This window comes from Homalodisca vitripennis, unplaced genomic scaffold (genome assembly GCF_021130785.1).
Source record: "Homalodisca vitripennis isolate AUS2020 unplaced genomic scaffold, UT_GWSS_2.1 ScUCBcl_908;HRSCAF=3851, whole genome shotgun sequence".
Classification (NCBI taxonomy): Eukaryota; Metazoa; Arthropoda; class Insecta; order Hemiptera; family Cicadellidae; genus Homalodisca; species Homalodisca vitripennis.
Genome location: NW_025777025.1, coordinates 1 through 107920, shown reverse-complemented (window position 1 = coordinate 107920; position 107920 = coordinate 1). Strand labels below are relative to the sequence as shown.

Genomic DNA, 107920 nt, shown 5'->3' with positions numbered 1-107920 from the left:
TTGGGAAATCATCGCGATTAAAAGAGTGCAGATCAAGAGAACACATGTTCGACTTGCCACAGGAAACACCATTCGCTTCTGCACTTTTAATAACAGGCGCCGATAGGCCTAGCTCTTTTCCGCCAACTGCGCCTCTACCCCCCCCCCCCGCATAGCTGTCAACACAACACTGACTTGTGCCGCTGCGCTCCACCTCTCTCACTGAAACAAGGCACCGTGCTGCTCTGTACAGCACTGGTCAAACTCAAGGACCCACAATGGCCAGTCATATATTTTCCGCGCCTTATTGGATTTCTGGCAGTATGTCCGACTTTGTTTCTGAGCGTGCTGCTCAGCTGTTAGGCCTCACGTCGCCAGCCTTCTAACCTCACTGTCATTGGGTTAGCCCAAAGAACATGTACTAACACCAGAGTGGTCACACTAGATCTCAATTCTTGAAACATTATCTGGGACACTTTAATTGCCCAATAAACCATTCCTTCCATGTACTGGCAAAAAATCTCTCTCGAACTTCCGCGAGTAGAACTTACCCGGAAGTACTCATGCGAACAAAATTCTTTTGTTCTCGCGGACCCGACCTTTTGGGGCAAGCCTGGTCACCAATATCGATGTCCTCATCGGCAACTCTCTTCTCTCCCTCCAACTGCTTACCAATGAGCGAGACACTCTCTCGGGGGCGAATATGCCTTCTGCTCTTGGCACTAATTTTTGGGATATGTGATTGTTTGGAAGTGCGCCGGTGTCTCTCTTCCGCGCAAAGAACCTCTAATCTCGGCCATCTTCTCTCCTCTCGGACCACAAGGATACTGTGACCTCCACTCCTCCCTTCAACGTATTTTGGGACACAGGAAGAAACTTTCCCGATCTGTAGTAAAAAATCGGAAGTATAGAAATCGCGTTTATGTTGATAAACTGTTTGAAGACATTTTCGCATACACACGTGACTTGGAAAGGTCGCTATTTGTAGTCAAGCTTCCCTTTGTGTTGAACAACCTCGCCCACACTAAATTTTGGGAAACGTCAAGGTCAACCGCCGCTCATCGCCTGGAGTCTAATGGAGAGGCGGATCCACGGCCAGAAATAAACTCCCCTCACTCCCCTGAAGGCGCTCTATATCGAGTTCATGACCGAGTACGAGGCGCTCGGACACATGTAAATGTCTTCCCCATCTGATTTTATCTTGGCTCCGCATTATTTTCTCCCCAACATCATGGTGGTAGTGAAAGAGTATAGTAGCACTACCCAAAGGCTTCGTGTTGTTTTTGACCGCCAGTGCCAAGACCCGCGGCTCAGGCCTCATCCCTCAACGAACGTATTGTTCTCACCGGTTCCAAAGGTTTACAAAAATAAATAATTTGTGATATCCTTCTCCACTTCCCGGCTGAAAAATTTTGTTTTTTCGTGCGACATCCGGCAGATTGTACCGCCAAATTAAGATTCATTCCAGACGACCAAAGGTTTCAGCTCATCCTTTGGCGTGAAAACCCCTCCCTTTCCACCGCTCTCTACTTACCAGCATGACCACGGAGTGACGTATGGTATTGAAACTGTTCACCCTACCTCGCCATAAAAACTCTCCGACAATTGACACAAGATTAAGGTTCCAATTTCCCTCAGGCAGCTCCAACATTTCTGAAACACCATATGCTATGTGGACGATTTGATTAGCCGGAGGCGTCCACTGAAGACCGAAGCTCTCCAACTTCAACATCTGCTAGTATCGAGCTTCTCGCTTAGGCGGCTTTGATACTGAGGAAATGGGTGTTTCTAATTGCCCAAAATTACTTCAAACCATTGCCTGCTCTCTCATCAAGAAGTCCCCCTTGTGTTTCTTCACAACCTTTCGTCGGACCCTCTGTTCTCCATCTTATGGTTATCCATTGGTCACCTGTGACAGACTGTTTTAATATATACCTCAACTTCACATGTGATTGCCCGGCAAAGCGGAAGAGCGCCCCAGAATACTTCAAAAGGACAGGACCCTTTAAGATATCAGGGGGTGTGGCGCTGATTGGAAACAGCGGAACGACTGATTTGGGACCACGCTCCCTCTCTCTCTTATACCTAAATGCGTTGGGGGCTAGATTATGCTTATCTATATTAAATTAAATATTGAACTAGTCTTTGTTTGCTGATTTATTAAGATATCTTAGATAAATTTGGGTGCTAATTGGGTGTATTTAAACACTTCTTAATCCAAAGTGGAACATTTTAGGTGCTTTACCAGTTAGGTTATTCCCAGTTTGTGTAGAGAAAAAAATCCACCCAGTATGAGTAGTTACAGAACAATTATCTGGAAACATTCCTCCCTAAAATTGTTTAAAAAATCCACCTAAAATTCTTTGAAGTTTGTTTTATAATGTTATCTTAAAAGGTAAGAGATGCGTTAATAGTGTAAGGTATATGATTTTAAACTTGTAATTATTCGTTGTGCTCAAAGAATTTTAAAAGCAAATGTATATCTTTTTAACAGAGTCGAGTCGAGTGTTTTACAACTTTAATAATCATGACTTGATGACTGCAAGCCTTAGCTGAACCACTCCCCAATATAGTTTGGCATCACACTTAGAAAAAAAATTAACATAATTTATGCAACAAAACACACATTGCAGGCTAGGTATATTTTACACCTACAGTAGGGGATCACCAGAAAAGTGCTGTTTGAGGGTGTGGGAGCCTATTTGGCGGGCCGTGACCTTGGAGCAGCCAATGAGAATTGAGCGACGTTGCCAAACTTGATCCCTGTTTATACACCGCTCCGTAGCGGGCAGCAGTTGTCTGGCAACGTCGCGCGGGGCCTGTCCATTCCATTGGTCACGCAAACCCGGCATTCTTTACGTAGGCCCCTACTGTAGTTGTGTTTTTATTTATCTAGAGCATGGACAAGCCTTTTTTCCCAACGGTGGATTTGCATACATTACGTTTGTTGCTCAAAAATCATCGATTTCTTCAGAAAGTACCATTAATCTTAAAATCAGTCCCTGGAAACCCAAACATAAGTAATAATAACACATGCCACTGATTGGGGTGATCAACAAAGATAATACTATCCACATGCACTGGGGGATGCTAACCATGAAAAAACACACATCTTTTACTTCTAACGGTTTGTCACCTTGACTTGCTATCAAAATATCCTTTTGCCCATTACAGGTTGTAAAAATTAACCTCCACTTTAAACATGAATACACTTAGAACAATAAACAAATATTTCCCCAACTTATGTTCTCTAATTAAATACAATACTATGCCAGATTATAAAAGTTCATGCTAACTTTACACAGAATAACATTTTATTTTATTCCTGACTTATGGAGTCCATTTTGTAACTTCATCTACTAGTAAAACCCTAACCTAATCATTATGTTGATCTTATCAGTAGTCTTTCTTGATAAATAAAAATAATCATCAGTGAGACTTTTCTACATTTAGCTTAATCTAACACACTTTATTAAGTTCACACAATTCGGTTGAAAAGTTAAAAAAACCCCTGATAACATTGCTACAGGCTTTTTTTACAAAATCGTTAAAAATATATGTTTTACATTGTTCGTAATTTTTTTTTTTCAAAAACACACCACAGTAGATGTGAAAGATTTCCTCAAAAATTGAAGTCAGTATCTATTATATATAAAAGATGAAACTGTTCGTGGGTAACAGCATCAACTCACAAACGGCTGGACGGATTCGCCTATTTTTTTTTTTAATTTGTTCGTCTCTTGATCTGTAGAAGGTTATAGGATACATTTTTTATCCTCCTTTCCCGATTCAGGATTCCGCCCCCACTGGTTACAGAAATATCCCGTAAGAAATGCATTGCAGCAAAACATATGTTATTATGTGAAAGAGTGTCTTTTCTCAAAATTTTTAATCAGCTGTTCTTTGTAAACATATATAATGCGACAAAAAAATATTGTTGTTATTTTTTGAACAGTAACTAAGTAAACATTAATATATTTTTGGACGTTTCTATGTAAACAAACATTTTTGACATTTACAACGTGTCCACACAAATGTCAAAATTTTTGATAAACGTGATTTGATATCTTTTTTTACAATTTCCAAGAACAGTGTTATTTTTCCATCAGTTAAAAGGTTTAAAAAATAGGCAAGTATTTTTGTTTTCTCATGTAAATATTCTTTGAAGAATGTTTTTCTCAACATTTTTTTTTACAGAATTCCTTTGAGCAGTTTTTTGACGAATTTTTATATGGGAAAATAACATAATGCCGCCAAGAAATAAAAAGTCGTGCTTTAAGCCGTCACAAAATTGAATTTATATTACATTATAATTGCTTTTACTAAGTAAATATAAGTGACTTTGGTTCTAAGATTGCGTGCAAAGCCGCGGGTAACAGCTAGTTTATTATATAATAATAATATGACGAATGACAAGAAGTTGGAAGAACTAGAACAGAAAGTCTCAATAATCCATATAAAGGACAAAATGACATTTATTTGATATTGTGACTGGCTGTATGTCTATATATTTGCGATGTCTGTACTGACAGTATGGGGGAGGGGAACAAAGACTGACAGTATGGGGGGGGCGGGGAACAAAGAACTAACTGTGTAGGGTACACAAATGTGTTGGTGTTCGAATGTGTGATTAGAGTATATGCCAAGTAGATGTATGGATGTGAAAATTGTGATCTCTAAATGTCAAAGTATAACAACCAGAAATGTGTTCTACACTATTTAAATTATATAGCTCTAAGAAGTATTTGCTTGATTTATAGTTCACTTCCTTCAGACTTTATTTTTACAAGTTTTAATTAATAACTGTAGTGTTAGCAAACAATGACTGCGGCTGAGGTCTGAAGTCAGGTAGTTTTTACACCAACACAGACAGAGAACACTAACACAAAGGTAAGGTGGTTAGGACAACCCGCATTTCCACCTTATTTTGATACCAAGTGGAAACTTTCCCTTTCTACTCAATTCTTTGTTTTTTGTAAATTTTTAATTTGATCTTTATGTGATTAGTATGTATGTATATATAAACACACTATCCAAAAGTTTATGGCACAATTTTTTCTTTCTGGACTGCAAAAAATTAACAACTATTATAGAAAATTGCCCATAATGTCTTACTTTCCTCTCCCGATACCCAAAATGTTGTATGGCTATAAGCGCCGTATATTAATATTTTGCAAAACCTCCAAATTTGAAAAACAAACTTGTTCCAAATCTAAACTATCTAAAGCACAACATATAATTATCTAAAGTACAACCCGTTACTAATGGATGTGAACCATGCAACTAAACCACGTTGCGGTTTCTTGCAAAATTATGAAAAAAACTAGGGAATTAAAAAGTAGCATGACTTATTTAACATTATCCCAACATTGACAAAGTAAGCTGTGACTCTAAGAATTGAATCTATCAAATTAATTGTAAAATTTTAGTAACAAACCGTAACATTGGGCACACATCTAACCACTTTAAGTCAAAATAAACAGGGACAGATATTGGATATTTTTCATAAAACATTAAGGAGAAGCCATTGGCCAAAACATACTGATGAGCAAAAAAAAGACCAAAATTGTGTTGTTGTGTTGATTCTTAAAAGGGATTAAATAAAGTCTTGCCTTATCCTGAAGAAAATGTAAATATATTAAAATTATAATTAAAAATCTTGAACAAGCCTCTCAGTTTAATTCTAAAAAAATCCTCTAAATAACCCAATTGGTTTATCCTTAAAATAAAAGTGACTTTTCCCAATTTCCTTCTATGCCTTTAATAATGTAACAGCTGTGGCCTTTTGAATGTTTTAGTTGCGTACTTACATTTCGTGGTTATTTTCTTATCTGTTGTGTTTATTGTATATTTTTATATTCTTATTTTGCTCCCTAAAGATGTGGGTATAGAATCCAATTAAATATAGAAGCTTTTTATTTTTTGTTTTTTTTTTTTATTTCAATAACTGAAATGCTATATATAATATATATATATATATATATATATATATATATATACATATATATTTATATATATACATATATATATATATACATATATATATATATAAAGATTGTAAAACATCATATGCTTGTGTATCGATTGTACTCGTGAGTGTAAGAAGTGCGTGCGTACGAGACACAACTGTCTGTTAGAGAATATTGTATTATTTAATTATAATTTTATATGTTTGTTAAATTAGCATAATTTCAATTCCATAAGACAGGTTGTTGGCTCATACAGAGATTATATTTTTATATATTTTTAACAGCAATCTTTCAGGATTTTAAACTTTCTATATTCTTGTTGAGTTGCTAACTTTTAGTAATAAAAATATAAACTTTTTGTATCAAATCTTTATACACAACTATTGGTCTTGATGTGAGAAATAAAAAACAATTCGCCCATAAAAAATTACATATCTTCAAAGGTTAAAAGTCGTTTAAAAAGTTATTTATGTTTCACAAAATAAACCATAAAAAGACAAACGAGTTTTTAATGAATGGTCTCGAAAAACTAAAATAAATCTAACTTGCTAGATGAACAATAATCTCTCTTACGGTTTATCATAGTAAATATTAAAACCATTAAAGAATAAATATTCCATTCTTGGACTTTCTAACCATTTTCCTCCTTAAGAACCATGCAGGTCTACAATGTTCAATAATAAATCACACAAGTAACAAAATCTTTCATATATGTATGTATCAATTTAGTTTTTTAGTATTCTTTGTAACAATATGGTGTATCTCATTTAAAGCCTAATATTAAAAAAAATTAAATGGCCACCATTTTTTCTAAGAACTTATATAGGTTTTTCTCAAAATCACTAAAACTTTAAAAAAGCATAAATATATCAGAACTATTGTCTTATTTTGTAGATGAATTTATCTTCTACAATAAAAAAAACTTATATAATGGTCTGTTGCCTTGAAAAAAATAAAATTTTCTTATTTCTCAAAGAAGCATTTACTGGAATTTCTTCAGTGATAAAATTTTGATTTGGATTGGAAACATTCCCTTTGCTCATTAGGCAGTAATTCAAAATTTAAAAAAGAGCACAAGGTACAAATAGCCTGTCTCACAATACAAGTTTCACAAAAATTGAATTAAAAATTTTTTTTAATAATAAAATTAAAATAAACTATTGGCTTCAACCTCGTTTTTTTTAGCTAAATTGTATACTACATTCCCAATATATAAATCTTGTAATTGTTAATTCAAATTACACAAATTATTGTTGTATTTAACTTATTTCTTAATATTAAATAACAGTGTCTAAATTTATGAACTTTGTGTCCAATAAAGGTATTTTAAAAAATATTTAAAATGCAGCTTTTTTAGTCTTTGTGTATTGATTACTGTGGTATTTTAGATTTATATAACAAGTACATGCAAGTAATTAGTATTAGTACAATAAATAGAAAAATAACTGAAGTAATGACGAGATAGTGAAGTGCCAAACACTTGTTTGAAGTGAAGAGGAAGAGACAACATTGTAATTTGGCTTAATTTATCAGTTACTACAAACACAGTTTCGAAAACAAGTTTACAATTTGCATCTGGCCGTTACCATTGATGTAAATTTCAATAAATCCTCCTTTCACACAAAAACATACAAAACGCACGTAACCGGTGGACTTCTTAATTGTGTATTGCCAATTAGTAATTAACCGTCATTTAGCAGATGAATGGAAAGTGTTGATAACAAGACGGATTAAAAGCAATCAACCGAGCGAGACAGAGAGCAGCTGTTGTTGAATCACATGAAGATCACACGTGACCAAGCAGTTGTCAATGTGACTGATTAAGGAATGTCTCTGAGCGTTTCTTTCAATCAACTGGGCACTGGACATTTGCCATGTTACATCTTTAACACAACAACGTTTATACATTTAATTACTTTTTTTTTATTAGGTTGTTGTTTTAAGAATTACAACTAGGGAGGTAATAAGGGAAGATAGTAAAGAAGGGGATATGCCAGAGCGCAACAACCCCAACAGGTATTAATTAAAAATATTGTCTTTTTTATTGTTTTTTTTGGGGAAATGGTAAAAAAAAACACAAGCTTCAAATCTTAAACTCTCGAAACAACTACAGTTAAAACATCAAGAGCTCTTTCAAGTTACCCAGCATCCACCGGACAGAGTCACGATAAGCGGACCCGGTTATTACCTCTCTCGCTTATTACAATCATCAATACTTTATATATTGAATGACAGAAACTATCAATCGATATCAATGTATCTATAAAACTAAATTAAAGTCACATGTTTCAAAGTAATAGAAATAGTTTAAATACTTACGTTATGTCAAAATACTAAAGGGAAAAACCATAACCGTTAATAAAACTATAAAATTAAGACAGCTGAACAGGAAAAATAAAGAAAATATAACAACAAAACAAAAATCTAGAAAAAACGAGAAAGGCGCAGTAAATCAGATCTAAGCGTTTATTTTGTTTAGTTTTCTAAAGTTAACTATCTTATTTTATTTTAAAAAAAGGTAACTTATAGATAACAATTGTGTTTAGAATATAAAAGAATAGAATAGAAAAATGTGTATGCAGTTGGTATAGATTGTTTAATTTATTGTTCAGATTAATTACTATTGGTTGAATTGTATCGATGTGTTGTGTAATAATTAAATATTGTTTTGATAATTTAGATATAAAAAAACTGTGTCCGCTTATCGTACTCTACAACCATCCACCCAGTGGTAGACTAGATGAAGAGAGCGGAAAGGTGAAATGGAGCTGAACTGAATCAACCCTTACTTTCACAACACAAGAAGAATTTCGAAAAACAAGATTTGATTTTCCAAGATACTTGTATAATGAGGACACTTTCGTGCCTAAGAAAACACTCTGATGAAATCTACAGTACAAAAACATACGGATTATCCTGATTATTATTGCAGATTGGGTAAAAACTTCACGAAAGTTAAGTTCCACTTGGCTGAAAATTGAAAGTTTCTCCAAATTTCTTGCTGATAATTATTTGATACTGAATCACCACACTATACTGCCTAACATAAAACAATGTCCGAATCTGTCGGTGTAATGAAGATAGTGACGTATTTGTTGACATAAGGGAAATAATCTTCCACTGAAGGTTAAGCATGCCACTGCTGAAGACCTTGTTTTAGATTTAAACCAAGATCTTATTAGACTTCAATGACCATTTTACAAAGAAGTTTATAAAGTAACCCTAATACAAAATAATATACTATTTTTTTTCACAAAGCCAAAATACAAGTGTAATGATATAACTGATTAATAAATAACAAAGTTATGACATTTTTAATCACTACACGCAAGTTGCTAAATATGATGCGTTACTTTCGGATAATACTGCCATAGGGCACTTTTGACTAGGCATAAAAATAATGCCTGATATTGAAAGGGTGTGCTATGTTGAGCTCAGTTACCCCGCATTCTGCTACAGCATATGGTACACTTAGAACTATTAATACATAGTAGGCCTAAGTCCTTAATAGTCCTAGAATGTTTCGTCTCATAAAAATGTTGATTTCTGAATAATGCATTCATCTGTTTAGCTAGTTAATTTTAGAGAAAAATTGTACTTTTTAGAATTATAAAGACTCAAAAATAGAATCAAAATATATATATTTTTTCCCACAAAATTAAATGCCTTGTACATTGTTTTTTGCGAATAAACATGTTCTGGAGTGATTGAAGAGCCTCTGTGAACATATTTTCATTTGTCAAAAATATTTAAAGTGGCAAACCGGATAATGTTCGGCGAGTATTAGAAAATCATTGTTGCATGAACCACCAGTGGGGGCACGACGCACATTTATAATAGACATTATGACCCATCCAGTGGGTCACATAGTCGTGAACATGTCATACGTGTGATTTAAATCAAAAAATTTCTCTATCCACCCTGCACTGCTTGCTCAGTAACTAAACTAAAATTATATAATGGGGTTGCGTAAAAATTGAAAAACCCTTTTACCTGTCTGTTTATTTTTAACTTGGTATACCTAAATACTACATAAAAACTATTAAAAAATATAATTATTATGTTTTAAATCTGGCAGCTTTTTTGCCAAACCTAAACTTATCTTGTGAAACAAAAACCATGTGTTTATTAGTGTTTACATGGTGTTTTTAGTTTGGATTAAGTTCATATTTCTTTTTGCTTTTATTACAAGTATCATAAATTGACGGTTTTAGTAGACAATATACTTGTGACTTTTACTATTAATAATTGAGAAACATTTTGTTGTTACTATAAGGAAACATTTATCCTGATCCTACACAAAGAAGAGTTGTCATTATTTTACAAGAATCTTCAATTTAAAGTTACACAGTATCAAAGATATGACAAGATTATTAAAGGGGACCATTTTTTTTAGTACTCAATTATAACGTATAGTAAATAAGTGAAGAAAAATTTAAACACCAGACCTGTAAAGAATGAGATATAATTATCAATTTAATAATTATCTTCTAATTACGGATGATCTAAATAATTATTTATAAAACACTATGGACAATCAAGCACACTACTGGTACCAAAGGTCAACAAGATTCATAACCTAACCCATATTACGTGAAACTAACCACTAGATATGCGTAATGGTCATCGATTCATTAATTCAACCTTTTACAGATTAATTTTGTGTGCTAACAATTAGTATTATCTTGCTATGATGTGGCAACTATAAGTAGTAAAGAAAGAAACAGTACACCCTAAACAAAGAGTTGAACTATTGACATCTTTAATAAAATTTTAATGGCGTAAAAACAAAAACTTAATTCCATTCTCAATACATGTGTGAAATTAAAAACATTACAATGTATAGAATAGGAATAGCTGAGCCAGTTGTAGGCTACAAAACTGCTCCGTTTTACGGGTGTTAAGAAGTATTACTATGTATCCTGTAATCTTCAAAGGTGCATGCAACATGTAACATTGTTTAAACTTTCTCTAATTGTTTTAAAATTAGATAAAAACTGTTTAATAGCTCCATTTGCTTTACCCAAAAAAATAATAAATCAAAACATCTCCAACATCTTTAATAACTTAAAAATAGCTCACATTGATGGACAAATATCCCGAAGTTTGGGTCAAACTTTATATTAAGATTGTAACAAAACTTAAAAAAAATGTACAGTATCGTACTTGTATACTTTAGTATCAAGACATGGACAACATTATTAATAGTGTATATTCATTTTTAGGATTCAATGTGTTTGTATAGTAAATAAGTACTTGAAAAATGTACAGTATATAAACATTTATTATATATAACCTGTACATATTATAACATATTATGTGTTTAACTATTAAAACATGAAAATTACAATGTAAAAATTAAAGAATTTAGTATTAGTATAGGCATAGTGTAGTTAAATATTATTTACAAATATATTTCAAACAAGTTTCATTTATTGCCAATATTATACTTAAAAACAAATAGTGTGACAAAGAAAAACTAAATCTATTTGTAATGCCATACATATACATTGTTTAAACGTTCTAACTGTGAAAAATGGTTATGCAACATATTATTATTGCCTTAAATTGTTTAGCTTTTGTTAGTGCAAAAACAATATGGAAAACCAATTTATATATGAAAATCAAATACATTTTATTTATATAAAAATAATTCGGATATAATGAACTTAAACTTCATCTGCAATCGTTCTATTTTCTTGATTACGAGGACAAAGTTTACAACTTGGTCCTTCAATATTAAACAATGTAATATAGTAGAGCAACAATTTTTAATTAAAATTATCATTATTACTTTTTACTTTTTGGTTTGATGTTATCATTTTGTAGAAAATTGGCTATACCCTGTAGTCAAACTATAGAAATAAACTGAAATGCTAGCCGCTATTGTGGTAAGAATTTTGCTAAATTTAGCCATTATTTGTAATCCAGCCAGAAAAATTTTTAATCTACGATGTAAACACTATTTAATACAAATAGCTAACTTTCCTCTTAATTCTACTCAGTTTATCTTTAACCCATGTTGTGACTTGGTTTTTGTTTGATTACATGGACTAATTGCATTAAAAACAGAAAGTTTTTTTTTTAATGGTTTGAATTCCCTGATGAATTCCAAAGGCCATCTATTTCAGTTTCTTAATCAATAAAGGTTATTTTGTTAGCTTTAAAAAATTCTAAAAAAATTTACCTTTCTACGGATTGTTAATGTCATTCTACATAATTACAGTTATCTTTATTATATAGTTTACAAAATAAAGTAAAGATTAAAACTCCCAAGACTGTGAAGGCCTACAAAGCGGATAATTCTTACTTAAATATATTTTTATTTACATATACACAATTATAATAAAAAAATGTATTTGAAAAGTAATTAGGCCTTTTTTGTTTATAAAATAGGCCTAGACAATTTTCTTTTTAATTTTTTTGTTGCTCGAAAGTTCTCACTGGTGGTACCCTATATAGAATAATATAATAGAATATTAATATTCATTCAGCTTAGTTAATACTCTTCCATATGTTCCTATCTCATGAGTACAGAATTAAACAAGGTTGCAGTTTGACTGAAAAAATCATAACTATTACCGAGATTGTGAAATGATTATAGAGTTTTTCAAGAATAGCATTCTCATGGTCATGTTTGTTGTGATGGTAGACTCCGATACTAATAATGGATCTGCACACCTCAACACTGAAGCAGCCATTCTTGTCATTGTTTAACTCAAGCTATCTTGCTATTTAACCGCTGGTATTCGCTACACTATACCACTGGCAACAACGGTCTCCTACCACTCACTTGATTCACTTCACTGAATAGTGTTCATAAAATAACCACAAACAATTCATTGAACCTAACTTGTGTGTGGGACACCTTAGGCGCTGCTTCCGTATCCTGTATTACCTAGCTAATTTCTAACCTACGCCTTAATACTCATATGCTAAAGAATAACCAACCTACATCTACTTTTTTATATTTCAGAATTTGTATGGCAAAAGTTTTACAAATATACAGGCAGAGACTACAATCAATTAAAACATGCTATTTGAATTAAATCAGGTCTGATCAACCAACAAACATCTACAAGGATCACAACCTATTCCTCAGCCACCAGTGAACTACCAACTGTATCGTCTATAATCTGTAGTGTAGGATCTAGGATCCAATGACATGACACCAGGTTTCTACCCACTACACGACTTCCTTCAAACCAGCATATCTGGACTAAAAAAACTAAAAAAGAATTGTACTGATTTTGCTTTTGCTCAAACAAATATTTGATATTATATGACTCATACTATCTATACTATTATATAAATAATAAAAAGACGTTTGTGCTACTCAATCATGTAAAAACCACCATAAAGGTTCGTACTTAAAACTTTTCATGGACATTCTTAGGAGCCCTAGTTGATTTCTATTTCGAAAATTCCTCTAGGCTACACCCCACTAGTCTTAAAAACTCTCTTAACACTCCATTATCCATTATATTGATGGACTTGGCTCAATCACTTTAATAGTAAAATGTGTTTTTAAATCAACTGTCAAAGTCAAGAATAATAAATATAATAATTCTATACACATTGAAATATGTTAATCCTTCATCTGTTAAAAACCAGTTACACTTTACAAATGTTATGTTATGTACAGAATTGTTTTCTTTGTGGGTTTGTTTATTAGGGATTTTAATAAACTGTGGTTAAAACACCATCATTTATTATGCCGTGTGTTAACTGAAAAGCTAAGGACTTCGTCTTCAGTCTCCCTTTTAGGCAAGATTTCTCTACATTGGCCTAAAGTAGTTCAATTGTTACTGAATTTTTGGAGTTATTTGATAAAATATCAAGAAATATTGCAGAGGAATTCAAGAAATCTCATGTCCCTGTTTTTCAAAATGAAATTGCGTGCAAAAACCGCAGGTATCTGGTAGTATTTGATAAATCTACTTTATGTGATTTCATTTCAACGCGTGGTTTTTAAATTAAGGCAACTGTGCAGTTCATGCTTTCCTTACATAATTTAGGCTTATATGGATCTTGCATGCTTTTCATGTTTATTTAATGTTGCATTACTGAACTTGTTAATGTCATTTTTCTAAATAATTTTATCCTGCTTACTTCAACGTTATGAATGTAAAATTCTATAAAAATGATACTTGGTGTAAATAAAACAAAACCTGGGTGGCGAGCAGTAACCTATTTACTGCAACCCAATGTAAACAGTAGGCTGACTGATTAAAACTTCTACACCTTTGTTACTCATAGAATCACTGTTGGTAATAAAACAATTTTATCATTGTTAAAAATTCCTGGAAGGTAGGCTAAATAGAGTTGTTAGCTAAGTTATGATCATTTGTTATCTCTATGCGATAAAAAACAAAATTTAAGATACCAGTATGTCAACTTCATGAGGAAAATCCACAACAAAGTAAAGAAGTTGACAGCAGTGTAAAACTTACTTAGGCTACTTCTTACTATAATGAAGGAGGATAAAAAATAACATGTCTGACAGCTTAACAAAAATAACGCGTTTCATCTTGTGGCCATTATTCAAATATTAAACAAATAGTTTTACTCTAAATTAATTTTTAAAACAATATTGTTATTTAATATACTGGCAATATTTAATTGTAAATAACTAAATTAGGATGTCTTTATATTCAATAGTTTAGGTATTTCCAATAAGTAAGTTGGTTTGCTGATTCTACCGCCACAGTGGCCGTTTATTATACTGCAGCCCTTGTTTTTAATAACTGTGGCAAGTATTAACAATAAATTATAGCCTAGCCTATTACTTGTATGTATTTAATTTTCATTGCAACTGAATAATGTATTATTGTAATCTTGCTTATAAAATGTTCACAGAAATTCCACTTCCAGGTTTCTGTATTTTAAAAATAGATTAGAGTGAAATAAAAATAAAAAACTGTTTATTTTTATACATATATAAATTTGGACCGTGCACATCTAGTCTGTTCTTATGCATTATCCATTACCCACAATAATTTGCAACTTGTAAGTTGGGAGAATCAAATTGCTGTTTAATTTTGTATTAGGCTACTATTACTTTAACATAACTAATTTTGTTACTAAATAACTTACAAATGGTACAAAGGTTCCCTTCAATTTAATAATGCAGTGTTCTTCTTTTTAACTATCAATAGGTTAAAGACATAAGTAAACAAACTTTCTTACCGGTTCTAGGAGACTTTCCCATGAAGGCAGTCTTGAGTCTGTTTTGGGATTTTAAATGTTTTAACAGCATTGTGGAGGGCTAAAGTTCACTATAACTGAATTAAAGTTCAACTTAAAACTACAATCACTATCCAAACCTGTCAACACATCTATATCAATCACAGAACACTGTTCCTACTCTACTCGACAACAGGCTACGGCCATTACCCTCTCCCTCTTTGCTAACTTTTCTATCCTCCCTCCTACCAACTTTTTCAATCAGCTGTGTGCGCAGTTTAGGTCTTGTTTTGACAATAACAGAATCTGATTGGTTAACACAGTTTGGACGTAAACACTTTTAGTTTAAATTTTGAAGCAAAGATGGCGGTGAAGAGAGAGCTTTTTTTCTCGTCATATGATGTCCAGTTGACACTTATAACTTTTGTAAGCCAGTAAGTTAGTTACTGTATTATATTAACGCATCTGGTTTTATATGTAATTAAATTACTGTTAATATTGAAAAATTATATCAAATATGTTAATTTTTTCCAATGAAACATGTTAAAGCCAATAATAATCTTTTACTGTTAGAGAGTTAAGTATGACATATCCACGATCTGAAGAGTACTTCAGATAATCGTATAAACTTGTATGATACAATATTGACAACTTTTGAATTTTAAAATGCTCTTTTTATGACAAAAAGGTACTCTAGTATTATCCGGAGGCCACAATTTTTGGCAAGGGACCTAACTGTGGACCTTGAAAAACTACATTATTAGAAAGAACAGATTTTAGTTGACATATTGTGAAAATTACATGTAATTATGACGATCAGTTCCTGTTTTCTACCTCCTGAAAGAAAGCGATGTCGGCAAGGAGACAAATCTGCCTGTCTACCATTTGTTATTAGGCTATAAGTAGGTAAATAGATACGTACATGTTATAAATATAAAAAGTGAAAATTAACATTTACGAGTGCTTAAGTGATCTGAGCTTGAATGCGGTTACCGAAGCCCGTACTGATGATCAGGGACATTTCCGATCGGTACTTTCCAGACCGTCCTCAGATCGTCCAACTTTTCTGCCACCCGAACTTCTGGCGAAAAAAGATAAACTCCTTGAGACAGTGCTTCAATTCAAGCTTAGATTACGTGAGCACTTGTAAAGGTTATCTTTAACTTTGGTACTACTATTAACATATTAATGGCAACCTAATTAAAATTTACCTGAAAAATTAAAAACTCTGACACGTCATAGTTTTAAAGATAGCACTTAAGGAAATGCTATTGAGTAAACCACTGTATAATATTACAGATTTCTATGGTGAAATAGCTGCACTATTTCCTTAAGTCTACATTTTAAGTTTCAAATTGACGATTGTCATGCATTTTGTAAAATGTCAACGACAAATAAAGATTTCTGATTTCTAATGTAAATCTACTTATATTACATAATAACAAGTAGTACATAGGAACAGAGTGGCCTCCTTCTCGCCGACATCGCTTTTTTGGGAGGTATTTTCACAGAAAGTCAAATAAAGCTTGTTATTTCTAATAACGTAGGTTTTTAAAGTGTTCAGTAAGAAAAACTCTTCAAAAATAATGGCCTCCTAATGATACAAAAGTACCCAACAAATTTATGAACGACTGAAGGTATGTTTATTTTTCTGTTTTTTTATAGTAGAGTCAACAACCATTACGTATGCATTTTCATTAGGGCTTGCTAACTCAAAAAATAATGCATCGGCGCTGGCGGAATGTGGTGTATGATATGAGTAGCTGCCAGGCGAGACCACAATATTTACGGTGGTCCATTCTGTAACGAGCGGTGCCTTCAATGTGTGACAAGTCTGGTATCTCTGCCCCACAGAGTACCTATTCTCTGATTGTGTTTGCTTTTCCTCCCAGCGCCGAAACCTGTTAACATCTGTGACTCGAATAGCGTTACCTAGAAACCGGAGTTGGCAAGTAATCAATTTGGCACGATTTCAGCTTTCCCCTATTCGTTCAATTTCAAAGCGCCCACCAAGTAGCAGATGCATTCTATAATGTACAACATACTATTATTGGATATAACGTCAACTCTATGCCTAAGTAAAGCAACAATCTATGGCAAAGTATTGGCATCATGCAGCACACGATGTTTCACCTGAGTAAGTTTATGTTGCCAACAAGCCACACCTGAAACTTCACTTAAGGTTCCCCAACCAAATATTGCATTTTTTTAAATTTTAATCATCATTAATTTATTATTTTTGTAAATCATTAATCTCTGACATTAATAACGAAGGTCAATTTGATTTTACATTTCTTGCTCATTCTGAATTCTAAGTGACATACCATATTAATTAGTGATTACATTTTTCAGTACTATATTGTTAGGTTAATTCCCTAACCCTACCACAAATGTATACGTTGTTTTTAGAGATATTTTTCAGATACTAGGAAGGATATTTCTAAAGAAAGGACTATTGTATCGTATACTCTTGTAGTTCAAACAAGCACTGCAAGTACACGTCACCTCCTGGTATCCCTTGTTAACCCATTGCGGATCGTATTGTTTTGGCGCGCGGGCACGAATTAATTTACAGTCAGCGGCCACACAAACAGCAATGGTGCGCCAGATCGTATCGCTCGCTATTGTATACTAGAAAAAACTCAGCTGTGAAGGTATTTCGTTCAGATGGAACATGGGCCTGCTGGGGTATCCGTGGTGTAGGAACGCAACACGCGAGCAAGGTTCCGGGGGTGGAAGGGATGATGTCTGAATCATAGTCTAAATAAAGCGGTTCGGGCGAAGCGATTACAACATCCGAACCATTGTCTAGACTAAAACCGCCAACATGTACGTCTGCGTCGTTTAGTTCTGTCACTAACCTCAAAGTATTATAATAACAACTGAGGAAGACACCCAATCACAAGCGCTAAAAAGCAGAGAGTAAACTCATATGAATGATTTTTCAACTTCGACATACAACTGCGATCTGTTAGGATATTTATAAAACTTTTGAAAAACTCTAAACGTAGACCGTTTGTTAAACACTCTTGGTTGACAAGTGAAGATGATTGCCCGATCTATCAGACATTACTGGAACTATTTGGGGGGAAACTGAAAAGCAGACCGCTTTTCTACCTGAGCTCGTCATCGTGCCGCTGCGTGACGAGCCCATCAGTGATCCGCAATGGGTTAACAAGAATACGCTATTATCACTTATGTGGTTAACCTATGATGCACTTGACCGCGTGTCTTTCTTTAAAATGATAAGACTATTACTGAATGGTTAACCACAAAAAAAAAAAAATAAAAAACAGCTGCAGTACTTACATTTTTGGAAGGATACGATAGAATTGAAAAGTCATTGATCGTATCGTAACCAGCGACAAGACTTGCGTAAAAACACGTCAACTGTAAAACAAAGCGGCAGTAGATGGAATGGGAACACACTCGCCCAAGAAACAAGGAAGTGTTTGCAAAAGCTGTGTAACACTATACAAAACAAGCGTTGGGGAAAACTCAGCAAAAAGATCTCTTGGATGAAATTTAACACTCACACTGAACTGCATGCCCATGTAAACCTGTGGTTTGAACTCGCAGGTGGCATATTTCTACAGAGAGGGTATTAAAATGCTTAAACTGTTAAGATAAATGTCTTAGTTTTAAATGACAATTAGTAGAACAATAGCCATTTATTCAACAATAGGGTTTACATTCAAAATGTAAATAATACAAATTATTAATTTTTACATAATAAAACTAAATAAACCCACACAAAAAATTATTAAAAAGGTTCATGTATCAGAAAAAACACAACCGATTATTATTTTGTAATCATTTAATGTAAACTGCAATCACAACAATAAAGTTTTATAACAATTATTAATTCAAGGAAGACACACGCATAGTACCAAATATCAAAAGGTTTGAAAAATACTAGAAAAATATAAAATTTTAACGGTATTATAATTCTAGAACTAGCAATAAAATGACTAGTAAATTAAATTTCTTATTCTATTCACAAACAATTATTGCTAGTACGGACACTGGAATCATGGTCATATACTATTTAAAAAGTACTTAATTAAACTCAATCCAATATTACAGAAGTGCTTAAACTTTCCTAAAATACTCAACACATATTAAGAAAATTGGAATGTTTGACACTTTTTGTGATGTGTTGCCACATTGTGTAGAGCTGTTCTGAATTAATAAATAGTTTAAATAAATTCCAATGCAATTTATACATAAATATTCAAAGATTGAAGGACATGTTACAGTTTGTCTTAAAATTCATACAAAACATTTTCCCTATGTGTTTTTTTTATGTGTTATATATTTAGAAGGGATAACTCAGTTAACATTACTCATTTATGGACTAAGAATTATAAAAATTAATATAAATATTACAAAGTACAACGGTCATTAATAAATAATGTTATTATTCATGCAACTAGTAAACTCGCCTACTAAATAGTTTCATTTGTTTTAATGTCTCTAACTTAAAAAAATAATAGGAAAGTATAATTGTAAACAGAGCTATTGTCTTTGCTTCTGTATGGAGAGAATGTATATGTATGTATTATCATAATCAAATACTCCAACCAAATTTAAAACCTGCTGTAAATATTTTATGCATGTATAAGTAAACTAAAAAGTAGAAGTATAACTGTTTATTAAAAAGCATTATATAAGAAAATACAAAAATATAGTGTAAAATTCACCAAATCCTAATTCATGAATGTGTATGTATGAAATGTTTCGTTCAAGTAAATATAATAAAATTGTTTAAAAAATATTTAATAATAATTTGTGTTCAACTTAAAAACAACTCTGTTAAAAAATAAAATAAAAATGAGATCAAAAGCGCTAAACTATAAAAATCATTTGAAGCGTAGTACCAAAAAGTTACATTGAGTATACATATTCTAATTCATAGTATCTAGATCCATGTTGTTTAATTTCATTACGAGCAATTAAGGATTTAAAGTGATACATTATTGCATTATTTAAATAATAAAAAAATTAAAATGTAGTCTTATTATTAACAATATAATCTTACAAGTAAAGGCATGGTTTTTATTTCATCCTCAAAATTCTATGATTCTATGATTTTACTGCTTTAGAACAAATATTTTGTAATCTGTATCATTACATTTAATGCATTGATTACCACACATTGATAAGTAAATAAACCAAATAACAGACGAAATGAGACAGTATTTTGTGATGAGAAATCTGAGTGTAAAATTCTTGATGAAAGAGGATGGGAAGACAAAGTATGATGAAGACCTATATACAAAGTAAATGCAACCAACTGCTGGAAACAATGATGGCGGTGATAATGATTTTATGTTTTCAAATTTTTGTTTTATTATATAACTGTTTAGAAGTACCGTATAAAATGAAAAATAACAGACGAATTAAACAATTGAACTAAGTGGTACCAATTTGTACTAATAATTCTTTTTGTACTCAAGAAGTTCTAAACTAACTACAGATGTGTAAAGTGCAAAATTTACTACTGTTAAAAACATTATTGGTATTTGTTTTTGCAATTAAAAAACCCTGCTTTGGAAGTTTCACTTTATCAAACTACATACATACCATCAAAATAACTATTTCCCAAATTTAATATAAACAAGAATTATTCTAAAGTAATAAAGGTACCCTAGTAAATGCCAAGATTTTCTTAATGGAATTCTTATTTTAAAAAGCTCTTGTAACTCTTAAATAAAATGCTACATAGAAAACCTTTTGTGTATACCATAGGCCATAGAGAAATGTAATAATAGCCTGACAACTATATTGAAAAGAGAAACAATATCACAGCAACTGATTACTATCTTGTATACCTCACAAATGCAATGATTCACTGTTTTGTATTATTTAGAGTATTTTTAATATATGTTCATTGCTATTTTGGGTTCATGTATAAGCGATGTTTGTTGTCATTTTATGAAAAATAAACTTTAAGCTTTTTCAGTTGTATAACTAATGTAGTTTATTTCTAGACATGGCAAAAGCTGTTTCTAGTCCACATCCGATGTAGAGGAAAGTTTTCACCATTTTTACAACAGAGAATACGGCTAAACCCCAAAAACATAATTATAAAATAAAGTAGAGGAAAGCTCCGTTCAGTTCTAGACATTGCCGTTTAAATCTCAAAATCAATACTTTATCAGCTTACAGAATTTTGTAGGGTCTCAAAATGTTTACAGTGAGTTGGTTACTTATTTCAAATGGACTGAATCCTTTACGAGTAATGGAATATCAACCTATTTTGGCTGCTTTACATAATTACGTACTTACAAACATACAATTTCTCCCAAAAATCAACCTGACCTGACAATGAAAGAGAGTATTACGGTAGGTCACTAATTAACGCCACCATCAACTGAGCCAGGGCATGATGTAGTTGTCGATGACCGAGAGGTTGCGGTGCCAGTTGCTGTGGGTGACTCCTGCCACCGAGTATAATGTCAGTTTCCCCTCATCGTCCAGGGTCCTCAGGCCGAACAGGTCCTGCTTGTAGATGTCCCGGTCCCTCATGTCCTCCACAGTATCTGTGTCATTGTCAGCGTAGAAGCCGAACTGACTGAAGAACACAAGAAATAATATTAAATTAAATCTTTACCGAGCAGGGATCACTTCTGGCTGGTTTATACCTTCCAGATGAACCTACCACTGGGCACAGCAAAGACCGATGTGTCACTTAAATCTGGGCAACCTTATGGATGTCCAGGAGTGGCACATCACTAACCGCAAATGTCGAGATTCTGGGGTGCAAGGGTGGTTGATAGGTCTAGTCTACTGCGGGAGATGACTGTTGGAGTTTGGTGGGGTGTTTTTCCCTATCTATCAGAGGTTCTTGCTAGCCTCAACAAAGGTGTGCCACCCCCTGCCTGCTTTGACTGGAGAGGCTGGTTCAGAACTGGCCTCCCCTTCTTCTGGGGAGACTTGATTTTGAGATTATTGTTAGTGCCCTAATTCTTCCTCATGTATCTCGATAGGAGGGGACCCTACACCCTAACCTTACCCATCCTGAATATCCTATCACTCCGAAAGCAGCACTAAGGTTCTTATAGGACTAAGTACAGTTAATAAGCTTCTTGTCCTTAGAGAACAAAAAAAAATTCAATCTTTAACCCTTTAAGCGTCATGAAAAATTAGACCTGATTCTTTGATAAAGTTACAATTTTTTTAAATTTCCAATGTGTAAAGTTAAATTTATTTTCGTTTCTGTATGTCAAAATAGAGTTATTTAACGGTAAATAAAATTTGTTTAGCCCTTTTTGGATTTCCTAGGCTAATTTTTAACTTTTGAGAATATCGTAGAATAGCAGTGTAGTTGTCACTAATATTTTTATCATTTATTCAGTAAGTATGGGAATGAAACACAGTTTTATAGATAAACATATACTATATTACAAACCAATAAAATTATAAAAATACAAAAGTAGACAAAGAGTGTTTATTCCGCGCGGCTCCCGCAAACCACTGTTATCGCGTGGACTTTGAACCTTCTTATCGTTCGGCAACCTGTAGGACAGCCTTGCAGGGCTTGAATTATGTTTCTTGCTTTCTGATAACATCTTATGACCGTAGTAAAATATTAAAAAATTTGGGGTTGACCAAGTAATTGCTTAGAATTACCAAATCTTCAAATTCCGAATCGTCTGGATTTGCCATTCACACGAATAATGGTAAAAAAACACTAAATAAATACTGGAAACTGCTGTATATAATATGAATAATTTACTTTAAAAAGTATAGGACACAACAGAAAATTAGCGATAACCGAAATACATACGCGTGTACCGGACGCTTCTCACTAACTAACTGGCTAGATGCCTTGACGGGAGCTCCCGTCAATGACTTTGTGAAAGGCGCGGGGCCACACCCGCTAGACAGTGTTTGGCCAATTAGAAGCAACTGCCACTCCCATTGTAACAGAATTCAAGGCAGGGCAACCCGTCTGTATGTCACATGACTACTAGAACCATCTAGCAGCAAAATATTCAACTAACATAGCAGTAAGAAAATAAAGAATGCAAAAACATGGATCCACGGCAATAACATTTTGAGCTTGTAGTGGCCCTCCGCGGATCCGCGTCAATAACGCTGGAAAGATTAATATGGAACATGATTTGAGGATCTTTATCAAATATCCGAACCGTATATGAAACATATTCATTTCCTTCTGTATAACAACATAATAAATTCATCCTTATTTTGAATTAATTTTGTTGGTTTCCAGTAAGTACCTGTCTACACATATTAAGTTAGCTCCAGTTCACCTTCCTCTTGGTGTAGCACCTGAAACAATGTGCTGTCACAGACTTGACCCACCATGGCTACGTTATGTGTAGAAAACTCGCGTTGCTCTACCGTGCTTAGAGATCGTGTCTAAAACATCGTGGTGGACTCAATCGTGGACCTGATTAGATGATGAGAATACCTATCACTACAGTATATTTTGTAGTCTGTGATGTCCAAACAATGTAATGGGTTCGTATTGACTTTTTTTGACGTTGATTTTGTTTGGATCTCTTCAGACGAACATGACCAGATTCCAGGATTCAAGTCTGTGACAGTTTCAGATGCTACACTTAGAGGAAGGTGAACTGGAGCTAAACTCAACATTCACAGTTATTCCACCGGTCTGTTTTTGCCTGTTTCAGTGACATAGTCATGGAGCAAAAAACTATTATGAAGGGATAGTAGGGTTTCATACATTTGCCATCGTTATATTTACAAAAAGTATAAACACTAAGCTTCTGGAATTGAAATTAATCTCTTCTGCAGATGTAAACAACCCTGTTAGAATAGTCAAGAATGATTCCATTGTAAGCAAGTTCTAAAATTTATTTTAGGAATATCTAGAACCTCATTCAGCTTTTTTTGAGTTCTCTAAAGTCAATTTAAATCAAATCTATATTGAAATAAACACGTGTTTTTAGTGACCGAACACAGAGAATCTGGATATTGGAAGGTCACCTTTTATTTTCTGAGAACATTAAGGGATGCTGTTGGCACAAAGAAACTCAGTCCTGAACCGTAATTCCATATCATTTGAAATGACGTAACATTTGCTATGACGTGATGAGGTACCTATTTTAAATTACAATGTAACGTAAATTGTTTTGTGTGAATGAATTGAATTGATCTGAACTGAGGAATTTCGATAGTTGCATTGAAAAAAAGTACTGTACCCATAGAAAACTGTGTTTGCTACTATCAGTACCTGGACTGCCACGGTGCGATCACGCCATCGTCCGGTCCCCCGATCAAGACCATCCGTCTCAGCTTGGTGATGCCTCGCTTGTAGTCCTCATCCCTGTAGCCCTCAACCTCGTTGTTGATGTACGGCAGAAACTGGCTGTACTTGTAGTACAGTTCCTGGTGGAACGGGTCGTTCCAATAGTTCCCCACTGATATAAACTGTCCCATGTGCGAATAGAACAGCTCATACGCCTCCCTCAGTGCCTGGTTAGGGTAGAAGATGTGGAGGAATTTCGCTGTAATTGAGCGTTTTCAAATGAACAATGGTTTCTTTTATTTCAAAATATTAATTGTATTAGTTATTACTTTATAAATGCAAGGGTCACTTTGACAGTTTTGAGATACAGTACTGGCAGTCAGTGTATACTACGATAATCTTATCTGATTGTCTTACCTGACAGCAATTTGACTTATCAGTATACTTGTGTCCTCTGCTGAGAAAGATCAATTTCGTGAAGTCATGGAGTTATCAAGAGTGCATTTACGGGCTATGATTTTTAACGTCCCAAAATTGCTTCACATTCTAAAACAATATCCTGTGTAACTGCTCTCAGGTACTCAAACTTTCGAACGTGATGTGATTCGCTTCAAAACAATGAACATTCGGGAAACACAACATTCTGCCTGACTAATCTAGCTTGACTTTTTAAAAGTCAGGAAAATTGTTTCTTGATGGGTACCTCACAAATTGACAGAGATGAGCGAAAGCTAAGCGTGTGATAACCAGTCAGCAAACTCTTCAACTGCTTAATAATGGTGGTTATGGGATGATTTCCAAAATTAACAATGGTGATGAGACGAACATACATTTTTATGACGTTCCAGCTCGAGGAGAGAGTCGTGAATGGGTGTTTAAAGAAGAGCCATCCACCACTATAATGAAGAAAGTAATTTTTTTTTTTTTTTTTTTTTTTTGGACTATATGGGACTGGTGAAGGCTATTAAGTTGGAGTAACAAAGGACTGCTACAGCAAGTAGATAAATTGAAAAATGTTTGCAAGAAGTTCTTCAACCACTTCTACATTAAGGGTTAAATTTTACCACAATTCCACATCTCATAATGTTGCAAAAACTTAGTTTTTAGCCAAAAATGGCATTGAAACGATGGAGCAACCTCCTTATTCACCTGATCTTCACCCAGCAGGGATCACTTCTGGCTGGTTTATACCTACCAGTTGAACCCACCACTGGGCACAGCAAAAACCGATGTGCCACTTCAATCTGGGCAACCTTATGGATGTCCAGGAGCGGCACATCACTAACCGCAAATGTTGAGATTCTGGGATTCATGGGCAATTCGATAGGTCTAGCCTACTGTGGAGGATGGCTGTTGGAGTTGGTGGGGTTTGTTCCCTTACCTCAGAGGCTCTTGTTAACCTCAACAAGGGTGTGCCACCCCCTGCCTACTTTGACTGGAGAGGCTGGTTCACAGCTGGCCTCCCTTCTTCCGGGATGACTTTGAGATGTAGTGCCCTAATTCTTCCTCATGGATCTCGATAGGAGGCGGCCCCTACTCCCTAACCTTACCCATCCTGAATATCCTATCACTCCGGAAGCAGCGCAAAGGTCCTTACAGGACTAAGTGCAATTTATAAGCTTCTTGTCCTAAGAGAACAACGAACACCTGATCTTGTGACTTCTAGTTATTCTTCAAACTGAAGAAACATTAGCACAGTCGTCGCTTTTCTTTGGTACCAAAATGTATTGTGAATCATAAATATTTTGACTCCATTCCAAAAACTGAGGGATTGGGTGCTTTCAACAAGTGGAAAATCTGACAACAAAACTGCATTGGTGCTGGAGTGAATTACTTTCAACACACCTAATGTTTGATTAGTCTAGCGCCAAAACAATCTCAAAACTTTCAGAGTGACTTTCATATATCTCATTTGTAATCATTTATGTCAAGATACAGTTTCAGCAGGATAGTAAGAAAATAAATGTTGGGATTTTTCCCTCTTAACCATGGAATAGGTACAGCCACCATAACATTGTAATATTGGGCACTACCAGTCATGTTACTTTCGAAGAAAAATAGGCCTATAGTTTGTAAATTAAGTTTTAGGTTTAACTAATTTAAAAGTATTTCTATTTTCAAAATTGAAATAAAATATGTCTCAAATATCAACAGAATATAAACACATTTTGATACTTTGAGGTTTTCAACAAATACACGAGTGTTTTGATAGGATTATAGGAATTGATAAGATACACCACGTCAGCTACAGTGGCACTGAAACTCGGATAAAAAAAACAACTTTAAATTATATTTGCTACGGTATGTGCTGTACATAGAGAAACATCAATTTATTTCCTTATTTGGCCGAGAGATTTGACAATTTCCAGCCACGCAAAAAGGTTTTATAACTATGCAATACTGAGGACTACGCGTAGAGGTCTGGCGAGGTGAATGAGTGGGGACATTAAGAGTGGCCCAGAGAGCTGAGGGAAAGAACATGGTCATAAATCTTGAACCTGACATAGAGAAACCTTTAACCACTCATATTGGCTCAGCAAGCTGAAAGGGCAACATACATATGTTTGAATACAAGTGCAATGCGTTAAGCTTACACTACTACATGTGTCAGTACTTTTTTCCATTTAGAAATTCATTTTACACTGTATGCATACTCATCTTCCAATAGTATATTTGAGAACACTCACTTCCATACTCTCCAGCCTGGGGCGAACTCAGGGAGATGAAAGTTTTGTACATTGTGATACGGGAACTTCTCCAGTATCCCCCGAGCTATCAGTCCTCCTTGGGAGTAACCTAAGGCACAAATAAACATGGTAGTCAGCAGGGAGACTTTGGTTCAAATAAAAACACAACTTCTGTTTTGTCACAAAACAATATGGACAAGCAATCAAGTTACATCACAGGTGATCAACTTATTTCAAAATATAAAATTTGAGATGCAAAATTAAACAAAACTTTTTAGGACCGACTCTTAAAATAGGAATATTAACGAAATAGGAATATCAATGTGATGAAAATACTTACACAATAGGAATATTAACACTATGTGTGATAAGAATATTAATGTTAAAGGAATATTAATTTGAAAAGAATATTAACGTGATAGAAATATTAATGTGATGGGAATATTATTGTGATAGAAATATTAACAGGATAGGAATATTTACATAATGGGAATAATAACACTATAGGAATATTATCAAAATAGAAATATTAATGGAATAGGAATATTGACATGATGGGAATATTAACATAGCGGGAATATTAATATAATGGGAATATTAACATGATCGAAATATTAATCTGATGGGAATATTATCACAATATAAATATTAATTGGCTAGGAATATTAATGTGATGGGAATATACACATGATGGGATTATTAACATAATGGGAATATTAACGTGATAGAAATATTAATGCGATGGAATATTATCACGATATAAATATTAATGGTATAAGAATGTTAAAAACACAAGGCAAAAGAATAATTGTTGTTGATAAATTGTAAATAAGATGCAGAAGTAGACATTATTGGAATGAGATTTACATTTAAATGGAGTTGTAACTAGTACAACATACATTTTGATTATTAGCAATTCATTAATATTGTTTTGAGTTGCTTAGATTGATTTTATATAGAAAGTAAAAAATAATGAAGAACTTACCAGATTAAAATTACTTACCAATAAGATGAATTCCATCAGGATTTATAGCACAAATCTGCATAATTTCATCGCCTATATATTTAACCTGCCGCCATAGAGGTTCCAAGCTGTACAGTCCACCATACTGGTTTGTTATATACACTTCTGTTCCTGGATGTATCTAAAAAAGAGGGCAGAAGTTTAACATTGTTATCACCTACTATGGTTTAATAAACAAATAAGAGTCGGACTAAAACTGTTATAATGACCACAATTGTATTAGCTAACTCAATGCCCCTATTCAGAGATAATGGGAAGTTCTTGGACTACACAGGTCTCAACAGCTCTATATTCTCAATCTAGAAATTGGACTTATACTGTGTGAAACCATGTTGACTATCAACATTTTGGCTAAACAGGACTGTTGATTCTATACCTAACTCAGTATAAGCTAGAACTGCAACAACGGAAAAATGGACTGACAGTTTTGCACAGTTAGCAGGTAAAATATGATCATATTTCAAAATAAAAAAATTATTTCTTTAAAACCGATATACAGTACAGCATATAATAATGTTATTTCTCTACATATAAAACTACAAAAAGGTTTAGAATACTCATTAGGATTTTTGCAAGCCAGGCTGATTCACTTCTAGCTTGTTAATGCCTACCAGTAGTATCTAAACTGCTTAAACTTACAGCAAAAACTTATGTGTAACTTAACACCCGATGAATGTCCAGAAGCAGCATATCGCAAACCACAAATTTTGAGATATTTGGATAAAAATGGCAATTTTCAACTACCACAGACATAATCAGAAAGATCTAATGTGTTAAGATAATATCTCAAAGGTTTTAAGTTTAATAGGTTACATATTAATTTTAAATATCAATTCTTGCTGCTCCTGAACTGATTGGGAGAAAAAAATCTATGACATTTAAGATTTTACAAGCCATTTGGCTTCATTTATGAGGGTTGTCCAGAGAGCAAGCACGCTTAGAGCCGCTTGAGATAAAAAGATTTCAATGCTCAGTATGCATTAAGCTGTGGTAGATGACGGTCTGTTTATCTCATACCTTTCTCATTGTGACTAGTTAAGATATGCACTGCAATTGAAAATGCCACAACTTCTGATGTGCATTCAGTACAGTAATTAGTTTTTATTGGCAAAAAACTAAAAACCAATTGAAAGCCACTCACGATCACTGAATTTTCAGAATACTTCCTCCAAAATTCCTGAAGTTTAGTTAGTAAAATTGTTCAGAAGAAGCTTGGCTTCCACAAATTTTGTGCCAGGTGGGTTCCAAAAATCTTTGCAAAGGTTCGCTGCATTGCTGAATTTCCTTGAAAACTTCAATAAACGTACTATTGAAAATCTTGACCGAATCATTGACTGTTGATGAAACATGGATTAAGCATGTTACTTATGAGACAAAAAAGCAGTCTATTGAAGGGGGACACACACACTCTCCTAAAAGGCAAGAAAATGTCTCTAAACTCTGTCAGCCAGAAATATCATGGCAACTATATTGTGGAAAATAAGGGTGTGATTCTGGTAAATTTTCTAAAGTTTCTTCAAGACAATGCATCTCCACACACAGTCAATCGTTCGTGACTAGTCTTGGATGATAGATGTTCAAGCATCCTTCATACAGCCCAGATCTAGTGCCAAGTGACTACCATCTCTTTTCAACAATGAAGAACTAGCTCGCAATGCAGGGTAAAAAATTAATGCCCAGTAGATATTCCCCATATCTAGATATATAGATGTAAAGGAAAATTATGGATATTCACTACATATGAATAAAACCAGACTTTTAATATTGTAATTAATACCAAATTGGATATTGTTATTTGCCAACATGCCATACATGTGAACCAAAGTGCTTCAAATAGATGAAATAATTCAACTGACAACTATATATGTAACGGCTGCATCATAATAAGCAGCCACCACAGCAATTGAATCAACTAATTAAATACCGATTATAAATATATAAGCTATTGAATACAAAAACATTCTAATCACGGTACAGTTATTGTCAAACTTTTGTAATGTATCAAATAACAATATTATGTTTTAAAATTAATAAACCAAACAAAGTAAAATCATTTGAGTAATGGCCATGCAAGTAAAATGACGATAACCATGCATTATTTGTATCTTAATCTGTCATTTATCTTCAAAATAGTAAAAGTAAGTCAGTTATACCACTCTGTATATTATATTTGATAAATACACATTTAGATAGTTTTTGGGTGGAGTACAATAAGTGGACCCGGTTTTTTTATATTGAAATTATCAAACGATATTTAAAAATTTTACCAATCATAATTAATTTGGACAATAACTAAATCATCTCACCAACTGTACACACATTTAGATATTCCAAACATAATTTGCTCTATAAGAAACTTTATTTAAGTAAAAAAGGATAGTTAACTTAATAAAACAATATTAAATAACACTAAAACATTAGACGCTGTTTTGTTTGATTTTCAAGATGGTTCTGATGTTACGTTTTCTTCATTATTTAAATTTAATTTTTTATACTACCTGCCTTAGAGGACAACTCCTTAGTCAAGAACGTCCTTGTAAACAATCCGGAGGGCAGAAGACCACCAGGAAGGCCCAAGTTGAGATGGCGAGACCAGATCAGAAGAGACGTAAGAAAACTGGGAAGAAGGGAAGAAGAGGCAATGGATAGAGAGAGCTGGAGGCAGTGTGTTGGCGAGGCAAAGTACCACCTTGGGTACCAGGAGCCACGGCAGTAAGTAAGTAAGTAAGTATACTACCTGCCTTAACTTCATCGTTTGATTAATGGCTATGGCTCCTTCATTATTTATGGCATATAATTGTTTAAACTATTTCTATTACTTTGAAACATATGACTTTAATTTAGTATTTTAGATAGATTGATATCGATTGATTGTTCTATTATTCAATATATAACGTATCAATGATTGTAATAAGCTATATAAAACCCGGGTCGACTGCTTATCGTACTCTGTCCTAGTTTTTAATTAATCATTATTTTTTAGGAGTAGGGTACGATAAGCGGACCCGGTTTTTTATATCGAAGAATGTAATCATCGATACCTAATATTTGCATCTCAAATCCTAGACTATCAATCGATATAAAAGTATCTATAGTCCTCAATAACAATCATATGTTTTAAATTAAAATATGGATTTAATATTTACAGTGATGAAACAAATTATAATAAGCAAAATTAGGAAAACTGAAGACGACCATATTTGCTCCTCTCACAGTTACAGTTGTTTCTTTCCCACAAATTTCACATAATAGATTTTTCAGTACGAGTCCAACATGTTGAAGCCACGTAAAACATGTCTTATCTTTCAAAGCAATGTCGTGTAGTTTTCTAAAATTGACTGCCATTTTTAATAATCAAATGTTACTTAAATGTAAAATTGAAATATTACCTTATGTGTATTATTTGAAAGTGTTTACAGCTGTTGATATAAATTATTTAAGTTATTTGTTCAAAATAATTAATCAGTATCGATTGATTATACCAGTGGTTATGATTAAGTAATATCGTTTGCCAATTTCGATATAAAAACCGGGTCCGCTTATCGTACCTTACCCTTTTTTTAGTTATAAAACATGCTCAACTACAATATGACAATTTTAAATACCTATTTATAACATAGTTTGTTTACCGTTTTGATTTATTTATTAGATCATCAGAAATATCATGAATTATCATAGTGGCCACTTATATTCTAGCTAATGTTAGTTATAACTAGACACCCAGGTTATTTACTACCTATTTAATACACAAACTAAACTTACTTCTCTTATCCGATCTGCTAAATCTGTTATAGTTGTATAGTTTGTTAAAATACCATGCACTAACACAACAGGTTTGTAATGTTTTTGCTTAAGTGAATAAATTACACAATTAGAAAAAATCAACCCAAATAACAATAATGCTAATAAACTAAAATATGGAGCATTTTTTAAATGAAAACTTATTTTTCCTGGAGTATTTGTTGCACTAAAACCCATCTTTCCTCTTGCAATAGCACTTTCTACAAAACTTCACATAAGAGCAGCATGATTACTAGAATGCTACACGTACCAACTGGCTTAACAACTACTTTGGTCTATTCTTTATTAAATTAAGCCTACTTAGTACAAGATGACAATGACATTACACGGTAAACAAAAACATAACCTAACAACGTTTCCAAAACATTGGATGGGCATTTTGTATAAAATGTAAGTATATTAACTGTATTGACACATTTACTTTAATTACTGGTATGAAAATCACAACAGTATCTTAATATTAAGAACATTTACATAAGGTTTGCTTATTTAAAAGCCTTAAACATAAAACTCATATTTAAAAAAATGAATTTAGACTCAGCTGTTTGGGACATTCTGATCTTTTTGACCAATTCTAATATTGACCACCGTGAAGTTAGCGTCACTTTATCGTCCGTCTGTATTCCGTGCAACAATTTTGCAGTCAACAATCTGAAGGCGCTAACAAACATTCAAAATCTGAAATAATAGTATAAAACTAATTATTAAAAAACGATCTTTCACAAAATCTACACAGTTAATCGTATTTATTACTTACCACAAAGAATTCCCGTTAATATACTTTAATTATACTTTAATATACCAACGTCAAAAAGGTGGTGTCGGCCGTCAGAGGTCCTATCGTCTAAATTAAATGCACGGTTAGACGGGCGTTCTCGTATAAAAGTCACTCCTGAGACTTAACCAAACAAGTGCCCGCAATGAAACTTTGTACACAGATGCTCTATAAGCTGAACTTTAATATACCAACGTCAAATAGGTGGTGTCGGCCGTCAGAGGTCCTATCGTCAAAATTAAATGCACGGTTAGACGGGCGTTCTCGTATAAAAAGTCACTCCTGAGACTTAACCAAACAAGTGCCCGCAATGAAACTTTGTACACAGATGCTCTGTAAGCTGAACACACCAACGTCAAAAAGGTGGTGTCGGCCGTCAGAGGTCCTAACGTCTAAATTAAATGCACCGTTAGACGGGGCGTTCTCGTATAAAAGTCGCTCCTGAGACTAAACCAAACAAGTGCCCGCAATGAAACTTTGTACACAGATGCTCTGTAAGCTGAACTTTAATATACCAACGTCAAATAGGTGGTGTCGGCCGTCAGAGGTCCTATCGTCAAAATTAAATGCACGGTTAGACGGGCGTTCTCGTATAAAAGTCACTCCTGAGACTTAACCAAACAAGTGCCCGCAATGAAACTTTGTACACAGATGCTCTGTAAGCTGAACTTTAATATACCAACGTCAAAAAGGTGGTGTCGGCCGTCAGAGGTCCTAACGTCTAAATTAAATGCACCGTTAGACGGGGCGTTCTCGTATAAAAGTCGCTCCTGAGACTAAACCAAACAAGTGCCCGCAATGAAACTTTGTACACAGATGCTCTGTAAGCTGAACTTTAATATACCAACGTCAAATAGGTGGTGTCGGCCGTCAGAGGTCCTATCGTCAAAATTAAATGCACGGTTAGACGGGCGTTCTCGTATAAAAGTCACTCCTGAGACTTAACCAAACAAGTGCCCGCAATGAAACTTTGTACACAGATGCTCTGTAAGCTGAACTTTAATATACCAACGTCAAAAAGGTGGTGTCGGCCGTCAGAGGTCCTATCGTCGAAATTAAATGCACCGTTAGACGGGGCGTTCTCGTATAAAAGTCGCTCCTGAGACTAAACCAAACAAGTGCCCGCAATGAAACTTTGTACACAGATGCTCTGTAAGCTGAACGTTAATATACCAACGTCAAATAGGTGGTGTCGGCCGTCAGAGGTCCTATCGTCAAAATTAAATGCACGGTTAGACGGGCGTTCTCGTATAAAAGTCACTCCTGAGACTAAACCAAACAAGTGCCCGCAATGAAACTTTGTACACAGATGCTCTATAAGCTGAACTTTAATATACCAACGTCAAATAGGTGGTGTCGGCCGTCAGAGGTCCTATCGTCAAAATTAAATGCACGGTTTTTAGACGGGCGTTCTCGTATAAAAGTCACTCCTGAGACTTAACCAAACAAGTGCCCGCAATGAAACTTTGTACACAGATGCTCTGTAAGCTGAACTTTAATATACCAACGTCAAAAAGGTGGTGTCGGCCGTCAGAGGTCCTAACGTCTAAATTAAATGCACCGTTAGACGGGGCGTTCTCGTATAAAAGTCGCTCCTGAGACTAAACCAAACAAGTGCCCGCAATGAAACTTTGTACACAGATGCTCTGTAAGCTGAACTTTAATATACCAACGTCAAATAGGTGGTGTCGGCCGTCAGAGGTCCTATCGTCAAAATTAAATGCACGGTTAGACGGGCGTTCTCGTATAAAAGTCACTCCTGAGACTTAACCAAACAAGTGCCCGCAATGAAACTTTGTACACAGATGCTCTGTAAGCTGAACTTTAATATACCAACGTCAAAAAGGTGGTGTCGGCCGTCAGAGGTCCTATCGTCGAAATTAAATGCACCGTTAGACGGGGCGTTCTCGTATAAAAGTCGCTCCTGAGACTAAACCAAACAAGTGCCCGCAATGAAACTTTGTACACAGATGCTCTGTAAGCTGAACTTTAATATACCAACGTCAAAAAGGTGGTGTCGGCCGTCAGAGGTCCTATCGTCAAAATTAAATGCACGGGTAGACGGGCGTTCTCGTATAAAAGTCACTCCTGAGACTAAACCAAACAAGTGCCCGCAATGAAACTTTGTACACAGATGCTCTATAAGCTGAACTTTAATATACCAACGTCAAATAGGTGGTGTCGGCCGTCAGAGGTCCTATCGTCAAAATTAAATGCACGGTTAGACGGGCGTTCTCGTATAAAAGTCACTCCTGAGACTTAACCAAACAAGTGCCCGCAATGAAACTTTGTACACAGATGCTCTGTAAGCTGAACTTTAATATACCAACGTCAAAAAGGTGGTGTCGGCCGTCAGAGGTCCTAACGTCTAAATTAAATGCACCGTTAGACGGGGCGTTCTCGTATAAAAGTCGCTCCTGAGACTAAACCAAACAAGTGCCCGCAATGAAACTTTGTACACAGATGCTCTGTAAGCTGAACGTTAATATACCAACGTCAAATAGGTGGTGTCGGCCGTCAGAGGTCCTATCGTCAAAATTAAATGCACGGTTAGACGGGCGTTCTCGTATAAAAGTCACTCCTGAGACTTAACCAAACAAGTGCCCGCAATGAAACTTTGTACACAGATGCTCTGTAAGCTGAACTTTAATATACCAACGTCAAAAAGGTGGTGTCGGCCGTCAGAGGTCCTATCGTCGAAATTAAATGCACCGTTAGACGGGGCGTTCTCGTATAAAAGTCGCTCCTGAGACTAAACCAAACAAGTGCCCGCAATGAAACTTTGTACACAGATGCTCTGTAAGCTGAACTTTAATATACCAACGTCAAAAAGGTGGTGTCGGCCGTCAGAGGTCCTATCGTCGAAATTAAATGCACCGTTAGACGGGGCGTTCTCGTATAAAAGTCGCTCCTGAGACTAAACCAAACAAGTGCCCGCAATGAAACTTTGTACACAGATGCTCTGTAAGCTGAACTTTAATATACCAACGTCAAATAGGTGGTGTCGGCCGTCAGAGGTCCTATCGTCAAAATTAAATGCACGGTTAGACGGGCGTTCTCGTATAAAAGTCACTCCTGAGACTTAACCAAACAAGTGCCCGCAATGAAACTTTGTACACAGATGCTCTGTAAGCTGAACTTTAATATACCAACGTCAAAAAGGTGGTGTCGGCCGTCAGAGGTCCTATCGTCGAAATTAAATGCACCGTTAGACGGGGCGTTCTCGTATAAAAGTCGCTCCTGAGACTAAACCAAACAAGTGCCCGCAATGAAACTTTGTACACAGATGCTCTATAAGCTGAACTTTAATATACCAACGTCAAATAGGTGGTGTCGGCCGTCAGAGGTCCTATCGTCAAAATTAAATGCACGGTTAGACGGGCGTTCTCGTATAAAAGTCACTCCTGAGACTAAACCAAACAAGTGCCCGCAATGAAACTTTGTACACAGATGCTCTGTAAGCTGAACTTTAATATACCAACGTCAAAAAGGTGGTGTCGGCCGTCAGAGGTCCTAACGTCTAAATTAAATGCACCGTTAGACGGGGCGTTCTCGTATAAAAGTCGCTCCTGAGACTAAACCAAACAAGTGCCCGCAATGAAACTTTGTACACAGATGCTCTGTAAGCTGAACTTTAATATACCAACGTCAAATAGGTGGTGTCGGCCGTCAGAGGTCCTATCGTCAAAATTAAATGCACGGTTAGACGGGCGTTCTCGTATAAAAGTCGCTCCTGAGACTAAACCAAACAAGTGCCCGCAATGAAACTTTGTACACAGATGCTCTGTAAGCTGAACTTTAATATACCAACGAAATTGAAGTTGTTTGTGTAAGAAGTACAGTAAGTACAGTAAGAACGTACGCGTGTTACGTTTTGTATACAGAAACAGATTTGTAGTTTTCCATTCGATTTTTAAGGAGATTCTAAATATACATTCTTATGCCAATAACGTGTATTTTGATATTTCCGCACTAAAATATTAAGTTCAACGATACAGTATGTTATCAAACGTATCTGACGCATATTATAATATAAAGCCAATATTGAGGTCATACTTTGTATTTTAAGCAGCAAACAATTTCCGAGGTTTGTGCGTTAAAAACCACATGTTTTAGGTTTGCAATTTATGACTTATTAAACATAGTCAATATGAAATGAATGCTTCAATGGTATTACTATTTCTATGAGTTGATGTAATGGTACCGCCATTTAATTATATTATCAATTCTAAAAATATAGAACTTCTAGAAGGATTTTTTCTCTTAAGTCAATGCATCATTATCATGTTATTCATTCTATTTGTCTATTTTGAAAATTATAATGGTCATTTGTTAGTATTAAATTGATGTTTACCTCTGTTTAATGCATACGAGCTTTAATATTAAAAACTTATAATACGTTTTCTTTCTCCAATAAGCGAGTCCCTGGCGTCATATATGGTATATTGTTACGTAGAATGTTTGGCGTGATTAGCCTACTATTCCATGTAATCGATTTGTTAATTTCATGTATAACTTGTACAAAGATGTTTGTTAGCATTGCATGATTTTTACAGTTCAAATTAATCAACGTTCAAATAATGGAATGGAACAAATATTTTAACTACAACAGAATTAACAGTGAGGTAGTCTCAGGTAAAGGCTCGGGTGAGGTGGTTCCTTCCTCGAAATGGTGTCATTACCAGACAATAGGTTTATGGCAACCGGTCTCGAGTTTGCGTGTCCCTTCTGAATGTGTCTAAGGAAATTACGTGTAAGGGTTATAAAACTATTCTCAGAAATTCCGTGAGGGGTATTGGGTAAAGAGATAAGTCTACACAATAGCTTTTCTTCCATATTATAACATCTGCTCATACCTACCAGGTGTCAGCAATAACATAAATTTCTCAAGCCTCAACCACATCTGACTCTGAAAAATTAGAAAAAAATCAGGGAAACCCTAATGTCCTAAATTACACGACATTTAAATACAATACAACCATGCGATATAATAACTCTAAATAAGATTCACATACCCTGAATAAATTCAGTGATTACAAAAAACAATAGTTCAAAACTTTACAATAGTAAAATAATTGGTGACACATTTAAAAATAAATTGTTGCAGATAAAAACAGAAGTAAACAGAATAAAAATAATAAATGAAATATAAAATAAATTGTTTTTTGAAATATATGTGAGGTTAGAAAAAATATATTGTTAATTAGCCTACAAATTTTACTTATTATTTTCATGGATATAAAAGGACAACGTCATTTAAAAAAGTGCGCAAAAGAGAAGCAGTAATATTTATGTTATAACTTCTAAAATACTTCCGCATGCTAGAATTTCAAGCTATCACTTTTTATAATGCTTTTAATTTTTCATGTTTTAAAAATAATGAAACTTTGGAGTACCAAATTCCATACGACGTTTGAACATTTTGCAGTATATATACTAATCTAGTTTATATAACCTTGATACTTGAAAATCTAATACTTTTATACGAGAACATCTGTCTAACGGTGCATTTAATTTAGACGATAGACCTCTGACGGCCGACACCACCTATTTGACGTTGGTATATTAAAGTTCAGCTTACAGAGCATCTGTGTACAAAGTTTCATTGCGGGCACTTGTTTGGTTAAGTCTCAGGAGTGACTTTTATACGAGAACGCCCGTCTAACCGTGCATTTAATTTTGACGATAGGACCTCTGACGGCCGACACCACCTATTTGACGTTGGTACATTAAAGTTCAGCTTACAGAGCATCTGTGTACAAAGTTTCATTGCGGGCACTTGTTTGGTTTAGTCTCAGGAGCGACTTTTATACGAGAACGCCCCGTCTAACGGTGCATTTAATTTTGACGATAGGACCTCTGACGGCCGACACCACCTTTTTGACGTTGGTATATTAAAGTTCAGCTTACAGAGCATCTGTGTACAAAGTTTCATTGCGGGCACTTGTTTGGTTAAGTCTCAGGAGTGACTTTTATACGAGAACGCCCGTCTAACCGACAAGATTGGCAGACCTGACCTCGGCGCAGCGTCTCGCCAACGTTAACTAGTTGTAAGTTTTATTTCTTTTTCCGCTTTATTTATAATTTGGCAATAAAGTTTTAGTTTTAGTTACAAATGCTAAATTACTATTTCTTTTTTCCAGTTTATTATTTTTCACAAAGCATAGATAGTACATAAATATTTATATATCTTTATTTTTTAATTTTAAATGCCTTAAATTCAGGTTCTTTAATTGTAAATATAAATTTTTCACTAATAATGCTTGCGCTACAATTTAAATCTAAAGTTTCTAATTTTATCTTACTTTAAACAAATTCCACACTCAAGTATTTTATTCAAGCTACAGTATAGTAATACACCTATTTTGTCAATTCATAACACTTTATAATATAAATGTATATTATTTATGTTTATTTACTTAAATATGCAGTTTTATATTGCAATTACCAATTTAGCAATGATTTAATTTATTTTGTTGTAAGCTCAAATATATATTTTTAGTTTCATATAAAACACAGCATAGTGTTGTATAACAATTATTATTATTATTACTTTTTTTAGCAAATAATTTTACATTTCATGTTTCTTTTGAAAACAAGTGTTTCCATAATTTCTTTTTACTACATACAGTATTGTAAAAAGTTCCATATACAATAAATATATCAATCAGTAGTTTTAGGTGCACATGTACGTATGTGTGTTTATGTATATGTGTATTTATGTATATGTGAGTAGGTATGTGTATATTCTTCTTCAAATATTTTACAGTTCTGATTATTATTATTTAGTTTTTTTTTTTAGTATAAGTAGAAATAAATTTTTATGTTTACATATTGCATATTTGTTTCAAAATTTAATATGTTATTCAAGTAAGTATCTTGCCGATACCTTGTCAGTGTCATGATTAGCCGTAAGTTTAAGTGTGCATCTTGTGTAAATTTACAATGTTTTACGGATGTATGTGAGAATGTATGTTGTATGCTAGGGTTACCCACAATTTCGTGTCTGTCGGTGTCGCCTGCCGCTCGCTGCCCGCGCTGTCGGGCTGGGGTCCCCGGCTGATGGTCCCGCCCCGGGCGATAGCGCTCTCCCTCTCTCACAAATTATCTGCCGAACACTTTCTCCCTACGATAATTTTCTAAAGGCAGCTCACGTTAATGCTCAATCGCTTTTTTGTCATATTGACGAATTCAGAACTATATTTCGCTCTTCACAGTTAGATTTAATTCTAGTTTCTGAGACTTGGCTCAAACCTTCTTTGAGTGACAGGGCTGTTGAGTTGACGGGATACTCCTTGTTCAGGAATGACCGTCTACATAAGGGTGGCGGAGGTGTCGCCGTTTATGTCAAGTCTCACCTTCCTGCTTCTATCCTTCTATCATCCGACACATCCAGAGCTGGACGCCCAGAATATATGTTTCTAGATGTCAGTGTTAACAGATCACACATCTTAGTTGCCGTCTGTTACAGAGCTCCTAACCTTGGCTATCTTGCTGAATTCGAACATGAACTTCTTAACCTCTTGGCTTGCTGCAGTCATGTTATTGTGATGGGAGACTTTAACACTGATTTACTTGGACCAGTTACCTACGATCAAACCTTTCTATCAGACATGTTTTTTTCTTGTAACATGACTATACTACCACTTCATGCCACTCACCATACTGCCGCTGCCGACACCTGGCTGGACATAATTGCTGTCGATGACCCGACCCTCATTGCGCACCATGGACAACTGCCTGCCCCTGGACTTTCAAAACATGATTTGATATTTTGCATCTACAAACTTCTTCTCCCCAAACCTAATCCAAAGTTTATTAAATACAGAAACTACAAAAACATTGATCTTGACCTTCTGATTTTCGATACCTCCAATATTTCTTGGCATGAAATACTATTTTCTGATGACGTGAATGATATGATTTTTCAATTTAATTCCCTAATTCTTCAATTGTTTGATAAACATGCTCCAATAGTCTTCAAACGTGTAACAAAAAAGCCTGCTCCCTGGATTACTGACTTTATTCGCCATCTTCAAAGACAGAGAGACTCCGCTTTCCGCAAGGCTAAGCGAACTAAGAATCAGCACGATTGGAGCTTATATAAAAGACTGAGAAATCAGACACAGCAGCAAATTAGAAATTCTAAAATTAGATTTTACTACAATTCCCTTTCTCAGAAACAATCAACTAAAACCCTGTGGACGAAACTGAAAGAGCTGGGAGTGGGCAAACCTGATGGTGACCAACAAACCCATTTAAATCCAAATATAATCAATAACTTTTTTGCTAACGTCCCCATTGATCTGTCCCGTGCTCGTGATTATGTCATAGAGCTAGAGGCTTCTCCGCTTGACAGACCTGTTCATCAGTTTTCTTTCACTCCGGTGACTGAGGCTGAGGTGTTCAGGGCGGTCATGAGGACGTCTAGCAATGCAGTCGGGGCCGACAACATTCCAATCAAGTTCATTAAGAGCACTCTGCCAGTCACCCTCCCAGTTATTACTGCAATATTTAATAAGTCTTTAATGTCCTCAACTTTTCCAGATATATGGAAGCGTGCTCAAATCCGTCCCTTAAATAAGTGTTCTTCCCCTAAAGCTCCATCTGATTTAAGACCTATTAGTATACTGCCGGCACTATCCAAGTGTTTAGAAAGAATAGTCCACCAACAATTCTCCCGTTTTATTGACAGTGGAAATATTTTGTCGGTATTTCAATCTGGGTTTCGCCCTCACCACAGTACTGCCACAGCCCTTTTAAAAATCACTGAAGATATAAGACTTGCTATGGACAAGCGACAAGCTACAATTTTGACTCTATTCGATTTTTCCAAGGCCTTCGACTGCGTGTTTCACCCTCTTTTACTGATCAAATTGAAGAGGTATGGTTTCTCTGATGGTTGTGTCAGGTGGGTGGGGTCATATCTCTCCGAGCGACAGCAGCGTGTCAAGACTGACAATGGGTGCTCCGAGTGGAAACCTGTCATCCGAGGGGTGCCTCAGGGTTCTGTACTTGGACCACTTCTTTTTACACTCTACATTAATGACATAACTACTAGTATCCGACACTCAAAGTTCCATCTTTACGCTGACGATTTACAAATTTACCGCCACTTTTCACCTAATGAGATGGACACTTGTGTACAAGTAATGAACTTTGATATTGATTCAATAGCTTACTGGACTTGCAGACATGGACTGAAACTTAATGAAACCAAGACTAACTGTATTTTAATAGGCTATCAAAGGCTTATTACTAAAATCGACATTAATACTGCTCCAAGACTGATACTGAACAACAAAGAAATAGTTTACAATGAAAAAGTAAAAAACCTGGGAATAACTATCAACAAAAGCCTGGGATGGGCTGATCAGGTGTCACTAATGTGTAATAGGGTTTTTGCCTGTATACATGGCCTCAAGCGATTTGCACAGTACTTGCCGTTGGATGTTAGAGTGATGTTGGTGAAAACTCTAGTTTTACCTCACTTCAATTACTGTGACGTGGTGATCAATGACATGACTGTTGACCTTTCTAATAAAATTCAGCGTGCACAGAATTATTGTATTCGGTTCATTTTCAACTTACGACGTGATGATCACGTATCTCCTTATTTTGAGCAATTATCCCTATTAAAATCCAAAGAACTTAGAGATCTTCATGTACTTAGTCTGTTGCACGCACTAATCCACAATGGTTGTCCAAGTTATCTGGCCCAAAGTTTCGTTTTTATGTCTGATATTAGTGCACGTAGAACTCGTAGGGGTGCATCTTTATTATCAATTCCAATTCATAGGACAGCCTTATATAATAAATCTTTCACTGTTTCCGCATGTCGATTGTGGAACGCTCTCCCAGACAACATCAGAAGTATTGACAAGAGCGATCGCTTTGGGGCGGAGGTTAGGGCCTTTCTGCTGCGGGCTCGGCGGGAGTGACGGTTGGTGGTTCTTGTGGTCACACTTGGGGTAACTGTATGTAAGTTGCGTGGATGGGGAATGAATGCTGTTAGGATAGGATAGTTTTATTAGTTGCATGTTGCATTAAGAGATTTTTGTTAGAGTTTAATCGACATGGTTTATTTTAATTATAATTGGTATATATATACATTATTATGTTAAATCCAATATGTAAGTAACTATTAAAGTGATTTAGTTTACGTGTCACTTACAATGTATGATGATGTGTGTATAGGTATGATTATATTTTACTTTGTTTGTTTTGTTTGGAGGTTAAGTGGTAGAGAGGACTTTTAAGTCCTAACTTCGCCTCTGTAAATAAAGTCATTTTTCATTTCATTTCATTTCATTTCATTTCATTTCATTTCATTTCATTTCATTTAATTTTGACGATAGGACCTCTGACGGCCGACACCACCTATTTGACGTTGGTATATTAAAGTTCAGCTTACAGAGCATCTGTGTACAAAGTTTCATTGCGGGCACTTGTTTGGTTTAGTCTCAGGAGTGACTTTAATACGAGAACGCCCGTCTAACCGTGCATTTAATTTTGACGATAGGACCTCTGACGGCCGACACCACCTATTTGACGTTGGTATATTAAAGTTCAGCTTACAGAGCATCTGTGTACAAAGTTTCATTGCGGGCACTTGTTTGGTTTAGTCTCAGGAGTGACTTTTATACGAGAACGCCCGTCTAACCGTGCATTTAATTTTGACGATAGGACCTCTGACGGCCGACACCACCTATTTGACGTTGGTATATTAAAGTTCAGCTTACAGAGCATCTGTGTACAAAGTTTCATTGCGGGCACTTGTTTGGTTTAGTCTCAGGAGCGACTTTTATACGAGAACGCCCCGTCTAACGGTGCATTTAATTTTGACGATAGGACCTCTGACGGCCGACACCACCTTTTTGACGTTGGTATATTAAAGTTCAGCTTACAGAGCATCTGTGTACAAAGTTTCATTGCGGGCACTTGTTTGGTTTAGTCTCAGGAGTGACTTTTATACGAGAACGCCCGTCTAACCGTGCATTTAATTTTGACGATAGGACCTCTGACGGCCGACACCACCTATTTGACGTTGGTATATTAAAGTTCAGCTTACAGAGCATCTGTGTACAAAGTTTCATTGCGGGCACTTGTTTGGTTAAGTCTCAGGAGTGACTTTTATACGAGAACGCCCCGTCTAACGGTGCATTTAATTTTGACGATAGGACCTCTGACGGCCGACACCATCTATTTGACGTTGGTACATTAAAGTTCAGCTTACAGAGCATCTGTGTACAAAGTTTCATTGCGGGCACTTGTTTGGTTAAGTCTCAGGAGTGACTTTTATACGAGAACGCCCGTCTAACCGTGCATTTAATTTTGACGATAGGACCTCTGACGGCCGACACCACCTATTTGACGTTGGTATATTAAAGTTCAGCTTACAGAGCATCTGTGTACAAAGTTTCATTGCGGGCACTTGTTTGGTTAAGTCTCAGGAGTGACTTTTATACGAGAACGCCCGTCTAACCGTGCATTTAATTTTGACGATAGGACCTCTGACGGCCGACACCACCTATTTGACGTTGGTATATTAAAGTTCAGCTTACAGAGCATCTGTGTACAAAGTTTCATTGCGGGCACTTGTTTGGTTAAGTTTCAGGAGTGACTTTTATACGAGAACGCCCGTCTAACCGTGCATTTAATTTTGACGATAGGACCTCTGACGGCCGACACCACCTATTTGACGTTGGTATATTAAAGTTCAGCTTACAGAGCATCTGTGTACAAAGTTTCATTGCGGGCACTTGTTTGGTTTAGTCTCAGGAGCGACTTTTATACGAGAACGCCCCGTCTAACGGTGCATTTAATTTCGACGATAGGACCTCTGACGGCCGACACCACCTTTTTGACGTTGGTATATTAAAGTTTAGCTTACAGAGCATCTGTGTACAAAGTTTCATTGCGGGCACTTGTTTGGTTTAGTCTCAGGAGTGACTTTTATACGAGAACGCCCGTCTAACCGTGCATTTAATTTTGACGATAGGACCTCTGACGGCCGACACCACCTATTTGACGTTGGTACATTAAAGTTCAGCTTACAGAGCATCTGTGTACAAAGTTTCATTGCGGGCACTTGTTTGGTTTAGTCTCAGGAGCGACTTTTATACGAGAACGCCCCGTCTAACGGTGCATTTAATTTTGACGATAGGACCTCTGACGGCCGACACCACCTTTTTGACGTTGGTATATTAAAGTTCAGCTTACAGAGCATCTGTGTACAAAGTTTCATTGCGGGCACTTGTTTGGTTAAGTCTCAGGAGTGACTTTTATACGAGAACGCCCCGTCTAACGGTGCATTTAATTTTGACGATAGGACCTCTGACGGCCGACACCACCTATTTGACGTTGGTACATTAAAGTTCAGCTTACAGAGCATCTGTGTACAAAGTTTCATTGCGGGCACTTGTTTGGTTTAGTCTCAGGAGCGACTTTTATACGAGAACGCCCCGTCTAACGGTGCATTTAATTTCGACGATAGGACCTCTGACGGCCGACACCACCTTTTTGACGTTGGTATATTAAAGTTCAGCTTACAGAGCATCTGTGTACAAAGTTCCATTGCGGGCACTTGTTTGGTTAAGTCTCAGGAGTGACTTTTATACGAGAACGCCCGTCTAACCGTGCATTTAATTTTGACGATAGGACCTCTGACGGCCGACACCACCTATTTGACGTTGGTACATTAAAGTTCAGCTTACAGAGCATCTGTGTACAAAGTTTCATTGCGGGCACTTGTTTGGTTTAGTCTCAGGAGCGACTTTTATACGAGAACGCCCCGTCTAACGGTGCATTTAATTTTGACGATAGGACCTCTGACGGCCGACACCACCTTTTTGACGTTGGTATATTAAAGTTCAGCTTACAGAGCATCTGTGTACAAAGTTTCATTGCGGGCACTTGTTTGGTTAAGTCTCAGGAGTGACTTTTATACGAGAACGCCCGTCTAACCGTGCATTTAATTTTGACGATAGGACCTCTGACGGCCGACACCACCTATTTGACGTTGGTATATTAAAGTTCAGCTTACAGAGCATCTGTGTACAAAGTTTCATTGCGGGCACTTGTTTGGTTTAGTCTCAGGAGCGACTTTTATACGAGAACGCCCCGTCTAACGGTGCATTTAATTTCGACGATAGGACCTCTGACGGCCGACACCACCTTTTTGACGTTGGTATATTAAAGTTCAGCTTACAGAGCATCTGTGTACAAAGTTTCATTGCGGGCACTTGTTTGGTTTAGTCTCAGGAGCGACTTTTATACGAGAACGCCCCGTCTAACGGTGCATTTAATTTAGACGATAGGACCTCTGACGGCCGACACCACCTTTTTGACGTTGGTATATTAAAGTTCAGCTTACAGAGCATCTGTGTACAAAGTTCCATTGCGGGCACTTGTTTGGTTAAGTCTCAGGAGTGGCATTTATTAGAGGACGTCCATTTTACGATACATTCCTACGGTTTACTTAGGTATTATATTTGGGATTTTTATTCATGACACATTTAATGGGAAACCTTTGTGGAAAGTAATAAATAGAAAAAACTGTGTTGATTTTGTGAAAGATCGTTTTTATAATTAGTATTATACTATTTATCTCAGTTTTTGAATTTTTGTTAACGCCTTCAGATTGATGACTGCAACATTGATGCACTGGACGATAAAGTGACGCTAACTTCACGGTGGTAAATATTGTGATATTACGATGGTGATGTCAATGTCAGCTGGCCAGCTCCCCTCCACGAACTTTATAGACAAATCAGGATTGCAAGAAAGGGAGATCTTTGGATCTGAAAGTTTTTTTATGTTACTAAAGAGAAAATACTAAAGACAGCATTGTATAATATTTTATTCTACTACATAAAATGATATTATACTTTCAAAAGTTGAGAGATTAACAGTGATTTTATATTTTCTAGTTTATTTCCATATTATTATAAATAAAACCTCTTTTCTACATTGGAATTTATATCTACATAATCACAGATTGTACATCGCTATTATATTATATTGTATTTGTATATGGTTTTTTATTCTGTGGGTACGAGTTCGTCCTTTTCGCGTGTTATAATTTGCATTCTTTTTGCAGTGCTAAAACATCGTTTTTTGGAACTAATCGTCAACCAATGTTGTATTATTTGATGAGATTACTAATTCATTTAACACCTTTTAGTAAGACTTTTTTACTGCTCAAGTGAAAAAATGTCTTCTTGCCATAATTATTTGTCGGACCAAACAAGATGCGTCCGCTGCTCCACTTCATTTCATGGAAATTGCGAACGCTCGGCCTCTTAGTTAATATTTTATAGTGTTTCTTTTGCAATTCAAGACTGTAAATGTCATACTTAATAGAGAACATTTTTATCTTTTTAATATTTACCTTGTAAAAATACTATGTTGTACGTCATCGGTTGGGAACCCTGCGTCTATGTTTCAATAAAAAAAATCAACTCCAACCAACGAACTATACTACTGGAACGCGCACTGCCCATAAGCCACATGTTGTGTTTTCCGGTCGCACACAGCTGTGCGTTACTGGTGTATCCATGGATTTGCAGGCGCTTAAAGTGGGCAAGAACTCACCGAGTTCTGTACTCCATGCCAATGATGCTGATCTTAGAACACATTAACTTTTTATTGATTTTAAATCTAAGGGTAAATTAAGTAGATCAAGTGATGATGTACGGTATTGAAAATTGTAAAATATTATTATTTGCTCTAGTTATCTCAAACAAATGCGACCACTTCTAAGTTGAAGAATTCACTGGAAGCCACGAGTTATTGTTAATTAAAACTGTGACTAAACTATTTTTTTAAATAATATCTCATCACATCAAAAAAACAGAAAACTTTTGACATTATACGAAAATCCAACTTAGAAATAAGGCAAAAATTGGTCAAAATAATTTTATTTTATAACACGTAGATTAAGTGTGTAATGTTTGTAAATTTTATGTAGTTTACTTTGAAATAAAATACTGTCAATAAAAAGTTGTTTTTTTTTCATCTGGGAAATATTTTAATGCCTGTAATCTTTGTTTCCGACTTTGTAAGAAAAATAAAAGTCAAAATCTCAGTTATTTTGATATTGTACAAACATCCGTTTTTTTAACTAAAAATAAAAATCTACGGTAAAAATCAGCTACTAACATTTGTAATAATAAATAAATTGTAGTATCTAACAATTGTATTAAGTATAGAAGGCGTTTTAAAGTGATGTTAGATCATTACTATAATGCCTGCCATATGGGCGGAGTTAGTTCTTGCCCATTTCCAGCGCCTGCAGACTCGGAACGCAGCCCAGGATTTCGGCTCGGTTTCTCCGGCCCAGAGCGCGTTCCATTATTATAATTCGTTGACTCCAACTGTCTCTGTCAGTCAATGTCAAAATTGAAAATACTAGTAAAGTTAGGTTATGTTAGTATATAGTTGCTTGGTTACTTTCATTATGTCGTCTGAAAAAGTTTAAAAGTGATAACCGTCTTGCGAAATAAATTACAAGTTATTACTTTAATAAATAATTAGCCTGTCTTCTCTGCCAGTTATCCGACAAGGTTAGAACATTTTATATTTATTAATACTTCATACATTTTGTTAAGTTTGGTACTCAATAAAATTGTTTTGCAATGGAGAAATAATACAAATTACCTAAAATGTTACTTTGGCGTGTGCCTGTTTATATATTTCTTTATTGGGTACCAGTAAGATTAAACGCCGGGGCGGCAAATCACGAATTTGACGTTACCAACGTATTCTGCTCACCCTCCTGAACAAAAAATATATATAGTACTAGGGGGTGCAAATGACAAATAACATGATTTTAGGGGGTATATTGATAAGTGGTAAAGTTTCTAATGTTTTAATGTTCAGTTTGTGTGCTGTGTCTGGATAATCTGTTTACTTGAATATTATCTGCGGCCGGGACTGATAGCAGCCTGATAGCATACCTGTTATCTGAGTTGTCCGGGGCATAGGTCAGTTCTACACAAGATATCGTGTTCAGTAGGTCGGATTGAGTGAGTGAGTTTACAATGATGAATCAACCATCCACTAGTTCAACCAACCCTAGTGAATTGTGTGTGTCGGAGTGTTTCGTAGGGCACGTAAAGAGCTTACGTTTTACCCGAAACGAAATTATCTCTTTTTTAATAGAACAGGGCATTTTTAAAAATGAGTGTATTTGTTCGTCGTGCGGTCGAGTGGTGTTTTTAAACCGGGAAACTGTGTCGTTTCGTTGTGATAGACCACTTTTTTGTTGCTGCTGTTTAGCTATATCCGCCAACACACTAATGGTAAGTGTTCTCTGTTAATATCCATCTATATATTTGAGTTTTTCATGATTTATTTAGTTTTTAAACTTTACATAATTGCCTTTGCATTACATTTCAATTTATATTTTTGATCAGCCCCTCTAGAATTTTATATTTTACTGATAGGTACTATCTCGAGGGATGTTTTTCTTTTATTGACATCAGCGCGGGCCAGCACCGAAGGTGCTGCCGAAGCCCGCGCTGATGGCCGGAGGCACTCGTAATTAATTTTTTTCTCGAAATTAAGAAAAACATTATTAATTTTGATCAAAATTCTGCTCATTTCTGTAATTTCTCATTTACGTTTGCAAAGATGGCGGCGCAACCGATGACGTCATCACGAGGTTCAATCATTGGCCACAAAAGGTCACGTGACGCTAGACGTGGATGTAGAACATGGAGATATTACTGGAAAGTTATTTTATTTTTTATTTTCTAGAACTTCGTTATTTCTCATTTCCACCCCATCAAACCTTATACTTTTTTTTATATAGGACGATTCCAATAAGTTAAGAACGCAAAACTCGTATTTTTCCGCCCCGGCGGTTAATATGATAATTACCCAATAGCCTGTTGATCGAGTACTAAAAATTGAAATATCCTAATGAAACTGGGAACAAAGAAATATTATAAGATTTTGTATATTGTCCGTTAATTCATTGTTGATCAGACGGAAGATATCTAAAATTTTTAGTACCCAGTCAACAGGTTATTGTTAGTTGTTGACCCAGGTCAACAAGCGCAGAGGATGGTAATATGTATAAAAAGGCACTTACATTGTCCGATCAACTTCAAATCAACTTAAGGTGTTTAAAACCTTGTAATACTCGTTTGTTCCAAGTTGCATTGAGATATCTCAATTTTTAGTGCCCGATCAACAGATTAGAAGGTACTTTGGGATTATACCGACCACACCCAGACATGAATCGTTATTTCACATTTCGTTTCTACTGATTACTAGATTAGCGTAGAACAATATTTCGTCAATATAAAACAGGAATTGTCTTATCGCAAACCCCTCCCCATCCTCAGACAGAGGTCAAAGTCGAGCGTCTAGTAGATAACGTGATTGCAGAGTCTCGCCGCCCGTTCAGCTGGTGCATCGCTTTGTTGTACTTCCGTGTTTTACCTCTACATTTCTCCAAACACAAAAATTCAACAAAAACAAACATTTACCAAACTAAACTCTTTATTTAAAAAACACTCAAAACTTGTTTTTATTCTTGATCACATTCCGCCACCCAAAATGCGAGTGCCTCCGGCCATCAGCGCGGGCTTCGGCAGCACCTTCGGTGCTGCCCCGCGCTGATGTCGACGAAAGAAAAACATCCCTCGAGATAGTACCTATCAGTAAAATATCAAATTCTAGAGGGGCTAATCAGAAATATAAATTGAATTGTAATGGAAAGGTAATTATGTACCGTGCAAATCACGTGATGCCGCGCGGCCTGCCGTAATCAGGATTCTCGAGAAAGATAAGATAACAGCGACAACAATACCGATCACAATACCTGGAAATGCTTGTAAGTTTGTAATTTTGTAATTGAAGAGTTGTTTTTTCGTTCTATCATGTTTGTTTCTATAAATTTCTATTTTTGTGTTCTTCATACTGGTGTGGTCGGTATAATCCCAAAGTACCGATTAGAATTTGATATTTTACTGATAGGTACTATCTCGAGGGATGTTTTTCTTTCGTTTACATCAGCGCGGCGCAGCACCAAAGGTGCTGCCGAAGCCCGTACTGATGGCCGGAGGCACTCGCATTTTGGGTGGCAGAGTGTGATCAAGAATAAAAACAAGTTTTGAGTGTTTTTTTCAAGAAAGAGTTTAGTTTTTGTTGAATTTTTGTGTTTGGAGAAATGTAGGGGTAAAACACGGAAGTACAACAAAGCGACGCACCAGCTGAACGGGCGGCAAGACTCTGCAATCACGTTATCTACTAAACCGCTCGACTTCGACCTCTGTCTGAGGATGGGGAGGGATTTGCGATAAGACAATTCCTGTTTTACATTGACGAAATATTGTTCTACGCTAATCTAGTAATCAGTAGAATCAAAATGTCAAATAACGATTCATGTCTGGGTGTGGTCGGTATAATCCCAAAGTACCATATTTTGTAACCTGATATGAAATTGTAAAACAGTTCATTGCAGTGTTTGAATTGTTTAATTTTTAGCCACTTAATCCTGTTTTAGGATTTGACACTTGAAGAGAATGATTGATACTTGTCCTTTTTTTTTTTGAAACACTGTTTTTTTACTATGTTAATTAGTAAATTTCCATAATCCTTTTAATAATTGGATGTTAGGGCACAATTAATTTTCCATTGCTTGCTCTTTTTTCCATTGATTATCCAGAAATTCTATTGCATTCTGTTATAAAATTAACTAAAACACTGTTTGATCATTTTTCTCATGCTAACAGAAACAAAAGGCAGCTAAAAGAAAATAGTTACAGTAAAGTATCTACTTTGGGTTTGATATTATGTTTTACTGTAGTTGCTTTTAGTTTTAAACAAGTTGTTAAGCTCAAGAACTGGTTATAATAGTACTATACAGTATGTATTGTACATTCTACAAATAGAAAGAGATATTGTTGTTTTTTATTTGATGGGCATTTTGCCTATGCCTCAATAGAATGTGGGCTCGCTCGATGGTATACCAACTTAAGTACTTGAATGCATGGATGCAATACATTTGCATCTTATCTTACTTGATTTTTCAATAAAATGCTTTCCAAGGGAATATTTCCAAATGATCTCAAAAAAAAGTTTTGTTGGTGCTAATATGTCCTAGGTTACCCTGAAGAGGTAATGAACTGTAGGCCAATAGCTATTCAAAACTTTAGTTCTCATCTTGAACAATGTCTCTTTTTTTATTTAAAAAATGTTATGTCTGAAAACCAACATGGTTTTTGTACCTGATGTTCATCATCTATTAACCTGTAAGTTTACCAGAACTATATTACATCTCATTTTCTAAAAAAAGTCAACTCAACAGTGTTTACTTAGATTTTTCTAAAGCCTTTGACAGAGTCAGCCGCAGTCATCTCATAGCCAAACTTCAATCTTATGGAATCGTTGATCTCTTCTTCTTTGGATTTTGAAGTTATCTTTCCAACAAACAAATGCTGGTCAAATTTGCTGCATCAACTTCTTTAGCTTTTAGTGTCTGGTGTACCTCAAGGCTCACATTTAGGACCCATCCTCTTTAAAACATTTATTAATGATATTGTGGCCAAAGTCGATGTGGTTATATTGCTGTTGCTGATGATATTAAGTTTTTCAATGAGATCTCTCATACTCGGGAATGCAGTCATCTTCAGCATGACATTGACAGAGCTGTGTGTGAGATTAGTGGTGTGAGAAAAACTATGACCTTGAACAGACGTAAATGTTGCCTTATGTATTTCTATCGTTGTAGAGAGCCTATTCTTCATAACTTATTCCTTGGAAGGTAATACATTATTCATTAATCGTGATGTAGGTATTATCTTTGATACCGCTCTCAGTTCACAGGGGCACATTGTGGATGTCCATGCCAATTCCAGAGCCAACAGGAAGCTCAGCTTCTTTTAGAGACTTCCTGCAAATGCATTCAGTATGCAGACTCTCACAATGTTGTATGTTACCTTAATTCAGTAAAATCACTAATACTGTTGTTCTGGTCTCTTCACTATAATGAACAAATTTCACTTTTGGAGAGGATAAAGAAAATTTTGCATTTTGTTAGAATGAGAATTGGTTTCCTGTATCTTGAAGTGCCATTTGAAGATCTTGCTAATCATTTTAGACTTGCTATGTCCAATAGAAGGCGATTTCAGGGTGTCATATTTTTGTTCAAGATTCCAAACTATTTTATTGATTCTCATCATCTCCTCAGTCGTATTGATTTCTGCATCCCTACTGGAACTCGCTCTAGAGCCATATAAAGCTCTCCCCCTGATATTTTCAAAAACAAACATTAAAATTTCACCCAGTATTTTTTTTTAAAGTTGGAACACATTCTTGAGTTTTTATAGCTTAACATTTTCCCAGGGAAAGATCGGAAGAATTGGACTGGAATATTTCCCCTGTTTTGGGAGAATATTTTATATTTCCTAAACCACCCAGTCTATCTGCACCCTCTAAAATAATTTTCTATATACACTACTGGTTTCAGGCAATGGGTGACAACAGTATTGAAGAACAACTGGGGACAGATGTGGTGCAAGAGGTCCTGAAATCTGGTACGGACCTAAGGCAGTATTCCAAACAAGTGGAGCAAGAACTCAAGGAAGTGGAAAGTAAATCGATCCAAGACTACATTAAAGAGAGCCAGAACATCGTCAGCTTACATAACCAAATTGCAGCTTGTGATTTTATTCTTGAGGTAGGTGACCAAATTTAATTAATTATTGTTGAACGTATGTTGAAAGATTGAAAAGGTAACAAGAAGTGTATTTGACAAAGATAACTTTTTTATAAAATTAGCTTAATTTTTATAGTTTGTTGTACTGTAATTAGTACAAGCAAAACTATGTAAAGGATTAAAACTGTTTTGTTATACAAAAGTTTACTTAATTTTGTTAACGAAAGTAAGAACAAAATAATGATATTCATGGTTTTACAATGTAACACTATAAGTGTATACCTTCCACGGAAAGACAAAGTCAACACAAATATAGTAAACTCTTCATTAATTACGGTATGCAGGTAATTTATGTGTAGACTACCCGTGCTGTCTGTGGTATTTACTTTCTTTTTAACTAAAAAAAAAAAACAAAGTAAGTTTTAAACTCTAAAAAATACTTTGAAATATTAAATAAATTTAATCAGAATCAGATTGGGTTAAATCTGACTACTTTAACCCTCTGAAGCCCAATCGAAGGCATTACTGTTACTGATATGAACGAAGTAAAGACTTGGTGACATTACATTGCTTTTTGTGAACTGAAAAACTCTCAAAGAGACACAATCTATAATATCGGATATTACTATTTGGCGTGTTAGTCTACCATTCATTGCTTTGGAATACAGATATTACAATGACTGTGATTACCGAATTATGGTAACTTGCTTTTTGAAAGAGAGGACTAAAAGAGGGATAGAAAGTGGATTAAGTGAGTGACATTTTTGTAAACTTGTTGAGTTTCCAGTGAAGGAATGTATAGGGTGTAACAAAAGTATAACTTCACATGTTTTGTGTTTTACAACGTTATTGTTAACTTTACGGCATGAAACAACAATACGTGTAAATATCTGAAGTGTAGAACTGTGTTTTTTTTTTACATAGAGGATGGAGAGCATGCTCTTGGGTTTCCAGTCTGACTTAGGCAGTATCAGCAGTGAAATCTTGTCACTGCAGCGTAAGTCTGTGTCTATGTCACAGCAGCTCCATAACCGTCAGGCCGTGCGAGCGCAGTTGAGCCAGTTCATTGGTGATATCGCCGTTCCACCTGCACTTATCTCGTGAGTTCACACGCAGATAATTAATTAATTAATAATTAATGTTTAATTTGAATATGAGTATCACTTAAATTAAGTCATAGAAGTGTGGATGTATCTGACTAGCTAATCCAAATTAGTTCTGTTTTTTACAGTCGGTTTTAGGGTTTTAAAGGGTAGCATGATTCTTACAAAACTTCATCATTGTGAATTTTTTTTTTCCATTCTATAAGACTCGGGATCAAGAGGAAAGTACTGATGGGCTAAAGTTATTTCAGTCATTGTGAAAAAAAAACAGAAAATTATTTGTATCAATAGATGTCAAGAAGAGCCGCATTACACTGACTTCATGAATGTCCGTGTGTATTAAAGTCAGAAGTCAGAATATTCTTTATTACAATTTCTTTAAGAAATGCAATGGTGTCAAAACAATACTGTATACAATATATGAGTAAATACATAAAATTGTAATACAATACATAACATCAAGTCCAGGTCGTTTGATAAAATTCATCCATGGAATAGATTGGATTGTCCAACAAGAGGTTCTTCAGTCTGTTCTTTAGTGTTGCACCAGTTTCCTGTCTGAAGTCTTGTGGTAGGTGGTTGAGGATTTTCATACCAGCATATATTGGTTTTCTTGCATATAGAGAAGTTCGATGAGCTGGGAGGTTGAAACGGGTTGCATGTCTTTTATTATAGTTGTGAAGGGCTGATCCTTGAGCTGGTTGTTTGATTGATGCATAGTGTGCCACCTCACAAATGTACATTGCATACACAGTCAAGATTTTAAGACTTTTAAAATGTTCTCGGCAGCTCTCCATAGGTTGTAGGCCTAGTATAGTTCTTAATGCTCTCTTTTGTAATATTAGTATCCTGTTCATATTGGTCTTGGTAGTACCACCCCATGCGGCTATGCCATACATTATGTGAGTTTCACAGAAAGCATGGTAAATGATTTTTGCTATTTCTGGAGTGCCAATTTGCGTCATTCTTCGAATTAAAAATATGCCAGTGTTCAACTTCCTGCATACACTGTCAATGTGGGCTGTCCAGGTAAAGGAACTGTCGATGGTAATGCCCAGGAAGCATGCGGTCTCTTCCATTTCCACCTCAGGTAATGCTGGTTCCTCCCTTCCTCTTCTACCAAACATGATTTGCTTTGTTTTTTGTGTGTTTATAACTAGGTCATTTTAGTGGCAGTATTGAGTGGCTAGGTTTGTAGCAATAAATGCGCTTATCTGAAGTGATTCAATACTTTCTTTGCCCAGCACAAGGGTGGTATCATCAGCGTACATTATTGGGGACAGCTGTCTCTTAGATATGCTGGTAGGTCATTTGTGGTAAGGATGAAGAGAGCAGGGCCCAGAACAGAACCTTGGGGTACCCCTCTTGTTATTGGTAGAGGTGTTGAAAGAACTTTTTTGGTAGTACTCTTTTCTTGACACAGAAGCTCCACAAGCTGATGTCTATCAGCCAGATAATTCTGAACCCATTCTGCTGCTTTTGCCACAATACCAAGGGATTGTAACTTGGTGAGGATAAGGTCATGGCTGAGGCAATCAAAGGCCTTGCTATAATCTAGCATAATACCTGCTGCTATTCTGCCAGCTTCTATGTGGTCAACAGTCTTCTCAAGCAGACTTATTAAGGCCGTTGTTATGGACTTATGTTTCCTAAAGCCATGTTGGTTAGGTGTCATCAACTCATTTTCGTTGCAGTGATCCAATAATCTTTTGAGGGCTATCTTCTCGAACAGTTTGGAAATTGTTGAAATTACTGATATTGGTCTGTAATTATTGACTTCCAGTTTATTTCCACCCTTATGTTTTGGATGAACTTTGGATTTTTTCAGCTGTTGGGGAAAAATTCCTTGTTGAAAAGCTCTGTTAATTAAGTATGACAGAGGTTCAGATAGCTCCTCACAACAAAATTTCAATATCTTTGAGGATATGTCATCCAGACCAGCTGAATGAGTCGATTTCAGGGATTTTATTACATTTTGCACCTCTTCTACTGACGTGGGATGAAATACTTCAAGTTTACTGTTTGTAACAGGTACTAATGTAGATAATACTGGTCTTGTATGGTTTTTTGTTTGTTTTCTTAAAGTGTTATCTGCTATATTAGTGAAGTATTCATTCAGGAAGTCTGCAATTTTCTGAGGGTCTTCAAGTTTTTTGTTATCAACAAGTAGTTCTAATTTTGAGTTTTTGTCATTCTTCCCTGTCTTTTCGTCATTTATAACCTTCCATGTTGCTTTGGACTTGTCATGAGCTTGGTTGATGTAAGTCACTATGTGTTGCCTCTTCATGTCTCTCAGTTTAAAATCGTATGCTTTTTTCTTGATTGTCATGTTGGTTTTGTCTGTTACAGAGCCTGTTAGTTCAAATTTGTGCTGAGCCTCCAAAAAGTCCCTTTTAAGGCTTAGTGCTTCGTCATTTAAATAGTATTTTTGCTTGGCTTTTTTTCGAGATCTAATTTTCTTTTTAGGACATGCCATATCCAAGATAACATTCAGGGTCTTAGAAAAAGTATCATAAGCATCTTGTAGGTGGTGTGCATTCCTGACATTGTCCCAGTTTTGCCCTTGTAAGAGAGATTTTAGCACTGCCATAATGTCATCATTGAACCTGCGTCTTGTAACAGAAACTGTTGGTTTATCTTTTGTAGGGATGTTTAGGGTACACAGCTGAGCTCTGTGGTCAGAGAGTCCAGTTTGTAGTACTTCCACTTGTACAACAAGTTCCAAGCTATTTATGCACACCCAATCAATAGAGGACTGTGTGGAGCTGGTAATCCTAGTAGCTTGCAGGGGTAGTCTTGTGGTATTGAAACTTAATAGCATGTCATTAATTAGTTTGTTATCAGAGGTTTCCTTAAGCATATCAACATTTACGTCACCCATTATGATGAGAAATTTACTGTATGCTTTGGTGTCCGCTAAAAGTCTTGACATAATATTTTGAAAATCTTCAAGCTGTCCACTTGGAGACCTGTATGTGCCTAATATGTATAACTGCAGGTTGTTTACAGTTAAACGACACAGTTCTATCTCGCAAATTAACTCTTCACAAAAAGATGTTGTGTCTATGTGTTCTGTCATGACTTCTAGGGCACTTTTGATGTAAATTGCTACACCTCCTTTAGCATGGGTTTTCCTACAGAAGGCAGATAATAAAGTATAGTTTTGTAGCTTTATGTTTCTGAGCTCTTCTTCTTTTAGACCATGTTCGGTAAGTATGACAACACTAGGTGTAAGGACCTCAAGGTGGTGAGTTAGTCTTTCGATTTTGTTACGAAGACCATCGATGTTTTGGTGAAGTACTAACGTACTGTAGTTGTTGTTTTTATGAGAAGTGCTTCTGGTTTGACTTTTATTCAATTTTTGAATTTGCTTTCTTTTACTTGTCTTTGTTCTAAAAAATGGACTGTGTTTTGGTCTTGCAAAGCACCTGTAGGGGATGGGGGCATCTGTGACTGATTTTCGGTTGAAACGGACTGAGACTTATGGTTGGACTGTGATAGGTCATCACAAGCTCCAGTATAGCCATAGTGTTTCTTCATGTGCTCCATGTAGAGAGCAATGTATTTTAGGAAGAATTCCTCATAATCTTCATCACTTTTCTTTAATTTTAAGTAAATTGATGTAAATTTTAAGTAAAAGTAAATTTGTCATTCTGAAAAAAGTAAATGTATAAAACAATGTTAGAACTGTCATCATCTGTAATGAACTAATTTTCAAATAGCTGCTAACTGTTCATCACAGTTGCAAGAATTCAAGAGTGTTTCTTTTCAACTCAATGTTTAGTGCAGAAGCGCAAACAGCTAGAGGCAGCTGGGAGATATGAGTTCTGTTCCATCGCCAACCTTGTTCTTGGTTACATTTATCTTCAGTTTCTTTACTTTCCTCATCGCCGATAGTACTGATGAATAGATCATCTATGAATAGCATGAGCTTTGGTTAGTTTAATATAACAAAGCTGATAACTTTTTCTGTTTGCAGAGGAATTCTAGAGTGTGCCGTCACGGATAAGGAGTTTCTTGCTCATTTAACAGACCTCAATCACAAGATCAGTTTTGTCAAAGAGCAGAGCTATAAAGGTACATTATTTGTTTATAATTAATAAATAAATTAAATTTTGTCAGAAATGCTGCATTATTAAATGTTTTTTTTTTATATGGAATCAATTCATAGTTCAGGACCTTGACATTCCAGAAAAGTGTAGAGACAGTTTCTAAAATCTGGCTGCAACCCATGAGAAAGCTTCTGAACTGCACTCAACTGCGATTCCTCTAAATATATAGTACTCCATTTTGTCCAAGAAGTTTTCATGATTAACACAGTCAAAAGCCTTCTAAAAATCACAGAACAGGCGACAAATTGCCTCCCACTGGCCCAAGGCAGCCAGTACAAAGTCAATCAAACTAATCAAGATCATCCAACATTGATATATTTGATTGAAAGCCAAATCAATATTTATTTATTATTGAAAATTATGTAAAGAAATATTAAAGGCTTGACATTTTCACAAGTTGAAAATAATTTTGAGAAAACTGATAGAACTGAAATTGGTCTTTAATTTTCTGTGAAAGTCTCAACTTTTGAATGTGAGGTTACTCTTGCTATCTTGAGACTAGAGACTATGTTCTCTAACTAAAAAACAGAAAAGCTGTTTACAACATTCAACATGGCAGCTGATACGTATTCTAATATAACTCTATATTACACACTATAATACATAGAGTAACTCGGTATTAAGAATAAGCGATGAATCAGCTATTTCATCACTGTTCTTAGGACAGCGTATCGAAAACCTTGACGGAAGTTGGTTTGCTTTAATGTTCAATGATGGCGTAATTTTGTAAACTCCAACTGCATTACTTTTATTTGTTTACCATATCGTTAATCTTAGTGTATGCACACTTATTTTTACACAAAATTAATATCCCTCATCCAGCAAACTTTCATAAACATGTTTTATTAAGTGTTAAAGAAAACTAAGGCCAGTTAAATATATTGGTGTGTTAGTAATATTGTAATTGTGTAATATTGAGTGTCCAACTCTTCTTAATCGCACGTTTCTGTTACAGATGTGAAAGCTTGCCAGGACGTGAAAGAGGTCGTAGAGCAGTTGAAAATCAGTGCTGTCACCAAGATAAGGGCGTACATGCTGGAACAGATCTCCAAGTTCCGCAAACCAATGACAAATTATCAAGTGCCGCAGAATGCTATGCTGAAATACAAGTAAATTCTTTAATTTCGAAAAATTACTGAAAGCTACAATGAATAATTTTGCAAGTTATGTTACAATTCGTAGTCCTGTGTTCCCTGAACCTCAAAGGAAAAATATAAATAATCCAAAAATTCTGATAACAAGAGTTTTGGGGAATTTTTGAAAACTAATGTAAATCATGATATTTTGGTTAATAACCTTTACTTTATAAATATAGTTACATACTGAAGTTTTTATTGTGTACATTGCTTTATTGTTAAATAGTCTCGTGTTTTATGCTTTTACACAAAAGTTCACATGATTTACAATAATTATCATATTATTATGTTACAATCATTGACAATACAATCACAGAAACATGTCATGTCAAACTATAGTTTATGATGACTCATCATCATCATCGTCAGACGTTTCCGTTCTCACGGGTCATCGTACACAGCCTCCTCCACTTTAGTCTATCGTTCCATGTCTCCTCTTCATCCACCTGTATTTTCTGTAGTCCCCTTCTCTCTATGTCTTTCCACACTTGGTCCTCCCATCTTCCTCTCGGTCTTCCTCTTGGTCTTCTTCCTCCTTCCTCCTTCTCCAGTGCTATTCTAGGCATTCTATTATCTCCCATCCTCTTCACATGCCCCATCCACTGTATTCTTCTTCCTTCCATTGTCTCTTGCAGTGAAACTACCTTCAATCTTTCTCTGGTTATTTCGTTCCTTATTCTATCTCTTCTTGTAGTCTTCTCTATCCCTCTTAAAAATCTCATTTCTGCAGCTTGCAATCTGCTTAAATCATTTTTAGTCCACGTCCACGTCTCTGCTCCATATAATAAAATTGGTTGGAAATAAGATTTATACATCAATACTTTTGATTCTTTCCCAATGTTCCAACTCCACACAATCTTCTTTACCATAATGATGACTAATTAACTTAATATACTAATAGATTACTGAAACCTACTAATCAACAATTTAAAGTTTAAAATTTTATAAGTAAATAATTTTATCAATTAAAGAGAACTGGAATCAATGAATTCTTATTCAAACAACAGATATTGTACCAATACACTTTGTAGAAGGTGGTCTTTTCAGTTACAATATACTAGACATCAACAGATCAACATCTTAATAAATAAATATAAATTAAAAAGTATGCAATATATAAATATAATTAAAATTGCAACAACAATTAACAAACAATAACAAAAAATGTATATTACATAGTACCTTGCCCATTCATTAATCATGTTAATTTGAATCAGACTACATGTTTTTTACAATTAATTGTTATGATCATGAAACTAAATGTGTAGATTTGTTTAAAGTTGAGAAAAATCATACTATTGATAGTCTTTTGAAATTTCGTAATAAGTCATGGTAGTTTAGTAATTTTTATATTTCCCTAATTCCAGGTTTTATTTTGAGTTCACTCTTGCTAACGAGAGAGAAGCAGCAGAAGAAATCTGCCGTGAATATGTCGACACAATGGGCAAGATATACTTTTCGTATTTTAAATCTTATTCTTCTAGACTCATGAAGCTTCAGGTGAGAAATATTTCTAACGTAATAAACTATTTTAACATCATCTAGACATTGAGTGTGAAATCTGCAGTATTTGTAAAACAATTAATGTCTCAGGCGTGTTGCTATTTAGAGGAACCAAGAACTTAAGTCATAAACATTGGTTCTTAGAACTGACAACTTGTACAATCATTTGTTGATAATTAAAGAAAACAGCTCATAAAAGTTTGTCAATAGCTGATTTATAAAATTATGCAATATTTTAAAATAAATTGTGATTCAATTTAATAGATTGATTTGAAATTTGCTAAGAAATATAATGTAAATAACTGAAAATTTCAATTGTACTAAATTTTGCTTGTTTAATTGGAATGTTGAATTTAGCTCCAGTTCACCTTCCTCTTATTGCAGAAATTTTAAAAACATCCACACTACAGTGCAACCCCAATCAAATTTACAGAACTCTCACTCATACCATATTCATTGTTGCCAATTTACCCACTTCCAGTGCCAGTTGTCAGTATACTGATTCTGCAGTCACCCAGTTGCACAGTTGCATGCCATATACTCGCCAGCGCTAAAAATGCTTGGGACATTAAAAGTCATTTCAAGCAAGTCTTTAACGCCTTGGGTATCAAGGCAGTTTTAATTGATTCTGGCAACTTGCTGACAAAATGAACTTCTGCGCGTGAGGATAAGTGTTAGTATATTATACGTAACCATTCGACTTCGTCCAGCAAGGACTGATCGAATAAGACGGCTGGCTCGCCGTTTGGATCTCCCAATTGCATTGCAAAGCGAAAGTCAGCACATTTGATTTTGAGGAATTTGCTTTGAGATTTAAGCTAATTGTTGAACACAATTATTTGTGCCTACAAAAGTTTGTTGTTTCAGAATTATTTTTGAATTGTTACTAAAGTGAAACGTCGTGTCTTCATCATACCACAAGTCTCTCATACCATAGCGATGACCCTGTGTCATTGACATAGATAAGAAAAAGAATTGGACTGAGGATTCATCCTTGAGAGACCCCATACTCAGTTACATTGGTTTCAAAGAATTTGTCTGAAATTTGAAAAACTGGTGTTCTATGCCTGAAGAAATGAACTAAGCTATAGAAGAGGCACACCACTGATGCCATGAAACTTGAGTTTGTCAAGTAATTTCACACGGTCAACACAGTCAAATGCTTTTGAAGTCGAGAAACACAATTAATGTGGAATTTCGCTTTCTAATCCCTCTACAACCAATTTGACTAGACTCACAACAGCGTCTTTGGTCGACTTACCCTTTCTGAAACCGAATCAATCTTCAGAAAGTAAATTGTGCTTGTTCAGAAAATCAAGCATTCTAATCAAAAAGAGTTTTTTAGATACTTTGTTCAGGACAGGCTTATAATATTATTGGTAGAGGAGTGATCATCTTTCTTAAAAATTGGTGTAACTTTTGTGATTTCTATGTGAAAACTCCTTGTTTGTGTTAACTCAGTTGGTCAATTTATCTTTCTAACAAGGAGTTTTGAGATAAATACAAACTGCTCATGTAGTTATGCAGTGCAGGTAATAGTCCTTCCCCCTCTAAAAATGGAAGAGGTCAGATGGTACAAGTTCCATCCAGAAGACGAAGAATTACCACCTTTGTCTAGAACTAATATTATTTTGATACGCAACAGTGTATTTTGATCCAAATTTGCACATTTTTGTCCAGTTTGAGGAGCAAGCCACCAAAGATGATTTGATGGGAATTGAGGATACGGGACACAAGGGCCTGTTCCACAAGTCCTCACTGAAGCAGAAGAACACAGTGTTCACGATCGGCAACCGAGGAGAGGTGCTTACATCACTGTTGGAGGCAGATATCATCATCCCTCACTCTGCCCAGAAGGGGGAGAAAAGGGTGAGAAGTGAGATAATTATTGTTCATGTCTACTCTTAAAAATAGGTTGATGCCATTTTGTTGTAATATCACGCTATTAGTCAGGGGTTCTGGTTCTTTAGTATAAACAATGAATTAATTATACTTGTGACATTGTATTAAATCGATTTTATGTTAGATAACATCTGTGAGTAATTTCAAAAATAAAAGGTTTCTTATAATCCAACCATTTACTGATCTATCATTAGATATACCATAATATTCGTTAGCTGACGTTATGTTTGAAGGCGTAAACAAAAATTGCAAGCCAATATCAGTATTTTTAATTACAAATCTCTAAATTCCTTGTCTTTTTAGAAATCCAAGCAAAGCAATGCCTGCACGATCTATTAGAATATTTGTCAACTAAATAGACACTCACTAATAACAGAACAGATGGTGAAATGGTGCAGGCAGAATAGCTTTGACAAAGCATTGTAGTGAAAATTCACAATGTTGGCAGACAAGAACGGGAATCGATTGTAAAGGGTTGGCTTGCTAGTTGGATTATATTTTCTCTAGTATGAGACATTGTTATTACTTTTAACAAGGCACTTGGACAAATACTAGATTTATTTTTTTGTAATGTAGGGTTATTTTTGTGGATCTATTGCTGATGGAGGTCTGTATTGCAGCACCCCTACGAGGCACTGTTCCGCAGCGAGCAGTACGCCCTAGTGGACAACGCGTGCAGGGAGTACTTGTTCATCTGCGACTTCTTCATGGTCCGAGGAAACCAGGCTCTGGAGCTGTTCAACCGTATCATGAGCGAGACACTCAATCTGTTGCTGGTAAATGTTGAGCTCTTAATTCTGTAAAACTCGAACTGTTCGTAGGCAATCTTTCAAGGTAGTGGAAGGTGCCTAGGCAACTTTTCGCTATCAGCTAAGCTAACAAACAATATTTATTACATATGTATATCTGGAATAAAAAACTTCTTTTCGGCTGGTATTCTACTAAATGTCTATGCCTTCCAATTCATTATAAGGGCCATACTACGAGGATAAAACGGTTGCTGTAAATGTTGGTTATTTTTAATTATTACTAATTATGGAAGCAGAATTATTTACGTTGATTTTAATACTGAATTTCACGGTGTATGTATGTAAAATGAGTATTTTATAAACACTCTCCATCTGTGAAATTGTAAGTTCCAGTTTTATGTTGGTGTATAATTGTAAAAATTGGTTCACGAGTTAATGATATCCCAAAAATAAAAATAAGCAAAGAGAACAACAATAACTTTTTTTGTCAAGATAAAAGCAAGATCCATAGTACATTGTCGTTATCTCTTGAAAACTGAAAATGTTTTGCAAAACTTTCAAGGCAGTTCAAGATTGTTTTCCAGTTTTTCTTAGCACATATTTTCATCAATTTGTTATAATACTAAACTAAAATGTATATGTTGTTAGGATTCATGAATTTTTCAAAGAAATATATTGATATTATGCAGTTCAAATTGATAATAGCCTATTTAGGTCCTTCAAAAGTCGAGTATCACATCTTACAGTATTTCACTTACTCTTTAATTTATTGTAGGTCATTGACAAGCCAACCCAAAATCAGAAATAGTGTTGGGTCTAAAATGGATCCCTGTGGTACACCTGTACTGAAAGACTTCCATTTATATTCATATCTTCTATCTCCAATTGTAAGCAAAGTTTTTGTTGTTTCCTTTACTAGAAATACAATTGAAGTAATTTTATAGTCGGCTAAACTTAATACAAATTCTCATTGGTCAACTTTTTTTGCAGAAAAACCTGAAGACATTTGTGTCATCTTGCTATGACTCTATTGCACTGTTCCTGTGCATGCATCTGGTGTTGCGCTATCAGCTGTTGTGTCACAAGCGTGCTGTCCCTGCCCTGGATCAATACTGGGATACTATGCAGGCAATCATATGGCACAGGTATGTCAACTCTGTCCCTCCAACTTTAGTCTTTTTGGTTTCAATAATATCAGACCCTCTTTCTGATCACCGTATCTCCATCACCAATATGTTTCTTCTCTTTCAATCTTTTTCTTCTTAATCTAGTTCTTATTTAATTCTAGCTCAGGAATGTTCTCTATTTCTCTATATTCAGTGTATTATAAATGCATATGCTTAAGTACTTTGTTTTAGTTTAGTTTTGTAGATAGGATTAAATTTTCTCTTCCAAAACATTCTAATTCAAATCCCTGGCAAATACAGTGCGAAAAAAAATTGTTCATATGCACCACTGAAGATAGATTTTGATTGAAATGTACAGATGCTGCTGTTTGTAGCATTTCAATACTAATAAGAATAATTGCTTCTTTCCAGAAATGCAGATCAGTTAGAGACAAAAAAAGGTCCAGATGACTGACCATTTTGACTGTCACTAAAATTTTGCAGTGTTAGTAATGTAATTTGGTGTTCTTCAAAAATTTTGATCATACTATCAGTAAACACTTAGATTCCACATGGCACCGCTCACAGAGTGAAGATAACATTTTGTGCATCTTGTTTGCTGGAATTGAAGATCATATGAGTAGTTAAGAAAAGTGCCTATCATACTCTACAAAAAATATACCACGTATCCCAAAAGTTGCTCCCCCCTCCCCTGTTAACTGCTCAACAGAGGTACATCCATGGGGGTTTTAACCAAGAACTCTGTCATAGCCAATTATTTGGTTAAGAATGCAAGTAATTATCATTTATGTTGATCACTTCCTGGACAGTTAAAAAAGGTGTAAAGATGTTTAATTGACTAAATTCTAGTATTTTGACTGTTCACTAAGATAAAAACCATCTCTTATATATATATAATAATAATATATAAGAAAAGTTCTTCAAATGATATATCATTCTATGGTTGTCAACAAATGGACAATACCAAACATATACACCAGCTGTATCAAAAGTCTCACCCCTCCCCCCCATTAACTTTTTTAACAGAAATATATCGACTGATATCCATGGGGAGGATCTTATAGTACTAAAAATCATGGTGTTTTTAGGGTATATGGGATTTTAGCTTAAATGGGTGTTTGGAGAAAGGTAAGGTAACATTTTTAAATGTAAACTCCCATAGAGTAAAAGCCCTTGTAAAAGAAGAAAAATTCTGCAAACCAGAGGTCTCTATCTCAATTTAGTACAATATGGCGGCCTGTTAAAATTGCAAATTAAAAACTATGCTAAAAATCAAAATTTTTGTCAACAACGTGATTTTGATTATTTATTAATTTTGAAATAAATGAACTGAAAAAAATTCAAATATTTCAGATGAAATATTTTTCTTTTAGTAAATACATAAAAAATCAATATAATAGAATTTCGTCAATTGAAAATCTTTGTCTTTTTTACATTTTTCACGTATTGATCAGTATAAAAGTATTTATTTGCATTCTTGACTAGTTAGCTATAATTAAAAATAACTATGAATGTTTACCATGCCAAATTTTGATCTTAATTATGTCATTTATTCCAACAATATTGCTCTCAATTAATATGTCTCTAACTTACCTCAATGAAATCTTTCACAATAAGCTATGAGATTTAATATCTTTTTAGTGTATCAAATTAATACACAAACGTTTTTCCTTTTCTGTATTCTTTCTAACGATCTGTCTCTGTTCTAAGGTTTTAAATTTCCAATATTTTTCTCTGTTAGTTTTTATTGACAGCTTTTCACAAATGATTGTAAAACATAGAAAGAAAGCATTAGACCTGAACTGAGTAAAAGACATCTTTCCACCATGCATAGTACTAATAAATTTAGATATAAATAATAAAAAATACAAAATGTTTTTTTCTTTTTTAGTCAGTTTAAATAAAATTCGTATGTTTTAGCCATCTAAGTTGTTATTGTGTGTTTTAGGTTTGAATATGTTTTCCGCCTCAACATCCAAAGTGTGAAGGACTGTGATCCAACCAAATTCAGCAAGGAAACTAAACCCCATTATGTAAGTATTTCCCCCAACAATATCTCTGGCAAAATAAAAGCATTCTTCTTCACCTTTTAGATACCTTTTGTGATCTAGATGGAAGACAGCAGTGTGTTATAGAATATATAACAAGGTAAAATATTTTTCAAATGATTTTGAGATCATTACTATTGAAGAGTGTGTGAGGAATTGCATTGGCTTGCTAACGTTGTAAATTCCCGTAACAGAACAGCTGTTTTCAGTAAATAATTTCTAACGTCTGCTTGCTGTTTGTGGCATTCCTTCCCACCCCCTTTAAAATCTTTGGTGAGCAAATATCGGTTTGCTAAGGTTGTTAAGTTGTATTTTTTGTAGCGGATGATATGATATTATCACTATAATATATATTCTGTTGTATTACAGTAAATATCAAGAACTATTAAGAATTGTAATTTTCAGAGTGTAATTTTTGTTGGATCCCTTAGCCAGAAATGGTCATTTTTGTACTATTTATTAATCTTACTAAGGAAAATATAAATTTTAGCTAGTAACAACTCCTTGAATGTAGATTACGCGGAGGTATGCAGAGTTCAGCGCGGCCGTAGTGGGGATCAGTGAAAGTTTCCCAGACGAGAGGGTGACACGACTGCTTGCGCAGCTGCTGGACGAGGTGGAATGTTTCGTTCTGCGAATGGCGGCAATCTTTCCACAACGTAAGGAGCAGCTCATCTTCCTCATCAACAACTACGACATGGTCTTGTCCATCCTTATTGTGAGTAGCATATGTAATATTTTGTCAGATTTATAGTTACCTTACTCTTTTACAACCAAATAAATTTACATAATATATCAATAAAATAACGATAATGTTATTAGGAACAAAAGATATTATTTTAACTCTCAAAGTGTTTTCTTCAATTTGTACACAGTCACAGTAATTTTCAGGATTCCATTGAGCTTTCAAAAAAATTTTTAAATTCATAATATTTATATATAAAGTGTGCCACATCATTTTTTAACAAAGAAAAAACTGTAGAATCACTTGTTCGAAAATTTAAAAAAAATTTATGCTCTAAAATAAAGGAAAGCTGTTGCTTTGTAAACAAGCTTATATAATACAGCATGTTCTAGTGGAGAATTTTTTACTAACAACACAATAGACATCCAATTACGTAATTTGTGATTACGTACAATTTAGGGGTTGCGTAATACGATAAAATTAAAATCATTGATTCCGTAAAATTACTTAATCCGCATTCTTTGGAAATTTTGGCGTTCTGTAAAATTACAGGATCCACACTCAAATGTTACATAAATCCGCAGTTTGTATAAATTGTAAACCTTTATTACACTACAATGGGCCGATGGATCGGCCCGGCAGTCCTCAATAGAAAAACACTAAGGACAAAGGTTTGCTCTTAGTCCTCAAAGGGTTAACGGATGGTATCATTAACTTCATGATCCTATTAATCATTACTCCAGATATGAAGAGTTAACATTGTTTATCTATTGGTTTGTTCTAGAATTTATTTGCTTTACTAGAATTTCAGTCAAGGCAGACAAAATACAGTGTGTTTGCCATGAAGAATGTGAGCTTTTGCAATGCATAACATTTACCAAGATAGTGTACATACTATAATTTTATTAACATACACAACATATCCTGTATAGTTTATCTGATTTTCATGTATGAATTATGCATTAAAAAAAATTAAACATTCATATAGGAAAATTAGAAACAAATAATATCCTTTGTGTTAGCACATTAAACTTCTTTATTATCACATTTTTTTCCATTTTTCCATTATGGCTGTTGTTTCTGTACAAATGGCTTCTTTTTGATCATTTGTTGAACGTGTTTAATGTACACACATTTTACTGTAGATACTGCATCGTACGTCCTACTTGGATAATCGGACAGATTACCGTGGTTACTGATCATTCTTTCAAGGCTGAAGTGTGCTTGTTACTTTGGTGACCACCAGAGAGCGCTGTCGTAGGTTATGGTGACCAAACTGCACGCTGTATGAATGGCAGTCGGTGTTTGGACAGGACCATCGATACAATTATTTAGGGCAGCAAAGTAATATGAATATGGTGTTAATTATTGTTAGGGCGAGCAGGAGAGGTGTTGGAAGGGTGTAGGGCTGGTCAGTTGATGATTTATTTCTAGGGATTATTTACGATAAAACAGTAATATATTTTCCGGAAAGACTAGGAGTGAACAGGTCAAGTGTTGAACATTGGTAATCGTAATTGAGTGGATTTAATTAGGTAAGTACTCTGTCCACATCAAAACTAAATAATATACCTTCATGCATTATCTGTTGAATTTGGTGAATCGTAAAAGCTGTCTGTGTTAGGGACGAGGCCACTCAGATGGTTAGATAGTCGTAACCTTAATAACCACGGTTCTTATTTTGTGGACCTAAGAGATTGACAACCGCAATACCACTGAAAGAAAAAACTGACGTTAAATGAAAAAAAAATTAGATGAGCGAGTGGATTAGTACGTATCACAAAGAACAAGATGGCTAGATGGGTGATGATGATTGTGGCAGTTGAGCTTTGCCACATTACTTCGCTTTCATTTTATTTGATAACTGAAGATTGTCTGTGAGAAGTAAGTGCTTTGATTTAAACTGATTGTCATTCGTATATTTATTTGCTAATTTATGGATTTACTGCAGGAGAGGACGCGAGATAGCTCGAAGGAGATGGACAGCTTCCGAGAACAGCTGAACAGCCGGAGTACAGAGTACGTCGAGGAAATTCTCAGTCCGTACTTTGGAGGAGTTATGCAGTTTGTGAAGGAGGGAGAATCTCTCGTGGAAAAGGGTCAGGGTGACCAGTTAAAGAAACAAGAAAGTAAGTATAGATGGAAGTTTTGTCACTAGAACTTTTAAGTAACACATTATGGCACGTGTTAAAGAGGTGTGTGTTTGAGTTTGGATCAGTTATTTCAGCTAGACTTATTTGAACGTTTTGTTTGAGTTGTCCTAGATTAAAAAAGTTTATTAGAATGAAAATTATAACTTAACAAAAATTTATTTAAAATTGTTTAAATCTGGTTGTAGAAAACCACGATACGTTCAAAATTACATAAGTTAATTTACAATAATTGAAGTTTTAATTTTCCAATTTTATTATTATTTTATTAGAGAGCGGTGTTACTTCAGTAGTCTAGCTTTTGCACATCCAAAGATCAGTCACTGACTGTGGTAAATTAACAAATTCTGCCGTTAAATCTGTGTTAAATACTAAATAATATAGTGGTTTACAATATTACATGCCCAATATAAAGACTTTATAAGAGCTTTATTATTGTCAAATTTATTAGACAACCCGGATCAAGATGGTAATTTAATAACAACCTTTTTGTCATATAATCCTAAAATTACACACTCAAAACAGTACACTTGTATAAAATCGTATCTTGTATATAATTTGGTCTTAATGGAATCTTAAGTTCCTCAGTTATGAATTTTGTAAGTAATTTAGTTCAAATGCACCAAAAACTCGTACCTTCTTTCGCTATCAACATTATAAGAGGGAGTTATTCGTTTGTAAATGATTTATTTTATGTTCAAACACAGAAATAAAAAAGCATAAATCCAACCAGCTTTCAGGCACTCTATAAAGAGAATTGCAGAGGCATTTTCAGAAGAAGCTAATGAAACTTTGATGTTAAATTAAAAAGAAAAAAACAATATGTAAACAATATTCAAAAACATTTTTAAAACGTTAATTTAGCCTCACTTCAGATATTCCTTTAAAAAAAATCATAGTTTCCTTAGTATGCAATTTTGTTGCCATGAATAAATTTGATGTTTTATAATCAAGTTTTCCTTTACATTAAAGATTTTGTTAAAGGCTATTTTGTCCTTTACATAATTAAAATGTATTATGATTTTGAATAAAACAATTTAAAAATAGAAAAATGGTGGGGAGGCTGAGGTTGAAGTTTTTCTATTCATTTCTTTAACTCTGGTATATTGTAAGGCTTGCATGTATGTAAATATATAAATATTTAGCTAAGTAGCATAATAATCTAAGAGTATTAAATTCTTACTTAAATGAATTGTGTTTTTAACAAAAATGCTACAAAATATGCATTTTAGGCCTGGTATTTTTTGCAATATCAAATCTGTTTATCACTGATAAAAAATCGTACACCCTAGAATTTGTAAAAAATGTGTTAGTCCTTTTTTGCACTTTTATTTATTTTTTAAAATAAAAAAACAAAGATTTTATTGCAACAATTTATAATTTAATTCTAAGCAATCGAAGCAATTAGAACTTATTTTAAAATAGTAATTAGTAAAAACAGCACATTTACAATATTATTTTAGTTTGGCCTCGTTCAAAAAAAAAATGTATTATATATATTTTTAAATAGTGCAACCAGAAATTTTAAAAGAAAAAGGGTAAATTTTGGACAAAAGTGGCTGGCACAACAGGTATAGACGTGTGTGTAGGTCTGGCACTTTAAATGTAATGCAGACAATATTGTTTTGCACATAAAGCTTAACAGTTTAGCATCATGTTTGAAGACAATCACAGCACACAATAAAAGATCCGATTATTTTGGTCATACCCAATAATGAACTCATGATGATTTGAACAGGTAAATCACTGGCACTAGTCCAGTCATTCTCCAGCACCTGGAAGAAGTCACTGGAGACACTCCAGGAGGAAGTACTGAAATCGTTCCCCAGTCTGGTGACCGGCTCTACGCTGCTGCAGCTAGCGTTGACTCAGCTGGTCCAGTACTACAACCGGTTCAGCAAGCTGCTCACGCCCAACGCCAAGGCACAGCTCACCAACATCCACCACATCATGGTGGAGATCAAGAAGTACAAGACCAACTTCTAGCATCCAGCATCTGCCGCGGTGTAGCACGCTGGTGTACAGTGACTGTGATTGTAAAGTGGAAGATGAAATTGTACATTCCTGTAACGTCACTCGGTACCTATTACATCATGAGGTGTACAAAATTAATGAACACGGCTCACGTTCTATAAAATATTTGATACTGCGAATATATTTTACTGGTATTTATAGACAGATCAATAAAATATGAATTCATACGCAAAGAAGGAATGTTCTGTTAAATAAGTTTAAATTAAAAGGGCTATAAGACAAGGATTTTATTGGTAACTACCTTCTAGGGTTCACTGATTTAAAAGAACACAAAGACACATGAAGGTACACATATTTCGAAATTTTCAAATGGACTGCAATCTTTCTCAACACCTAGAGAGTATTTTAGTTGTTTGTCCACTTTGGGTTGCAGTGACACTGTGGGAAGCAGTGTTGCCAATTCACTTTTTCTAGACACTGTTATCACTTTATAACTGTTGATAATGTATAGGTACTATGTTATATAACTATGGAAACTGGGGAAAGCTACCAACAAGTGACTAACCCAAAGTGTAGTACAGACACTAGAATCCTCTCTATTGGTTGAAAAAGATAACAGTTCGCTCAAAAATTTCTAAATATGTGTACTTTCATGTGTTCTTTCAAATCAGAGGATCCTAAAAAAAAATAGAATAGGCAGAGAAAAATATTGAGCCTTCACAATTTTGTGAGCCTTCATGTTCAATATAGCGGAGTAAATTTTATTGATCATGTCTACACCCTCGTCTGAAATGAGAATGACAAAAAAATTAAGTGAAAACAATGCAAGATGGTGTTTATATTTGTAATATTGATTTTTAACTCACATTAGTGATTGGTTGTTGTGCTTTTTAACACTGTCATGTTGACCGACTTTGTAAATTTAGTATAGATATTGTTATACGTTCATGAGTTCATTAGATTTTATTTATAAATATTGTTATGTTAATGTGTTTCCTCCGTTGTTGATTGTCTGCAAACTAAAGTCATCTTAAACTAATTAAATATATAAAAACACCTGATATTTCTTATTTTATTCTTCCTGCAATTGTCTGTTACAGTGATGTACAAGGATTTTCCGGAAAGTATCCGCTATTTTTATATTACTGAAAAAAATCAGCTTACTGATCGCAACCGAACTTAAGCCTTTTTCAAAGTAATCTATTGGATATGATGCATTTGTTCAAACAATCCTCCTACTTTGAGAAAAAAGTTGCAAAGTCCACCTTTGATGTCAATTTTTGCTTCACTGTCAAATTCAGTTTGACCTCTTCAACTGTTTGAAATTTGATTAAGCGGAGATTTCTTGGTAACAACCAGAAGTGACACATATTTGGATGGAGGATGTGGTACTTGGTTCTTGTGGTGTTTGGCCAAAAACTGTTGAATCGTATGAGAGGAATGAGTCAGCGCATTATCGTGGTCAAGCATCTAGTCTCCATTGGCCCACAATTCAGAATGTCTCACCACACTGCATTCCTGGGATGTCCCAAAACTTCAAGGTAGTACTCCTCGGTGATAGTGTGGTCCTCTGGAGCATATGTACTACACCACTGTGTCCAAAAAAAACACTGTGATTTTGCTGTGCTTTTTGGGTTCTGGGTTCCAGGTTTGATACAGGCTGATGATAAGGCTTTTGTTTCCAGATTTTAGTCACAAACAGACTCATCGCCAGAGGGTGGTCTTGATTTCATGCAAGTCTTGAGCAATTTTGGGGTGAATTTTGCAATCACTTGTTGGACAGAATTTCGGCAACCTCTCGCACTCTGTTAATAAAATTGTCTCAAGACTGACTAGAATGCTGATCACTTTCAATAAACGATCACTGCCATTTTTAAAACGATTGAACCACACATTCATGAATGTCAGGACGTAGCAACCCTGAAAGGCTTGCTTGGTCATTTAAGTCCAGGGTGTCTACTACTGGGACATATTGACAATCAGTGACCTTCAAAGCAAAAGATTGGTGCCCTTTAATGGCATTTTTAAAACAATTACAAAAGTTATGTACAAAATGCAACATCTGTACAAAGCAATATTTTAGGGCATATTTCGCTATCATACATGTAATGTATGCATTTTTGTAAAAAAATCAAGACAAATACAAACTGAAAGCAAAATACTATTGACAAAGGCATGATAATTTGGCCATCTATCTATGCCTTTATATACACAAAGTACAACATGTTAGCGATCGGTACTTTGCTTTCTGCAATTAGTTGTTCCTACTTTCTTGTATTTAAAACTTTTAACCCCGATGTCCATATAGTGCAGACATGTACTTTTTATTATTTACTAACCACCTATTCTACCAAATGCTTTGAAATTCCACAGACTTGTGTAAAAAGATGTATTGCATCAAAATATAATTGTCTGTAAAGTTTTGACTTCGTATTTTGTCAGCCTGTGATTAAGAAATTGCTATTCATCTCAGCTTCTGCTGATTGTGGCATGCAGCTGAATTTCACTACGTTGTGAATATTCCACTTTGTATAATGTTATTAGGTTAAAACAGTTTAAAGTACGACAGTTAAATATGAGATTGTTACTTTTTTATCTGAAAATGAGTAAAACTAATTGTTTCAAGTCTCCCGTAATCGAAAATACACCAATTACTAACTTAGTTGCAAGTGGTGTGGATGTGGGCATTGACGACGATTTGAGTGATAGCTATCTTGACATCTCTGAAAACATATTCTAGATGTGTAAATATTATATTAAAAAGTTTTTTAAATATAGGCTATAAACAGTTTTAATTATTTTATGAGAAATAAATTTAACATAACTTTTTATGTTAAGTAGTATGATTTTCAAAGCTAGTCTTTCATTTACTTGCACAAAAATGGCAATGGCAATTACGAGTATATGTATATTTTACAAATACATATAAACAAAAAAATTCAACATATTATTGTTTCTCTCATATTTTTGTGAACTGCATTTAATAAGAAGTAAAACTAAAAAATAATTAGCTTGATATGTTTTAAAAAATAATCAAGTATGAGTTTTTTACATTTTCTCCAGAAATGGCTTGGCATTTTTGGCACATCACTTGATGTAACGGCTGGGGGTTAAAAGGCTTTGATATTTTTTTTTATGATAACAAATTTTATTATCATATAAAATTCAAAAACAATATTCCCTACATCACCTAAGGGTGAGGTTTTGGCTGTCAATACAAGTGGTCATGTATTCCATTCCTATTATTGGAGAAGAAATTAAGAGATGAAATGAGAACCAACTGAAATAATGCATCAGAAAAATATATTGCATTTGAATAGTTCCATATACAACCTACAACTTAATTTTTATGGCAACATTGAAACAAAGATGAAACATGTAAGCTATAGGTAATTTAGAAATAACTGTAAAACTGACTGCAATTTACAAACAAGTTTTTTATTTTAATATGTAAGCGAATTGACAATTCAAAACTTAAGTCAATTATAAACAATTTATACAATGTAGTTTTGTCTATCACAAATTATAATATTGTATATAATAAACCTTTTATTGGTGTAAATTTTACAAAATAGTGGTGTACACACATTTATTGAGGGCAATATAAAAATAATTTAAAACACATTTAATTAACCGTATATATGTTATAAATAGAATATAACCTCTTAAGTTACATTTTCCAACCTCTTTGAAAGGCGTTTCTACATGGGAAATGACTACCAAGCTTAAAATTCCAAATAGTACAAGAATTTTTTAAACCAGTCTTCAACAATTTTTTTATAACAGTACTCCGAATGACTAGGTTTAGTTTTATTCACTAATGCTAAACATTTCTACTTTAAAAGGCACGGTTACATTATGTTTACGTGAATATAGCTGTAAAACACATTTATAACTATTCAATTCATGACAGATAAAATATTGTATAAAAATATAACGTTACAAGTTTTAACCATAAAAGAAGCACCTGAGGACGGACAGGCCGTGATGCAGGTTTATTATGGTGGGATAACAGCGTTACGGACATTTATTACCATTATGTGTAACAACAGTTGTAAGCTTAATGTTTCATTTTTTGCACGCTTAATTCTTTGTTATAAAATCTGACACCTGAAGAAGAGTGTATATACCTGGTCTATTATAATGTTACTGTTGTTTCTGCAACATTTCTATTATTTAAATTTTTTACTTCACACTGTGAACTTTTATTTTTTTGCACATATTTCAATGTCTTTTAAGGTTTCAAAATGGTTACCGTTAGAATTTTGAAAAGGAATAGCCATGGCCGTACTTTAAAATGGTATAGAACTAGTAAATTGTGGAAATAATTGTATCACGGTAACTGCTGTACATATTAAATACATTCAGACTAAGATTGGTACAAAGGCTATGATTGCATATTGCATAAACGAGTTTATTAGGTAATCTCAACTAATTGTGGTCATTTGCATTTTTATCTCTCCTATTTTATAACATATAAAAGTTTTCATGGGTTTTTTCAAGCAACTTTTTTCCTAACTCAATTTTTGATAACTCTACAAATTTCAAGATGGGTGGCCCTCAAAATTTGGTACGAACGGTTAAATATCTCATTTATATATATCATCTTAGAGCAAAACAAAAGAGTTTTATTGTGGTACGGTAATTTCTAACATGTTTGTATTTGCAAAAGTTATAGAAGTATACAATAACATTAAATGATCATAATTAAATACGTTTATACAAATAATTTCTTATTGATTGCAACTAAATCAAGTTCATGTTGTAACAAATTTATATGCTTGTAACAATTTTTTTAAGATTATGAAGTTTTTTAAATATTTGAATGTATTAAAGAGTATATTAACATGCCAACCTTTCAGAATCATTCCATCAGTGTTGCAAAAACTTACCATCTAAACTAACAGTTTGACACTATGAGATGATGATGACAGTTCAGACTAACATGTTCACTTCTTGAATGCAAAAAACTGATTAATCTGAATAATTTTTTTTTTCCAGATATGTTAGGAGAGAACAGTTCACAGACAACAGAATTGCAAAAGTAAAAAACATTTAATCTTTCAGAACAAGAAGATTCGATAGGCTAACATTATGTAGAAGCCATAATTTTGTAGAAAATTGCAGAGTATGACACAAAATGTACGGAGATTATTTACAATAAATTACAGAACTGTTCACAGCAATGATTCGGAACTTAATGTGTAAATTATTACAGAAATCTATCCAATTCATTTGAAAGTATTTAAACTACTATACAATGAGAATGCTCAATTTGGCTCCAGTTCACCATTCTCTTAGTTCAGTGTCAATTGTACACCTGATGAGAAAATGAAAATACCTCTTCAACTTGATTACAGTATACAATGAGAATGCTCAATTTGGCTCAATACACACTACATTTTTAGATTTTGTAGTCTAGGTGAATCTGGTGTCGAACAATGTAAAGGTTTTTTTTGAGATTCTCTGTTACTGACTTTTTTTGGATTTCTTCAGATGAATTTCTGAAGAAATTCATACATACATTCAAATGATTCATCATTCACAATGAATCAACCTTTCACATAATAGCGGCGTTAGGTGTAATATACAATCATATATTTTTGTATTATTTAATTTAAATACTGTTGTAATTTAACTCTAAATCTATGCAGTGTTATCTAAATGTTAAATATTCAATGGTTACCATGTTTTCAGTAATTTAAAAGCTTACTTTTTTAGCTGCCACACCTAAGAACTGCTCCAAATTTACATTGTTATATAACTTTTTTCAGGGAAGTGTAGGTAATCTATAAAATATAAATTAGTTAATCTAAAAAATAAATATATAATATATAAATAAATAAGTAAATAAAAAACACTGAAAAGTTGCCCACAATCAAGATATAATTAGATATAATGTAAAAAAGAGCATAAATTATTTCATAAAACCATTTCAAATACATGCAATTAAAGGGTAAACTAAAAGTATTTTTGTGCTGCAGATCTGTCCTAAAGATTTTTTAAAAACAGTTTTACATTAGAAATAGCATTTTCTTAATACATATTTCTCTAGAGTAATAAATCAATTTTTATTTTTCCTATGTAGTTAAAAAAACACAAATTCATGTGAAAAAGTATTTTAAAACGACCTCAAATAAAGCAGTTATACATTATTCAATTTTAAGATTATATATACTTTTATTATAATTTCATAAATGCAAAAATATGTTGTCAGAATATATATATAAAAAATCCCTTTATTTAATACAGCACAATAAAACCCTTCCAGAAAAACTGTCTGAACCTAATTTTAACAAGAGAAACCACACATATCATGCCTATAACACTGATTAATATCCCACCCACACTGACACAGACCGGGAAAATCAGCCAGATTCCTCCACAAAAACTTCACACACCTTCACAGACTGGGGGAGTCAGCCAAATCCCCAACAGAAAAACTGCCCCACACCTTCACAGACTGGGGGAAACACCCAAACCCTGACAGAAAAATTACCCACACACCTTTTCAGACTGGGAGAAACAGCCAAACTCCGACAGAAAAAAAACTGCCCACACTTTCACAGACTGGGGGAAACAGCCAAACCCCGACAGAAAAACTGCCCACACCCCTTTTCTGACTGGGAGAAACAATCAAACTCCGACAGAAAAACCGCCCACACCTTCACAGACCGGGGGAAACAGCCAAACCCCGACAGAAAAACTGCCCAACCATACACAGACAGCGATGCAGCAAAGTGACGATGAAGACATGGAAGTCACTGAAACTAGAGCACCAGCCAACAAGATCATACAGAATATGTCCATAAACAGTAACAGTGGCCGCATCTCCTATCTTATTCAAGAGGATAAGAAGAATTTGGAAAACATCAAAATCTTTTTCCTTTCCTCCAGAAGAAACCCCCCTCCTCACCACTCAGTATCAAAATGACAAAGACCTTCCTCAGACATGCAGCCTCCTCTTCTACGACATAGATAGTATAAGCCCCAAAAAGCCCTCTAACTTTCCCCTTCAAATATCGACAGACACATCCCACAGGCTTCTAAACAAGAAACTTTCCTACAACAACTTTGTTACCTCACAGGACAGAAATGGCAACACGCATATCATCATCTGCTACTCAAATTCTCAAAATAATTGGAAAGAAAAAGTTTTTTAGATTCCTGGAAGTAGCCAATGACTGCATTAAGTTTCCTGTACTTTTCTCCCTAAAGATAGAAGAAATCCAAAAAACACTACAAATCAACCAAGTAAACATCAGAGAGTTCCTCCATGTAATTCTGCAATACTCCTGCAATGCTTACCTGCACCGGCTCCGTATATATACAGGAGACAAGAAAATGAAAACCATCGTAGATGATATACTTGACAATATAATCGACAAGACCCAAAGGAAAGTTGCAGGAGTATCACCAAACAGGGACACTCCAATCTACAACGCCTGGAGAACCACACGAGGCTCCCTCTCACAACCCAATCTTTTCTCTCCACTTCGAGCAAGTAATATGAACAAAGCAAGCTATATGCAAGGAGCTTTGCAAGAGCAAAAACAGCTATGGAGGGCTAAAGAAAATTTCATATTGCAAGACCTCAGCACAATATATAAGGAATTTGACATAAGCCATATCCAGGATGACAATCACAAACTACAGATCTTCTACAGAACAACCAAAGAAAAGTATGCCATAATTAATCTTAAAACGGGAGAGTTTTTAACAAAACATGACACCCAGAAAAACTACAGTTTTGGTTATGATGGGGCACGACTCATAGAATTGACAAAGGAAAAAACGGCCAAAAAATATGCACCTGCACCAAATAATATCTACATTAATGACAATGTCCTGGTCTCAGACGAAAACGCAACTCTTAAATGACCTGAAACTTTACAACAGTGTCAAAAATGTTGATATAACCGCCACACCTGATCTCAAAATACATCTTGTTCAGGGTGTACCAGGCTGCGGCAAAACGACATTCATACTTAATAATTATCAATACGGTGACCTCATTTTATTCCCTACCAGAGAATCAGCTCAAGACTTTCAAAGACGCTTTCACAAACTACACCCAGAGGAAGACAAAAGCATTAGCAAAGACACTTTCAGAACACTACACTCATTCTTGATCAATTCCACCCACCACATACAGAAAGGTAACAGCTATAGGAGGGTTATCATTGACGAGGCACTTATGCTGCACGCCGGGGAAATCCTCTTTGCCGCTATCCTTGCAAAAAACCCAAGAGATAATGCTTATTGGAGACATCAATCAGATTCCCTACATAAACAGAATAGGAAATTTTGAAGTCAAGTTTCACAAAATTTCTGAAATTGCAGTTATCACAAAAGAATTGAATATAACCTACAGATGCACAAGAAGTGCCACAGCTATCCTATCTGGACACTATCCTCAAGGAATGATGACAACAAGCGGTATTGAAGGTGAAATGAAACAACAACTATTTGACACTCTTGAAAGTCTTCAGCATACCATTGACAAAAGCAAACACACCTGCCTCGTCTTCAAACAATCTGAGAAACTGTGAGCTAATTAAACTAGGGTTTAGAACATCAACAATCCACGAATTCCAAGGAAGGCAAGCCGAGGACATAGTCATAGTACGCACATCCACAAAACCTGAAGACATCTACAACTCTACCCCCCACTGCCTTGTGGGTGTAACAAGACACACAAGATCCTTTCTGTATATTTCACCAAACACAGACGATACACTTAGTAACTGGATACGAAAAGCAAACTCTCTCAACTCTCAACAGCTCTTAAATTGCACTATAGACAAGGAAGCTGAAAACTCACCCCCACCTAAGGAAGATAGAGTCCAAAATAATTTTTTTAGCCAAAATCAAAATTCCCAAAGAAAAACACAAATTACAGCTGAAGAAAAAACCACTGACGTTCTGGAACTCCCTCTACAAGAAAATAAAAAAAACTCGAAACCCAGAAAAACTAAACCAACCGACAAGGGACTCAAACTCACCCTCGCCCACCAAAACATAAACTGGCTGTCAAAAAAGACTGATCGACTATCACACTTTCTCAGTGACACTCAACCGGATCTTATAATTATCACAGAACATGGCCTCTCACAAGAAAATCTGGAGAACACAAGGCTGGATGGCTACACACTAATAGGTGGCTTCACACGGAAAACTCACATTAAAGGAGGAGTGGCAGGGTATGCAAAAAATGGCATGGAAAAGCATATAAAATTCCTTGGCGCAAGCAACGAAGAGTCTGAGCTAATATGCGAAACTGCTCTTTTTGAAGTAAAGCTAAAGAAAGAGACCATCCGCGTACTAGGAGTGTATAGGCCCCCAAGAGCCAATCTAGAACAAGCAATTGAAATTTTATCAGATCAACTTGAACATGCTCTTCGCACAAAGAAGCCCACTGTCATCATGGGTGACATAAATATTAAACAACCTCGACAAACACGCAAATGACTCTGACAACAATAAGCTTGAAGAACTCTTAACCTCCTTTGACCTTACTAGGCTAAACCTACCACCCACTAGAATCACACATGAATCAAAAAGCTCAATAGACTGGATCTGCACAAACGTCGACCCCCAGCTCATCCAAACCTCCATACTATTATCTGGACTCTCAGATCACACGGCTCAAATCGCCACATTTCAGCTACCATCACTAGACAAACCAAAGACAACCATAGAAAGAAAAAGAATAATTAACAAAAACACATTACAGCTCTTTAAAACCAGACTAATGGACCAAAACTGGGATACTGTCTGCCTAACACAAGATGCCAATCAAGCCTATGACATTTTTCATAACACAATACAGACAATAATGAACGAAGTCTGCCCTATTAAAACAACCAGAAACAAGGGACACAAACAAAGAAAATACTGGGATGACGAATGTACCAGACTAAAAAGCCTATATATTGAAGCTCTGGAAAAAGAACTCTGCACAGGCCGCCGACCTGAGGACAAAGCTGAAACTGCAGCAAGGAAAAAAGACTATGACCAAAGGCTTAAAACACTAAAGAAAACACATACATCTGACTACATTACAAATGCCGACAACAAATCCAGAGCTTTATGGCAAGTAATAAACAATGAAAGGAAGGTAAAACCCAACCAGGTGAGCAAATGGAAACTCATTGCAGACGGGCAAGACACTACAGGACCCTGCTAAAATAGCAAACTGCCTCAATAGTTTACTTTGCAACAGCTGCTGAAAGGATACTCCAGACAAACAACATTAACATAAAATATAGCAGCCAGGAGACACCCCCAATCACTAACTTCAAACTTCAACTCCAGCCTGCAACCCAGACAGATATACAAACAGCCATAGACTCTCTAAAACCTAAAACTTCATCAGGAATTGACGAAATATCAGCCAAACTTGTAAAAACCTGCAAAGAAGAACTCACTATTCCACTAACAGCTGTTTATAAACAAGTCTCTTTTACAAGGTGCCTTCCCAGCACAACTAAAAATTTCCAAAGTCTATCCAAAATATAAAAATGGGCCAACCACCGACACAAAAAGTTACAGACCAATATCACTCATCCCCACATTCTCAAAAATTTTTGAAAAAATTGTTCTCAACAGACTTCTTTCTCATCTAGAACAAAATTCACTTCTAACAAACCAGCAACACGGTTTTCTCAAAGGCAGGTCTACTACTACGGCCTTAGTACAACTCACTGAGTACATAATTGACCAACTAGAAGATGGCTGTGCAGTAACTGGCTTGTTCCTGGACTTCAGTTAAGGCGTTCGACTGCCTCAATCACAAACAACTCCTCAAAAAACTAGAAGCCCTGGGCATTGAGGGGATGGCGGGAAAAATGGTTTCCAGAGCTATCTGACTGACAGACAACAACTAGTTGAAATTCAGCATGTAGAGAACAACACTCTTCATAAAATACATTCTGAAATGACTGCCGTGCAAAGAGGAGTGCCACAGGGATCAGTTCTGGGACCGGTCCTGTTCCTCCTCCTCACAAATGATCTCCCAGACTATCTCCAGGAAACACTGCCAAATCCACAATGTACGCAGACGGACACGGTCCTCACACTAAAAAATAAATCGGTAGAAACTCTAAACAGAAACGCCAACACTACTTTCAATAAGACTAAACAGGTACTGCACCCACAACGAACTTTGCGCTCAACGAAAAAAAAACTGTCCAAATCAATTTCACTACCAAAAATAAAAACACAAACATAACACTTCCTGGGCTAGAAAGCACAACAGAATACAAAGTACCTTGGAGTCATTATGGATTCACATCTTACATGGAAGCAGCACATCGACCATCTCTGCAAGAAACTTAGTTGCGGCATTTATGTCATAAGGCGAATAATGCAAATAAGCGACCAGGAAACTGCAAGAACAGCCTACCATGCCTTATTCGAGTCACAACCTCAGATATGGCATGGTGGTATGGGGAGGAACTTCCAACAACAACCTCGAAAGAGTACTGATCCAACAAAAAAGAGCTGTAAGATGTCTTGCAGGCCTTAGATACCGAGAAAGCTGCAGAAATGCCTTCAAAGAGCTGAAGATTCTTACAGTAACTGCACTCTACATCCGTGATGCTATTCTCCATGCCATTTCAAACAAGCCAAACCAGACATAGAGACATACATCATCACAACACAACACACGAAATGCTGCAAGTTTTACTCTGCCACCACATCACCTAAGTCTGTACGAGAAAAAACCATCCTACAAAGGAGCACTTCTCTACAACCATCTGCCCGAAGATCTCAAAAAAGAACCAGCACAACGCCTCAAGATCCAGCTCACAACATGGCTACAAGACCGACCTTTCTACACTGAAAAAGAATTTTTTGACAACCAGCTCTTCTTTTAACAAACTGACTGTAAAATAAAAAAATTTTTGACGCATGTACTATTCTCAATGAATACGTAAATAAAGATTTATTGTCTATTGTCTATTGTCTATAATTGTGTTAAATTCAACCTTTGAAATGTAATGTTAATAATACATTATTTATTACATAAGCTACAACAACTAATTTCTATTATTTAATTCTTCCTCATTTTTGCTATTCATTATTTTTATTCTCTGTACACAGTATCCCTAACACAGGCACATCCTTACATGGTATCAATATTTCCCTTATTATTTAAAATTTGTTGACCTAATTATTAGTATTAAAGAAAGAAAGAAAAGAATCTAAAAGGATTTAACCTACTTTCTATATTGTATTACTTTAAGGTACATGTACTTCTTGGAAGTAAAATTAAGTAGAATACGATTTTTATTTTTTGTATTTGTGTTTTGCGATATTGTAAATAAATTAAGATATGTCATAGTATTACTTCTTTTAAGCAGTCGCAATACAATTTTGTTGAAATATTCAGTTCATATTTTGAGAATATTAATGAATTATTATGATTAAAACGAGCACTTTCCACTTAGAAAATTAAAATTGCAAAGTTTTCACCAACAGGTGACTTGCCAATGTGACAGGTGTAACATTTGTACTGACAATGAATGAACAATCATTTTGGGTAATTTATATCATTAATATTATCCTGAAAAACTAAGGATGAATGAACTGACACAAGGCACACATTGAATTATGTTTTATTATAACAAGAAATGGTTGGATAAGACATCATAAATTTAAAGAATAAAATTTTTTAATAAAAGATATTTTTAATCGCTTTTATCGTATTTTTGTTGAAAAATGTATCAAAAGCCTCCAACTGTCAATGAAGCAGTTACTTAATTTGTATCTTAATCTATTTGTTTCATTCGTAAAATAATTTCTGTACACAGATAATTCACTAAAATTACTTCTGTACCTATAAAACTCACCAGAATACAATATAACCACTCGTCTTTTTGTCCAATATTTGCATACACATCACAACCAACACATCATCGCAATTTGTTACATTAGTACTAAGATATAAATAAATTAAAGGATACACTTAAAACAGCAGAAACTGCCAAAGTATTACTGTACATGTAAATAAATAAAACCAGCAAACTGAGATCGTTATCTACAGAAAATTGACTGCTTTCTGATTATACCAGAGCATGTCATAAAACTGTTGCTAGCTGTCCTGTATCTGAGAGTGGAACTGCCGCAGTACACTAAGGTCTGTCGGGATGTACAGGTGCTCGTCTCTACGCCACTTGACCATCTGATGGTCGAGGAACTCTGTGAGCATTGTACGCAGCGCAAGGTCACTCGTCACCAACATCTCTTCCCGACACCGGCCGTACAGCTCACTGAATGCCATTCCTACCACAGTAAACCCAACTGTTAGAAACATTGTTATTTAAAAGTCATGGAAAGGAGAAGAGTGCCTTTTTGGTCAGAGTTTACTGCAATAACCCTTCTACTGCTAAGCCCTGATCAGCATATTCACAAGGTATTTATGAAATTTAAAAAAATTATTAATTTGCTACACAATATAACATGTATTTTCCGTAAATTACAAAGAATAGAAATATTTAAAAATAGAACACCCAAAAATGTCAATGTATTAAATTCAAAGTTTTCAAAAATTCAAAATTTGAAAAAAAAAACATTTACAATCAAACACATAAAGAACTAGATTTTTTGGACACAGTTCTTATTTTTTAACTTAATTTTAAATGTATTAAAATAGAGTACATAAATAAGACAAAAATCTGCGGTAAAGAACTTATAAATTTGGGAAAGAAAACCAATGTTACTTCATCAAAATAGAAGCTTTTATAAAGAACTCATTTCAAGATCTATATCAACTTGTGTTTTGAATTTGAATCAAAATTATATAAATCTATTGAACTGAATTGTGGTGAATATTTCAACTATATATTTAATACTGTACTGGCTACATTCTGTGACTTGAGCAATGCTTTTGATTGTGTCATTAGTAAAATTCTCATCATAAAATAAAAATATTATGGATTTTCTGTGTAAACTTTACATTTATTTGAATCTCATTAATCGTAGACAACTGGTAAATGTCAATGGTAAGTGGTCGGAGGAAACTACCATGGATTGGGGCATTCCACAAGGGGACTCCGTATTGGGTCCCTCAATTTTCTTAATCTATATAACTTATCTGCCTTTCTTAATTCGAAAACCATTTTCTAAGTAGATGACACAACCTTCTACCAGTAAAAATTTTAATGATATTGAACTGTTGGCAAATGATACAATAAAAAATGCTTCAAATTGGTTTCATGCAAATGGGTTGTTGCTTAGTAAGGACAAAAGTAAACTAATTCTATTTTTCTTAGACACAATTTGGATTCATTGGATGATGGTTTCTCAAAACATATTAAAGTTCTTGGGTATTAATATAGACAAAAATTTGACATGGGGAGCACACATTGACTACTTAAAATAAAAGACTGTCATGAGTTATTTATCTCTTGAGTAGACTGAATGATATAATACCAGTAAATTATATTAGAGCTGCATATTTTGCCTTCTTACAATCTGTTTTTAGATATGGATTAGTACTGTAAAGTAACTGCTCTAGGATTCAAGAAATATTATTACTGCAGAAGGCTATTAAAGCTGTTAAAAAATGTGAGCCTAGAGAGCATTGTAAACCAAACTTCATAAGCGTATGTTGTAAAGGGTTGTGGTGAAGTATTAGCTGAACCTTTATGTTTTTTGTTTAATTTATCGCTTTCGTCCTGTGTATTTCCGCACAGATGGAAGGAAGCAAAGGTGACTCCTATTTTTAAATCTGGCGATAAAGATAAAATAGAAAATTATAGGCCTATCTCTTTATTAAATTCATTTGCTAAGGTCTATGAACTACTTTTATATAAACAAGTTTTCAATGCGGTTAGGAGTAAAATTCGCCCTGAGCAACATGGTTTTCTTCCTAAACGGTCTTCTGCGACTAATCTAATGGAATTTTCTTTTAATATTTCTTCTGAACTCGATGTTGGGGGTAGGCTGGATGTAATATATACAGATTTTTCTAAGGCATTTGACAAAGTTAACCATGATATTCTGTTAAATAAATTATTAAATTTGGGGTTCTCAATGAGGGCTTGCAGTTTGATGGCTTCATATCTAAAAAATCGACCTCAGTATGTCTCAATTTCTGGTACTAGATCTTCAATATTTCACAGTTCTTCGGGTGTGCCCCAGGGCTCAAATTTGGGGCCTCTTCTTTTCTTAATTTTTATTAATGATCTACCAGACTGCTTCTCTGACTGCAAGTGTTTGTTTGTTTGCTGATGATTTAAAAATATTCAAACCAATAAACAGTACATTAGATACACAACTGTTACAAATCTCAATTGATCAACTTAGTTCCTGGTGTTTATTTAATAAATTATATCTCAATGTCCAGAAATGTTTTGCTATGTCATACTCTCGGAGAAATGTTTCTATCAATAATTTATATCATATTGGAAGTACTCCGTTAAAGTCAGTCAATACAATAAAGGACTTGGGCATAATCTTTGATTCCACTCTTACTTTTAATGATCACGTATATAGCGTGATAGCTGAATCTTATAAGCTGTTAGGGTTTGTTAAAAGAAATACTAGGTCTTTCCAAGATACAGAAGCCATAATAAGGTTGTACCCAAACTTTAATCAGAAGCAAATTGGAATACTGTGCGGTAGTGTGGAATTCAATAACCAAGTCTGATTGTGATAAAATAGAAATTCTCCAGAATAAATTTCTAAGATATTTATATTTCAAAAGATTTTCTCGTTCATGTCCCTTTGATTTTCCTACTTCCGATTTGAGAAACATTTTTGCTGCCCCTAAACTGTCTCTGAGAAGAAAACTTTCATTAGCATCCTTAACACACAAAGTTTTAAATGGTTCTATCGATAGCAGGTTTTTATTAGAGAACATTCATTTATATGTACCTGGACGAAGTGTAAGAACATTTAATTTGTTTTCCTTACCAAGGTGTAAAACACTGTCACATTTTAACTTTCCTTTATACAAAATATTGAGATTATTAAATTGTTATGCTTCCGATCTAGATGTTTTTAATGATAAGTTAAGTGTATTTTTAATGAAATGTAGCAACCTTTTTGATTTAGATTAGTTATATTGATATTCCTGTTTAGTTTAACTAATTGAGTTTAGAGTTATTCATAGAATTAGTTTAAGTTTAGATAAAAATATGCTTTTGGTTATTTTTTAACGTGACTGTCCAGAATATTATTTTCATTATAACTTGTACATTACTATTTATGTCTATATATTGTAACTTAGTTAAGATAGCTGTTTTGGAACATGTTTCTGTAGCTGTCATATAAAATTGTTTGAATAAATAAATAAATAAATAAACTTCCGACTCCATACAGTTGTAAATTTATATATCAATGATTTAGCTGCCTATATACATAAAAATCCAAATTTACTTAAATTTAAATAAAATTCATAGCCATAACACACATGATAAAAAAATGCTGCAATTGGACAATGTTGGTTAAGTAAAACTCTTAAAAGCTTTGTTGTGGTATTTTTGAAGGTTTATAATTTTGTTGAAAGACAAATGATTTCATATCCCTTTGACAGATTGAAACACAAGTTCTACTCCTGGCTGTTAGAGAATCCAATTTATAGCTTAAATGAATTTTTCAAAATTGAAATATGGATTTTTAATGATTATTGCATTTTTGTATTCTGCTACCAATTACTGCTGTGCTGTATAGTCTTCATTATTGTTAGTTTTAAGATTTTGACGTGGCTGTAATAATAAGCTGTATTTATGACTTTGGAGTTGGTGGGACTCCCTAAGTGTTACGGACTGTTGCTAGCCTAAACATAAGGTTGTGCCACCCCTGCCTGCTTAAACTGGAGAGGATGGTACATAGCTGGCTTTCCCTTCTTCCACGGAGACAATGACTGAGAAAATGCCTAAACTTCTTCCTCATGGATCTCGACAGGAGGCGGTTTCTACCCACAATCTTACACATCCAGAATATCCTGCCACTCCGGAAGCAGTACAAAGGTCCTTTTAGGACTAAAGAAAAAATTTGCACTAGCCAAGCTGCATTCAAAAAAGAGTAGTTTGATTGACAATCGATTCATTAATGACTCCTGTGTAGCTGAATCTAAAAACACTTAACACATGAAGCATATAGTGGCAGTATACTCTGTCTAAACTCAATGGTACCTGTGTATTTCTGGCTGTTGGCGTCCCAGGTGTTTTCTCCAGGATGATGCGGAATACGCCGCGCGAATTGTGGGGTGGGGTGTGAGCGGTACACACTGAGCAGTGATGAGAGCGCCAAGGTCCCACTGTTCTGCCGCCATCAGAGACGTCTCGTAGCTGGTCTCCTCCACGTACGGCAGCAGCGTCGTCACATCCTCCCACATGAAGTTGTAGCCACTCAACTTGCCCTGGTCCCACACTAGACAGGTGTAACAGTATTACAATGAGCGCACTCCAAAAATAAATCCCAGTGAAAAAGAAAAATCGGTACTTCGGTATTATATGGAACCCACTAAAATATTATGGATTGGTTAGGATAACAGATTTTCAGCCACTTTCCATCGTTAATGTTAGAAAAACAGTACACTGCAATTCAAAGATTGAAGTATCATATTCATATAATATATAATTACTAGATTTTCTTAGTTTGTGTCACTTAACCTTAAGATTTTTTGACACCTGATGAAGAGGTTAGATTCTAATCCTCGAAAAGTGTTTCCGTTTTCCGTTTTTTTGTAACATTAATGATAGGAAAAGTCCGAAACCTGTCATCCTATCAAATCATCCATTGTCAATAATAAACTTTAAAAACAGTATTATGGACTTTCACTGACCCAATCACTCCCACAAACTCTGGATCACAATGCTTAATATCACCATCAGTACTATTAAAAAATGTTTTTTTAGCATTTAAAAAATATTTTTTACACTTAAGGGTTCTTCTTACACTATTTTTACGCATAATAGGAGAAGAAACAATTGTATGACACTTCATGGGAGAATTATGTGGAATCCAGTAAAAATACATGAACCGTTTAAGATAATATCCATAACATATTTTTATAGCATCTGCAAATATTTAATTTAAATAATTTGTTTATAGCTCGAAATAGAAGTTTTGTAATAAAAAAATTAATTAGAAACAATTTTAGTTGAGTATTACATGTAATTCAACATTTTGTGCAAACTTACCTCGTAATTAATATTTGTGTTGTCACAGATTTTAAATCAAAATTATGATTTTCTGTGTGGATCCCAAAAGCTGGATTTATTTGAGAATTGACTAGGGATTCCTTCTTTAAAAGTTAATACCTGAAATTTGTTTGCTTTCTTATTCTACTATTAATAAGAAGATAAAATTGGAGTACTAACAGAGCGGACAGTTTATGTGATCAACGGAAGCAATGAGATGCACCCTCTGCAGGCTGGCAAGGCGAGACAGAACACGTTGAGTCTTGTCGCAGCGCAACATTTCTGCATCCAGGTTGTGTACAAGCAGGAACACACGAGGCGTCCACCGTCGGCTCTCTATCCAGTCGACTGTGGCATGTGCGGATGGCAGCACATACGTCAACCCGAGCAAGTCTCGAGCTATCATATCCACTATCTGTTGGACGAACAAGATTATAATCGTCTACATTTAAAAAATGTTTTTGGTTCAATTACCTTAAGTCTAATCAAAACAAGTTGACTTGAGACAGCTGAAAAATAGGTTCGAGCAATTAAGAATGTATTGTTTTTAATTTCGAGATTATAAAACAGTACTTTCCACAAACAAACAAAAAAAAAACAGAAAATTATATTTTTCTTCCTAGTGGTGCTAATTTATTTAGAGGAAATGTAAGTTCATCTGTATGGGATGAATAATGTACAATGGATTTGATAGTCTACTTATTCACACAAGGTCGTTGAATTATCAATTTCTATACAATCACATAAATAAGTTATCTACAGTTGAAATGTAGTTTGGTACTATCTCATGTACTGAACCTTTGACAATTTTAACCTTTACTTTTCAAGCTTTCTCACATCTTAAAAGCATCTCAGATTTAATGTAAACGTACAGAACGTTTCCAGTATTTTATTCATACAATATACATAAACATATATTCAACATACAGTAAACTATCAACTATCTGTATGCAGTTATCCACTTTTCAGATTATCCATGGCGTCAGTGGTAAAAAAATTTACTATTAAAAATACAATAAAATTAATTTTTAACCCTTCGCATGCTACTAATAAAACTTTTCTATAACGCAAAGACAAGCAAACAATTTTGTTTCTTTAAGTTCAAAGCTAATTTTTATTATAACTAAATTATAAAAGGTAAAAGCCAAAAATTATGAAACAGGGCATTTTAATTCAAATTAGCGTATTTATTGATAAAAATAACAAAAGAACTATTACAAAACTGCTTATTTAAAATAAATTTCAATTGCATTGTAAAATGTAATTAAATTGAAAAGATAAATTACATTTCACTATAAAACAAGATAAATATTTCAAACTAATCACAACACTACCACATGATGAAGAATAATAACGAGAAACATAGTAGACGCGCACTCGTGATACCCAAGAGAGCAGTAATACACGCCACGGATATGTTTAGTTACAGCTCTGTAGGAGATGCAGAACTGACGAGCAGGCGGTTGGAGTTAGACAAAGGATACTCACCTCCTCCTGCTGCTGAGTGAAGGTCGTTTATAAATACTTCCTTGGCAACAGCGATAAGCACAGGGCATTTCAAAGGTCTTTTGTGAACTTAAAAACTCTCCAAGAGACATAATCTATAATATCTGATTTAACTGTATTTGGAGTTTTGGTCAAAGTCTTACACCATTGTAATATCTACGGCGTGGGAAGGGTTAAACTTGCAACAGATGGTGTGACATACTCCTTCCTTATATACAAGGGGTTTTTGTTCATATCTGTCTTTATGTTTTTTGAGTACAGATTAAGAGAATGACTAACACCACTAAGTCAGTATAGGGCCTGAAATTTTTAACGAAGGTTAACAATTACCAGCATAAATATTAATCTTATAAAAGGTAACACGAATGATTACTTAAATTGTTTTGCGCTCTAAACATTGCCAAATATTCCATTATTATGAAAAAATGTGATTATTTTAATGCAAGTATTACATTATTGTAAAATTTATTTTTTTGTGTGTGACTATTAGTCATTAGGAATGAATAAAAAAATTAGCTTTAAGGAATTTTCATTTTTATTTTCCACATTAAATGAGCGTAATCTAAAAAATTACTAAATTTATATCAGTGTTCAAAGGGTTAAATGTATTTTACAATAGATACTTTACAATTTTAGATCTATACTTCTTAAGCTTAGTTCTGATAAAGAATTTGGACGCTGGTTAAATCAGTGCCATCATTTGTGAAGTTGCCTGGCGATGGAATCTTCGATTAGCCCTCGTAGAAATAACAATTATATTAGAAAATGTGTAATAATTTACTAGTAATAATAAGTTATAAATTTGGATCGATGTATTGTTTTTTAAGTTTAAAGGTCAAGGAGGTTGCTGCAGAGTTTCGGGAGGGACCACAGTGGGTGCGTATGAGCATGGAACAGAAACAGAAACCATTTATTAGTCATATTCCTTGAGAACAGATTAAAAGTCAAAAAATAGTGTTTGTGTTATAATGGTGTAAGTGTTGTGTTTTGTGATACTTAGTTTCTGGCATGATTTTAGTCAGTCCACGGTTGAGGGTCCCTCCTCCAGTTTTTGAATTCTTCCACTGTGTAGTAGGGACGGTCGAGGAGCCAGCGTGAGATCATTTTCAGCGTCTTTCCTTTCTTCACTTCTTCAGGTAGGATGTTCCAGAAATTAGAGCCTACATATGTGGGTTGCTTTTCAAACATTGCTAGTCAATGTATTGGCAAGTTAAAGTTATTTGCTGTTCTTGTGTTGTGATTGTGAGTTTCATTACCTCTTGTTGGGTTTTGCCGCACAGCAATGAGTATTGTTTCCAGTATATATGTCTATTACAGTGAGGATTTTCTGTTCCTTGAAGGCCTCTCGGCAGGAGTCTCTGGGTCCCAGACCAGTGAGGATGCGAACAGCTCTTTTCTGGAGCACTAAGACTCTCTGGAGGTTTGCCTTGGAGGTTCCTCCCCAAACCACAAGCCCATACCTGAGGTGCGACTCGAAGATGGCATAATAAGCAGTCTTCGCCATGTCTTGATTGCAGACGTGAGTGAGTCTCCTCAGTACATATAGGGCAGAGCTAAGTTTGCTGCATAGGTTTTTTATATGGTCAGTCCATGTTAATTTGTCGTCAATTGTGACCCCAAGGTACTTAGCTTTTCCAATTTGTTCTAGGTCTAGTAGCACGCATACCTCTTCTTTTGCTCTTTCCAATGATTAGCTGCTGGCTCTTTTTTTTATTTAATGTTAGGTCATTTCTCTCACAGTATTGGTTGTGCCATTATTGACAGCAATGTATAACCCAACCTCAATGTGTGCTAGGTGTTCTGTTTTTCAGTAAAAGCACTGTATCATCCACATACATTAGTGTTGAGCAGAGATTATTTAGGTAGTCTGGGAGGTCATTGACAAAGATGATGTAGAGAACAGGTCCCAGGACTGATCCTTGTGGGACTCCTCTCTGTATGGGCAATGGTTTTGACTTGATTTTTCTTTTTTTACACCATCTGCAGTTTCTAGTTATTTCAACTGTTTGGTTCCTTCCTTGTAGGTAGCTTTTGAACCATTTGGCAGTTAGGCCTCTGACTCCCAGTTTATTCAGTTTACTTAGGTAACATCTCATGGTTGATACAGTCAAAAGCCTTACTGTAGTCTAGGAAAATTGCTGATGTTGAGTTTCCTTCTTCTGTAGCTTGGATAATGAATTCAACGAGGCTGGCAATCGCGGAGGTTGTGGAGTGCCCCGCTGTAAAACCATGTTGTCCCTTCATGTGACTGTTGTTTTATGGTGAAGTGATGTAGAAGTCTGGTCAATACAATTTTCTCTAAGATCTTAGAGAAAGTAGATAGTAAGGATATTGGTCCTGTAGTTCCCCTGATCGGTAGGATCTCCATTTTTGAGTTTTCGGGTACACTCTGGCTAGCTTGAGTTTTGCGGGGAAAATACCTTGCTCTAGCGATTTGTTCATTATGTTGACTAGTGGCTGTACCAATTCTTCCTTACATGTTTTCACTATTGCTGGAGATATCTCGTCTGGACCAGCGGAGTGTTTTTGTTTTCATTGTCTTTATTATCTTGCTCACTTCCTGGTTTGTCAGTTGACCAGAAGAAGAGGCTACCAAGTATTGAGTCATCTAGTGTGTTGTGGTACTTCTACGTCAGGTCTTTCAATATTTGCCAAGGTATCGTTGGCTATATTCACAAAGAATGAGTTCAAATGGTCAGTGATCGTAGCTGGGTTTTCTATTGTTCTCCCATTAACATGTAGTTTGTACAGTTCATTTCCACAGCTGTTATTTGACCTTTCTTTATTGATTAATTTCCACATAGCTTTAGATTTGTTGTCTGAGTCTTTAATAAAATCTGCTGCTCTTTGTTTTCTTACATTTTTTAGGTGGAGATCGTATTCTTTTTTTCCTTGTATTAGTGTCGATCTTATTTTGCTCGCTCCCCGTAAGAGTATAGGTTTTCTTTGGCTTTGAAGAAGCTGTCTCTCTTCAGCTTTAGTTCATAGTCATGTATCTGAGGCTTTCGTTTTTGTGAGATTTGTTTTCTGATATTGGGGCATGCTATATTTAAGTTATATGTGAGGGTTTCTATGAAACAGTCGTAAGAGGATTCAACAGACTCTTGTCCGTTTACATCTTCCCAGGTTTCCTTTTGTAGGAGGTGTTTCAGCAGCAGTATTAACTGTATGTGGGTGGTTGATGAGACTTATCTTTATCATAGATGCTGCATAGCTGGCCTGTGTGATCTGAGACATAAGCTTGTATTACTGTAGCTCTTATTTTGGAGTCCGGTTGATTTGTGCAGATCATGTCCTATTGAAGTGGAGCTGTGGTCTGTAATCCTGGTTGGTGGTAGTAGGTTTAGCCTGATAATGTTTGTAACTGGTAAGTGTATCATTTAAGATTGATTGTTTCGGGCCAGTGCCTAGACAGTCAACATTAATGTCTCCCATTACTATTACTGGGCTCTTCCATGTTGGGATTTCCTCCAATACATTTGACAGGGTATCTACTGCTGTGGTAAAGTCACCTTCAGGTCTGTACACCCCAATAATGTGGTAGTCTGTCTTGTCTATGGTGATTTTTATTCCTGCCACTTCACATATAAGCTCAGTGCTCCAGTCTGCTATGTTTAAGTTGGATGTGCTACCTGCTAGATCTTCCCTAACATAGATGGCTGTCCCTCCTTTGAGGTGATTCTCTCTACTGAAGCTCTCCATAAGGACATAGCCGTCTAGTCTTGTTTCCTTCAATTTATTTTTGTTTAGGCCATGTTCAGTAAGTACCAGCACATCGGGATTCATAATTTGTTGTAGAGTGTCGTTTAGTATATCTACCTTGTTCGATATTCTATCTACATTTTGATGGAATACTCTCAGTACTTCTATATCCCTTTTACTATTTCTCCATTGTATTTTCTGTGGTGGTGTGAGTTGTGAAATTTTCTTGTTTTGTATCTGTATTCTTTCCACTGGCGAAGGGCTAAAAAAGGTTTCTTAGTTAGTTTTGTAGTAGTTCTATTTGGAGTTTGATGAACAGGTTTTTGTTACCGGCGTTTATGGCTTGTTTTGAGGCAGTAGTAAGTATTTCATTCCGCAGTTTTCCTGGCCTTGTCAATATTTTTGTTGAAGAAATCTTGGTATGTTTCCGCCATCCTTTAGTTTTGTGGATGTATGGGGTGGTTTTTTTTTTCCCCTGAGAGAGAAACTTGAGAGGATTGAAATGGAGAGCTACAGTTTAGGTTCGTTTCAGCCACGGTAGACATGCGCTTTTCAGCTGCGGTAGTAGGCGATGTCTTGGATCCTGCAGTCATAATTTTCTCAGCCGCAGTAGGCAATGTTTGTGTCAGTCAGGGTATTCCAAGTAGTCTTTACTGAGGTTTTTCAGAAACTATTTGTTGTAATGTTCATAGTCTTTTCTGCTGCGGTAATCACAGGTGTCTCAGCCATGGTAGGTATGTGTGTCTCGGAGTCAGTCTCCTCAGCCGAGGTTGTTGTGGAGTCATGAATAGAATCGACTCAGGTGTCCCCAGTCACTTCTTTCTGATATACTTGTGCGTATTTGGCAGCTTGGAGAGAGACACTATAAACATTAGTTTTTCTGTCTGTACATTTTATTTTCTTAAGAGATTGACTATTTTGCATTGCAGTGGTACGATTTATTTTCCTGGCTCAAATCAGTCTTCAGAAACCTGAGCATTGCCTCCATCTGGTTAAGTTTAGTTTTAATTTCTTCAAGGTCAATCAAAAGTTGTGCTGAGCTTACAGAATATTTTGTGTTGTCACTCACTGGGGTATTGGTTTGTGTGTATGAGTTTCTGGTATGTTTTATTTATTGCGCCCTGACTTATAATTTTCTTTTGTAGAGTAAGAATTGTATTTTTCTGTTCGTCTATTGTTTTTGATTGTTTGTTGATGAGTTGGCATAGTTCAAGGTCCTGCTCCTCAGAGATAGCTTGTGTTTCTTGACGGAGTTTCTTCTCTTCTTCAAGTCGATCCTGTAATTCAGCAGTCTGCCGTACTAGCAATTCAACTTCGTCAATGTACTTTCTTTCATTGGTTTCCATTTCCCTAACCTTTGATTCCATTATCAATAATCTGGTTTCTAGTTTAAACTTTGCTTCTTTTAGGACATTATTTTCTTCTAACAGGGCTGATCCGATTTTCGCAGCCATCTGTTAATTTATGGTCATCGTTACTAGAATCTTCTAAGAGATTACTTTCAATGAGGCTATTTTCAAGTTCCACAATGGAGTTGTTGAAAGTGCCTCAAATTTCCTGTTAAATTTTTATTAGTTTTTTTGCTTAAAAGTACAGGGATGAGAGTCTTCTAATCATTCTCCAGTGGGCTGCTGTTTGTAGGTTTTTTTGAGGCAATTTCAGCCAGTTTTAGGGCTTCGTTAAATTTTTCATTTTTAAAATTGTCAGGTTTGATTTTGCCATGAATTTTTTTATACTCCGAAATACTGACATATTTCGTTCAGTTTTGACAAAGGCAGTAGTATTATCACCAAAAAAAGTGACTTGGTACTTTATATTTTTTTCGATTTTTTTTTATTTCTTTGATTACAGCTGGCCAATAGGGATAACCTTTTATTTTAGCAAATACTAAGCTGCCTACTGAGTACAAAGTGTCCGCTGACATATTGTTGGTGTCCATAGTCATTAGTTTTGTATATATATATATATATGGCTTATGTGGGCTATGTATATTGTGTGAACTTGTAGGGGTAAATAAATTACAATATATATAATGTGAGTTACTTATTATATTTTGTGGTAAATTGTTTGTTTTTTTTTTTTTTTTTTTTTAATAAGGGCAAGAAATGTGTTTTGCATATTTGCAAGAAGTAAATTTGCCAGACGATAACTTTTAATTGCATTTCAATAATTATTACACACTACAAGGAAAATGTATACTTCTAACCACAACACCTACCAGACCACATTACCTAACAGACTACATTTATGAAATCTAATCCTTAAATATAATTATGGCTTACCTCTTTTATGTTGATACTAGGGAAGAAACCATTCACGACAACAACATGGCTATTAGACAGCATTTCTTTGTGAAACTTTTGCAGTATTTTGTACTTGGAGCCAAGTCCATAAGCGAGAATACTAAATCCTTGGCTAGAACAGATGAAAATTGTATTGAACTGTATTCACTAATAGAATAAGACATGAATAGAGACATTAAAAATTGATCAGGGGCTCTAATTTAAAATTGTATTATTCTGTCTCAAAGAAACACTGCAGTGATATAAGACGAATCATAATTAGTTGATGAATGAAAAAAAAATCACTTATTTTAAATTTTATTTAAATGTTACTAAACCACTTGTGTGTATCATATGAAGGTTTACTTATTTAAATGGGACTGTGTAAATATATGACCTGTTTCATACAAAATAATAGAGTTTCCAGATAAAATCTTTCTTGGAATATCTGCTTCATGACATATTAACCCTTAAAGCGCTAATTTAAATTACTGTCAAACGCTTCAAAGACATAAAAAAATATTTTTTTTTTTAAATTTCCCAATGCTAATTTTTTGTTTCATATTCCTTGGTATTACCTTTATAAGAAAAAATAATAAACATGTAATATTACATTTTTTTGAGAATTTTATTAACGACCAACACACATGTAGTTAAAACAGCTGAATGAACAAACGCGTCTGTAAGCGTATGCCGTGTCCACAGGCCATACAAAAAATGGTGGCAATTGCTTTCAACCCGAGTAGATACCGTTACAACGTCCACCAACGGTGACAAAGCGTTTTGTCTAGTCCCGACAGTCGAAAGGAACATCGATCTGCTCTCTTACGGAAGTTTTAACAACTAATTCTTCGCCATTTCAAAAGTAAAGCTTTTGCGTTTGTAGACATTATCCGCGTTTAAAGCATCGGCAGTTCTGCGTCTTTAGGCGTTAGCCGCGTTGGAAGGGTTAAATCTTTGTTCATCAAGTTACTTTTAAATAAATAATACATGTCCCAGTAAGCTAAAGAGTACACTACAATGTTAAAATGCGCTGATATAAATTATTGTCACCGATTTTTGGCATTGACTCTAACGATTTGTTCTTTTACTGTATGAATAAAAATATCACATGAGATTTAACTCTTATGAGTGTACTGAGTTTATTAACAAATTTATTAATTCTGATATTTTCTCGTTGTCATTATGATTATCCATAAGACCAATTGTAAAAATATTGGTTAACGATCAGCCAAATCACATGGAGTGATATACACCATCATCAAACTCCTCCTATAGAAATGAAGCTTCATAATATATAACTTCAAGTCTATAGGTCAGTTCATTTTTGGGATATCGTTGTGGTGATGAAATTTTCTAGTGCCTCGAGTGATAGGCTTCACTAGCGCTCAGCCAATAACGTGTACTCTGGAGAAATAACCAAGCATTGAGAAAATTTAGTATTAATATTTTTACAATAAATGAGCCACTAATCCCAGGTTAACGCAGCAAGTATTTTATGCTTTAACGGTTTAAACATAAAATAGGCTATTCTTAAGATACATGTAATTTTACTGAAATAAAACACTAATTGAACTCCTAAAATATAGAAAACCATTCTTAAACAGTAAAAATACCTGAATTGTAAAAATAATATCACTATTATTTATTATCTCGAAACACTGACACACACAGAATGACTACTGAGCCTACCTGAGCGCAAACATCCAGCGTTGGAACATGTGCATGTCGCCTGCTCTCCGCGAGGCCAGCGCATGCTGGTGAGAGGGGCAGAGTATGGGGAGACTGAGGGCGGGGAGGTGTGTGTGGGAACTCTTGAGACGACTTCAGGTTGTGGTCCGACGTTACGCACTTGTCGGACTGTGACCGGAAGTATTCATCGGCAGTGAACACCTGTGCAACAGATGAAGTCTAATCTGTACGATGTTTATTAGGATACTTATGATGATTTCAAATTATATTTTAGTATCTATTATGTATTGTAATATGAGAAGCAGAACCAAATTATTCACAAAAATCAAGAGAGGAGGTCCTCCAGAAATAGAATCAGTTCTCATCAAAACAGTTTTGGTGAGGGGGGTTAAAATGGAAGAGTATCAAAGACTTAGAAATACAAAATGATAAATCTGTCCACAGTTTATGGTTTACTTAAAGCTTTACACACTTAAAAACCAATCTGTCAAAACATGCAAAAAAAATACAATATATTTCATATCCAATTTAGAATGTAGACTGGTTTTAAATGAAATATTATGAATGCATTGAACTTATTTATTTTCATTAAATATTTTTCTTATACTTGTATTCTCTTGTAATGGTGCAAATAGTTAGACTATTTTTATTTAATATTGATAATTTACAATATCAACCAAAAAATATTATATTGATTTTATTATATTATTTAATTTTATTTAGTTCAAAATTTATTGAACGATTCAATATGCTACAACTCAATTTCATTATTTGCACTGAACGACTAAATTTAGTTTGTAAGATCCCACTTTTAGTTTCTGAATTTGGAGTAACAATTTTATGTCCGCACCGAACTCATGAGGTACTCAATTTCCGTCAATACTTCCATCTGTCTGTTCACATGAAAACTTAACAAAAACTTCAACTGGAATGTTTCAAATTCACTATAGAATATATAAAATCGTCATCTTAATCACAGGAAGACTGCCAATGTTTTGGGGGATTCCTGTTTCTGTCTGTATGAATAAAGTAATACTAAACAGATTTGTAATGTCCACGAAGAGTGTGAGCTACATCCATTTTTATGGTAGAACTACTGAAAAAATAAAATTCACATTTAACAAAATTAAATTTACTATGTCGAGTAATACACTGGGTTGCTCTCACTTATTCTGTCTATTATTCACATAAAAAATTAATTTTTTAACCCTTTTGAACCCCAGGCGACGAAATATCGTCGCCGAGAAAGATATGCGAAGATCCCCGCGGCGACGATGTATCGTCGCCAATGAAGTTGCGAGAATCCCCCGGGCGACGTAATATCGTCGCCCATGGTATATGCGTTTAATACATATTTATTTGAAATCGTAAAATACTTATTTTATGAGTATTAATACATATTTATATGTATTTTATTAAAATACAAAATCGTAAGTACCAACAATTTTGACTATTTATTTATTTAGGTAATATCAGTGATTTTTGTGTTGTACGCCTAGAGGTTTTTACAAGTCGCATACTTTTATATAAAAATTCAAAAAAAGTTTTATTTTTAGAGATATCAATATAATTTTTTTTGTACATACACAAAACTAAATTTAGAAAAAATAAAATGTGGGTGCCCATGGTAAAAATATTTCTTATTTTTTAATTAAAAAATCTTAAAATCAATTTTTTTGCCTAAAAATCTATATACATATATTTTAAAATTATTTTAATGCTGTTAAACATTTTTTATACTTCAGACTAATCTTTTTCTGTGTATTACAATTTCATTCTGGACATTTTGGTGTGTAATACAAGACAATAGCATAAAAAATAGCAAAAGTATTAATTTTTTACAAACAGTATGCAAAACAGCTGTTTCTGCTCCGGGGATTCTCGGTAGTTCTTAGGTCAAATGATTTTGGTACGTTTTTTTCCACCATCAATATTTTAGTCTGGGGTTCAAAGGGTTAATAATTCTATTTTCCACAGAGTATTCCTAAGCTGTCTCAGATAACAGCTCAAAACGGAAAATCAAACACATCAATCATTACAAGTGTCTGTGATACAAGAATACCAGTATTACTATGAATGTTATATTTTTCATTCACTTTCTAACAATATAAAAATTATAGGTACTTTGGTATTTTCCAGAGCCCACTCTGTCCCAGTTGAGACATTAGTGTGGGCATCAGTGGCATCCCGCACTTCTAGTGAAAAAAGAAAAACATCCCTCGAGATAGTACCTAAATTCAAGCTCAGATTATGTGAGCACTCATGAAGGTTAACTTTGGTAGTGCCAGTAAAATATTTATGATAACCTAAGTTACACCTGCCCATATCGCATAATAACAAATAGTAGATAGGGACAGAATGGTTTCCGGATTATACAAAAGTACCAAAACATAAATTAAGTACAAAAACTCACATAGTTAAACTCTTTCCCTCTCTTTTTACATGAAGGAGTGGCAGGTGGAGGTTGAAAGCGGAGGGATCTGCGGCAGGAGGGTATTGCATCCTCACTACCCTTTCCTGAGGTCACTGTCTGATTCTTCCTCTTCTTTGTCTGACTCTTTCTTCTTTATTTGATTCTTGCTCAGAATCTTCTGATTCACTGGTGCTGCAATCGCTGCCTTGGAAATCACTGTCTCCATCATCAAAGTCCTCCATTCTGTCTTGTGTACGCCTGGATAGCTGTTAATAAACATTTATTAGCAAGACATGTTTAGGTTAACTAAGCTAATTATTGGTTCTCAGTGATTTCAGTTATTAATTATAATGAAAAAATAATACATCCAATATATATAACATTCATAATATCTACTTGTATAATGAATACTTGGTTTTGAGAACCAAGCCGGTTGAAATGATTGAATGACAGATATGAAACTATATATTACCACCCCAAACTAGAAGTAAGTACCACAGCACAATTTTAACAATAGTAATAAAAATATTATACCTAATTGAAAACTTTGAGCAACAACTGCAGTTGAAGGATACGTATGTATGTATATTTGTTACATTGTTCAAAAATATGTACCTTTCATGAAGAATCCCTTTAAAATAATTTCATATTTTGTTTACGGGAAGAAAAAAAGTTGAAAAAGAATTCACCCTAAAATTATTTTACTAATTCATGAGTCCAAGTTTGGTACATATCAATATAGCATAAATTAATTATACTCCTTTCACATAAATCATTAAGAAATTTTAAATGTCCACAATTAATTGTTAGCCTTATAACTATATTCTTTCAAACGACGATGGAGAAAATTTTATTAATTTATACATGTTGAACTTTTTAATAATAATTGCAAAAAACTATAATATTTTTTTATGTTAAACGCACTAAGTATAACAAAAAAATTATGTAGGCCTTCACAATTTTTCACAAAAAAATATTTTAACATGTTTTTTTTTAATGTTCCTTCATGTACCCCTTGGGGGTACCTAAAAAATTAATCAGCTGTGTGCCCTACAGAGTATTTATTTAAGCGTGGTCACAGATTTATTATAACCAATGATGCAGTTGATCTCCACAGAATCGATTGTTGAATCCCCCATTGACAGATTCTCGAATTTGAATTTTTATTTAAGATTCTGTGCGTTTGAGATTCGGTTTTGATATCTCACAAGATTGTGCTTATCTGAATGAAAATTAAATTTATGACAATAAACCGCTACATCTTCTATTTCATGTTTCATAATTTACAATAGTGCTTTCTTGCTATAAGAGTTCAAGTAGTAGTTTCGTGTAGTCATTACATTTCTTTACAAATTAGGTACGAACGTATTTAGATTTTCAAGTGATATGTTTTGCTAGCCTAATGTATACATATGTTTTCTTAATTTTCATTACTTAGAGTATTTAAATTTTAAACTTTTTTGCATTGGTTTGGAAGTACTTTTTAAAACACTATTTTTGAGGCTGACATTCCAAAGTTATTCTTTGTCTAATAAAACCTATCACAATTGTATGCTGTTCTTGACAGAACATCTTGATCTCTTAGAAAGATTTTACTATTATATGAACATGTAGCACTGATAATTAATAAATTATTTTATACAAATTTTGTATACCAGCCTATTGCAACTGTTTTCATGGTAGCTCTTACCGAATATTTTCTCCATAACTTCACCGAACATGACCTGCAAGTCCAAATTCATCTCCGATTATAAATTTTATAAATCTATCTATGCTGTATAATTCAAATTTTGGAAACAATAACTGTCCCAAAAAAGCCCAAACAAGTTGAACCTTGTTACAAACATTTATTTTTAAATATTTCAACTAAGTTCATTGGCCAGCTTGGTACGCTACTTCGTTTCATTACAGCAGTCATCCAAACTTTATAAAAATTCATAACTCTGTTATTTATAAATGTAAGAGATAAAAATAAAAACTGTTATGGAATACTTATATCATTTCCTATATGGTTTCTTACAAATATTTTTGTTCGTATCTCAGTTTTTGAAATATTGAATATATGTACATCCCATAAGAATAAATAAATACTTTTAACTGAGCCAGAAGGACTATTTGTAATTATTTTATCATATTTTTCTTGACAAAATAAGGCATTTACAATTAATATGCAAACTAAATTTTGCTGAATTAATAAAAAATAAGATGGAGTTAGTCTTTTTCTGATATACAAAATTTTAATGTTCTTAATTACACTAAACTATATAAGGTCTAATAACTTGGTGAAATATTTTATGTATGTTATGACAATCAAACAACTATAATAATATAATAATGAATAAAACAGATAAATATCTTTACCTCTATTATATGGTTATATTACCATTTCTTACAAATATTTCCTTAAGTTCTTTTTTAAGACCAAACAATTTGAATGGCCACAAATTGCGTTGCAAACAATAATACAAATTATACTGTTCTTAATATTCAGTAGTACGGTATATACCTTTTTTTGCCTAACTCGCAGCTGGTATGGTGTCTTTGGAACGACAATGTCAACCTTTCCTTGAGTTCTTCTTGGAGTCCCAGTGCTCTTCTTTGGTGTATGTTTGGTGGAAGGAGTTTTGGCTGCGGAAAGGATGTATTACGTCGTGGTGTCATCCGTAAATTTGGAGTCAATGCTTTTATGGGGGTCTTGTGTGAAGGTGTACTAGGTTTAGTTTTCGGCGTTCCTGTGCCAGTCCTGATTTTGCTTGCCGATTCCTCAGCCTTGTAGAGCATACCCTGCCTCTTCTTGGGTGTTCGGAACGAGCACATCTCTCCTCCATCCAAATCATCATCATCACAAAGGCCTGGAAGTTGGAAATGCACCATGATTTCAATTATTTAAAATATTGTTCTATTTAACAAAGTTTATGGGAAATAATATATATTATAGCATATACACAACTAAGCTAAACAAGTAAGTATTTATTGTAAAATATCTACAAATTCAATTTTTTGTATTTTTGTACTGGAATTTAGTATATTACGATAAAACAATCACAACCGAACACCTCTGATTTTTTTATATATGGCTGAGTTAAAACACCCAGTTCCGGTACAAGTGTGGTGGTATCCGTGAGACAAAGTGGCTTGTCTCAGCCATAGAGCCAAATTCCATGAGCTGTATCTGTAAGTATTAACTTTGTGTTATATAATATTTACTAAGCATGAGAACTTCTTGTAATTATCACATCTTAGTGAATACAGTAAATAATAAAAGTAATTGAGTTCTTACCTTTTTTGTCTTTAATTACTAAAGCCAGAAATAAAATTGCATATCATGAACTCTGTTATTAAAAAATTCACGTATATATTTGCTATTAAAAATCTACTAAAAGTCAGTTAAGTTTTAACTAATATCTTACCTGAGGGTTTTTCACAAGTTTCACTGCTCTTTGATTCGTTATCCGAATCTTCTTCTACTCCATTCACTCTTCAACTTCATCTTCTGTCAGTTTTCTTTCTCGGTCTCCCTCTTTTTGTAGTCAACTTTTGTGTGGATAAAACAGGTACTGGAAACAATTTTTTTTAAATTATTAATGAACATACACAAAAAGAAAAAGATAAAACTATGCTTAAAAGGTTAATTGTTTGTAGGATAGTTGGCACTTCACTCCTTATAAATTATTGTTCTCAGTAAATTACTATTATAAAAACTTAACCAAAACATTAAAGTACACTATTATGGACAAAACTCAAAGAATTACCACAATAGTACCATATTTAAGCGTTCAATTCATACACATGAAATTGAAATAGTTTAAAAGTGTTTAGTGCTACTGGACACAGACTTTCACCATAATGTAGCACTATCCCCTATCCCATATTTGGTTAATGCAGTCAAATACAATGTGTGCCACTTTTGTAACCTGTCGCGATGTTACACACTTTTCCTTTATCACTTATAGTCTGTTTTATCATATAAGGACTTTTGTTCACACCACTTTTCAGTTCTCTTGAATTTTAAAACTACAAAAGTTTCAGCCTTCGGTATAATACATCACTACATATTTTGGCATTAAGCATGTCAAATGGGTTGTCTTATCAAATTATATATTACAAAATAGAGGTCTTTTGAGGAATCACAAATTTAAGGGTCCATTATAGGAAACATTTAAGGATCTAATTGAGTTTTTTTACAATTTTACAAACATAATTAGTGTAAGATTAAATTTAAAAATATAAATTTCAACACACAATAAACTACCTTATTTTTAAAACTTTAGGGTCTAGTAAGAGTTTAGGTAAATTATTTTTTTAGAATTGGTTTTGTGGGTTTGATAGAGGGTCAAAAGAGCTATAATTTATGTTGGCCTACCATTTTTGGACCATTAGATATAAAAATTCAATGGTCCCTGGTAAGGCTATATAAATATTAGTTTTAATGTTTGTAAAAAAGTATGAGTATGAAAAATTGTACACCAGTTAAATGGTGCTATATTACCTTACTGTAATATAGCAGATAGACCTAAGTTTAAACAATGTTATAACGTTACTTAAGCGTTGCTAACAACTTACCTGAAGTTAAATTGGTTTCCTACGATTACTTTTACAACATCATCGTCACTTATGGACTTTCACAACAAACTGTATGTTATTGTTTCATTTTCTGCTCTGGTCGATCAATCTTGAAGATCTTTTTGGACATTTTAAGAAACTCTGTAAAACTGAACAGTGAAGAAAGATTCAAATTTAATTCGGATCAAGGATTATAATGTGGTTGTAAATTTTAAGTTTTGATTTTAAATTAATATAATTTATTGCATGGACGTGGGGTTAATTACTCATTTAACATATTTTTTTTAGCAACCTTGGCCTTATAAAACCCCAGTTTAACAATTCAACCCTTACTATTATTGCATTTCGAGGATGTTGGGGAGAATTTGAAAACTAACATTGTCCATTACTCTTAGATTATTACATCATTAGATTGGGTTTGCCAATAATAATCTTATTTTTTAAAAAGGTTCATGCTTACAAGGCCTTGACAAAAGGTACTTTGCAACTAATTGAATTAGTAGTGATTAGCCTCAATTTTTGTTTTCAATTAATTAGTAGTTTTAAAACTCGGTCACTTAGAACGTATTTATAAGAAAACATAAATAAAAGTGAATTGTAAAGGGGGTAAAGTCCTTTCAAAAATTATTAGTATGCTTTCTTGCTGTTTATTATTTACGTTTAATAGATCGATATGCTAAGTTAAATGAATTAAAATATTGAATTATTACCTTTGGAATATAAATAAATATCGAACCATTCGATTAAAAAAACAAGCCGGAATAACGAGTGTAGGATATGCTTATTAAAGTGTCTACCCAATGTAACCTTTTTTTATTTAAAGGGACATTATAGAACAAATTGAACAAATATGTCACAGTTGGTGCCAGATGAATTCTAGTTATTGTTCAAAATTAATTATAAGAGATTGGTTTTTGACTTTATATCAATGACTTATAATAATAAAATATAGTTGATCATTTCCATATAAAAAACCAGAGGTCCGCTTATTCTATACTCTACCCGTGATTCCTCCACCCCTTTAACACAACCTATTCTCGTATGTTTGTTCATGAGGATAGAAGCAGGCATACATTAATATACATTAAAGTTTTTAAATTGGCCCCCTTCTTCTTGCCATTTAACCCACTTATACACCATTTGAATTATGGTTATTTACAATTTATTACTGTCAGCTTGTTTTAGTGTATAAAAATAAACAACATTGTTCCAAACAAATTCAAACAGGTATTATATCTTGGAGTATATTGACCATAACTGTACAATGGCGTTGTTCATGTTGATGTTTTATTTTTGTATAACAAGCTGTCAGGGTCATGTTTATCCTTCATTAAACAGTACAATAAAGTAACTAAATGTTACACTGTTTTGTTTTTAACATTTTATAAATAAAGACAGCGCCGAAATGATTTTTAATTCACCATTAAATAAGATTTTTTTTAAAAGTTACACTACACTGTAATTTGGAATACTTATAGTGTAATTCGGGTTAGTTTTGATCATCCATGAATATTGATAATTTGAATGTAGTGATGGCCACTTATTAAAAAACATGCAGCCTTAATTATACATAAATATGATTAGATATCTTTTTGTATTCAATTAGTTTAGGTATATTCTAATTGATAATTTGGGGTAGGGTATGATAAGCCGGACCCGCGTTTTTTTATTATCAAAAAATTGGCCAAACGTTATTACCTTAACTCATAACCATCGATATAATCAATCGATTACTGATGAATTATTGTGAACAATTTAACTTAAATAATCTATACCAACAGC

At 34.5% G+C, this 107920-nt stretch overlaps 3 protein-coding genes across 3 annotated transcripts; 1 reads left to right on the top strand and 2 right to left on the bottom strand.

Annotated features, from left to right (window-relative positions):
- Positions 1–21263: 21263 nt before the first annotated feature.
- On the bottom strand, positions 21264–32179 carry LOC124371072 (lysosomal thioesterase PPT2 homolog). The gene is given in 6 exon segments (XM_046829383.1): positions 21264–21711; positions 24361–24634; positions 27063–27108; positions 27110–27171; positions 28066–28207; positions 31849–32179. Coding segments are annotated over 6 exon segments (945 nt in total). The 5' UTR covers positions 32065–32179; the 3' UTR covers positions 21264–21506.
- A 15860-nt stretch (positions 32180–48039) lies between these two features.
- Positions 48040–72883, top strand: LOC124371071 (vacuolar protein sorting-associated protein 52 homolog). The gene is made up of 13 exons (XM_046829382.1): positions 48040–48228; positions 53145–53354; positions 54258–54433; positions 58416–58513; positions 59504–59657; positions 61052–61184; positions 62868–63056; positions 63710–63865; positions 64829–64983; positions 66914–66998; positions 67528–67731; positions 69650–69827; positions 71587–72883. Exons 2-13 carry the CDS (start codon positions 53148–53150, stop codon positions 71832–71834), a joined length of 1983 nt encoding a protein of 660 aa, XP_046685338.1. The 5' UTR covers positions 48040–48228; positions 53145–53147; the 3' UTR covers positions 71835–72883.
- An 11546-nt stretch (positions 72884–84429) lies between these two features.
- Positions 84430–101817, bottom strand: LOC124371073 (origin recognition complex subunit 2-like). Its single transcript, XM_046829385.1, is given in 9 exon segments — positions 84430–85112; positions 88970–89064; positions 89096–89207; positions 90161–90395; positions 97471–97603; positions 99163–99293; positions 99295–99363; positions 101576–101679; positions 101763–101817. Coding segments are annotated over 9 exon segments (1125 nt in total). The 3' UTR covers positions 84430–84921.
- Between the last annotated feature and the right edge of the window lie 6103 nt (positions 101818–107920).

Bases quoted from the DNA above. Each gene is read 5' to 3' on its own strand.
- LOC124371071 (XM_046829382.1), top strand. From the start codon at position 53,148: ATGGGTGACAACAGTATTGAAGAACAACTGGGGACAGATGTGGTGCAA. The intron at 53,355-54,257 runs GTAGGTGACCAA...TTTTTTACATAG, and splicing joins CTTGTGATTTTATTCTTGAG to AGGATGGAGAGCATGCTCTT. The intron at 67,732-69,649 runs GTGAGTAGCATA...GATTTACTGCAG, and splicing joins TGGTCTTGTCCATCCTTATT to GAGAGGACGCGAGATAGCTC.